The 144,179-nt window shown below is 42.8% G+C and overlaps 2 protein-coding genes across 2 annotated transcripts; one reads left to right on the top strand and one right to left on the bottom strand.

The window, feature by feature from the left end:
• Positions 1-48,445: 48,445 nt before the first annotated feature.
• IDS (iduronate 2-sulfatase) lies at positions 48,446-94,625 on the bottom strand. Its single transcript, XM_088478847.1, has 9 exons — positions 94,443-94,625; positions 83,225-83,361; positions 80,873-81,050; positions 78,196-78,284; positions 77,060-77,260; positions 75,671-75,841; positions 69,617-69,743; positions 69,373-69,543; positions 48,446-49,237 (listed from the first exon to the last, which is right to left on the bottom strand). The coding sequence occupies exons 1-9, from the start codon at positions 94,552-94,554 to the stop codon at positions 48,771-48,773; spliced, it is 1,653 nt and encodes a 550-aa protein (XP_088334973.1). The 5' UTR covers positions 94,555-94,625; the 3' UTR covers positions 48,446-48,770.
• An 8,769-nt stretch (positions 94,626-103,394) lies between these two features.
• Positions 103,395-115,501, top strand: TMEM185A (transmembrane protein 185A). Its single transcript, XM_088478851.1, has 7 exons — positions 103,395-103,580; positions 105,649-105,825; positions 107,762-107,972; positions 111,629-111,712; positions 112,172-112,348; positions 113,864-113,987; positions 114,070-115,501. The coding sequence occupies exons 1-7, from the start codon at positions 103,543-103,545 to the stop codon at positions 114,312-114,314; spliced, it is 1,056 nt and encodes a 351-aa protein (XP_088334977.1). The 5' UTR covers positions 103,395-103,542; the 3' UTR covers positions 114,315-115,501.
• The last annotated feature ends 28,678 nt before the right edge of the window (positions 115,502-144,179 follow it).

Here is a 144,179-nt window from a genome sequence, read left to right as displayed (position 1 = left end):
ATAATAATGTATTATTATTATTTTTGCACATCTGTATCTGCACTTTTGAAAGTTGGAACTCAACTTGAGTTTTCCACCTTTTTATGACCTGACTTCCGGGTAAAGAGGTCTAGTTTTACACAGAATTAATAAAGTTTTTTAATAAAAAAGTTTTTTCTTTGAAAATAAAAGGACTTCCTGTTAAATCCAAATACATTCTTGATAAAGTACCTTGATGATAAAAAACACATAGAGCACAGGAACAGTGAGCAGATTATAACACTAAAGGACAACTCTGCAACAGAGAAGTCACCTCTAGGTATACAAAATACGGTACCAGGCACACTGCTCCCTTGCCAAAGCTTGACAAGTGCTGCCCTACAGTAAGCACAGGACATCATCTATCAGCCACTACTGCGAGTGATCAACAGGAACAACGCTCCTAAGCACCCAGCGCCACGGAACAACAGGAAGTAAGATAGGATTAGCATAGGGACAATAACCTCCAATATCAGTGGCAATACGAGACTGTGTTATACTTACTCCGCTCTTTCATCCCTTCACAAAAAAGGACTATAAACATCAAAGATGTGGTTTTATTATGTTTTATAATTTCACTATAATTAAAGGCAGTTTTAAAAATAATTTTACTTTTTAAAAGATGCATGTGCAATGTGTAACTAATAATAACATTTTATATTAATACTTAGGCACTTTACACTTGTTCTTCCTAGTAATCTATTATACAACAAGCCATGACATTGGAAGAGGAGGGGGATTGTTCCTTAGTCCAGTGCAGTGGAGAATGCTTTTTGTCTTGTGCAAGGTGGTCAAACCCTTCGAAGTAGCCACCTGTGAAGTTAGTTCAGACACTGCTAGCTTGAGTCAGGTTATTCCCCTAATTAGGCTTTTGGAAAATTAGCTCAATAAATTGGAGGAGATTAAACAAAGCGATTCTGCTAAGTATGTCAGACTTGTAGATCATGTTCTTTGTTCACTATGCCAGGATCCAAGAGTTGCCATCATCTTCAAATTATATCCCTACATTTTGGTGACTGTGCTTGATCCTAGGTTTATATCATACATTCTGTCTTTCTTTCCAACAGACCCAGATCTTAAAAATTGCAAAGAGCTCTTGGTGAACAAGGTGGCAGCTCAAGTGGTACATGACACGACAACATCTCCTTCTTCAGTTTCCTCATAGACCCACTGGTGATGCAGAGGAGTCAATTTGTGACATCTGGTCAGGTCTAAAAGAATTGGCAAAAATTTGTTACACCGCTACCGCAACTCCTTGTGATAGGGTCACCATCCAAAGAATGGTGGAGGATTATTTTCATGACACCATACACATAGGCATGTCACAAAGTCCCTTTGACAACTGGAAAAACAAAAAGGCAATTTGGACTGGCTTTGCATTACCTTAGCTGCCCACCCTCCAGTGTGTACTCAGAAAGAGTTTTCAGCACAGCCTTAACAGCAATCGGTGTAGGAGGTTACTTCCTCAAAATGGGAATAATTATGTTCATCAAAATGAACTGAAAATTCCATGAGGAAGACCTTTACCACCAATTATGTAAAAACAATACAGTGGTACCTGTAATGGTGGATTCCAATGGGGATGAATTAATATTGTGTGAGTATGATGTACACACTGATGAGGGTGAGGAATTGGATGATGATGGCGACATCTTGCCTCTGTAGAGCCATGGCTGCCCATTGGTAGCTTCTATTGTGGGGCCCAAACAAACCAATCACTTTAGCCACAAGTGGCAGTCCCTGACGCTGAAGTGTTTGTTAACCTGTGCATGTCCTGTTTAATATATACAACAGAAGGGTGGGATGGTACAAGTACTATTCTATCTTGCACCTCTTTTATTTGCATTATGCACTGTTTGGGGCATTGCTGACTGACAGTTTTAATTTTATAGTTTACTAAACTGCCATCTTGTCTGCCACTGCTGTGTGTCAATGTTTAATAGAGGTCCTATATTTTTTTAAACTGCAGTGCGTTTGTGCTGCTGCTCTGATGCTTACCTTTTTTTTGTTTCATACTGTATTTATTTCAACTAACATCACAAATAGATATACTTGCAAAATACTCTTATGTCCTTCTTCAATCTTTATTTGTAGATACCAACCTGGTTGTCTTTTTTTCCTAAACTTTCATTCCAATGTGTAACAACAGATGGGTTTGGCTTTTCTTTATCATAACAGCCATGTTTGGTCAAATGCAACTAAAGCACCAAATGGAGAGGCTATTTTGTGATAGTATCTGGAGATGTTCTCACCCCTCCCTTCCCCTCCCAGCCTTCCCATACATAATCCAAGTAGCACGATGATGGGAAATGTTTAGTACCAGACCTTAATAATCCCTCTGCCCCCTTCCTGTTCAGAGCTTCCATTTTCTGTGCTGCCACATTAATAGTTCTTCCACCCGTTCAAGAATCGAAATGGGCAGAGACAACACCGACATTACTCCCGTCAGTGGGATGGCCCAAGAAATATTCCATCTTGCACCTCTTTTATTTGTATTATGCACTGTTTGGGACATTGCTGAATGTCTTTTTGTGTAGACGACAAACATTATTGTTATAGTTTATTAAACTGCCATCCAGATCAAATATGTCTTTCAGGAACTTGTTACTAAATAAAATTTACTTCAGAATCAACATTTTTTAATAAATCTACAATCTAATCAATCATTCCTTACTTTCCTTGCCTTCAACTACTCCATAACCATATCTAATGATATGTCCTCTGATCTAATTCTTGATTAATGAAAACATTCTTGGTTTCTCTATGGGGTCATATAGTTTATTAAACTGCCATCCTGTCTACCACTGCAGTTCCATTCTGTTTCCTAGATGTGTCATTTTGAAAGCTGAACTGCCACATGTTTGTGCCACCCACTACTTCGCTTAGTCAGCCAGTTAGCTCGGTGCAACCTTTTAGCTTAAACTGGATTAAAACAATATTGTGAGCTGTGAGGTGGTCAAAATTGACTGGATATGAGTGGAAATTAATGTTATTGAGGTTAATGATACTCTAGGAACAAAAAAAAGCCTCAAATGATGTGCTTTTAGCTTTTTTCGTAAATTTTTGGAAAAAAAAACAAAATCAAAACCAGTCACTGCATTTTGGTGAAACCAAAACCAGACGATGAATTAAAACTCAAACCAAGACTAGCAAAAATGGTGCAGTGCACATCTCTAGCCTGTGTACACTGGTCTAGTGAGATTGTATGTCTCTCTCAGGGTCCTTTTATATCCTTATCCAGAAGGATATAACTAGTTTTAAGCTAGAAATTCATACAAAATAAAACAATCCTCCAAATAATAGAGAAAAACAGTAAAAATGTATAATATAAAATGATTTAACAAACAACAACCGGTCCTTTATCTAACATAGGAGTAAAAGAAAAAGAATGGCACTTAAGCTGGCCACACACTAGACCAACTTACATCCAACCATCCAACTAGGTGATTGGTTGGAATGAAAATCTGGTAAGGTATGAAAGCAAATGACAATCAGCAATTTGCTCCCAAACACCATAAAATGGACAAAAACTGTTGTTTGAACAAATTGTTTAGATCAAACATTTAACAAACTTGTCTGAACGTCCGTTTTCATCTGTTTTCTGGCATTTAGGAGCAAATTGCTGATCATCAGTTATTCCCATACGTAACCAGATTTTCATTCCAACCAATCAATAAGTTGGCTGGTTGGATGTAAGTTGGTCTAGTGTGTGGCCAGCTTTAGATCATGTGTTTACAGATAAAAAAAATACAACAATCCCTCTTTGAAAAGACATGCTAAATGGTAACCCATAGGCTACAAAGGCTAACATATCTCAAGATGTTGTTAGCTATCTAATGATAAATAGTGGGAATAGATACATCATGAGGAAGCTGCTGTTTCTGTATGATTTTCAGGGTTGATAGGTTAAATAAATAAATTATAATCCCTATCAAAATATAATTACAAGAGTGTACATCTGATTTCCCAGACTACTGTTTTATAGGGCGGAATGTAAAAGTGAATCTAAAAATGTTAGCTAATTCACTAAAAAAGCAAGATGAGAACAGAACTGAAATATTCCCAAGTGTAAGTGACTTGAGGGCTTGATTCAGAGATGGATATAAATGCCATTAAGACTGCAATTCTGTACACAGCAGCTGTGCGAAAATATGCGAATGTCGCAATTGCCTGGATTTGAATTGAGATGCCTACTGGTGGCTTCGCTAATCCAAATGACTGCGTATGAAGATGCAGCATCAGTCACAGATCACACGATAATCTGTCTTCTGATTCACCCAATGGTCGCACAGACTGGCCGTGCAAACTGAGACACAGGATCTATTATTACTGCATATGGGAAAGCCTTTGCAGGCTGAGACACACCCCAAAAATGGTTACAACACTCCTGCATTTGAGTCGCCACCACCCCACTCCCCCTTCCCGCTGCCGCCCACAAACAGTCCCTGCCAAACAATACTTTGCGAATAAATCCTGACTGCTAGCAACAATGAAAAGGAAACTTGACGCATGCACAGATTACCGATAATCGCTCAATTACATAAACATTGGTATTACATACATCTCTGAATCAGCCCCTGAATCCTTGTATGCACATGCAGGTTCAAAACCCATGAAACAAGTGCATATGCCAATGGCTGTAGAGAAGATGCATGCATGTGTACACTGACCACCACTGAAAACTAACAAGTATGCAAATGCCAGACTTCATTAACTCATGATTGGTTGCTATAACTAATACATTCGAGTTAATAAAATATTAAATTACAATTAAATACCAACACATAAATGTGTTGTTACTTTTTAAACAATTGCTCAAAACGTGTTTTTAAAACTACATTCATTTTTAAGATTAAAACCCTTTTTTATTACTCAATACAGGTGCATTTAATTTGTACTGTATAAAATGAACATTAAACATGTATTTTAATGCTGTTTCTAATTAAAAAAAATGAGATCCACCAACTGCATGCTGGCAAACATTTGCAGATTGAAAAAAAAACAACTTTGCAATGCAAACTGATCTACTGTAGCGGCAGATACAGAATTCTGCAGAAATCATTTGCTGAGTGCATAATGTGCAAATAACTTGAAAAAGACCAAACAAAGCATATGTGCTGGATACTAGATGAATCCCTACAACAAGGCATAATAAGGTCTATAGGAAGTTACAACTTCGTAGAGAGCAATACGTTCACAGGTACTTGGATGCCCCCAAGACTTAGAGTCTAGAGTAGAAGGGAGTACAGTCAGTTTATCTCAGGAAAATGGAGAGTAGCAAAGTACTAGGTGGGCTGCAGGCTGAATGGTACACTGGAACCAGGGTTGATGGTACCCAAGAGAGTTGCCATTAACAGGCCAAAAGTTAAGACAGGCAGCAAACAAGGGGTATCCAGTAAGATAATCTAAGGGTTTGGACAGGTAAGCATATGTACACCATTAAACAAACCTAAAAATTAGTACAGTTAGCCAATAGCATATTCCAGAAACCATTGGGCCTTGTTAATTTTGGATATGTGAAAATATGTTAATGCAACGGCGGCCAGGACTTGTACTGAGATGACCCACCTGAGCGATCACAGCTGTCCACAATTTTGTACACATATGCAGTATCAGACGCAGATCCTGCAAACATTGAACTTCTGAGCGAGTCTATGATCGCTCAGAATAGCCCCATAATGAAGAAGCCAGAGCCAAGTTTCATATGGAATCGCAGATGCAGGATGTGCCACACCCCCAAAATGATGGAGACGTGCCTGTGTTTTTAGCCGACACTCATCACTGCCTCCGACAAATGCTCCCTGACTATCAATCATACTGCAATTAAAGAGTTGCAGCGTGTGACTACAGTCATGTACCTGTCACAAGCTACAGCGCTGCCAATGCTGTGCGGGGTGAACACCGGGCAAGCGTTTGCTGAAGTCTCCTCCTTCCTCCTGTTTGGATCTGTGGTTAGCAGCATATTGTTTGCAGTTCCAGTATTACTTGCTGCTAAGCCTCTGCACTAATTACTGCCTGTCTGTGTGCACTGATTGATTCTCCAGTCTGTGCACAGCCCAGGTGCTCACTGGTCTAAAATTAGGGAGACTTGCTCTGGTTGCTCTGTTAAATTCCAGCCAGCCCTTCACTCCATGCCAGTGACAGCATTCACGTGTTTACGGTTGTCATTTTGGTCTCCTGTTTCACAGTAGAATTCCCAGCACCTAGCCTGCTTCCCTGTTCCTGCTGTTTGTGTCATCCAGGCGGCATGGTCTGCATTTGCTCCAGCTGTCATTTGTGTCACCCGGGCGGCACGGTCTGCATTTGCTCCAGCTGTTGTATGTGTCATCCAGGCGGTACAGCCTGCACTCAGCATTCCGAGTGCGCAACCCAGCATCTTGTGTCAACCCGGTAACACATCAGAGTACGCAACCCTGTGTACAATCGCTGGTGTCATCTGGGCGGCATTAAGCGCACCCCAGCATCCTGGGTACGCACCCTTTGTACAACTGCTGGTGTCATCGCAGCGGCACTAAGTGCACCTTAGCATCCTCTGTACGCAACTCTGCATCCTACCGCTGGTGTCATCCTGGCGACACTGTGCGCACCTCAGCGTCCTCTTGCCAAGTCATTCTGCCCTCAAGGCAGCATCCAGCTCAAAGGCCGCCTCGGCCCTTATTGGCCCTCAGGTCTCAACCAGCCCAGAGGCTGCTACTGGCCCAAAGGCCACACCACAGTTTACTGGCCCTCAGGCCTCAACCAGCCCAGAGGCTGCTACCAGCCCAAAGGCCGCATCTCAACTCATTTGCCTACAAACTTCAACAGTCCCGAGGCCTCAGGCCTCAACCAGCCCAGAGGCTGCGCCCGGCCCAAGGCTGCATCATCACTCATTGGCCCACAGGCCTCAACCAGCCCAGTGGCTGCTACCAGCCCAAAGGCCGCACCACCACTATACGGCCTCATCTAGCCAAGATACTCCAGCCCTCAAGACTGTGCAAGAGTTTTTCCCCCACTGTTTGCTCTGAGGCTTAACAGTACCTTGACAGATGCATAGTGCAACTCAGGTGCATGCGCAGTGGCAAAAATTGCTCCATTTGCGAATACATCAGCCTAATGTACAATGCTGAATCAGGCCCATAGACAAATGTCAGTACAGGTAGAAAATAGCATTTTCCAATAAATACAACAAAAGGTAAGAACAGGTAGCAGACAGGCAACTAAATGTTTGCAGAAGCAGGGTGACATGAGAACAATATCACCTGCAGGCAGGCTCTGCACTTTCTGCCACATGAACCCACAATAGACAATCAGAACACCCCTTAGGAGCATGCCCCTGATCAAGATTACTCTTATGTCACAGCCAGAAAACCCCAAATCAGTGATATATAGATATGTAGAGATGTGGCTTATGTGTTAGTTAAGCAAATAACATTGCAGCATGGTAAGATCATTATTACAAATGCTGGACTGCCCTAATTTTCTAATATAGCTAACAGACTACAAGGGGAGAAATTGGTAGTGTTGAAAGAGGGATGATTGTTGGGATACATTTGGCAGAACTTTCAATGCACAAGCTCCATATTTTAATGATTCAAGAGCGTGTCTCAGGTGACATCAGCATGGAACTGTGAGTGGAAACCAGTTAAAATAACAGTGGAAGGAAGCATATTACCAGGTGTATGGCAAAACATCAACTGCAGATCAACTGAATGCAAATATCAACCTGTGGCATGAGCAGACAGCTCCATCAAAGTTGATCCATGAAGGAATACACAGATCAGGTTATCAGGTTGCATTGCATAAACTGCTCATCCCACCAGGCAATTCCCATTAAGAGTTCAGTGGGGCAAGGATTATAGGCAAAGGAATGTGACCACATGTACAAGTATTTTCATTTTTGAATGCACTTTTGTACATTAACAGCAATGTACAGTTGCAGTACAATTAGACTCACATTTTTGCAAAACAATTGTTTTATTTAGATAATTTAAAAAAATAATGCTTCATATTACCGTAATTGAAACTTTGATCTGACATTGGAGAAGCATAATATGACTGTATGTGGGAATAAGAACAATTGTAAGATACTTGAATTTTCTTTCTATCAGTTGTAAACATACTGGCATTTCTCTCTATAATCAGGATGTACTGTATACTGCTTTGTCCTCTACAGTATGTGCTGGATCCTTAGTGCCTTTTCTCTATATGATCGGTGTAATCAGCAAAGTTAGTGCTTGATTTATGTGACTGTGTCTTTACTCAATTATGTCATACTTTCACTGCTACTAGAGTATTAAAAGTTCCCAACTGATCTGGATATGTACTCTATATGTCCTCTACAGTATATGCTGGATCCATACTGCTTCTTCTCTATGAGATGGATACATAGGGCCTGATTCTAAGTTGCACACAAGGCTAATATTCATGCATATGGTAAACATTTTTCAACTGCACATTAGTCTAAGTCACTTATAAGTTGCACAGCACATGTGTCCCACAGTGTGTGAACACAGTCACAGTAGCAATTAAGATACGCGGTATCCAGGACTGGATTTCCCATAATGTAGTACAGGCAGCCATCTAGGGCCTGTGCAGCGCTGTTTTGTTTTGTCCACCAAGATCTTAAAAAACATTTGCTGCTCCCTAGCCCAGTATCAGGGGCATGTGATTCCCTTGATTCTGGGAGAGCCACATAAGGGGAGGGGTAATGGTGGGGATGGCTGCACTGTTTCAGCAGTCAGACATCATGGAGGAGGAGGGAGCTGTGCCCATCCCCAGAGCAAGGTAGCAGGGAAATACATTATTGTGTGACCCCTTCTCTATATTTTCTGTGTATAGAAACCTTATCTGCATACCTGCTTATTTGTTTATATTACCTTATAAACCTGATTCTGTGTGTCTTTACTCAATTATGTCATACTTTCACTGCTACTAGAGTGTTAAAAGTTCCCAACCGATCTGGATGTGTACTCGATATGTCCTCCACAGTATATGCTGGATCCATACTGCTTCTTCTCTGTGAGATGGATACATAGGGCCTGATTCTGAGTTGCACACAAGGCTAATATTCATGCATATGGTAAATATTTTTCAACTGCACATTAGTCTAAGTCACTTATAAGTTGCACAGCACATGTGTCCCACAGTGTGTGAACACAGTCACAGTAGCAATTAAGATACACGGTATCCAGGACTGGATTTCCCATGATGTATTACAGGCAGCCACCTAGGGCCTGCGCATCGCTGTTTTGTTTTGTCCACCAAGATCTTAAAAAACATTTGCTGCTCCCTAGCCCAGTATCAGGGGGCATGTGATTCCCTCAATTCTGGGAGAACCACATTAGGGCAGAGGTAATGGTGGGGATGGCTGCACTGTTTCAGCAGTCAGACATCATGGAGGAGGAGGGAGCTGTGCCCATCCCCAGAGCAAGGTAGCAGGGAAATACATTATTGTGTGACCTCTTCTTCCCCTATGTACTGTATATTTTACTCTCCCTGTGTGTCTGTATATGTAACCTCTCCTGTGTATGTCTATATGTGATCCTCCATGTATGTGTGTGTGTGTCTCTATAAGTGATTCTCCCTTGTGTGTGTATGTATGTGTCTCTTTTTGTTAACCCCCGACCTATGTATATGTCTCTATATATATATGATGGTGCATGTATGTCTCTATATGTTACCCTCCATTTGCATGCCTCTACATGTGATCATCCATGTATATGTGTGTATCTCTATATGTGACCCTCCCTATATGTGTGTGTGTCTATATATGACCCCCTTATGCATATATTTGTGTCTTTATATGTTAACCCCCTCCCTCTGTATGTGTGTGTATAAGGGGTACATTTACTAAAGTACGGGCTTTTACAAGTGGAGATGATACCCATAGCAACCAATCAGATTCTAGCTATTATCTTCTATAAGGTGCTAGATAAATGTTAAGTAGAATCTGATCCAGAGTCCTGGATACCGTTTTTCTAAAACCTAGCACTGTAGTAAGTAAACTCCTATATGTGAACTTCCCTATCTGTTTATCTCTCATTGTGTGACACTCTCCCTGTATATGTGTCTCTCTTTATGTAACTTTCTGTCTCTGACCCAAGTGTTAGGAAAGAGGAGAATACAGCAACACTTGGAAAATGATTCTTACATGTTAAACATGAAAAGTCTATACAAATCAAATAAATATTAGATTAATTGCAGAAACGAGTGTTGATGTAAATTAATACTATAGTTAAAAAGTTGAAGGAAATACCTATTGATTTCAATTTTTACTTACCTTAGGGCCTGATTCAGATCCACTCGCGAGCGGCTGTCCGCTCGCAAGTGGGTCGATGGTCTGCACTGCGCATGCGCAGGACGGAGGGAGCTCCGTCGTGCGCATGCGCGAGAAGTGACGAGCGAAGGACTTTCCTTCGCTCGTTGTGTCTGATCAAAGGGGGCGTGCTGTCGATGTTGATTGACAGCATGCCCCCTTTGGTGGGCGTGCCGGGGGCGTACCTCCCAGACGGGGGCGTTCCCAAGGAAACGCCTACTGTCAGAAGCTGGCCCACTGACATCACTAGTGATGTCAGTGGGAGTGATTTTGGCTCTGATAGAGCCAAAATCACTCCGGGCCTTGCGGTTGAGAAACTCAACCGCAGGCTTCGGCTCGCAGTGGCGATGGTCGCGATGGTCAAGACTATCGCGACCATCATCCTGCACGCTCGTATATGGAGGATGCTCCATAATTATGGAGGTGGGCCCTGATTCAGAGCGAGCGCTCTGGTCAGAGCGTCCGGCTCTGAATCAGGCCCTTAGTCTGAGTTTTTTATTATAATAAATTAAATATATTTTTATACCATTGCTTGTTCCTGTACTAGATTTAATTTATTCAAATTTGTGGTTTAAGTTTTTTTTTAAGGTGCACTTTCTAACCACTGCCACTTTCTCCAATTTCTGCTCCAGTTTAGATACAGAATCTCTTGCGTCTTCTACTGTATGTATATAATTTGGTGTTGTATTTTGTGTTTATTGTATGTATAGCACTTTACTAATATACTGTATGTAGGCTTAGTAAATAGTAGGGTATGAATGAATCAGAGGAGGGGGCCCCAAACCATTAGCTTGCTTAGGGCCCCATGGTATCTTAATCTGCTCTGAAATGTTTTGGCATTGACTGGGAGGTGGCTATACACAGGAAGATGCAGTCTGAGGAATGTGAGTTTTGCTGGTGTGCCGCATAACTTGTTTCAAACTCAGGCACTTAATTGTTTACAATGGAAAACATACTATGATGGAGAAACTACACTTAGCATGTGGCAGGTGCTAGTTTTGATGGTGTGCAGGAAGGTAGTGACTTAAGATGCACTAAGTGGGATTGTCGCACTTAAAGCAGCACAAAGTTGGCATCTCAGTCCTTGCACATTCAAACACATGCTTGTACACCAGGGTAAGGGGTTTTACTAGCATTAGCATAAAGTCACAGAAGCAATTACAAGAAAATACACTATAGCGACCACAGCAGCTTCCGACTCTGAATCAGTCCTATACTGTTCTTTTATTTTAGCAGGGTGCAGTGCCATAGCATGGAATGTTGCCTAATGGTGTAGACAATGGTGTAGCATGGTCCTCTCTACATCTCCCCTCTTCTCCAACCTAATACTCCTACATCCTCCTGTGAAAAATTCTACCCCTGTCCCAAACATCCCTTCTTTATGCATAAAATCCTCAATTATTATTATTATTATTTTCAAAGAATTATGTTATTTTCATTTTTAAGACATTTATGGAAAATCTAACAAACACAAGGGATGATAGATATTTGGAGAACAAGCATAGTTCTATTATCTGGCAAACATAAAAACACATCTTAAATCCAAACACGTTAAACTCTTTTATATATCTGTAGATAAAACCTGAGTTTGAATGTTTGCACTTATGATTGTGTGCCCTGGTCACTGTGGGTGCATGCAGAGCGCTCACTATAAATCTGCAGATGTGAATAAAATGCAAAGTGGCAATTATTGCAAGTTGCATGCGGGTCAGCATCAGTAGTATATGCGTCAGGTTTACCTCCAGCCTATGTCACAAAAACTTACATCCATGTTTTGTGTTTCTTGTGAAACTTCTCTAATACAGCAGGTACAACTCTAATTCTTGTGTACAAAAGAAAAATATTGCTAAAACACACACACAAAAATACATGCTGAGCCATGGAGAAAGAACCTATCAGCATCAGCGATGCATTCACAATAAATGACTGTTATCCTCATCATTCTGGGTCTGACAGGCAAATGTTAGCCTGGAGGGAAAGTACACCCCATTGGCCAATGAGCTGTGGCCCAGCTATAAAAGGTAGTTTTAGGCAAAAAAAACTCATTGGCTATTTTATCAAAGAGTAAATGGCTGTTATTGCCTGCAAAAGGGCTTCTTTTTACTGCATCCTATATATTAATGGGGATATCGCTGGTGATAACCCCTGTTAGGGTAGCCCATGTATCATGCATCAAAGAGGTATGCCCAGTACTGGTAACACCATCTGCAGGTGGTGTTTCCAGAACAATAACATTATTCAAGGCTTTCAATTATTATTTACATAAATTCCCCTGTCCCCTTCCCCCAATTTTGCTATAGTGGCTACACTAGCTGTGTAAAGAAAATAGCCTTTCAGGTGCAGGATATATACCAGAGGTTCCCAAACGCGGTCCTCAAGGCTCCACAACAGATCAGGTTTTAGAGATATCCATGGTTGAGCACAAGTTATTAAATCAAACTGACTGAGGAACTAATTAAGTCACCTATGGTCAACCATGGATATCTCTAAAATCTGAACTGTTGGGGAGTCTTGAGGATCACGTTTGGGAACCTCTGATATATACAGATAATATATCACGTGGCCCCCCCCTTGCCGCTCTTTTGACTTTAATAGATAAAAGACAGTTGGGGAGCAACCTGTGTAGTAGGTGTGCGCTGGCTAAAGGACCCTTTCACTATTGGGCCCCAGAGCAGCTGCATCCCTTCAACAGCAGTGATTCTGTCACTGGACATAAAAACAATATATTTATAATAAATCTAATAATCAAATACTATTCATACACTTACCTAAATCAAAGTTAATGTAATCTCTTCTTTCTTTTTTTGTCTTCTCTTTTCTGTTTTAATTTTTCTATACTGCAATGTGGGGATGGATTGCAGGCTCCTAGCTGCAGGACCCAGTAGGGGACAAAAGGGCTGGCCAGGGAGGTATGACTGTGGTCTATGCAGTGTGATCTCACAGACTCACAGCGATTTGCGACATTTAGCCCTGCCCCTTCCCTACGGACTCGAAAATTCCAGGTAAAATCTCCCCATCCTGCCCACTTCACTTGGAAGTGGGCGGGATGTGTGAGATATGCCTACTCTTCTGGGGGTGCGGGGGGTTACCTGAAAAATCAGGAGCGTCCCACGATTCCCAGGGGAGTAAGCATGTATGGAATACTCACACTAAGTAATCTATCTCTCTGACTGTGATACTATACACATCTCATTAACTGACGCCACCCATGGAAACAATGGACCACAGGTCCCCAAACACACTATCATAATTGTAAAGGTTCGTCAACACAGACTACTATGCAGTTAGCTGATCTCACCCTGCTTCTAGTAACAAGTAATAGGTACTGTATAGCATAACCTCAGTGATCTAATAGCGTCCTCAAAAACTGGGTTCTGGAGTATATATGAAATAGACAACAATACTTTATTTACAAAAGAAGTACAATTCCTACTTACAGAAATGATATAAAGAAAAACTGTTGAGATTCCATAGACAAATGTGTTGCAATTTCAAATAAAAAGGAAAAAACATACACAATATAGCACGCAGCCTATTCTGGCCAGTAGCAACAGCAAGAAATTCAGGTAGAGGCTTCAACTTACAGTAGAAATTGATCCCCCAGTCTGACACAGAGCACCATGCTCCCATACCTTTTATCAGCTTTTCCTACACCATTGTGATGTCATAACCAAGTCTCTGATGAATGCCTGGCTTGTGAATTAATCCACAAAACATGATAGTTCTGCTTACTTGTCTTTTACCCTAAGTACAAATCCCTGTGCATAATGTCCCGAGCAATAACTACATAAAATATAGTATGTTCACATTGATTTTTATGATTTAAGCTCTCAAATGAATGTACATATGATATCTCTGTGAAGATACCTCACTTCTCTCAAACCATAAGTTCTAGTGATTCCCAAATTGCATCTAACCTGCATATAGTCTTCACATATATTTCTAGTAAATTAAGAATTCTAGCTGTGACTGGATGGCCTCTTGCCGACTCCCGACACAGATTGGGGTTTCGATCCCCACTGGAACTTGGGGTATCAGGGACTCCCGCTCACCGTCAGTGACCACCTGTCACTGACTCCACCCACTGCTCCATGGGTGTAACGATGCTGCCACCACCAAATTCCTTCCTTCTGTGTTTGGAACCGCTTACTGCTGCGTATGCATCGCCTAGCTGCGGCCACACCTCCTGATTGGTGTCGGCTGTTCCCACTTGAACCCTCGCAATAAACCAGGCTCCGCAGGGTAGCAGGCAGAGGACTTGAGCTTCGGAGATGCTCAGCTCAACCCACAACAGTAGGAGAATGGAATACCGTTTGGTGCAAATTCTGTTGGTCACAGGATTCAAATGCAATTGAATAGGCAAAGGTGTTTATTGAGCATAGTCTTGAAAAAGACCTTCCCTCAGCTTTAAGGGGTTAAAGCATACAGAAATCTTCTTAACAGCTCTCCTCCGCAAAGGATATACATGGATGTACAATATTACCGGGCACAAAGCCTTCTTTTATGTCACTCCAATACACATTACTACAGGGGGGTAAGTCCGCCCTGGGTTCCTCTTAGCCAATCACGCTATCTCACAAAACATAAACACATCTTACATTTCAAATTAAGTACATTTTCTCATTACCACCCAAGAACAGTTGGCTTTCCTAAAACACACAAACTTAGCATAGACTGTCTCTCAAATGGTAAATATAACATTTCATAAGAACTGATAAATTGCATTAATTCTTTCAAATATGAGAAAAAATGCATAAAACCAGTTTGGCTTTCCCTGTCTTAAACACTTCCAGTACTTAGAAAGCTCTATCAAATAAGAGCTACTTTAAACACAAACAAATTGTCTTTCCCAAGTTTGCTTGGTATTGTACACAGACACACAGGTGTCTCCCTAGCCTGCATTTCAAAGGAAAGGCTTCTTCAGTCAACATCCAACCCTCCACTGCCAGGCTAGGGCAATTACCATATCAATCCTAGGTGAGGATGTCTCCAGAGCAATTTGTCTCCAAATGTCAATACATTTTACATTTCTATAAGTGCATAGGCTGTACATTTAAAAGTACATTTCCACAACTGCATACAGCACAATGAATAATAAAATGCAATACCACCCATAACTCTACAGTACATGGTGTCCTGCACCTACATTGTCCCTTTAAAGATGGTGCAGTGCAATGAGGCTTTGATCTCTGCTTAAGTCTGAATATCCTTGTAGGCAGATGGCTGAGTGTTTACCCCCTCCTGTGTTCGGAGTCAGGATGGCATCCTTACATCATTTGTATGCAGCCCTAGCTGAAAAGGGCTTTGTCTACCCATCCTGTCCAGGTAATAGATTCTTCCTGCTGACAGAGTTCCATAATTGAATGTTCATTTCAATTAAATTGAACAGCCTTACCTCAGGGCTGCCCATTGTCCCACACACACTGTTTTGCGCTGTAACTTGTATTTGCAAGCTGCATCCAGTGCCCGCTGTCCTCCGTCCTGGTGCGGGAATTCCTGCTAAGCTGCGGCTGAGCTTAGCCTCTGCATGTTTGGAACTTTTCCCATCACCTCCCCTGGCTCAATCAATTTGGCTGGCTCTCTTCACATCTAAGCTAGACAGGGAGCCACCGCACCAGAGTATCCTGAGAAGCTTGAGGGCTCTATGCTGGTCAGTAACTACATGTTCGTTTAACCAAGCACTGTGACGCCCGACAGGGTGCTACACAGCTACATCTAGACATGGTAATTTGTGTTGTTTTATTCTACAAGCTTCATGTTACTTACATTATTCGGATACCATAGATGGATACAATCATTAATATGGTGGATACACTGTTGCCATTTACAAGGTACCATTCACAAACCTGTGCAACAATTGCACTTGACTGCTCACTATTTAGAGACTGCCAATTTACTTTCCGGGATACAGCACAGGTTGATGTATCCTTCAGTTATACAGCATCAACATCCATACATTCATTTGTTTATATAATTGCTTTTAATGTTTTTTTTATTTTCTTTATTTCTGTATGATATATTTGTTTTTTCTATTCATTTGTATATTTGCATTTTATTATACAACATTTTCTTGAGTATTCAATTAATAAATTCATAATTATTTCTGTCTATCAGCATGGTATTTCTTTGTATTTATGTTTTGTGCAGGGTTAAAAATGTTTCCCCTTTTTGTTACTTACCGCTGCAGGTACATTTTTTAGTAATCAGTGTGTTTTTTAAGCGCTTGGGTTTTTTCTATTTCTTAAAATGCAATATCACCCATAACTCTACAGTACATGGCGTCCTGCACCTACATTGTCCCTTTAAAGATGGTGCCGTGCCGGCCACACTAGCTATTGCAGAAATATCAAGTTTACATCAAAACCAGAAAATATATGATGAGGCTTCGATCTCTGCTTAAGTCTCAATATCTTTGTAGGCAGATGGCTGAGTGTTTACCCCCCCTCCTGTGTTCGGAGTCAAGCTGGCATCCTTACATCATTTGTATGCAACCCTAGATGTCTACCCATCCTGTCCAGGTAATAGAGTCTTCCTGCTGACAGAGTTCCATAATTGAATGTACATTTCAATTAAATTACACAGCCTTACCTCAGGGCATCCCAAGAGTAAATTAACCTTCCTATAATTATAACCCAACCTCGAAAGAACATAACTTGTAATATGCCATAATATGCCCATAATCTTTACAGGTGCATATAAGTGTGCCTGGCTTTCTTGGCATGAACATATTGACATTAAATATTTTATACCAGTGAAATACACATATTTATTTGATGTAGTCAGCCCCTATGTTTACACACCACACTTATTGTAGAATTAATTGTCCGAATTCCCAACTATAAATCATTCTGTTACAATATTTTGGTATGCAGCAAACCTACAGTGCATATCGCTGTGTAATTAATAGTAAAATGTCTTAAACTCCTGACACTATCGTTCATTCACCATGTAGGTAATTAGACTGTGATTTCCTGGCTTGCAAAGCAAGGTATTTGCTTCATTTTTATTTGTCTATTTTTGGCTAATACAGTATGTACTTGCCATGCATCCATGCAAACATTCATTTATTCAGCCTCATTTATTTCAATATCATATTATGGAGAAGGTGTATCAAACCTTGGAGAGAGTTAAAGTACCAACCAATTAACTTCTGTCATTTTTCAAACATAGTCTGTAAAATGACAGTTAGGAGTTGATTGGTTGGAGCACCATTTAAGATTAGTAATGTATGATAACAAGCATGTCACTCATTACTAAATGGGGCCCACAGCCTGTAACATGGCAGTTAGATGCAAACTGGTTGATGCTTTATCTCTCTCCATTTTATATCTCGCTGAGGTTTCATACATCTCCCCCTATGTATTACCTGGTACAGAATAAAAAGTTGTTGATTAAACACACTCCATCATCCATGTCATCCTCAATCTGATCAGCTTTTATCCTACCCATATACCATCGGCATTAGTCATCTGCGATTCACCCCGGCCCTGTCTTTCCTGGAATGTTATTTTTTTTCCTATTTGGAAAGGCCACTATGGAGTGGGAAAACATTCCCAATGAAGGGGGAGTTACATACCAGTCTTTTATTTCTATCTGGCAATATGTGATAAACTGTCTATCCAGTGTCTGACTGGGGCATAAAGGGCCCAGCAGGGAAATGCACAGTGGTAGGGGCCCATGCTTAAGGTATGTGACCATACTCTGGAGTGGGTGTGGTCAGCCACCACAGCAGCTTGGCTAACTACTATATAATGCATGGTCTGGGGCCCTTTATAAATACATACAGTAGTAAATACTAATATGTGATAATGTACCAGATACAAAAAAATAGTGCATTGTAGTGAAGACACCAAAATCCTGGAAATGCAGTACAATGTAATATATGACCCCAAGAGGAAGGGGTGTGCCCTCGAGCAGTGGGGCCCAGTGGGGATTTCCCCTGTAGCCCTGTGAGCCAGTCCAACCCTTTATCTATAACTTTCTGTCATGAGGTTGAGGGAATCTCCTGCTGAAAGAAATGTCTCTCTGAGAATCAATATCAGTTTCAGCTGGCAATACCCTCCTCCTCCCAGCACCTGGGGCTTGTACACCTCACCTTCCTTAGAGACTCCCTGAGTGCATGCTGGCTTTTTTCTTTATTATCTGGTTCAGTATTGGATATTGTCTCCCTGTGCTGAATGCATACTGACTTATGTCTGTGAGTTAGATCTATACTTGCATTTCTCTCTAAGATTTGGCTTTTCTCGGTTCTTTTGCATCTGTGCATCTAACATTGAACACTTTAAGAATAAACTAAATTAAAATAAATATAGGTAGTGCTCCAATGGTTTTGGACTTTTCAGTTTTTGTGACTTGTGCAGTGCCAGCGCTGGACTCTGGAGAGCTAAGCATAATATAGGGGTGGAGGGTGTGGACCCTTCTGTACCCAGGGGCCCTTGGGTACTGCACACTCTGAAACTATTATAGATATGCAACTAAACAGTACACTACCAAATACAGAAACACTTGCTCCAAGCACTAAACGTTTTCTCCTATAAAATAATCATCTTCATATTGCCTGCATTTGGTTCGCTAAAACTCTGTGCCAAATTAGAGAAGAATTGCAAGTCTCCCTCTCTATATATTGTTTAAAAAATCTGTTAAGGACATTCAGCTCTGGCACTCATTTCAAAAATAACTTGAGATCCCGTGGGATAGTGAATGTTAATGTGTAATAACATCTTAATGCATTATACTCTTACCTAAATAGTCACATCCATAGTAATTCACCAACTTTAAAAATCTTTTTGTAGCAAAGTAATTTTAATTGAGCTTTCCCATTATACTATGCAGCACATTCCAGATCATTTGATACAGTTTAGCATTTTCCCTTGACAAATTTTGTCTATGTTGCCTTTTGGAAAAACACTTCCACCCTCCACGTGCAGAAATCTAGGAACTTATAAGCCATAACAATGTGTTTTTAAAAGTTTCACTTCATGGCCCTATAAAAAAAAAGAAGTTCAATGAGAAGTATTAGCAGATGGCCTCTTAGTATGTGAGACTGTTAGCAGTGAACCAGATGGTGACTAGAAAGAGAACATTAAACTTCAAAATTTAAACATGAAAATGGGGAATAAGGGGATTTCATTAAAAAACACAGCAATAAATGGACTGCTTAAGTCCAACCAGTTTCTTTACAATAATAATATTTGCAGTCCGTGTATAAGAACAGTCTATCTAAATGTATGAAAGGCAGCCAAATACTTGGCCAAAACCAGCCCAACCAGTCCAACTTTTTAATGTTAAACTTGGCAAGATCCTATTCACATGTGGAATGTGTTTAAGGTTGAAACACATTAAAATAATAATTAGTGCTTAAAAAACTGCAAATATGATGAAAAACTTGCCACAAACAAACTTTACATTTAAAAGAACAATAAAATACACAACATGTGCAGATGGACAATTGGCAGATGAAGTATCCATGAAAAAATGTATTTTGTCCTGAAATATTATACTTTAGAGACACAACATTTATTGTTCTTTTTTATAGGTGAATAAAATGAAAAGAATAAATCAACTATATTAAATCTGAACTGTCTTCTATTTTTGGGGCAGCCATTTTGTGAGCTGAACCAAAGCTACCTCAATGATGACATTAGTTTCAAGTGAATTTGTAGTTTGTTAACTCAAAAATCACATTGATATATTTCAGAAATTGGCTGCTTCAGCCATGCAAACATAACATACTCATTTATTACCCATTACTTCCTCAGGTCTACAATTTTCAGGGACTGCTCTACTGTTGTCCAAGCTAGAACAGTTCCGATCTAGTGAAAGACAGAGCTGATCCACATTTTTTATTTTATTGTACAAAACAGCTCAGCTTATCTGGCTGCATGTAAGCTTAATAAGGGGAATGTTGTACCTCCCAAGCAAGCACTTCAGAAGCTCTAGAGGTAAGGGACATGGCCACATCCATTGTGATGTGGACATACCTCTAACATGACATGACACATCTTTTGGAGGAGATGTGGCCAGGTCACAATTTCAGAATTTTACATCCTGGTTCTACATTTAAAAAACTTGCCAACTTAATTCTAGAGACTACATTGCCAAGATCTCACTGCTACCCTTAACTCACAGGATATTACATTTCAGCCTTAGTCTGACTTGCAATTGTAATTCAAGTATAATGCATGTAAAAACAAAACCAATTTTATTTCTATGTTCATTCCTATTTCCATTGCTACTTGCTTCTATGGGGTATATGTAATAGCCTGTGAGTTGCAGGCAGCCACAAGAATTTGTTGATTTAACCACTATATTTAAATCGCCAATATTTCAAAAGGTAAAACCAACCCTCTACTGGGATGCATCTGATTTCAGAACCTACTGTACTTAGCCATTATACGCTCTGCTACTGTGGGCCTAACTGCAGGTGTGACTTACTAGGTCGACATTCATCAATGTTGACATGTTGACATTTAAAACAGGCACCAGACTGCTTCTGGGTCACGATCAGCCAGAACCGGAAGTACCCGGCGCAAGGACCATAAATATCTAGAACTTGACACACTGCTATTTGGCCTTGAAGAAGAGACATCCAGTCTCGAAACATGTCGGCTAAGCAGTGAAGTTGGACCTAATTATTCATCTGGGACAAGGTAGATTTTGTATTCCTACCCCATATGTCATCCTCCTATCTGGACTAGAAAAAGGTTTTTGCATTGGGGAAACCAATATATTTTCTTGCCTTGTCCTAGAAAGTTTTAAGAACTGTAAATAATTTTTGTTTATATACATATCTTTTTCTCGCATAGTACTGCGCAGTGTTTTAATGTAATATCAGTGCTCAAAGTGAGAATATTGAAGTGGGGGTATGGAAGTTTTAGTTAACATCCCCCCCTCCACACACACTTCCCAGCACCCGCCACTGCACCTCACTCTGCCAACTTCTTTCCACCCACCCCCTGCACATCACACTAAATACTTCACTCTCTTAGCCCCTGTACCTGTTCCATGTCCAGAGTCAGCATTTTCAGAGTCTGGCATCTCCTCCCGTCCCCCGGCTGGCAGTGGAGCTCCGCAGGCAGATTAGCATATCATTAGGATAAAAGGTACATCTTTATTGTACCATGGCTTATGGGGTGTAATTAAAGAACAAGACACCTCACCAGCAGAGAAAATAAATCTTTATGGGAGTCCCATCGAACATCATACCATGAGTACTGGTACGCTATGGGCGATTATATCATTAAGGACTGAAAAGAAACCTTTATATGTCCACATTTATCAATGAAATTGTGAGTTGGGCTATGCACCATTTTGTGGATATACCTTATTTAGGACAATGTTCATTCATACCTAAAGATACCTCTATGTGTTTCAAATATTCCTTTAAATTGTGAGTTTTGGTATACACCATTGTAAATTTGGGTACGCCCAATTAATCCTCCCCCAGATTGGATACCGATTTCTGATAAATGTATCTTACCAAGTGAAACTAGGTCAGCATTAATTTGGAAAATATTTATTTTTTGTATTGTGTCATCACATCCATGCCTGACAACAAGAGAAAGCAATACAGCAACAGCAAGATCAGACATAAGAAGCAACATAATTTTCCATAACAGGGACGTATAAGTCTTTTTACTGTTATTTATCTACATGTATCCTTATGATAGTTCTTTTGAGTAGTCTTATCCTAGTATTAGTAAGGAGCGCTGGGGGTTCACACAATCATCCATTTCTTATCTCTACTATTGGCTGACCCAGCTGTGATTTGCTTGCCAATGGTGCCAATTTCAAATTGGGAGCTGCAGATGTCCGTTCCCCCGGATATGGTTCCAGCAACAATGGTCTTCAGGTAAATGTCCCTATCTGGTGTTCCTTACCAGTCACTTTATGTCCCACACTGGGCTCCCCTTCACATGCATCTGATTGAATCCAGGGAAAGAGTAGGCTAAGAAGCCTAAAGTGTCTAATGTTCAGGAAGCAAAAGAGAAGTGCTGTAGGTGAACTGTGGTGAAAGTCTTAAGCTATATTGTGTGAAACATCTGTTGGCATGAACAGTAACATCCCTATGGTCTATACATTTAAATTGGGTTATGAACCACCTGTAGAAGAGCCCACTGCAATGAATGTGCCATAGAAACACATTGAAAATTTTCAAGAGAACTACAAAAGCTTTTTCAAATACAAATGTACTAATCGTATAGCAAGTCTACTGTGCTCAACCCCTATTTGTGGCATAGGTGAGTGTAATAAAAAATCTGATGAGAACTGGAATGGCTGAATAGTATCTTTATTGGGTAATGTTATACACTGTGTGTGTGTGTGTGTGTATATATATATATATATATGTATATATTTATGTGTTCACTGGCAGTGTATACAATGTAGCAACCCTGTTTTATAGCAACATAACAGGGTGTGAGGAACAATGGGGGTAAAAGAGTTTCCAAAGTGGATGGAAAACTAATCAATGGTGACCTTTGGTCTGAGGTCTAAACAGTTGCTGTAATATAGGAGAAAGTCACTGAATCTTCAGAGCTGCTGGTCATCTGTGTGCCTTAAAGTTTCTGTGTATGTGTCGTGGTAAGTATAGTCTCCAGGTGGATGAATGGTGGCCGCTACCTGGAAGGTAAAGTTTAAACAGTACCTTAATGGTGTGCAGTAAGTGGCATCCTGCTTATCTACTGTGTGTTCTACCTGGTCCTGTGGTGCTGCTTGGGCTGCAAGACATGCGGTGGTGGATGGCAGTCTCGCCAATCAGGTGTGTAGGTGCCGTCTGGTGCAGAGTTTCAGCCAGTTCACTTCTCAGACGGAGATGCTTCTGGCAGTTGTCTCTGTGGGAATCACTGTCAGGGCTTCGATCCAGTAGGAGTGTTCACTTTTTGGGTGGTGCTCACCATGGCTGTCTCTAGTGGAGGATACACACCTCTTGCTCGGGCTCTGCTAGGCGCATTACACTCATTGTGTGGTGTCTTCTGAGTCTTGGTCATGTGACACAAATACTGGTCACGTGTCCCCGGAATTTGGATGTTCAGAATGCAGGCGGCTGTAGCGACACTTTCACAGGTGTGCGTGTGGATTGACGTGGATGGCATTCCATTGGGAGTATAAGTCAATCAACAATTGTGTATATGTTTAACCTGGGGCTACTTTCCACTCTTCAGTCATTGTACATCTGTTTTAGTGGGCACAAGCCAATGCTGACTAGCCTAGGGTTTGTTTTCACTATGCCAGGGGACCCCATGCACACGGTTCCCCTGATTTTAATATCTAGCACAGGGCTGAGCAATTTGCTAGTAGGCAACTGCAGAATGTCTTTCTTTTTTTAATGTGTGGTGCTTCTCCCTGTTGTCACAAAAAGCACAGATGCTGAAAATCACAATGAAATGAATGGGCTATAGCAATGAATGGGAAAACCTCAGTGACACTCTGGACACAAAGTAAATAATTTTGACGTGATAAGAAGCAGAGTTCTCCTGTGTCCACTGCAGTGCTCATCCCAGTAAATTATATCTCATTTTTGTATGGTACAAAACTATGTGCACCCATGTGCCATAATACAGTAAACAGAATGTCTTGATCCGCTTATATCCTTCCATCAAATGGTGCAAATCTTTGTACTTCAGTAGATTATAGACTATAAATTCAGGCCTTTTACACAGCACAGAAATTTCCACCAGAATTTAGCCAGCATTTTTTCCAACATTTGCTATTTAGAAATTAATATTACAAAATCCATTAGTGTCTTCATAAGATAGTGCATTCCTGTGTGGAATCAGCCATGAGAACATAGAAGAACAATGATTGAAGGTTTGATAAAGCAAAGTATAGAACAAAGAAAAAAATAAATGGAGAGACACTTACATGGAGGGGCATAACTAGAAACCTATGGGCTCTGTAGTTCTATGGGTGCCCTCCCCTAACCTGGCTTGCTAGATAGGAGAGTCATCTGCTTGTCTGCCTCTGCTCTGCACTGATCTTCTATTCTGAGAATAATTTCACATTGGAGCCAAAGAAAGCCTGCATCCTTGTCTGTAACTTCTAGGGTTGCAGGGGTAGCAATGGCTAATGAGCCCCCACATGCTTACAGAGTCAGTTAGAACATTACACCAAAGTTAAAATTCATATCCCTGTCACCAGTAGTAATGACTGCACCAGACACCAATTTCATGTACTCTAACCCTTTTTTCCATTATTCATATTCTAATGTTGACTAGTTCTGTGCACAGAATGAGCATGTCAAAAATGGTATGAAGTCGGGAAGCCGGCGGACGTAATCCTGACGGCTGGCTTTCCGACTGCTTTATCCCGGCGAGGATTAAATGACCGGCGTCTCCATCTAGACGCCTGACATTTTACCGACGCCGGGAGATCGGCGCCCGGCATCCCGATCGAAGTGATGCCGGGCGCTGCTGCGGACAGCCGCGGGGGGGAGGGTTAGGTTTAGGGCTCCCGGGGTGGACAGGGTTAGGCACCCCCCTGGGAGGTTAGGGTTAGGCTAGGGGGAGGGAGGGTTAGGCACCCCTGGGGGGGACTTAGGGTTAGGCACCCCCCGGGGGACTTAGGTTTATGCGGCGGGGAAGGGAGGGGGTAGGTTTAGGCACTTAGAGGGGGAATTAGGGTTAGGCACCCCTAAAAAGGGTTAGGGGGAGGTTAGGTAAGTAAATACTTACCTGGGGACAAACAGGATTTTCACCCAGGTCGGGCAGCCGCTGTCAGGGTTTGACGCAAAAATCACATCCCAAGATTGTTATGGAAACAGCATAACATACAAAAGTTCACTGATAACTTCAAGACACATGTAACAAAATGAAATAAGTCATTCAGGCTTGGTGAGCCAACATCTTACAGATTAGTAGATGATTTAGGTGGAGATTTATCAAAGCATGGATAGAGATAAAGTGGTGAAAATACTAACCAATCAGCGTGTAACTGTCATTTTACAATCTGTGTTTGAAAAATACAGGAGTTGATTGGTTGGTACTTTCTCTCTCTCCACTTTATCACTCTCCAATGTTTGATAAATCTACCCCTTATTTATTTTGTAAAATAACCCTGCTCCTAACAGTCTGCAAGGATATAGCTCTGATGCATTGTTCATCTGTACATTGGATTCAGCAGGCGAGTCTTTGCCATTCCTATGCTAATATTACAGCGTGTGGTCTCGAACCTTAGTCATTTAAAATAGGTTGAATACTGTATTTTTTGTAATACTACTTTTGGTTCATTCATGTTTAAGAACACGCTTTCAAGAAACATTCTCCCATTACTCTGGACATTACTGAATCAATACTGAATCTTATTAGCAATACAGGATAGGAGGTTTGTAAAGATGAACCATTGAATGTGGGGCAGGAAAAGTCACAGAGGTGAGAATTTTAATTAAAAATATCTGGTAGCGGCTGAGAAAGAACCACAGAACAACATACAGTCCTATTTCTTTTGCATGAAACAGAATTATCATCCTCAGGTCAAAGGTTTCTTCTCCTCTTAAATGCTTTGAAGTTCCAATTCAGCACTGTGATTCCCAGGTAATTTATTAGAGGTCTGGTTGTTAGACAGATGTCCCACAAGTGTTCAGTTGTTACAGTGCCTACTATGTGTGTCTGAAGATGTATGTCATTATCAGAAGTAAAATAATTGTAAGAATGAAAGAGACAGTATATTTACAGAAATCTATCAGAACTATTAACCAACTGTGTTTTTTTTCTAACTAAACTTCTACCTTCACAGTTAATACAACTTTCAAACATTAATGTCAATATGAGAAAAAAATAAATTACCCTGAAATGGAGAACAAATGTTTTTCATTCCCATCCCAATTCTACTACTTATGATAGACCCAAATTTCTGTATGCCCTCTAACTTTACTAAATAGACTGAAGACAAATATCTACAAAATATCTATGTATGTCACCAGTCTGCAATAACCACAGCTCTGACTGAGTGGAGCACACTTTTGCCCTACACCCCATTCCATCTATTTTTAGTACTTCTAACTGGACTATTCATTTGAAAAGGGATTGTAAGGGGATATGTTCTAAATATTTTTTAGTTATAAAAGTGAAAGAATGAAAATTAAACATAGAATAGTAAGATTAGAGACAGAGGTAGTCTTATTGAACGAGACAAGTGTATAGCAAATCATCTTCACACATACAGTATATTTCCACATAGGCAAAGGCAGGGGGGGATCCGGCTGCCTGGAAACCCCCCTCCCCAGCCCACACCATGACCACAATAGAAATAGTGATATAATAGAATTTTACTAGTGCCGCATGTTCTTCTCAGAATCACAAATGAAATAATAAGCACCACCTGTGGATCATTTAACGTGTATCAGCCTCTAATAAATAACCTGTGCACCAACTAGGAGATCTGGAAAACATGCACTGTTAGGGTTGCATTGCTATAGAGCCCAATATGTACATATATGTCCAGGGCAGTGCTAGGTTCTTCTGCTGCTCCTCCAGGCTCCCGACTTGCCCCAATACTCTGGAATGGTGCCCACATCTAAAATAAAAACATTCAGCTCAGACAGGATGGCCCTACTGCCGCATCTAATGGCTTACTGTGATCACTGGTCCTGTATATGCTGGAATTATGACACACAATACACTTTGTATGACGCATATTAAAGCTGGTTAAGTACTAATTCTACCCTTTTCATGGACTGGCCACACTTGCTCTAAAAGCAAGCTTTTGAAAACCCCTTCTAGAAATCCTGCATTTGCCACTGTTCCTCAGTAGTGATACATGGAGATGGAAGCTCCGCTAATTAGCGAGAACACTGATACAAAGGTGGTAAACACATTCCACTTTCAGAAAAGAATATTCTAACAGAACTCTCAAAAGTGAAAGTAAACAACTGAATGGTGCCAGATTGGATATATACAAAAATACTAAAAGATCTTAAAGGAGTTCCAGTATTATTATTACCAGTTATTTATATAGCACACACATATTCCACAGCACTTTACAGTCACATCAGTCCCTGCCCCAGTGGAGCTTACAATCTATGTTCCCTACCACATGCACACATACATACACACTAGGGTTACTTTTTGTTGGGAGCCAATTAACCTATCATTATATTTTTGGAGTGTGGGAGGAAACCGGAGCACCCAGAGGAAACCCAGACAAGCACACAAGGAATGTACAAACTCCACAGTTTGAGCCGTAGTGGGAATCGAACCCATGACCTCAGTGCTGTGAGGCAGTAATGCTAACCATTACACCATCTGTGCTGCCCAGTAGCATAATTAATGCAAATCAAGCATCTTGCATAATCCCAAGCACATGTGTTTAGTAGGGAGAAATCATGTCAAACAGATCTACTGTAGATGGAGCATATCTAGAATTTACAAATGGCTTTTGACACTGTCCCACAGTGAAGATATGTAAATAGATCAGAACATTTGGAATTGGATTCAATAGTGGTTGAATAGATAGAATGTTGGTTTAAGCATAGATGATAGAAAGTTGCAGTAAATTGAGTACTTTCAGAGGATAGAGTTGGCAAAAATTATTAATGGAGAAACTCAGGGATATGTCCTTTTAGTCCCAGTGCTCTTCAATACCTTTATTGGTGACATTACAAATGGTATTGGTGGTAAAGTCTCCCAACATACATGCAAGCCATGTCTTCATTGAAGTACACATTTAGCTCTTCTCATGCACAATAATGGGAAAAGATGACAACTAAACTAACAAAAGAAACATGTACTGTAACAGATACATTTGTACAAAGATGAAACTCAACTTATCACGTTTATTTTTAACTAGAGATGTTCACAGACCCCCATGTTTTGGTTTTAAATTATCATCGTGTTTTTGGCAAAACTACCCTCAAGTGTTTTGGTTTGGTTTCGGTTTTCTTTAAAAAATTATAAAAACAGTTAAAGTCATGAAATTTGGACCTATGTTTGTTCCTATAGTATTATTAACATCATTAACACTAATTTCCAATTATTTCCAGTCAATTTTGACCAAATCACAGCACCTGAAATCATGAGGGAGGGACTTAATGCAATCCAAAATACGCAAGATCCAGTTTTTAGATCTGAGTACTGAACTTGGCGAAAAGATTATGAAGAGTCGGGACTCAGTTCTACTCAGAACTCCAAAGTGATCCAAGCCAGGACTTGATTTGACAGGGAACCCCAAAGTTCGGGTGTGTTCAGTTTTTCGGGTGTGTTCAGTATTCAGCAAAACCAAAGCGCTCATCTCTACTTGCAACATAAAATAAGTATATAAAACAAATATACAGTACATGTTATACCGATGTATTATTACTATTAGTATAAAAGAAGTTAATTATTCAAGACAAAACAACAGCTTTATCATATGATTTATTCAATCTAGCCAATAATCATTTAATGGCATATCTCTACAACTATTTATAGAAGACATTAATGTACTTTAGAATTGATTGTGCAAACTCATTAATGCTAAACCTTCTCATAACTGAAGCCATTATGTCTTGTTGCATTCATCTGTGACCCAATATGTTCTGTATATGCATTGTAGTCTGAAGAGCGTGATTACTCTGGGTTTGTATTGTATGTGGAACAGTTCAAGTATGGAAATCTAAAATAGAATATTTTCTTAATAAATGAAGAAAAATTAAGAGATTAGGAAAACATTTAGCTATGTCTGACCAGGGTTAGAGCACCAATTGTATTAATCTCTGGGTGAAATGGGTTGTTCAACATTTTCCCGGTCATAGCTGCTGGGTTAACAAGAGCATCCAAATAGACTTTAAAAAGTTGGCTCATAACTGATTATGTACAGATGACCCAATCAGAATATTATCAGCAGTGCAGAGTATTTCAGTGTGGCCAACTCCTGCATGTAAATGTATAGGCAAGCTTGTAGTGGAAGGATTTAGGCCATTTTGGAACACTGCTAACAATCACTGATTGCCTTATACCATTCAGCCAATTTTCTTATGCGTTTATCTCCAGTGTCCTCTGGCTAAAATGCTGTCTCACTTTGGAGGAACTGTGGCAACACATTGAAATAAATTGCCTCCAGCCCAGTAATGATCATCGGATAAAACACCAATGTCTTTTCAAACCATTATTTTTAGGAGGGTTCATTAATCAACTTATTGGTAATCTCCTTATAAGAACCTAGCAGAGGAACACCTGTTAGGCTTTCAGAAGACCAGAGTGTATGCCTCCTCTTCATATGTTGTACAGTATGCACTGTGGGACCCCTTCCTAAATTTTGTTATAGAGCCTGTTGATGCACTATCCCTGGAATAATAAGGTAATGTGCCAAACAAGGAACAATTTAGTAAATATGAAGACAGTCTCACCATACATGAGCAACGCACATGCACCATCAGACTGCATGGAGCTTTAGGAAAATGTTGTCTTTTTTATTCATGGCTAAGGCTACTGGCACTGGCATGGGGTCTTGCCTTGATAGGTATAACTGATATCCACATTTTACTATACTTTCCATTCAGACTAGTCACTGTCTTGCAGTGTGGCCATTCTTACCACTTATACCTCTTTTACACCAGAGCTAAGGCCTGGGTTATTGCAGGGTTAAACTGGCTAGCTCCTTGGTGTAAAAGGGACAGGGTTGGATTGCCGGGTTGACCAGGCAATCCATCCCAGGTAACTTGCAGGGTTGAACACGGGAGTAACCTGTGAAACCCTGCAGTGTAAATGGTGCAATCCGGGTCCCAGTGACCTGGCTCATGACATATGCCTGCTGATTGGCCAGCTTCAGTGGCGCTTGGAGATGACATCATCTCCAAGTGTCCAGTTCAACGCCGGAAAAGCTGGGTTTCTGCATACCCGGCTCCGGTGTGAACGGCGCCAACTCAGGAATATCCTGGGTCGGCGCTGGAGAATTCTGGGTCTAATCCGGATTGGAACCCGGAATTTCAGACCCGGAATTTCGCTATAAAAGCATCAGACCCGGAATTTCACTATAAAGCGTTATTACTGATGATTAGACCATTAGTCAGGAGGAAACCTCCCCTGATGAACTTCAAAGAGAGCCACCTGATTTGAGAAACACAAAAAAAAAGAGGCTTAATTTGCTGTACATAGTAGATGGTTAAACCATTTATGCCCACTGCGACTTGCAGGAAATGGGGATAGACTGTATATATACAAATGTATATATGCAAATGTAAAGAAAAGTTAAAAAAGAAAGAAAACCTGGAGCTGCAAAAAGATTTATATGGTGTGGGTTTTGGCTGTTTTTAAATACATGTAAAAAAAAAAAAAAAAAAAAAACAGATCATGTACTAATGCTCATCTTTCCCCCACTTGCACTCATTTTCACTGGTGTGGTGGAGTAGGCTATTCTCGATCAAATTTAAGCATTACATTCATGTCCTTGCTTTACCTAATTAAAATGTGGATAACAAGACTTCTAATTATGATGTTAAAGGAAGAGATGGATTAAATTTTTGAAGGATCTCAGCTGGAGATCTCAAATCTGATTTGAGCACAATCAAACTGCAACAAAGCGAGCACTTAAAGTCATAAAGATTCAATTAGCTTAATAAGACCAAAGAAAGACATTTTTTTTTAAATTGCACAAAATGTACCATTGCTCTTATGTCAATTCTAAAGCAATATGCAATAAAATGCAAAAATTATAACACTGTACTGTAGCTATAAATTTGTATCTACAGTATCACTGGATTAGGCTTTGATAGTATACTACATTACACTATAACATCGCAATATTGTCTAAGCATTATCAGTCATGGTTCCTAGCTGTTCATTTTATTGTTTTTCCAGGAGCAGGGTGCAATTAAAAGGTATCACAACCTCATATGTATTAGGTTGAGTACAACCCAGAGTTACGATAGCACAACATCACTAATTGGTCAATTCAAATAAGCTGGATGTGCCGCAGAGTATTGCCGCGATGCTTGGCTGCGCGCATAATTGACCATTATGGTAGCTACTACATTGCAGATTTTCCTGTGCACGTCTGTGGGTGTGAGGCAAAATTGGTGGCGTAGGGGATCCACTTTTAGTCATTTTGGAATGAGATGTACGGTACATCATGGACAATTGAATTGACCCCTAGTATTCCAAAGCACCTCTGCAAAGAATAATTGATGCTGTTGGTCACAAGTGATGGCATTCTGACCATCCTGACGGCACTTCACGGGCATCACTAAGAGAAATGACTAGCCCTATAATTACTAATGTGAAAGATGCTAACATTGTTAGGAGTATATTTACTAACATGCAGGTTTTTAGAAGTGAAGATGTGCCCATAGCACCAATCAGGTTCTACTTAACATCTATCTAGCACTTTCTAGCAGATAATAGCCAGAATCTGATTGGTTGCTATGAGTAACATCTCCTCTTCTAAAAACGTTCACTTTAGTAAATATACCCCTTAGTGTTTATACACTCGTTACTAATCTTAAATGGTGCTCCAATCAATCAGCTCCTAACTGTCACTTTACATGTTGTGTTTGAATAATGACAGTTAGGAGCTGATTGGGTGGATCACCATGTAAGCTTAGTAACGAGTACTAACAAGAATATCACTTGTTATTAAATGGGGCCCTTTTTTTAAGCATTCATTCTCTGAATGAGCCTATGCTGTACTTCCACATGTAATGGGTGAAACTGCTACTACAATAAATATTCAGAATATTGGGCACATTTCTACTTAACTATTTGAGTATCAACATTTTAAGTATGTATATTTACTGAAAAAAAAATGTTAATAGCATTGCATATACCTAATAGCTCCACAACACAAGTCTCCTACAACAAAAAGTGTGACATTGTTTAAGAATGGGGAATAAGAAAGCCATATGGTAATGGTATGGTATTTGTCATTGCTCAAGTACATGCTGAGATAAACACTGCTAAGGAAGATGAATGAAATGTTTGTCCATTAGGGCACATCTCAAGTTAAGTGTCTTTAGTCTGTAAATTGATGTATGATATGAAACGCCGCTGCTTGCTTTTGTGTTTTAAAGGTTTCATTTAAAGTACAAGATTGAACACACAATGCAAATGTTCTAAAAGAAAATAGTTGCAATATGCATCAGGATTGTGTTTCCTAGAATCAATCTCCAAATGGATTTACTGTAGATTAAGTACAATTAGCAAAACTAGGTTCGTATAATTATTTTAGCACATTTGGCACCCGATAACGAGTCATCTCCATTATATTTATCCCATGTGCAGGGCTGCACTCACACATCCACATTCCATATACTTGCTGGGGTGTGCAGTCTCAATGGCAACAGGAATCATAATGCCATAACAAATAAGGAATGGATATAGAGAGCAACGCACCAGGTTTTACTTTTAATAGCATATAACATGTAGTTTAATTACTCACAACAACATTAATACATGGAGAAGGTGGACGTTTCGGTCCGCAGTGGGACCTTTGTCAAGGCCAGATTGACACCTGACTTTCTTCTCAGGGTAATTACAATAAAACGCCAATAATACAATAGGTTCAAATGGATAGTACAGAGGGATAGAATTAAACAAGGTGACATAACAATAGCAGTACGTGACATATGATCCAGTGCGCTGGGAGCGCATACAGACTGGAACAATGCTGCTGAATGAATGGAGGCACAACTGAGACAAGGATAGTCCATGATGGAGGGCCATGCCCTTGAGAGATTAGATTCTAGTGGAGTGGCAGTAAACTGGAAAGAGTTAAGGAGTGAGGACAAATAGCATTAATTTGAGATGTTCTGTGGATCATGTATAGCCGTCGATTAACAGTCCAGGTGGGCAATAACCGTAGGCAGGTACTTGTGGTATGTAGGTGGTTATGATAGTCTTTAAACCGGTGGGCAAAAGCTTTGGGCTGGATCTTGAAACAATGTTATTAATCCTTAATTTGATACAGTCATGTGTGATGTAAATAGTCTTGTCTCTGGTGGGCAAAAACTTTGTTCCTAATGATTAAAGGCGACTCAATCAACAAGCAGATTAAGCCGCCTTTAATCATTAGGAACAATCTGCCTAAAGTTTTTGCCCACCAGAGACAAGACTATTTACATCACACATGACTATCAATTTAAGGATTAATAACATTGTTTCAAGATCCAGCCCAAAACTTTTGCCCACCGGTTTAAAGACTATCATAACCACCTACATAACACAAGTACCTGCCTACAGTAATTGCCCACCTGGACTGTTAAGCGACTGGTATACATGATCCATAGAACATCTCAAATTTAGAGAGCCCTTTGACATAGTATTCTATGAGCTAAAAGATTACAATTCCCAATAGAAGACATCGTACATTGTTAACCACAGAGCGCTTATCCTCGATTGTCTTCCTAGTTCATTCCATCCCCATATTCTTTTCCTCACACTCTCCCCATACCCTCCATTCATCAACAGTTATATATTTATGTGGCATTGTTCTGTTTTTTTGTATTATGCGACAGACCAGCTGGAATTTAGATTCTGCTATCTGATTAAGGGGACCCTTTACTGGTCTATTATTGTTTTTGTACAATAACATGTATGTTGGTAAAACTGACTTTTACCACCTTCACATCTTTGTAGTGCCACGCATTTCAATACCTTACATGAGGTCTTAAGGCCCCCACACACGGAGCGATATAGCAGCTGATCCGACGGATCGGAACGATATAGCAGCTATATCATTCCTTGTGTGGGCATGATATCATCCACTGCTCCTCCAGATGTTTCTGCATGCACAAGATCTGGAGAATCGACGAAAGATCCCATGCTGATCTATGTGGGTGGCGACATATTGGGTGGTTGGGGACAGGATCGCTCCGTGTGTGGGGACAGCCCGATATGTCGGCTGTCGGATTCTTGATCGCACCGCTGGGTACACATCGTACCTTGTGTAGCCAGCTTTAAAATAATTATCTTTTATTTCACTTGTTATGCTTCAGCTGTTTATTTATTTTTAATACTTTTTGGTTCACATTCAATGAAAAGGATAGAGCATGCTAACAATCTAATTATGATTAGGGCAGCACAGAGGGTGTAATGGTTAGCGTTACTGCCTCACAGCACTGAGGTCTTGGGTTCGATTCCCACCACGGCCCTAACTGTGTGGAGTTTGTATATTCTCCCTGTGCTTGCATGGGTTTCCTCTGGGTGCTCCGGTTTCCTCCCACACTCCAAAAATTTACTGGTAGGTTAATTGGCTCCAAACATAAAATTAACCCTAGTGTGTATGCATGTGATAGGGAATACAGATTGTAAGCTCCACTGGGGCAGGGACTGATGTAAATGGCCAAATATTCTCTGTAAAAGCGCTGCGGAATGTGTGCGCTATATAAATAACTGGTAATTAATAAATAAATGTGAAACTTTCACCTAGAAAGATTCATGCATACAAAATAAGTTAACAAATGCTTTACCTGCTGTTTGGCAAATATTTTAATAACATTTTTTGCCATTTGGTAGATATTTTAATGAAATTGTTTTGGGAAATTTCAATTAAATGCGAGGTCTGTCTGTGTACATTGATGGTAAATATGTCAGGGAAATCCTTGCTCATTTTTGCTTGCACTTCTATGGGGTGTGATCAAAAACAAGTCCGGTTTAATTCCCAGATAACATGCATTACAGTATCATTCAAGGTTCTGGCGGAACTTCGCTGCTAACTGAACTCCTCAATTGTATTTGCGGAATGTGTATTATAATTTTATAGTATTTGCAATGTCAGTGTAATAGTACAGATGTGCCCAGCTAGTTTGTAGCTCCATACGCAATGTAGCGCGCTGTGCATCTCGCGCCATACACTACGCCATGAGTTGTGCCACAGAGAAAGTTTCCTAATGCGAGACTGGCGTAGCACTGAAAAAAAAGTCATAATGTGTAATACAATTTTTTGTCCACCAGGTGTCACTTTTCCTAAACTACACAGCGCATGCATCTGATTTCCAATGCATTTTCTATATCACTGCCCGATTATATGCTGACAGAAGCAGTGATTTTGTACAATAAACTGTAGTACAGCGTTTTCCTCATGGAATCAGGGCTGTAGAAGAATGCCTAATAAAGTTTTAAATCATTTATTGTGTGAGTCCTGTAGTTTTATTTAAAAATATTTCACAGGCACGTACAGCACTATATTACACACTGACTGTGTGTTTGAAGCTGCACACTTGCGTCAATGTCGGTGCTGTCCCAGACTAGTGATTTCATGACTTTAATAGCGGACTCTGTTTAAAAGAGGGGTCTCTGTATTAAAAACTGAGTGTGTGTTTTAAGGCGCACACTTGCAGCAATGTCGGCACTTTGGTGGCTATCAGCTCTGGGGGGGTTACAATGGGATCCCTGGCGCATGCCCAGTGGAGCCGCTCCATATGCCAGTCGCGCTATGCCATGGAGTATGGAGGATCATAGCACTGTGCATGTCCAGTGGGTCGGTAGTCAAATACAGTGAAAGTGGGATCTCTGTAATAGAAACTGACTTTTCGGTTGAAGTTGCACACTTGTGGCACTGATTTCATGACTTTAGAAACTAGTAGTGGGCTCTGTTTAAAAGAGAGGTCTCTGTATTACAAACTGATTGTGCTTTTAAAATGCAAACTTGCGGAAATGTCGGTACTGTGGTGGCTGTCAGCTCCGTGGGGTTACGATGGGATCTCTGGCACATGCCCAGTTGAGGGGCTGCAATGGGATCACTGGCGCATTGTCGAGCCGCTCCATACGCCAGTCGAGCTATGCCATGGCATATGGAGAATCATAGTACTGCGCATGCCCAGTGTGTCGGGAGTCACACAAAGTGCATCCCAGACTTACAGTAAACACTATAGTGATTTCATAAACTGGTAGTGGACTCTGTTTGAAAGAGGGGTCTCTGTAATACAAACTGATAGTGCGTTTTAAGACGCACAGTTGCGGCACTGTCGGTGCTGTTTCAAACTTGGACACTATAGTGATTTCATGACTTCAGAAACTGGTAGTGGGCTCTGTTTGAAAGAAGGGTCTCTGTATTACAAACTGATTGTGCATTTTGATGCGCAAGCTTGCGGCACTGTCGGCGCCGTGGTGGCTGTCAGGTCTGGGGGTTGCAATGGGATCTCTGGTGCATGCACAGTGGAGCCGCTCCATACGCCAGTCACGCTATGCACTGGCATATAGAGGATCATAGTACTGCGCATGCCCAGTGTGTCGGGAGTCACACACAGGCCTTGATTCAGAGCCGGATGCTCTGAAAGAGAGCTCGCTCTGAATCAGGTTCTTTTTTTTTTGGAGCGGCTTCCTGGCCCACAGTGCATACCAGTCTTACAGTAAACACTATAGTGATTTCATGACTTTAGGAACTACTGTAGTAGCGGGCTGTTTGAAAGAGGGATCTCTGTATTACAAACTGACTGTGCGGTTGAAGTTGCACACTTGCGGCACTGTCGGTGCTGTCCCAGACTCAGACACTATAGTGATTTCATGACTTCAGAAACTGGTAGTGGGATATGGGCCTGATTCAGACCCGCTCACATGCGGGTTGATGGTGGGACACTGCGCACGCACAGCATGCGCAAGCCCAGGAGCGAGTGAGAAATTCACTTGCTCCAGGGCTCGGTACAAATGGGGCGGCTGTCGATGTTAATCGACAGCTCGCCCCGTTTTGTAGGCAGGGAGGGGGGATGGCTGACCAAACGGAGGCTTTCCCGAAGGAACGCCTGCCGTTTGAGGGTGGCCCTGCTGACATCACTAGTGAAGTCAGTAGTGAGCTTACTGCACTATTAGAGCAGGAATCTCACTGGGGCTTGCAGGAACGAGACCCTACCACAAGGGTATCGTCGTAAGCCCGATGGTCGTGACCATCGCCTGGCCGCTCGCAAAAGCTGTGGGTGGTCACCCACAGCTATGCGAGGGGCCAGGAGGCCGGTTTTAAAATAAAAGCGGCCTCCGTTTGAAAGAGGGGTCTCTATCTTAAACTGGTTGTGTGTTTTAAGCCATGTAGCGCCCTGCTAGTCTTGCTATGCTGTGGCGTAAGGAGACTCATACAGTAGTAATGTGCATGCCCAGTAGGTCGGGAGTCACACACAGTGCATCAGGTCCCTTCCCACAAAGCAAGCAAGAGCCTTTCATTACCATAATAAAGGACGCCCTGTTAGCCATTTACTGTAAGCAGTCAGCTCAAGGTTTGCCTAGAAAAGCGTGACTGGTGTGTGGAGCAGCTCCACTGGGCATGCGCCAGAGATCCCATTGTGTGTGACTCCCAACACACTGGGCATGCGCAGTACTATGATCCTCTATATGCCATGGTATAGCGCAACTGGCGTATAGAGCGGCTCCACTGGGCATGCGCCAGAGATCCCATTGCAATCCCCAGATCTGACAGTCACCACAGCGCCGACAGTGCCGCAAGTTTGTGCTTTAAAATGCACACTTTGTAATACAGAGACCCCTCTTTCAGACAGAGCCCACTACCAGTTTCTGAAGTCATGAAATTACTATAGTGTCCAAGTCTGGGACAGCGCTGACAGTGCTGCAAGTGTGCGTCTTAAAACGCACTGTCAGTTTGTAATACAGAGAACCCTCTTTCAAACAGCCCACTTCTACAGTAGTTCCTGAAGTCATGAAATCACTATAATGTTTACTGTAAGTCTGGGATGCAGTGTGTGTGACTCCCGACACACTGAGCATGCGCATTACTATGATCCTCTATACGCCACGGCATAGCACGACTGGCGTATGCAGCAACTCCACTGGGCATGTACCAGAGATCCCATTGCAACCCCCAGATCTGACAGCCACCACATCACCAACATGGCGACAGTGCTGCAAGTGTGTGTTTTAAAACACACAATCAGTTTGTAATGCCTCACTTTTAAACACCCCACTACTAGTTTCACTATAGTATCTAAGTCTAGGACAGCGCCGACAGTGTCAAAAAAAAATATTATTTTCCCGGGCTCGAACCCAAGACAAGCACTGTTGCAAAGCGATCACCTAACCTCTAGCCCACACACAAGCTATATTAAAAAACGCACATAGCGGGCTCATCCTTGTGCACTTCACCCACCCGCTGCTGGTTTTAATAATAAAAAATGTGTCTTCCTTTCAAAATATTATACTAGTACATATATACACAGTACCCCACCATTAGAGAATAATTCATCTCATCACATTGAAAGCTGTGCCTGCATCTCATTAATCTACAGTATCGGTTATACCGTCATAACACGGCAACTACACTACTGTACAGTTATGTACAGTACGTGTACTGATTTCTGTGCAGTTCTAAGAGCTTATGTGATATTAAAAAGCTTGGTTGTGCGTATATGCAAATACAGTGCGTGAATGTGATATCCATCCAATGTAACAGTATGGTATTCAGTACAAATTACAACAGTGGAGCACTAGCCACCCAGCGGTTAAGCACTGTATTACATGCCGTAGCCTATCTTTTGGTGAAGAATACCACGGTACACCAAAGTCCAGCCATCACGTAACGTTCCATGGCGCGACACAGAGGCCTGCATGGCGCGCTATGAGCAACAAACTAGCTGGGCCCATCTGTACCTTGAACGTTCCAACCTAAAACTCGGAATTTATTCTATGGTCACAGCATAGAAAATACATTTATACTGGAAAGCAGGTATTCGTTCTATAGCTGAAGACCTGCTGCAATAGTACTAGGGTTAATTTTCTTTAAAGTAGCGAAGTGAGGAAGGTGCAGCACAGGAGGAAAGTGATTATACCATCAAATTCAATCAGTTGGATTATCCGTCTCCACTATCCCTGACCTTGATTCTGTTTGCCAAGGCATGAATAACCTACCCTCAAAAAGCAATGATAGGTCCTTATGGAGCAAATCACATCTTTCTTTCTGTCTAAAGATGTAAGAGGTCTTCAAGAAAAAAAAAAAAAAAAGACAGAACAAAAGTGTGGAAGGCCGGCAGAATAGTTTTAGTTAGATAAAGAGTTTTGGAAAATACCTAATAGCAAGAAATGTGAAGAAAGTTCCTCTTAAACCTTAACCTGCCTGGGTGATGAGATGTTTTGCAGACCTTTGACCCTGAAATTATTAAAAACAAAGAACATAGCCTAAAATGAAACTATTACCTTATTACATGTAGAGTTCCTTAAGTACAGCACAATAAATATAAATAAAATGAACCTTACTTTGATTAATTGTGTATTTGCTAATTATATAGGCCAGGATTTGTCAGCAGATCATTATTTTAATAATCAAAAGATAATTCAAGAGTGATGAATCTAGCATTGTACCATAGAGGAATCTATTTTTTACTTATCTACTTTTATATTTTTTAGTAGAGAAGACTGGATCTTGTTAAAGATAAAAAGTCTGTAAGGGTCATAAATAAAGTTGGAAAAATGTAGCCTACAGCGCTAATTATGACAAGATGGCGAGGGCTGCGATGTTAGTCCTTCTGATTACAAGAGTGGATTGGAGCATTGCTTGCTGAATGTGGGCTTCACTCACTTATTGCAGCAATCTAAAAATGAGAATTCCTGTTGTAGGAGATGACATGAGTTTTAGGGGGATTGAATATATGGGAAGTGAAACTAAATTAAATGGAAGCCAAAGACCTTTTTTTCCTTAAATATGATTAATAATTTTTTTAACACATCAGACGTAACAGAGACCGGGAGTAAGAAAAATAATTAACTTTGGACAAACGGGCTGGTTCACAGTTGGGAGAGGAAAGCAACCTCTTGCCCCGCAGCCTAAACCTAATATTCCCCCCTCCGCAGTCTAACTCTAACCCATAACCCTAAACCTAACCCTCCCCCTAACCCTAATACTTGCCATTAGGATGTCAGCGGTCGGTCAGGATTCTGGAGCCAAGATTCCGAACCGCCGGCATCCCGACCGTTGGGATGCAGACTACATCCGTCTCGTACAGATAGTTTGCTGTCAGTGTTCGAAGATTTGTTTTTCCTGTGTGTCATAAATATTCTTAGTTCAAAAGTAGAGCAGTGTGTTAACTTAAATTTTTTTGTTAAATTTAACAAAACTCCTGTATGCTAGCTGAGGCTTACAGGGCAGATTATATATTTCATGTGCACGTGTTTGAGTGGCACAAAAAGATTTAGTGAGGATGTTGAAGATGATGAAACAAATGAAAATGTTGAAAAAAATTGAGAAAACTGTTCGAATTGACCCAACTCTGCATCCGAATGATAGTACAAATGGTAAACATTGATAAAGAAAATGTTAGGCAAGTTTTGCATCAAGAATTTAACATGACAAAAGTTTGTGCTAAGATGGTTCCAAGGCTTCTCACTACCAATGCAGAGAGTAAATCGAAAACAATTTATACAGACATTTTGGAACAAAGTTACTACCTGTTATATGATGGTATGCAGTCGGGATGCCGACAGTCTGAATGCCGACCGCCGGCATCCCGTCTGTCTAATCCCGGCAAGAGTCTAATGACAGGCATCGAAATCCCGACGCCTGTCTTTTTACCTACGCCGGGAGCCCGACATCCTGATCGAAGGTAAGCGAGGTGCGGACAGCCGCGGTAGGGGGGAGTGTCAGGGGGGACTTAGGGTTAGGCAGCCCCCAGTGAGGGTTAGGCACCACCCTGGGAGACTTAGGGTTAGGCTGCGGGGAAGGGAGGAGTTAGGTTTAGGCACTTGGGGGGGAGGTTAGGCACTTGGGGGGGAGGTTAGGGTTAGGCACCCCTAAGGGAGGGTTAGGGGGGCAGGGAAAGGTTAGCGATACTTACCTTAATTAATGATCAGGATTTTCACCCTTGCCGGGTTGCCGCTGTAGGGATTTGAACCGCCGGCCACACTGATTCCTATGAAACATGGATCTTCCAGTACGATCCTAAGACAAAACGCCAGTCCATGCACTGGAAAACATCATCACCAAGAATGAAGAAAACACGTCAAAGCAAAACCAAATTCAAAGCCATGTTAATTGCTTTCTCTGATATCAAAGGTGTTATGGCGAATTACTGTGTACCAGAAGGCGCAACATTACTATGAAAATGTTCTAGCAACTTTTTGGGTAAAAATCATAAGAGGCAGGCCAGAGTTGTGGAAAAAATGTTTTCACCCTCCATCAGGACAACGCACCAGCCAACACAGCTATGTCTGTGAAGCAGTTCTTGGGCGAGAAACAGATTGCAGTGCTAGAACACAGGGCCTGATTCAGAGCCGGACGCTCTGACAAGAGCGCTCGCTCTGAATCAGGGCCCTCCTACCTAATATTATAGCGGCCTCCTGGCCACTCGCATAGCTGTGGGTGACCACCCACAGCTTATGCGAGTGGCCAAAAAGATGGTCGCGATGGTCAAGACCATCGCGACCATTGGGCTTGCGACGTGACCCTGCGGTAGGGTCTCGCTGCCACAAGCCCAGGAGGGCTTTTGGCTCTATCAGAGCCAAAAGCACTCCCACTGACATCACTAGTGATGTCAGTGGGGCCGGCACCAGCCGGTAGGCGTTCCCATGGGAACGCCTCCGTCTGGGCAGCAACGCCCCCAGCACGCCCACCAAAGGGAGCGTGCTGTCAATCAACATCGACAGCATGCATCCTTTGGTGCGAAACCCATCGCGACTGCTTGGCCGTCGCTATTCGGGTCTCGCGCATGCGCACGATGGAGCTCCCTCCGTCGTGCGCATGCGCACTAGGGCACCATCGACCCGCTTGCGAGCGCTCAGCGCTCGCGAGCGGATCAGAATCAGGCCCACAGTCCATACTCACCAGACCCAGCAATGTGTGACTTCTTTATTTTCCCTAAAGTCAGATCTGTACTAAAGGGAACCAGTTTTGTATCTGTTACTGAGGTAAAGAAGAAAACGATTGGAGGTGTTGAGACACCTGACAGATAATGTGCTACAGCACGCTTTGACCAATGGAAAATAAGAATGCATCGGTGTGGATACAGAAGGGATGGAGTACATAGAAGGGGAATGGAGTTAAAATGTACTTAATTTAATTAAACATAAATTATAGCATTGGTCTCGTTATTTAATAGCCTTACCTCCTATTTGTGTATAAATAAATGTGATTCAAATTTCATATGTTACAGTTAATATAATAGCCTTACTGAATAAAACTTAGTCATTATATACCCTCTGGTGCTGATGCAGAGTTAGACATATGCCTGTATGTGAAGTATAACTTGCATGTTTTTGCAAGGCGTATGATTGCAGAGTCGTGCACATTTCAGTTGCAGATAGGCTTATGACTGAAGAGCTGTAACTAGGCAGCAACAGGGCGTTCTTAATTGGGCAAAGTTCAGTGAGAGTTTGTCAATGGAACTTCGGGCTATCTAGAGTTGGACGTCTGCATAAAATACAATTGTTTCCAGATGTATCTATGCAACTAGTAAAGGATTGTGCCAGTGTGCACTAATTATGATGATGATGATGACGACTAGTAGCAAACCATGCATAAGCATATAAAATAATATAATTAAGTTTTAGCATACCATCACTGTGGAAAACAATAAATTAGGTTTTTTTACCTACAGGAATTTTCAGAACATTCTGTAGAAGTTACAACCAGAATACTGTAATATAAAATTACACAATTCTACTGTCCTCCACATGGGGAAGATATGTTGCTCTATCAATAATGTACAGTCATAACAAGGTAAAACAGAGGTGATTATTGCTACCTATACACCCACAAAATGGTTGTCATACCCCCACCCACAAAATACAAATAAACAAATAATTTAAATTGATGTTTGGCTATGCCTCTAGTACACTAATAGAGCCAGTCACTTGGCCTGTGAACTAAACTTGTGTAGCCAAATTGGAAATTGATTGTATCACTTGGGGCTTAGACCAAGAGACAAGATTGGACTTTGTGCTGTCAACTTGAAGCTCAAGTTTTAATTATCTAAGTATGTAAAACAATTCCATTGTTTGCACACTGTGTATTTATTACGTATGCATAAAAAGCTGGGATCATTACTAATCTACAATAAATGACAAATTATGACGCTATTACAAATTAACGGAAGAATGAAAAAACTAAATCTTCTCCTGTAAAACAAGAAAAAAAGTTAGTTTTGAGCACATTCAGTCGGCTAATACAGATCATAACATGAAAATTCTGTGGAGCACTCAACATTCACCAGGAGGATGCTGCCCTCAAGTGGGGAGTTTGTTAAAAAAAAAATAATAATAATTTATTTAATAACATGTACTAGATGCAAAGCTGATTGGAGCTGATAACCTAGACTGATTTTAAAGTTCCTTTCTAAAGCATGCAGGTGAATACAGCTTCTCTATTTTAGTAAACCCACCTAGCATACACTATTAATGCAGAGGTTCCCAAACTCGGTCCTGAAAGCACTCTTAACAGTCCAGGTTTTAAGGATATCCATGCTTGACCACAGTGACTTAATTAGTAGCTCAGTTAATTTGATTTTACCACCTGTGCTCAACCATGGAGCCTGCAGGAAGGGGCTTGTGGGCAAGGGTGGGTGGGAGGGAGATTGCAAATGACACCTATCCAGAAAAGGACCATTAGCTGACCCAATGCTGCTCTTTTGCTACTCTAGTGGTCCCATGGTTGCAACACTATGCAGGAAGTGACATGCTACCACATAAATATCAAACTTAATGAATTCTGCAATTGTCCTTTCCAATACCATTAATTTTTTCGCAAAACAGATCTTCAGGTATATTCCTCATAATTGAGAAGGGACAGTTGGGACCATAACTAGGGATTGGTTAGTATGGTACTTATCATGGGTGCTGGTTGAGGGGGGGCACCATTCAATACTATGCATAGGATTGCTTGGTGTGGCACTGCCTTCATGTTGCTTGGAGCTGGTCATCACAAGGTAATTCCCCCTCTTTAATGATTTTGCTTCAGGCCATGACCCCTTCTCTATACGCCAATTCAGGTCATACCCTCCTTGCCCATGTCTATATATATTCTACAAAGCCTCACATCTTGCTCTTCGGTCCTCCCCCTATCCTACTACAGCTCTTCTATTCCCCCTTTACCATTCTTCATGCCCAACACTCCTACCCTCCTGTCACGGTTACTGCACAGACTCATCCTCCTCCATTTCCCCTAAGGACCACTAAGTCCATTGTTCCTCCTCCCTCATAATGTATATTATGCCTCCTTATACATTTTAAGCTTTTACAGGCAGGATCTTCAAAAAATATGCCTTAATCAGCTTAAGATGGCCAGGTATTAATAAAATATTATGATATGAATAATGGTGCGAGGGGAGTGGGGGAAGGGGTGCCCTCGAGACACGGCAATGACCATTGATGTGTACAAACAGATAACTCATCAAAATGATGATGTGTAATGTACCACAAGCACTAAAAAGAGAGCAAACACATATTAGATACAATGTATAAGTAGGGGATGATTGGTCTGACCGACTTCCTTAACAGACTACTTATGAAAAGAATCTGGTAATGAGTAATAGAGCTTATTGCTGTTAGAGTGAATATGGGATTTTTATTTGGACCTGCAGACATGTAGAATATATGATTGAGACAGACAGACTAATCCTACACAGCGCTCTAGATATTCATTGAAGAAATAAGAAATGTGTAATTTTCCCACTACTTTTGTTGTCTTTATCAGCCGGCAACATATCTACTATATAGGTACCCTATAGCAATCATTAGAGGCTGCTTCATGGTACACACTACAGATGTGTCCTCACTCGTCTTTGCTGCAGTCGCACCAAACAGGTCTTTTCGGCACGCCTGGTCCTGTAAGACTCTGCTAGTGCTGGGCATATTTTTGCTGAAAATATGCAATGTTATGCGACTAGGAAACACCAGGAGACTTTGCTGATTAATTTGTAACATGACACTTGTCTATCTGTGTACGACTGAGTCCCTCAATCAGCATGCGAAGTGCTATGATGCAGCGGCCACAGCTTTTTTCCACGCCAAGTTCCGTTTACAGACTCAGTTGCACACAGATATACAAGTGTTGCATATCAAATTATTTAGCATAGTATAAGACGTCCGACCCTAGCAAAGTTGCACAGGACCTGGAGGCTCACTCACGCCAGGCATATCGCACTGCATGGCGTATTGAGGCTAGATGAGAGAGGACACATCTGTATGTATCATATACAGTCAGGTGCATAAATATTTGGACATTGACAGAATTTTCATATTTTGGCCTCTATTCACCACCACAATGGCTTTGAAATGAAACAAACAAGATGTGCTTTAACTGCAGACTTTCAGATTTAATTTGAGGGTAATTACATCCAAATCAGGTGAACGGTGTAGGAATTACAACGGTTTCTATATGTGCCTCCCACTTTTTAAGGGGCCAAAAGCAATGGGACTATCAACTCAAAAGCTATTTAATGGACAGGTGTGGGCTATTCCCTCTTTATTTCATTATCAATTAACCAGGTAAAAGGTCTGGAGTTGATTCTAGGTGTGACATTTGCATTTGGAATCAGTTGCTGTCGACTCTCAATATGAGATCCAAAGAGCTGTCACTATCAGTGAAGCAAGCCATCATTAGGCTGAAAAATCAAAACAAACCCATCAGAGAGATAGCAGAACATTAGTTGTGGCCAAATCAACTGTTTGGAACATTCTTAAAAAGAAAGAACGCACCGGAGAGCTCAGCAACACCAAAAGACCCGGAAGACCACGGAAAACAACTGTGGTGGATGACAGAAGAATTAATTCCCTGGTGAAGAAAAACCCCTTCACAACAGTTGGCCAAATCAAGAACACTCTCCAGGAGGTAGGTGTATATGTGTCAAAGTCAACAATCAAGAGAAGACTTCACAAGAGTGAATATAGAGGGTTCACCACAAGATGTAAACCATTGGTGAGCCACAAAAACAGGAAGACCAGATTAGAGTTTGCCAAACAACATCTAAAAAAGCCATTACAGTTCTGGAACAACGTCCAATGGACAGATGAGACAAAGATCAACTTGTACCAGAGTGATGGGAAGAGAAGAGTATGGAGAAGGAAAGGAACTGCTCATGATCCAAAACATACCATCTCATCATTGAAGCATGGTGGTGGTAGTGTCATGGTGTGGGCATGTATGGCTGCCAATGGAACTGGTTCCCTTGTATTTATTGATGAATTCTGAAGTGTTTCGGGCAATATTATATGCTCATTTTCAGTCAAATGCTTCAGAACTCATTGAACGGCGCTTCACAGTGCAGATGGACAATGACCCGAAGCATACTGCAAAAGCAACCAAAGAGTTTTTTAAGGCTAAAAAGTGGAATGTTATGCAATGGCCAAGTCAATCCCCTGACCTGAATCTGATTGAGCATGCATTTCACTTGATGAAAACCAAACTGAAGGGAAAATGCCCCAAGAACAAGCAGGAACTGAAGACATTTGCAGTAGAGGCCTGGCAGAGCATCACCAGGGATAAAACCCAGCGTCTGGTGATGTCTATGTGTTCCAGACTTCAGGCTGTAACTGCCTGCAAAGGATTTGCAACAAAGTATTAAAAAGTGAAAGTTAGATTTCGGATTGTTTAGTTTGTCCCATTACTTTTGGCCCCTTAAAAAGTGGGAGGCACATATAGAAACCGTTGTAATTCCTACACCGTTCACCTGATTTGGATGTAATTACCCTCAAATTAAATCTGAAAGTCTGCAGTTAAAGCACATCTTGTTTGTTTAATTTCAAAGCCATTGTGGTGGTGAATAGAGGCCAAAATATGAAAATTCTGTCAATGTTCCAATATTTATGCACCTGACTGTAGTTATGGACAATATAGCAAGTTAAACCACTGCATACGGATGGTCATTATAATCGCCGTACAGATTTGAACATGTTTAGTCATGGCACTAGGGTGTCACTGCTTGTTGTATTCATTCTTAGATCAGGGATATCTGTGTACTGTACATGCGTAGGTACTGTATGTGTATTTTTTTCATGCACTGAGCAGGACATTTTCCAATTCAAAAAACTGTCATGCTTTCATATGCATATGCAGACCACTCCTTTCAGTGCCATGCTATTATCTTTTATTTATATGGCGCCACAAGGGTTCCGCAGCGCCTTACAAAGTACATAAACAAATGAGCAAACAAGAAAACAGCGACTTACAGTACAACACAATGTAAGAGAAGGACATAGTTTATAAATATTACTGCAAAAGCGATCATAACACTCAAAAAAGCAGCAGGGCGTCAGCAACCAAGTGTTAGGTGCCCTTGTGGGAAGTTTGGAGTAGACAATTGTATGAGTGAGGTAGGAGAAGCACATGAGGGAAGAGGGCCCTGCTCGGGAGAGCTTACATTCTAAAGCAAATTAAAATTACACCAAAATGCATGGTTCACTTTTGGTGCTTTTCATTGATTTAACTGCATCTGTAAGAGTCCATCAAGCACACACTTCCAACACTCCTTTGTCATATGAACGTTGTATGATATGTGATTAATATCTCACCATATTTGACAAAATTCATAAACCCAACTTGTTGTTACCCAGATCAACTGGCAGTCATTCAAGTGATATTTGGGAGCTCTTTGGTTATTTCTTTTCTGAAAACAAGCAGTTTTGAAAAAGTGCAAAAATCAAGTACTAGACGCTTTCGTGTTTCACTTCTGCTTCATTATTCAGCACTGTATTTATAAATTAGCCTTTTTCCAAGTTATAGACCAGAGGTTCCCAAGCACGGTCCTCAAGGCACCCCAACAGATCAGGTTTTAGAGAGATCCATGGTTGAGCACAGGTGGTTAAATCCAATTGACTGAGGTACTAATTAAGTCACCAGTGCTCAACTATGGATAGCTCTAAAACCGGAACTGTTGGGGAGCCTTGAGGACCGTGTTTGGGAACCTCTGCTATAGACTATGAAAGAGTTGGGGCAAAGGCAGACATTTAATTCTGTTCTGTATTGTAGTTTGGTTAGGACAGGACACATTGAAGACGAAACTCCACCAACTAAGTTGGCAGAATAATTTGTCCAAATGCGTGACGGTTATGAAAAAGTTGCACATCCCAAGACATGATCTCACCAAAGTGCCCTACTATTTATCAAACTCTCGACTGATAAGCCTTCTGGAATCCTGTCCTGGACTTGAAGAGGAAAATATATTTTTTGCAAGCCTTGGGCTAAAAGAGAAGTGTAGCCATATATATTCCATTGCAATCCCAAAAATAATACATGTCTATGCCTCATCCTGCAGCCAGTTGATGTTAGAGGTGCCGATACTAAATAAGCCCATTAATATAACAGTTCCACAGTTCTAGCATTTGTTTATTGGTACATGGAAGTATTTGTGGCATTGATATAAATAAATAAAGAAAACAAAAGATCAAAACAGCAACTATAGGGGACTTTTCATATCCATTCAATGAAGGAAGTGGGAAACTAACCTTTGAAGCTCTTGCATTTTAGCAATGTGTGCTATCCAATAATATATATGTATTATTGATACTGAAATAAAAATACCATGAAAAAATATTTTCTCATGTAAATGCCATATAAAATAATTTTAATGCTTTTTAATTTCATAAAAATGTGTAAAAAAATATTTTTATCATTTTAATATACATGTAAATCATTTAATTATATGTTTGAGAACCTTGCCAGTAAGTTCATAATGTAAAGAAACATTAAACAAGTTGTGGTCTTGATTGGGATCCATTTTGATTAAATATAACTCTTGTGCATGGATGTCCATAATATTGGCCCTGAAAGTAACAGGATTGTACCCAACCCATAGAGTAAACCTATAGTCACTTGTCCTCATTGAATATCCCATGATTCTTATGTCTTGGAGATCAGGGAGATCAGAATTCCACTGGGGGGTATCAGAAGGTCGCGGGTAAGAGCTGTAAGCAACAGTTCCTGCACTGTACTCCACATCAGCCGACGTATTAAAGTATGGAACAAGACTTTGACCTTCAGTGCATAGGTCTATATGAAATGAAGAAACAGGACACTCTGGTAGAAGGGGGAGCTGGACAAGCTCAGCAAGTGTTGAAAATAGAGACACTAATTCAACAGGTTCTGAATTGATTTTGCCTAAATAAAACAAAGAAGAAATTACAGCATTCATCAAACTAGTAAAACCTAATGAGACAATAACCGAGAAACTAGTGTGCAATGACTAAGGGCCTGATTCAGACCCGCTCGCAAATTGCAGGCGCTCGCCGGCAAAAAGGGGCCAGATATTTAAATTAAGCGCTCGCACTGCGCCTCGTAAAGAAGCCCTCTATGTCTTAGCGAGCCCTGGCAATAAGCGCTCACTAGTGTATAAAGATGCCCCCTTGCCACTCGCAACACACATCATCTCCGGTATTTGAAGGATTAATTGGTAACATCGAGAGCCATCGGAGCTGCTCGCAGCGCTTGAGGTAGACCTTAACCTCCCGCAAGCACTGCGAGCAGTTCAGGGTAAAAAACAACCAAGTGACGTATTCAATGACCCTACTTTGCTAATTATGCACACCCATTAAACTCCGTTCTGACGGTCAGACACACCTGCGTTCGCAGCACCACTCACCCATTCACAAGCACCTTCCCCTGTTACCACCCACAAACGGCGCTGTCGCTCATTCCACTGGGCAGTCTTTCAGGGCGAGCGAGCAAAATCCGATCGCTCGTACTAGTTTGCGCACGTGCACTGCGAGTTATACGCATGCGCAGACGGGCGACCATCGCTCAGAGCGAGCAAGCGCAGCTTAGCGTCCATGTCTGAATCAGGCCCTAAATCCATTCAAAGTAATAGCCATCATGGCTAAGCCAATATTCACAAGAGTGCAGCCTTAAATCACTGAGGTCAATTTTAAAAATTGACAGTTTTTAAGATTTATATTACTAGGATTTGAGCACCTCTTTGTTACAAACTTTTATTTCTGTTTGTCCATGTGAGTGGGGATAGAACAACGTATAGCCAATGAGATAATCAGAATGCTCATTAGGGCCTAATTCTGAGTCCCACATAGAAGGGTCTATTGGCGGGTGCCCATCTGCGACTTTATGCAAATGATGCTGCAAACTCCTCCCCTTGTGTACATCTGTGCAGCTGAATGTGCAAGGTCTGAGATGCCCACTTTTAGTGTCCGTACACGCTGAATTACCATTTGTTGCGTCCTTATAAGCCAACATCGGTTGCACCATCGAAACTTGCATCAGCCCTATGGCAGGTGAAGTTTCTCCGTCTAACCAAGGCCTCCAATGCCTGTGAACACAGCTGCTTTCATTGACACGCCTGTGACGCTCCCATAACACTCTCCCTGAACAGACTATTTTTATCAAATTAGTTTGTTGCCACCTCCAAGTCCCAAGCCCATCACTTCTCCAGAACATTTTTGATACCAAGGGGTTTATTGAATAAGCTTTGGATGAAGATAAAGTGAACAGAGATAAAGTACCAACCAATCAGCTCCTAACTGCAATATCACAGGCTGTGTTTGAAAAATTACAGAAGCTGGTTGTCTGGTACTTTATCCCCATTCACTTTATCTCCATCCAAGGCTTAGTAAATAGACCATATTTCATATGGTCTTGCACAGGCAAAAAAGAAAAATTCCCTTTGTGGGGTACTCTTTTTATTCAGATATTTTTCGCCTTATCACTGTATGTTTATTTATGTGTTGACGATATTTCTTGTCATTTATTTTATTGGATAATTGTATTAAAAGGTATGTTTTATTATTTTCAACCATATCATAGACTCATTAAAACCAAGAGTGCTCCACAAAGGGATTTTTTTTTCTTTTTTGCCTGTGCAAGACCATATGAAATATAGTATTATATTTATTCCAGGGTGCACCACCAACACAGTGTTATCTTATAGGAATTTATTATTTTTCCAGTTATATCACATTATTGTTGGTATTTCATAATTGATTCAGACTAATTGCTTAATCCTTCCCTAATCCCCTTACCTCAATGTTAGTAAATAGACAACCAACTGTCTTGATCACAAAAGCACACTCTGAGTAACAAATGTGCCATAAGAGTTTTCAGAAATGTTCGCGCATGCGGAGTTACAAATAAAATCACTCAACTACGTGAACGTCTGCATTGCGTGAAGATTGCATGCGACTCAGAATCAGGCCCTAAATATTTTAGGATATAAGGGCCTGATTCAGAGCCGGACCCAATTAGCGCTCGCTCGTCCAGAAAATAGGGGTGGCTATTCAAATGAACAGTTCGCTCTTTGCGGTCTGTTCGCGCCTCTAGGTCTGAACGAGCGAACAAAACTTGCGGTCGTTTTTTAGGAAACTACGCCCCCTGGCCGCTCGCATCCTATGTCATGTCCGCTATTTATTAGATTAATCGAGTACATCGACCAGGGTATGAGCTGCTCGCTATTCTTGTGGTTGGTTTTTGCTACCACAATTTTGCGAGCAGTTCTGGCTATAAAATAACCCAGTGACGTGGTCAATGACGCTGCTGTTTTAATTATGCACACCCATAAAACGCCCGTTTTGACCTTTAAGCACGCCTGCGATCGGATCTCCACTCCCCGTTTTCAAGCACCTTCCCCTGTTACCACCCACATACGCCTCTTTCTGTCACTCAAATTATCAGGCATTCGCTATTTTGCGAGCACATGAATTTCGACCGCACTGACTGGTTCGCGCATGCGTATAACGATTCGTACGCATGCGCAGTTGGGCAAACATCGCTCGGAGCGAACGAGCGGCTGCTTACGAGCGGCTCTGAATCAGGCCCTAAGTGTGCTGACAAGTGAACCGTCTACCTCTGATTGTTAGAGATGACCTGGTTGCATGTTCCAGGGACTTGATAATGGAAAAGTAGAGAACAGGGGTAATGAGTTTACCAAAGTGGCGCCACCACGGGATGTAAATTCCAACCCTGCAGTAAGCAGCTGTGTATAGCAGAGGACAGTCATTCCTCACACATAGTACAGAAAAGTGAGGAAAGATACAGCGCTCTGTACTAATATTCTGGACACAACATAGCATGTCTGAATACTAATTTAATCTTAAAAATTCATGTGCATAAAATCACAATGCTAAAGATACATTTATAAGGAAATGCTAAATAATAATGATAAATAAATAAATAACACCATATAAATGAGTAAAAAGTTCACTCAATCCACACAGTGTATATACTCAGTCCCAGATATTATAATTAGTTGGGGCCTTTGTTTCTTGCATGGACTCATACATTAACTATCTCTTGGTGCTATATAGTGCTAGAACCAACATGAGATGATAGTTACCATATCCAGTAGCCACGGTAGTGGTATTCCTTAAGCAATGCTAGCAGAGCTTTTATAAGTCTGATATACCGCTGGTCCGTTTTTTTGGTATAGAGGTGGTCTCTATTACCGTAGTTCCCTGTAGCACAGGTTCGATCAGCTGGTGGTATAAGGGGTAGTCTCTTTTACCGTAGTTCCCTGTAGCACAGGTTCGATCAGCTGGTGGTATAAGGGGTAGTCTCTTTTACCGTAGTTCCCTGTAGCACAGGTTCAATCAGCTGGTGGTATAAGGGGTAGTCTCTTTTACCGTAGTTCCCTGTAGCACAGGTTCGATCAGCTGGTGGTATAGATGTGGTCTCTTTTACCACAGTTTCCTGTAGCACAGGTTCGATCAGCTGGTGGTATAAGGGGTAGTCTCTTTTACCGTAGTTCCCTGTAGCACAGGTTCAATCAGCTGCTGGTTTAAGTAATTTGGAGACACCAGTATGAAGTTTGGAGATCGCACAGGTTCTTATAGCACAGGTCCAGTCTGCAGATAGCGAATGGTGCAGAAATGCCAATGGACAAATAGCGGCTCCCGTTGGTTCGGAGTTGTGGAGAGTGGATCAGCCAGGCCCTTGACGCGTTTTGCTGTGAGCAATCACAGCTTTATCAAAAGGTCTTTTGATAAAGCTGTGATTGCGCACCATTCACTAATTATAACATCTGGGACTGAGTATATACACTGTGTGGATTGAGTGAACTTTTTACGCTAATTTATATCATGTTATTTATTATTTATTCATCATTATTATTTTGCATTTCCTTATAAATGTATCTTTAGCATTGTGATTTTATGCACATGAATTTTTAAGATTAAAAATTTGTATTCACACATGCTATGTTGTGCCCTGAATATTAGTACAGAGAGCTGTATCTTTCCCCACTTTTCTGTACTTATCATGGAAAAGTGAATGAAGACAAGAAGGAAGCCAGAGACTGAGTGAGAGTGGAAATATCAGGGTCCCTACAGAATTAGTGTATGATACAGTATCTGATGCAAGAAAATTGTACAGCCCCCCAAAAAAACATGCTATATGAGTGTCCTTGCCCATGTAGCCTCAATATGCTACGCAGCACAACTTGCCTGGCGTGAGTGAGCAGTCAGGTTCCGTGCAATTCTGCTAGCGCTGGGCGACTTTTTTTTGCCGAAGATGCGTGTAATCCGCAATGCGATGCGACTAGGACGTACCAGGAAAATGAACGGATTAAAAAAAAGCTGAGGCTGCTGCATTGCAGCACTTTGTATGCTAATTGAGAGACTCAGTTGCACATTATATTATAATATATATAAATAAATATATATATATATACATATATATATTAGGGGTGTGCACCGGCCACTTTTCGTGTTTTGTGTTTTGGTTTTGGATCTGGATCTTTCTTCGTGTTTTGGATCTGGATTGGTTTTGCCAAAACCACCCTTCCGTGTTTTGGGTTCTGGGTTTTGTGTTTTGGATCTGTATTTTTTTTTTAAAAAGCATAAAAACAGCTAAAATCACAGAATTTGTAGGTTTTTCTGCTCCTATGCTATTATTAACCTCAATAACCTTAATTTCCACTCATTTCCAGTCTATTCTGAACACCTCACACCTCACAATAGTGTTTTTATGTCCAAAACGTTGCACCGAGGTAGCTGGATGACTATGCTAAGCGACACGAGTGGGCGGCACAAACACGTGACCCATCTAGGCGTGAAACTGCAGTGGCAGACAGGATGGCAGTTTGAAAAACTAGGCCCCAAACTGTACATAATGCAAAGAAAAAAAAGAGGTGCAAGATGGAATTGTCCTTGGGCCCTCCCACCCACCCTTATGTTGTATAAACAGGACATGCACACTTTAACAAACCAATCATTTCAGCGCCAGGGTCTGCCACACAACTGTGGCTGAAATGATTGGTTCGTTTGGGCACCCACAAAACAAGCTGGCAATTAATGTGTCCCTGCACAAACTGGCTCTACGGAGGCAAGATGTCATCCTCATCCTCCTCATCCACCGATTCCTCACCCTCTTCAGTGTGTACATCCTCATCCTCACAAAGTATTAACTCGTCCCCACTTGAATCCACCACCACAGGTCCCTCTGTACCTTCTGGAGGCTGGTCTCCCTGGAAGAGCTGATAATTCATTTTGATGAACATCATCTTCTCCACATTCTGTGGAAGCAACCTCCTACGCCTTTCGCTGACAAGGTTCCCGGCTGCACTAAACACTCTTTCGGAGTACACACTGGAGGGGGGGCAACTCAGGTAAAATAGAGCCAGTTTGTACAGGGGCCTCCAAATTGCCTCTTTTATTGCCAGTACAGGTATGGACTGTCTGCCATGCCTACTTGGATGCTGTCACCGATGTAATCCTCCACCATTCTGTCAATGGTGACAGTATCATATGCAGTGACAGTAGACATGTCAGAAATTGTTGCCAGGTCCTTCAGTCCGGACCAGATGTCCAAACTTGGTCCTGCCTGCCCTGCATCACCGCCAGCGGGTTGCTTAGGACACCTAAGTTTTTTCCTGGCAGCCCCAGTTGCAGGAGAAAATGAAGGAGCCGTTGACGTGTCACGTTCCGCTTCAGCTGACAGTATGTTCACCAGCAGGTCTTTGCACCTCTGCAGGCTTGTGTCGGCCGGAAAGAGAGACACCACATAGGCTTTAAACCTAGGATCGAGCACGGTGGCCAAAACGTAGTGGTCTGATTTCAACAGATTGACCACCCTGGAATCCTGGCAAAGCGAATGAAGGGCTTCATCCACAAGTCCCACATGCCGAGCGGAATCGCTCCGTCTTAGCTCCTCCTTCACTTTCTCCAGCTGCTTCTGCAAAAGCCTGATGAGGGGAATGACCTGACTCAAGCTGGCAGTGTCTGAACTGACTTCACGTGTGGCAAGTTCGAAGGGCTGGAGAACCTTGCACAACACGGAAATCATTCTCCACTGCGCTTGAGTCAGGTGCATACCCCCTCCTTTGCCTATGTCATAGGTGGATGTATAGGCTTGTATGGCCTTTTGCTGCTCCTCCATCCTCTGAAGCATATAGAGGGTTGAGTTCCACCGCGTCACAACCTCTTGCTTCAGGTGATGGCGGGGCAGGTTCAAGAGTGTTTGCTGGCGCTCCAGTCTTCGGCACGCAGTCGCTGAATGGCGAAAGTGGCCAGAAATTTTTCGGGCCACCCAAAGCGTCTCCTGCACGCCCCTGTCGCTTTTCAGAAAATTCTGCACCACCAAGTTTATTGTGTGAGCAAAACATGGGACGTGCTGGAATTTGCCCAGATGTAATGCCCGCACAATATTGGTGGCGTTGTCAGATATCACAAATCCCCAGGAGAGTCTAAGTGGGGTAAGCCACTGGGCGATGATTTCCCTCAGTTTCTCTAAGAGGTTGTTGGCGGTGTGCCTCTTACTGAAACCGGTGATACACAGCGTAGCCTGCCTTGTAACGAGCTGGCATTTCTGAGATGCTGCTACTGGTGACGCTGCTGCTGTTGCTGCGTAAGGTGATACATCTACCCAGTGGGCTGTCACAGTCATATAGTCCTTAGTCTGCCCTGTTCCACTTGTCCACATGTCCGTGGTTAAGTGGACATTGTGTACAACGGCATTTTTCAGGACACTGAGGACACTTTTTCTGACGTTTCTGTACAGTCTCGGTATCGCCTGCCTAGTGAAGTGGAATCTAGACGGGATTTGGAACCGGGGACACACTACCTCCATCAATTGTCTAGATCCCACTGCACTAATGGCGGATACCGGACGCACGTCTAACACCAACATAGCAGTCAAGGCCTCAGTTATACGTTTTGCTTCAGGATGACTGCTGTCGTACTTCATCCTCCTCGCTAAGGACTGTTGGAGGGTCAATTGTTTAGTAAAAGTAGTGGTGTTCCTACTTCCTCTCTGGGATGATGAACGACTCCCAGCAGCAGCAACAGCAGCAGCGGCAGCAGTAGGCGTAGCAATGCAGGATCCTCCAGAGGAATCCCGGATAGGAGAGTCAGTCATGCCAGTGACATGGCCTGCAGGACTACTTCCGATCCTGACTAAGGAGGAAATTGACGAGGAGGGAGTTGACGGTGTGGTTTGCAGGCGCTTGGATACAACAGGACAACGGGATTTAGGTGTCCCTGGACTGCTTACGGTCTTAGCCAAAGTTTCTGAACTTGACAGTAACTTTTTATGAACGCGCTGCAGGTGCCGTATAAGGGAGGATGTTCCTAGGTGGTTGACGTCCCTACCCCTACTTATTTCACCTTTACATATGGTACATATGGCAAGACAGTTGTTGTCCAGATTTGGATAGAAATATTGCCAGACCAAAGAGGTGGAATGTTTGGTCTTCTGCCCAGGCATGACCGTGATGGGCTTTTTCATCCCACGGACAACAACTGTCTCCCCCGGAGCCTGATTTAAACAAACCACATCACCATCAGAATCCTCCTCGCCAACTTCCTCCTCAGCGCCAGCTACACCAGTATCCTCATCCTGTTGTACTTCAACAGTGACATCTTCAATTTGCATATCAGCAAGTGGACTGTGGGTGCTCCTTTCAGCACTTGCAGGGGGCGTGCAAATGGTGGAAAGAGCCACCTCTTCCCGTCCAGTGCTGGGAAGGTCAGGCATCGCAACCACCACCACACTTGGACTCTCCTTGGGGATTTGTGATATCTTCTTAGAAAGCACAGTTCTTCGCTGTGCTTTTGCCAGCTTAACTCTTTTGATTTTTTTAGTGGGAGGAGGGCTTCCATCGTCATGTGAAGCTGAACCACTAGTCATGAACATACTAGGGATCGACCTTAGCCGTTCCTTGCCACTCCGTGTCGTAAATGGCATATTGGCAAGTTTACGTTTCTCTTCAGCTGATTTAAATGTCTTTTTCAAGGTCATTTTCCTGAACTTTGCCATTTGGGATTGTATGTGCCCTCTACTATGACATTGGGCATCGGCCTTGGCAGACGACGTTGATGGCATGTTATCGTCTATGTCATGACTAGTGGCAGCAGCTTCAGCACTAGGAGGAAGTGGTTCTTGATCTTTCTCTATTTTATTTTTATCGGAGAAAGTTTGGTCCTCCATTTATGTTATATCGATTTGATATATACGTGCGGCTAAACACAGAAAATAATTTTTTATTTGGTTTGGACTGGAGTGTACTTTGGGGGTTACAGCACCCTTTAACGGTCAAGCCAGCCGGCCCTTATGACACAGGCGCACTCTTGGCACTACTTTGTTGATGCACGTGCGGCTACTGCGCACACAATTCACAAACACAGAAAATAATTTTTTTTTTGGTTTGGACTGGAGTGTACTTTGGGGGTTACAGCACCCTTTAATTGTCAAGCCAGCCGGTCCTTTACTTATGACACAGGCGCACGCTTGGCACTACTTTGTTGATGCACGTGCGGCTACTGCGCACACAATTCACAAACACAGAAAATAATTTTTTTTTTGGTTTGGACTGGAGTGTACTTTCGGGGGTTACAGCACCCTTAACGGTCAAGCCAGCCGGCCCTTTACTTATGACACAGGCGCACGCTTGGCACTACTTTGTTGATGCACGTGCGGCTACTGCGCACACAATTCACAAACACAGAAAATAATTTTTTTTTTGGTTTGGACTGGAGTGTACTTTCGGGGGTTACAGCACCCTTTAACGGTCAAGCCAGCCGGCCCTTTACTTATGACACAGGCGCACGCTTGGCACTACTTTGTTGAAGCACGTGCGGCTACTGCGCACACAATTCACAAACACAGAAAATAATTTTTTTTTTGGTTTGGACTGGAGTGTACTTTCGGGGGTTACAGCACCCTTAACGGTCAAGCCAGCCAGCCCTTTACTTATGACACAGGCGCACGCTTGGCACTACTTTGTTGATGCACGTGCGGCTACTGCGCACACAATTCACAAACACAGAAAATAATTTTTTTTTTGGTTTGGACTGGAGTGTACTTTGGGGGTTACAGCACCCTTTAACGGTCAAGCCAGCCGGCCCTTATGACACAGGCGCACTCTTGGCACTACTTTGTTGATGCACGTGCGGCTACTGCGCACACAATTCACAAACACAGAAAATAATTTTTTTTTTGGTTTGGACTGGAGTGTACTTTCGGGGGTTACAGCACCCTTTAACGGTCAAGCCAGCCGGCCCTTTACTTATGACACAGGCGCACGCTTGGCACTACTTTGTTGAAGCACGTGCGGCTACTGCGCACACAATTCACAAACACAGAAAATAATTTTTTTTTTGGTTTGGACTGGAGTGTACTTTCGGGGGTTACAGCACCCTTAACGGTCAAGCCAGCCAGCCCTTTACTTATGACACAGGCGCACGCTTGGCACTACTTTGTTGATGCACGTGCGGCTACTGCGCACACAATTCACAAACACAGAAAATAATTTTTTTTTTGGTTTGGACTGGAGTGTACTTTGGGGGTTACAGCACCCTTTAACGGTCAAGCCAGCCGGCCCTTATGACACAGGCGCACTCTTGGCACTACTTTGTTGATGCACGTGCGGCTACTGCGCATACAATTCACAAACACAGAAAATAATTTTTTTTTTGGTTTGGACTGGAGTGTACTCTCGGGGGTTACAGCACCCTTAACGGTCAAGCCAGCCGGCCCTTTACTTATGACACAGGCGCATGCTTGGCACTACTTTGTTGATGCACGTGCGGCTACTGCGCACACAATTCACAAACACAGAAAATAATTTTTTTTTGGTTTGGACTGGAGTGTACTTTCGGGGGTTACAGCACCCTTTAACGGTCAAGCCAGCCGGCCCTTTACTTATGACACAGGCGCACGCTTGGCACTACTTTGTTGATGCACGTGCGGCTACTGCGCACACAATTCACAAACACAGAAAATAATTTTTTTCTTGGTTTGGACTGGAGTGTACTTTCGGGGGTTACAGCACCCTTAATGGTCAAGCCAGCCGGCCCTTTACTTATGACACAGGCGCACGCTTGGCACTACTTTGTTGATGCACGTGCGGCTACTGCGCACACAATTCACAAACACAGAAAATAATTTTTTTTTGGTTTGGACTGGAGTGTACTTTCGGGGGTTACAGCACCCTTTAACGGTCAAGCCAGCCGGCCCTTTACTTATGACACAGGCGCACGCTTGGCACTACTTTGTTGATGCACGTGCGGCTACTGCGCACACAATTCACAAACACAGAAAATAATTTTTTTTTTGGTTTGGACTGGAGTGTACTCTCGGGGGTTACAGCACCCTTAACGGTCAAGCCAGCCGGCCCTTTACTTATGACACAGGCGCACGCTTGGCACTACTTTGTTGATGCACGTGCGGCTACTGCGCACACAATTCACAAACACAGAAAATAATTTTTTTTTGGTTTGGACTGGAGTGTACTTTCGGGGGTTACAGCACCCTTTAACGGTCAAGCCAGCCGGCCCTTTACTTATGACACAGGCGCACGCTTGGCACTACTTTGTTGATGCACGTGCGGCTACTGCGCACACAATTCACAAACACAGAAAATAATTTTTTTTTTGGTTTGGACTGGAGTGTACTTTGGGGGTTACAGCACCCTTTAACGGTCAAGCCAGCCGGCCCTTTACTTATGACACAGGCGCACGCTTGGCACTACTTTGTTGATGCACGTGCGGCTACTGCGCACACAATTCACAAACACAGAAAATAATTTTTTTTTGGGTTTGGACTGGAGTGTACTTTCGGGGGTTACAGCACCCTTAACGGTCAAGCCAGCCGGCCCTTTACTTATGACACAGGCGCACGCTTGGCACTACTTTGTTGATGCACGTGCGGCTACTGCGCACACGATTCACAAACACAGAAAATAATTTTTTTTTTGGTTTGGACTGGAGTGTACTTTCGGGGGTTACAGCACCCTTTAACGGACAAGCCAGCCGGCCTTTTACTTATGGGACACAGGCGCACGCTTGGCACTACTTTGTTGATGCACGTGCGGCTACTGCGCACACAATTCACAAACACAGAAAATAATTTTTTTTTTGGTTTGGACTGGAGTGTACTTTCGGGGGTTACAGCACCCTTAACGGTCAAGCCAGCCGGCCCTTTACTTATGACACAGGCGCACGCTTGGCACTACTTTGTTGATGCACGTGCGGCTACTGCGCACACAATTCACAAACACAGAAAAATATGAGATATGGTAAGAACTTACCCTTGTTATCTCTATTTCTACGAAGTCCATAGGGTTCCACAGGATACCTTGGGGTATAGGTGTGACGTCAGTCGCAGGGCACCAAAGAGTTAAGCTTTCAGCCTCCCAGGATGCACTAGGTCCCCCTCCTATACCCCGCCCCCGGGCCAAGGCACCTCAGTTAGTTACCAAGCCATAGGCCGGAGGAGGAGAAGGAAGAGAGAGAACAAAGATCTGGACACATACAAGAATCACATTCTCACCAGAGGGAGACGGAAAACCGGTGACCAGAGCAAAGCCCATCTGCAGCACAGGTGCGACAGGGCGGGAGTCCTGTGGAACCCTATGGACTTCGTAGAAATAGAGATAACAAGGGTAAGTTCTTACCATATCTCATATTTTCTACTTCAGGGTCCATAGGGTATCCACAGGATACCTTGGGGATGTCCCAAAGCAGTATCCTTTAAGGGTGGGGACGCTCCTGTGCAGAAAGGAGAATCCGCCGCCCGAAGGAAGCATCCTGAGAGGCGAAGGTGTCAAACCTGTAATACCTCACGAAGGTATGGACAGAAGACCACGTAGCAGCCTTGCAGATCTGAACTGCCGAGGCACCACGTCGAGCTGCCCACGAAGGACCCACAGACCTAGTGGAATGAGCCTTCAGAGAAGGAGGGACCGGTAGGCCTTCATGAAGATAAGCTTCAGAAATAGCCATACGGATCCAGGCTGCCAAAGTTTGCTTTGAAGCAGGCCAACCCTTTTTACGGAAGCCAAAGAGGACAAACAAAGCGTCCGACTTCCTAAACGAAGAAGTGCGGTCAACATAAGTCCTTAAGGCCCGCACAACATCCAAAGAGGCCTCACCCACGGAAAGACCCGGTGAGTTAAAGGCCGGAACAACTATTTCCTCGTTAATATGAAACTGGGAAACAACTTTGGGAAGAAACTCGGGCCGAGTGCGGAGCACTGCCCTGTTCCCATAAAAAACCAAGAAAGGGGGTCTACAAGAAAGAGCCCCTAACTCAGAAACACATCTGGCCGAAGCAATGGCCAGAAGGAAAACAGTCTTAGCTGTTAGCCATTTAAGATCCACTGAGCCCAGTGGTTCAAACGGCGGTCCTTGGAGAGCCCTCAGGACCACAGCCAAATCCCAAGGCGCCACAGGTGGAACAAAGGGCGGCTGAATGCGGAGAACACCCTGCATAAAGGTGCGCACATCCGGGATTGTAGCAATCCTACGGTGAAACCAGACAGATAGGGCCGAAACCTGTACCTTCAAAGAAGCAAGGCGAAGCCCATGATCTATTCCCGCTTGCAGGAAGGCGAGAATCCGAGACAGACGAAACTCCCGCGGTGCATAACCTCTCGGTCGACACCACTGGAAGAACGTATGCCACACGTGATGGTATATCCTCGCGGAAGACGGTTTCCGAGCTCGCAACATGGTACGCACCACAGAGCTGGAAAACCCCCGGGACCTCAGCATGGCCGTCTCAACAGCCACGCCGTCAAAGACAGCCGAGTCAGGTCCGGGTGAAGGCAAGGACCCTGAGACAGAAGGTCCGGTCGTAGCGGCAACCGCAGAGGAATGTCCACGGACAGACCCTGAAGGTCTGAGAACCAGTGCCGTCTGGGCCACGCGGGAGCTATCAACAGGAGCGTCCCTCCTTCCTGTTTGAATTTCCGGATTACCCGTGGAAGAAGGGAGACCGGAGGGAACAGGTATGCGAACCGGAACGTCCACCGGACGGACAGAGCATCCACCAGAGACGCCCCTTCGTCTCTTGTGCGAGACCCGTACACCGGCAACTTGTTGTTGTGCCGGGACGCCATGAGGTCGATTTCTGGAAGACCCCACCTGTCCACCAGTAGTTGAAAAACGTCCGGGTGCAGGGACCATTCCCCCGGATGAACGTCCTGGCGACTTAGAAAGTCCGCCTCCCAATTGAGCACTCCCGGGATGAAGACCGCTGATATGGCCGGAAGATTGCGCTCCGCCCAAACCAGGATCCGAGAGACCTCTACGAGAGCCGCCCGACTGCGAGTTCCTCCTTGCCTGTTTATGTAGGCCACGGTGGTAGCGTTGTCCGACTGGACCTGCACCGGGCGACCCTGGAGAAACCGCTGTGCCTGCTGGAGAGCATTGAAGACCGCACGGAGTTCCAAGATATTTATTGGAAGCTCCGCTTCTGTCGGCGTCCACCTGCCCTGGAACAAGTGTGGACCCGAAACTGCTCCCCAGCCCCGAAGACTGGCGTCCGTTGTCAACAGGACCCAATTTGGAACCCAGAACGGACGTCCCTTGTTGAGGTGGGTCGTCTGTAACCACCACGTAAGGGACAGGCGAACCTCCTGGGTGAGCACAATCGTCTGGGACTTCAGAGACTGAGTCAGCCCGTTCCACTTGGACAGGATCAGGTGCTGCAGAGATCTGGAGTGAAACTGGGCGTATTCCACCATGTCGAACACCGACACCATGGAGCCCAGTAACCTCATCGCCGAGTGTAAGGACACCCGGCGGCTGTGCAGACAACTGCGCACCCTTGACTGTAAAGCAGAGATCTTGTCCTCCGTCACGAAGATCCTTTGCTGTCCCGAGTCCAATAAGGCTCCAAGATGCAGAATCCTCCGAGACGGGATTAGAGTGGATTTCTGCCAGTTGATTAGCCAGCCGTGCCGTTGCAGCAGTGCAATGGTCAGGTCCAAGTGGCGTAACAGGAGCTCTGGAGATCCTGCCACCAATAACAGGTCGTCCAAATACGGCAACATGCGGACTCCCTGCAGCCGCAGAGAAGCCGCCATGACCGCCATCACCTTGGTGAAAACACGTGGTGCTGTTGCCAGGCCAAAAGGTAACGCCCGAAACTGGAAGTGGTCGCTGCTGATTGCGAACCTGAGGAACTGTTGATGGCGCCAAAGAATAGGGACATGCAGGTAAGCGTCCTGTATGTCCAATGACACCAAGTAGTCCCCAGGTTCCAGCGCCAGAATGATGGACCGTAGGGTCTCCATCCGAAACTTCGGGACCCGCAAAGACTCGTTGAGTGCTTTGAGGTTGAGAATCGGACGATATGACCCATTGGGTTTCTGTACCAAAAATAGATTTGAATAGAAACCCTGGCCCCTCTGGGAGAATGGAACCGCCACTATAACTCCAGCCTGGAGCAGAGTGTGCAATACCTTCCGCAGCTCCGTAGCCTTGTTCCGGTCTGATGGGAGACCCGTGGTGAAGAAGCGAGCCGGGGGTCTGTGCCGGAAGGAGAGGGCGTATCCGTGAGAAACCACCTCCAGAACCCAAGTGTCTGTCGTAGTGGTCGACCAACACTGGGCGAACTGTAGCAGGCGGCCTCCCACCCTGGGATCCCCCAAAGGGAGGCCCGGACCGTCAGGCCGCAGGCTTGTCATCTGGCTTGGGGGCCGGACGTCTGGTACTCCATGCCTGCTTCCGGGGCTTGACCGATTTCTTAGGGCCAGCCTGTCGAGGAAACGACTGTGGTTTGGGCCTGCCCTGGGCCCTAGATGACCGAAAGGACGATGGTCCCGAACCAGAAGGAGCAGCGGCCGACGGGAGACAGGCAGATTTGGCTGCCGCCAGCGTGGCCACAATCTTATCCAGATCCGGACCGAAGAGAACTTCTCCGGTAAACGGCAACGCTTCCAGACCTTTCTTGGAATCTGCGTCCGCCTTCCAGGATCGCAGCCACAAGGTGCGACGAGCAGCTACCGCTGCTGAAGAAATTCTAGACACCAGAGTACTAATGTCTAGAGCCGCCTCGTTGATGTAGGTGGCCGAATCACGGAGATTGCCAATCAACTCCGCCTGATCGGCCGGACAGTCGGATTCAAAAGAAGCCTCTAATGAATCCGCCCAGCGCTCCATCGCTCTGGCAACCCAGCAAATGGCCATAGCCGGCCGTGCTGCCCCCCCTGCAAGGGAATAAGCGGACTTCAGGCAGATTTCTACCTTGCGGTCCGTAGCATCCTTAAGGGAGGACATGGATGGCATCGGCAATGTGGCACTACGGACAAGACGGGTCACGTGAGAATCCACCTGTGGAGGGGATTCCCACTTCGCAAAATAATTATCCGCGAACGGATAAGCCACCGCCAGGCGTCTCTGCGGCTGGTATCTTTTGCCAGGTTGTTTCCACGCCTCCTCTAAATGGTCCACCAACTGACCCGAAAGAGGAAAGACTGTGGCATCGCCCTTCACATCTTTGAAAAAGGCATACTTAGATTTAGCCGCTGGGGGAACTTCGTCCTCAATCACCAAGGCTGTGCGGACCGCCCGAATAAGTCCAGGAATATATACTTTGGACTTAGCATCAGCGTCCTTAGTATGGAGAGGTTCCTGATCGTAAGGATCTAGAATCTCCCCATCATCAGACGTCCCTTCGTCATCCTCATAAGGAGCGGACAGAGACGCCACCGGCCTTTTATGAGACCGCATCACAGACTCCCCTTGCAACACATGCGACAAGTGCTGTACAGAACTCGTCAGGGAGTTAACCCACGCTGGCTCCTGAGAACCCGGGAGCGGGGAAATAGGGAGACTGTGGGGTACCACCAATTGTCGTGGGAACCCCTGCATGGGTGACGACACCACAGACTGCTGGGACAAACCCATCGGAGTAAACGCGGGCTGCGGAGCTAACTGGCCCACTAAAGCTGTTAACGCCTGAGCGAAACAAGCCCAGGGCGGCTCCTGTACCGGTGCTGTAACCGTAATAGGCCGCGCCATGGACAAACACTGCCGGCAAAGGCCCTCCGCGCTACCCTCCCCCTCCGCTAACGGTACTTTGCACGTGGTACACTGTAGCCGGAGGGGAAAATCACTTTCAGACATGATGGCACCACGTATGTGACCTCTCTCACCAATTAAGTATTAAATAGGCGAGAGACCACCCTGCAGCACCGCACCGCAAGGGCTTTAGCAGAAAGAACAGGGACAGTAATAAAGCTGACAGTTTAGATGAAGAAAAGATTACAGGCAGCAGCGCTAGCACAGTCACATACAATGCAGAGAAATAACAATTCCTGCACTAACAGCGCTGATCACTCAACTACACAGACACAGGGCCTGGTAGGACACAGCGCTGCATACACAGACCTGACCACAGCGGAGGAGAGGTATGCGGGGGGACCCAGACCACGATGCTTCCGTCCAGCGCTTCCAGCAGCGTTCACCATGCGTTCTGGAGAAGATGGCCGCCGAGGAGCAGAGAGGAGGCTGGCCTGGGGGAGGAGCGCTGCCACAGGACCAGTCGGCAGCATGCAGAGAGGGCTGTGTGCAGCGGGGGAGGCGCCGGCTGTGAGACAGGGAAGGCGCGCTCCCCTGGCATGCATTTAACCCCTGGGACGCCGCAGCGCTACCGCTCTGCTGCGGTCCGCTGTCCCAGGGGGTAGTGGAAGCGCAGGTTGGTCGCCTGGCTCCACGCTGCAGCCAGTCCCCAGGGAGCCCCCTGCCTGGGGACTTAGGACCATGTGATCAGCGGGGACCCACCGCGGGACCCCGCTGCTTACCTCTGTCCCCCTTGAATCCGGCCATGGTCCGGAGCATCTGGGGTCACCGCTAGCTGTGACCCCAGACGCCCACCAGCATCCCCGGATCAGTACCGGCGTTCTGGTAACGGCGGGGTGTAGGGAAGACAGCATGGACGTCAGGACTGACTGTCCATGCTGTACATCCAGTTGTGCAGCCACAGCTGCATGAAGAATAAGCTTCAGGGGCTCTTCTAGCCCCCACTCCAACAGGTGCACCCGACTCCGGCCGGGCACCAAACTAAACTGAGGTGCCTTGGCCCGGGGGCGGGGTATAGGAGGGGGACCTAGTGCATCCTGGGAGGCTGAAAGCTTAACTCTTTGGTGCCCTGCGACTGACGTCACACCTATACCCCAAGGTATCCTGTGGATACCCTATGGACCCTGAAGTAGAAATAATTTTTTTTGGGTTTGGACTGGAGTGTACTTTCGGGGGTTACAGCACCCTTTAACGGTCAAGCCAGCCGGCCCTTTACTTATGACACAGGCGCACGCTTGGCACTACTTTGTTGATGCACGTGCGGCTACTGCGCACACAATTCACAAACACAGAAAATATATTATTTTTTTAGCACTTGGGGGGAGCACCCCTGATGGACAGAGCACCCCCTGGACAACACTACAGCACCCCTTTAGGACTGGGACACTGCACAGGACTTTGGAGTGGACATAGCCCCTATGGAGAACTGACTGCACAACACAGTCCAGCCAGCCCCTATGGACTTTGAAGTAGTGGACACAGCCCCTATTAACAACAGCAGCACAGCACAACACAGCCAGCCCCTATGGACTTTGAAGTAGTGGACAACAGCAGCACTACACTACACTACACTACACTACACAGCACTAACTCCCACCCTCCCTCTTCACTGTCCACAGCCGAGTGAGAAAATGGCGCCGACGCGGGTACCTTATATAGGATCCAAAACCCGCGAGACTCGGAAGGCGGGATGATGACGTTTTGCCTCGATGTCAGATCCGAGTCAGGCGGGAAAAGTCGAGCCTGACTCGGATCGGACTCGGATCGGGGGGGCTCGGGGGGGTTCGGATTTCAGAAATCCGAACCCGCTCACCCCTAATATATATATATATATACATACATACATACACAGTCAGGTGCATAAATTTTGGGACATTGACAGAATTTTCTTATTTTGGCCTCTATTCACCACCACAATGGCTTTGTAATGAAAGATGTTCTTTAATTGCAGACTTTCAGATTTAATTTGAGGGTAATTACATCCAAATCAGGTGAACGGTGTAGGAATTACAACGGTTTCTATATGTGCCTCCCACTTTTTAAGGGGCCAAAAGTAATGGGACAAACTAAACAATCCTAAATCTATCTTTCCCTTTTTAATACTTTGTTGCAAATCCTTTGCAGGCAATTACAGCCTAATGTCTGGAATGCATAGACATCACCAGACGCTGGGTTCCATCCCTGGTGATGCTCTGCCAGGCCTCTACTGTAAATGTCTTCAGTTCCTGCTTGTTCTTGGGGCATTTTCCCTTCAGTTTTGTCTTCATCAAGTGAAATGCATGCTCAATCGGATTCAGGTCAGGGGATTGACTTGGCCATTGCATAACATTCCACTTTTTAGCCTTAAAAAACTCTTTGGTTGCTTTTGCAGTATGCTTCGGGTCATTATCCATCTGCACTGTGAAGAACCGTCCAATGAGTTCTGAAGCATTTGACTGAATATGAGCATATAATATTGCCCGAAACACTTCAGAACTCATTCTGCTGCTTTTGTCAACAGTCACATCATCAATAAATACAAGGGAACCAGTTTCATTGGCAGCCATACATGCCCACGCCATGACACTACCACCACCATGCTTCACTGATGAGGTGGTATGTTTTGGATCATGAGCAGTTCCTTTCCTTCTCCATACTCTTCTCTTCCCATCACTCTGGTACAAGTTGATCTTTGTCTCATCTGTCCATAGGATGTTGTTCCAGAACTGTAATGGCTTTTTTAGATGTTGTTTAGCAAACTCTAATCTGGTCTTCCTGTTTTTGTGGCTCACCAATGGTTTACATCTTGCGGCGAACCCTCTATATTCACTCTTGTGAAGTCTTCTCTTAATTGTTGACTTTGGCACATATACACCTACCTCCTGGAGAGTGTTCTTGATTTGGCCAACTGTTGTGAAGGGGTTTTTCTTCACCAGGGAAATAATTCTTCTGTCATCCACCACAGTGGTTTTCCGTGGTCTTCTAGGTCTTTTGGTGTTGCTGAGCTCTCCGGTGCGTTCTTTCTTTTTAAGAATGTTCCAAACAGTTGATTTGGCCACAACTAATGTTTTTGCTATCTCTCTGATGGGTTTGTTTTGATTTTTCAGCCTAATGATGGCTTGCTTCACTGATAGTGACAGCTCTTTGGATCTCATACTGAGAGTCGACAGCAACTGATTCCAAATGCAAATGTCACACCTAGAATCAACTCCAGACCTTTTACCTGCTTAATTGATAATGAAATAACGAGGGAATAGCCCACACCTGTCCATGAAATAGCTTTTGAGTTGATAGTCCCATTACTTTTGGCCCCTTAAAAAGCAGGAGGCACATATAGAAACCGTTGTAATTCCTACACCGTTCACCTGATTTGGATGTAATTACCCTCAAATTAAATCTGATAGTCTGCAGTTAAAGCACATTCTTGTTTGTTTCATTTCAAAGCCATGTGCTGAGTTCTCTGATTTTATTTATTTAAGCAACGTGGTCACAAGCCACTTGCACCCCATTCCTGGGAATGGCGAGTGCAGATCTGCACCCCAAATCTGAGAGTGGCGAGTGCAGTGGAGTTCTGACATATATATATATATATATACACACACACACACAAGTGCATCCTAGTCGCATCGCATTGCGACTTAGGCACATATTTGTAAAATTAGAGACACATAAAAGGTGTCCGGCGCTAGCAGAGTCTCATGGGACCAGGCGCGCCAAGAGGGGCTGTTTAACGTGACTGCAGCAAAGACAAGTTAGGACACATCTGTAAAATGAATTTCATACATTGAACTTGTTGGCACATATTTAAAGTCTCATGGTGAAGTGCTAAATATGTCCCCAAAATGTAGGCACTACTGACTACTGCATCCAGGGTCTGCACTGCATTAAAAAATGAGGAAGAAAAGGGTGCTCATATAAAATACAACCAATAAAGGGAAAATACATTACAAGATAAAGCAATGTTTTATACAATAAAAAGAATAACATCTTTAAGAAGAGATTGCACATCACCTGGAAGCTTTCTCCTAGCTTCTCTGCTAAAGGGATCTATGTATGTAAAGATGTTCTGCTGTTGCTGGCCTTTATTGGTCACGCCTGGTACATAAAACATCAATGGCACACGAGTAGTCACGTCAAAATTGCTGTATTTTGCCCATTCACCATGCTCTCCCAAAGACCATCCTGACAGGGTGGAGAAAAGACTCAATAATGTGCAGATATAAAATTATACATTATATCCACTTTCATCACGTACCATGATCGGAAGCAAACACAATGATGGTGTCATTCGAAAGTCCCAGATTTTCCACTGCGTTCAACAGTTGTCCAACTTGGCCATCAAGGTAAGAAACAGAGGCAAAGTAACTCTGGCGTATTAGACGCTGAAAGAAAACAATATATAAGCAAATGTCACATGAAAGGGCTCCGACTGCACAGGCCAAACATACTAAACTGGGTCAGATCAATATTTTTGGAGATCACATAGTAATTCACATTAAAAAGGTATTAAGACCAAAAATAAAATATGTCTAGCATATGGTAAACTTATTTATAATAATATAATTTTTAGCCTCACTGTAAAATCATGCCAGTTCCTTCATCTCAGAACTTATTACATAACCACCCATATGTTTATTAGTATATTAAGGAGAATGGTTATAAATACTTTTTGCTACGTCTGCACAATTTAGACTGACAAACTAGAATTACCACTACATGATTGCAAAATGTATTCAAGTTATTTGTTCATTAACTAGATGCTACATAATGTAGCAAAAATAGTTTCTGGTAGTTATACCTCTACAAACAGCAGTATACAGAAATGAACCAGTATTGGTGATCAAACAGTTTTGACATCACTCTGAAAATCTGTATTTTATTTATTTACCATTTAATAGGTACTATTTAATGGATATTAGAGAAGCAGTGTAACATATATTTATTAACATTTAAATAGCACTATTCCTTTGCACTTTACAATTGACATTGAAGCACCTTTCAGTTGCTGTCCAATTTATACCAAAACAGAATACAGGTTGAGTCTCCCATATCCAAAATGCTTGGGACCAGGGGTATTTTGGATATCGGAATATTCCGTATTTTGGAATAATTGCATATTATAATGAAATGTCTTGGAAATGGGACCCAAATATACACACAGAATGCATTTATGTGTTATATACACCTTATACACACAGCCTGCAGGTCATTTTAGACAATATTTTTTATAATTTTGTGCATCAAAAAAAGTTTGTGTACATACATGAAATTCATTTATGTTTCATATACACCTTATACACACAGCCTGAAGGTTATTTTATACAATCTTTTTAATAATTTGTGCCTTAGACAAAGTTTATGTACATTAAACCATCAAAAATCAAAGGTTTCATTATCTCAGTCAAGCTGAAAATATTCCGTATTTCGGAATATTCCGTATTTCGGAATATTTGGATATGGGAGACTCGACCTGTATTGACAATGTCTTGGAAAATTGAATAGGCAAACATTTTACTATGTACCAACAACTTTACAAATATACAAAAAAGTTGGTGCATAGTGTCCGTAGCAGATATGTATATGTTTCTGCTTACTGCTCATACAATCAGAAGAGATAAAAATAAATTACTTAAAGAGACTTTAGGTATGTTTTGAAACTAAACTACCATATGTAAAAAAAAAAAAAAGTTTATAATAATATATTAACAACAACATATAAACAATATCTTACATAGTTATTTTACATATTAAAAATATGTAAAGTAACCCAAAACCCTACAATATCATTGTATTTAGTCTGAATGGCCCAAAGTGGTAAATAACATCAAGTTAGTCACTAGAAAAGACAAACAATTTACATATATACATCTGAGTAGTGTCTCTCAGGTTTTAAAAATAGGCTGGATTTAGTTTAAATAACCTCAGTCAGAACATAAATCAAGTTAATCATATTTTTATAGTAACACTAAGATTATTATTTACAGTAAGATGCGAGATATATATTTCTAATTACTCCAATATACTGTATTATGTGATTGCATGAATCCAGCTGGTGAATAAGTTTATGTCAGCATTTGCTTACACGTCTATATAGTAAACTTTCGTATAACCTTATTGGTAGAAACTCAACATAGGCATGGAATTATGCTTTATTTGGAATCTCAAAAGGTCATAGATAAAATAAAATGTGACTCTTCTTCATAAGAAGATAGTGCATATAAAAAAGGTCCCTTCTTGCTGATAATTATATACTCTAGAGTTCGTTCTCCACACTTGGTTTAATTGCTGTTAAATATATATTATTATGTAAAAATGTTAACAGCTTGTGATTTAATGTGAAATCTTTAATACCAATGAAAATAGTACAGTTAAGACTACCTTCGTTTTTATGATTGTTTGTTTTATTACATTATATTTAGCTTCAAAATATTGTAATCTAGTCTGTAGGAGAATTTAGAAAACATGTTGTACAGCTGAATGCTAATTAAGATGCAGTGTAAAGGTTTATTTACATCCTGTCTGGACAATTTTAATACATACACATTTTACCTCTGAAGAAATTATCCAGAGGATAATGAAACGCGTCAATTGGTGATCATGAACAGTAATGCTCTCTCCATTCATCAGAAGCTACAGAATCTGTGGCATTAGAAACCTTCATATGGCTCAGTTTTCTCTATGAAACTATTTGCTGCAACAGAATTTAATTTTGCAGATTACCCTCCAACAACAAAGACAGTTTCTGTGGTAACGATGAATTTTACTGGAAATTTTTTGATAAGATGTGTTTTTTCCCTATCAATATTTTAATAGGATCACTAATGAATCACATACTGTAAGTGAGATTCGGTCGGACATTTTTCTACCCTATGGAGTGGTGTATATGTTTAAGATGTCTTCAGAAAACTGGAGCTGATTTGATGAAATAGTTATTTTAATGGTGAAAAACCCCCAATAGTACACTAACCAAACATCAATTGAATAATATGAGACACGCACATATATAATTATTATTATTACCAAGTTTTTTTTATAGCGCACACAGATTCTGCAGCTCTTTGCAAAGAATATTTGGCCATTCACATCAGTCGCGGCCCCAGTGGAGCTTACGATCTATGTTCTCTATCACATGCTCACACAAATACACACTAGGGTTACTTTTTTTTTGTTGGGAACCAGTTAACCTACCAGTACATCTTTGGAGTGTGGGAAAAAACCCATGCAAGCACGGGGAGAATATACAAACTCCGCACAGTTATGGCCGTAGTGGGAATCGAACCCACAAACTCTGTGTAATGTTAACCATTACACAGTCTATTTATATAAAATGGTATATTGGGTATTATCACAAGATTTTTTTTTAAGACTATAACAGGGGTATTCAATATGGGTGCGATAACATCGTTTTTGCGTTAATATCGGAGGTATGACATCATTATCGCAGGTTTTAGTTTTACACCGTATTCAATTTCAAAGACTTATCGCAGTTTTGAAAAGTCTTTGATAAAAAACGGGGATAAGTTTTCACCATTGAATAGGTGTCGAAAAAAGTGCAGAATTGGGGTTTCGGGGTGCAGGCTTAAAAAAAATAGCCTGCACCCCTGGGACTGACATTTAAAAAAGAACTGTGTCAAAAAAAGTTTTAAAAAAAAATAGGGACACCTCAAAAAAATTAATTTAAAAATTGGGGTGAAAAAAAAAAAAGGGAAAAAATTGTTTAAGAATAGGGAAATAGGTTCAGGGCTATTCTGCAAGTATGCGGCAGATGGTTTCTAGAATAGAATTATAGCGGCAGGTGCACAAATGCAGAATTTTTAAAAACTTACTTTAGGGACATAAAAATATGCTAGTACCCATTTTCATGTACCCCAAATTTGATGGGACCACTTAAAAAACCGAAAAAAATAACCTAAGTGCTCTTCTGCATCACTTCTTCAATGTCGGAAAAAAAACACCTGCTGCGGCTATTTAAATCCCCGATTTTCAATTAAAGTCTAAAACGGGGGTACCCATAGTGATCCCCCATGTTTTTACTACTTTAGGGGGGTCTTACAATTTTTTTAAGGAAAAATTCGTAACTTTATGCAAATCCAACTTCGGAGTTTCCCGTTTTCGTTAATTTTATATTGAATACGGGTATAAGCGGGAGCGCGCCCGATACTTTAACGCAGGTAAAAACTCCGATATGAAACGTTAACTTCGACAGTGAAGTTAACGTTTCATATTGAATACCCCTCTTAGTGTTATTCGATTTTTATATGTGTTGTTACGAACTCAGGCTGACTCTCAGATACAGCAATCTGGACCAGCTGGTCGTGATGCCATCGTACCTTGGTCACTTACCAAAATAAACAATTTCACTGCCAACACGAAAGGGCAAGATGGGCCCTTTGCGTTTCCCGAACACTTATTAATGTTTCACCCTCAATTACACACAGGTATGTAGCATGGGCCTCACAGGCTTACAGGTTTAATAAGAATCACACTGAATATGCTAGATTAAATGTATTTTATCCGAAAAATTTTCCCAAGCCTTAGTTACAAATAAATCTTATATATAAAATTAATTGGTCTGTTTGATTGTCTGTCCAGTTATGCATTCAGACAACCCTGCACCGATTGGGATGAAACCAACACGAGGTGGACCAGTTGGATCCTGGCTGGGTTATAGGAGGGTTAGGGTCCCGGTCAAACCTCCCGTTGGTGCAAGATGGCCAATACTTTGACTCGGGGAGCCTATTCTGGGCCTTCCACTGGATGGATCTGGATGAAAACCACAGCGGAGTGGCAATTGGTCTTGGATGCATGGCAATTGTTCCGGGATGCCTAACTTAATAACTTGAAGATTAAGTCCTGGTCTGACCTCCCATTGGTGTACGCTGGGCAGAACTTTGACCCGGGGAGCCTGTTCTGAGCCTTCCACTGGATGGATTTGGATGAAAATTTCACAGGGGGCGGCAATTCGTCTGGGATGCCTAACTTAATATATTGAAGATTTACACTCGGGCAACGCCGAGTACTTCAGATAGTGATTAATAAAAATTAATTTATACATGCAAATAATTTCAGAAATAAAAAGGAATAAGAGAGTTTTAGGACACTTACAAGGCCAAAAAGTTATTGGTACATTTCAGCCTAAAGGCTTCTCCCCGGAAATGGACATTGAATTCGGAGTTGGATTGCTTTTTATAAACATTCAAATCTTTTTTGTTCCCACTTTAACAGGGTCTCCCTGTCAGGTTAGCAGGGCCTAAGAGGACCCCCTGGGTTTTCCAGTACAAGGTTACCTGGCCAAGCTGACAGGGTTTCTCGACAATTTACAACATCATTCAGGCAGGAAATATTTCAGATTCAGTGATCTGCAAAGTTATGTAACCTAGGTAATATCACTTTGTCTCTCCCTTCAAAACATTTGTCACTTTTGTAGGGCAGTGACATAATCCCTTTGTGCTTTCAAACGGGAAAGAGAAGGATACAGACTTTTTCTTCAGGTAATGCTGGGGTAAATAAACAGGATTTTAACAGATGTGCTGGCTGAGTGGGCTTTGCCCTTTCATGTCAGCACTGACTCGTGTGGTTCACACATAATAGCAATGGGCATGCAGGTTGAGAATAACATATTTTCCATACAGAATTTACATGGATCCATGAATACAACATACAGTTTGCATAATCCCATATTTAGGGATCAGATACCGTGAATGATCACAACATGTGTTTATATGGTTTTTTTTTTTATACAATATTAAAAACTTTTATCTATTCTAATTACTGTACATCCACTTTTCTTCGTGAGGTGCACCACAGCGCTGTTTTATTAATGTGATTATTTTTCACACGTACTCTATATGGAGTGAATACAGACATTTTCGGGTATATTTACGAAAGTGCAGGTTTTTAGAAGTGGAGTTGTTGCTCACAGCAACCAATCAGATTAACTTATCATTTCTCTAGCACCTTCTAGAAGGTAATAGCTAGAATCTGATTGGATGCTATGGGCTACATCTCCACTTCTAAAAACCTGCACTAGTAAATATACCCACCTTTGAATCAATATTCAGAATGAAGCCACAAGGAAGAAGTGATATAATTGAGGCATTGCATCATAGTCAAATTGTGCATTCTTATAAACATTGGTTCAGCAAACAATATTGGCTGCCTCTACATTATATACTGGGATGTCTCAGTACATGCAGTGCTCCAAGGCTTAGTAAATATGATGATGGTATTGCAGTGTTATTTGGCTCATATAGATCCAGTACCTTAATTCATTTAATCCCATGTATTGAATAATTTGTGCAAGACATACCTGGAAATGGGGTGGAATTGGACCATATGGAAAACTTATGTTTAAAGCCTGAACATCTTCTCGCTTACGAATGTCTGTCCACGGGTTGTAAGCAACAGGAGGAAGATTCTTGGGTATGTCCGGATCAGGTGCCAAGGAAATGTTGCCAATGGGGTATAGCTTGAGAAACTCCTAGGACAGAAAATAGATACAATCAGTTAAGAAAATCTGTCAAAATATTTGGTTAACTGCATTCTATGTGTGGGCCAAGCATTGCTGTAATTAATAAGGTGGCGATTGAAATTGGAGGAGGGACACACTGGTGGATATGGCCAAACTTCACTATTCACCTAGCATTGCAAATGGCTACTGGTATAAAGTAACCTTGTATAAAGAGCCAGCCACTATGTAGATATGGCCAGATGTTGCGCTGTAGGCATATTGGATATAATTTAATCTCACAAAAATTAGTGTGTAAAAATTACATTTACGCCCATATGCTGAGACGCACATGTCCCAAATTGCATGTACGTCTGCTTCATGCATATGTAACACACTTAACCATTGATTTTGCTTGTAAAATACACATTTCTAATTAGGTTTCAAATATACTTAAAAATCTCTTTCATACCAGATCCAGGTACATTTCTACATCTTGTATACAAAACAAAAATTCTAAAAACACATACAAAACATTATAATGTGTGCATGCGCAACGAAGGTAGCAACTATCAACAAGAGATGAATGTCATAATCAGCCAATCAGAAGCTAGTGCTAGTAACTGTAATTATCAGCATGTACTTTTACTAGCCTCAGGGGCCCGCTACTGATACAGCTTTTACAGGCTTATACGCGTCACTGTGTTGGTCTGCGTCTGTTCGCAATTACATGTACGCGCTCTCACTGTACTTGGCCTTACAAGTGAAAACAAATTTAAGCATAAAAACAAAACGGTGTACAGTATAATAGATAAAGACGTAAGCTGTCCGTGTTTGCAAGCTTAGTCTATTGGAAATGTGGCTGAACCACTCCACTTTCTAAATTAACCCTGAAAGTAAAGTTTAGCAAACTTGATGCTATCAGCCTGCCCTATTACTGGCTCATGGCGATCAGTTTCTAGTACTGCACTGAACTCTGGTTAGTTGCCTGTGTTCAGTGCAGGTGTGGAAATGGAGCCACGACCAAGTCAACTAATACCACTGGCACCAGGAAAATATATAGCCACACTGTGCCATCAGGGTATGGTATACTTGCTTTTGAGCTATTTATTATTTCTATCTGTGTATGCTTTTTATTTTTAGGACATTTAGAACATTATGCATAAAAACACATAAATGTATCCCCTACATTAAATTATTATAACTACCCCGTACTGGTAAATATTGAAGATATTGGATAATTACTCTTACTTTTGGAAATCTGAATGGAATATGAGGCTTATGATAACCAACTGCTAAGAAGAATGAAGAATTCTGCTGCTTTACAATCTTTAAGAGTCTGATAGCTTCTTCGGTGCTCTGTATATCTGGTAATGTTCCCTCTGGAACTTCAGACACGTCCACTGGACAAACCAGGTTGGCATGAAGTTGCCCATCTTTACCCTTGCAAGTCTACAAAGAACATATTAATAAGTAAACAAGAGCAGACATTGTTGTAGCACAGTTAACAGTCATGGGGCGGAATTCAATTGATTTCGCGCCCCGCTTCTCCCGTCTAAAGTGACAGGAGATCGCGGGCCGCTATTCAATTGTGCCAGTATTTCACGCTGATCGCGCCCATAGAGGTCAGGTTTAGCCGTGTAAAGCAGCTAAACCCGACCAAAGATCGCGAAAAGTGATGTTTGGGCGCCCAAACATGTCGCTTTTCGCACATTTCAGCTCTCATCCCCCAGGGGCTGCGAGCTGAAGTGTAGCGCTTGGCAGCTGATCGCGCCCGACAGGAGCAAGAATAGAATAGCTCAGTCGGGCGCGATAGGGGATGAATTCCGCCCATGGAATTTTCACTGCACTTATGACATTTAAAGGGAGATGTATTAGGCTGTGGAGAGAGCTAAAGTACCAACCAATCCACTTCCAACTGTCATTTTCATTTGGAAAATGATAGATAAGACCTGATTGGTTGGTACTTTATATCTCTCCACAGCTTCATACATCTCCCCTTAGCAAGGTACAGTTAAAAGACACAGGGGAATACATGGCAAGCTTCCTAAACAGTGGACAAGTAGAAAAGTTGACCATATCAACCAATCAGCTTCTAGCTAGCATTTATCATACACACTCTATCAAATGATAGGTAGAAGCTGATTGGTTGCTATCTGTAACTTCTATACTGGTTGCTATCTGTAACTTCTATACTTGCCCACTTCACCACTCGTTAATAGGTTTAATACATTTCTCCCATAATTCTGCCAATACCGGGGATGCAAATACTGAACTGCTGTAAATCAGTAATTGTATTTTTTTTCTTCCACTTGTATGGAGCACTTCTTTGTGTGCACAAGCCAGTAGGGACAGCACAGATTCCAATATAAATATCTCACATATACCTTTGTGTTCTCATACTTCTCAGAAGATGGATGGAAAGGTCTAATTGACCAACTGTATGGGTAGTCATCGCTGTAATTAGATGAAATACCTAAAACAAGTGCGAGTAAAATAGGATTGTTACAGGTCAGGTACAATATAATGGAACCATAAAAGATTCTACAAGTTTAAAAGTCTGAACAGACAAAATAGGTAATTTCTTTTAAAACACCTACCCAGATGTACAGACAAGATTTAGATCATGATACTGTCTTTCTCACTGCACAAAACTCCAGTTTTAGGGCCTCATTTATCAACAAGTGACATTCTGGTTATCACTCGTTACGAATATGAAACGGTGCTCCAACCAATCGGCTCCTTAAATGTAATTTTTCAAACACATGACAATTAGAATCCGATTGGTTGAAGCACCGTTTAAGATTAGTAACTAGTGGTAACAAGAACATCACTCATTGATAAATGAGGTCCTTAGTACTGATGCAACTAGTTTTATGTTGTTGTATACTGGCAATAGTTGTTTTGTAGCTTTTAATAAACTATCATTGACATGCAAACAAAATATGACTCCTGATTAAAAGAGACATAAACTATATGTATTTGCATTTTATCTTTGTATTCACTGTTTAGGTACTGTAATATGAGGAGACTGGGTAGGTAGTGCACATCCACTCTAACACTTACTCTGCCCTGAAGTGAAAATGAGGTCCCCGCAGATGCAGATTTTATAGATACAGATGCTGGTGCACATGTATAATGGATGCAGTGCTGCACAATAGATCTCACAGTAAGTAGGGCACCAGATCATATCTTATCCTCAAGCATATGCCTTGGGTTTCAAAATATACAGTATAAGTATTCTCATCGCCTCCTTCCTCCTGCACACAGCTTATAGGACAAGACTAAACTTTCATCAAGATTCAGAATAACACCTCTCTTCCTGCTCAAATTCATAGACATGTCACATGTGACATTTACTCACCTTCTCCCACCAACACAGTCTCTTGGTTGTATTGAGTATACGGATGCCTTAGTTTGTTACATAATTTCCCCTGCCTGCTCCTTCTTTAAGTATCATTTGCTATAACGCTTCATATTTGGAATCAGGTTTTAAACATACAGCCACTTGTCAGCACACATGTTCGGGCTGGTGTATCTGTAGTACCTCTGCAGCAAACATTTCACTTTGCTGGAATTTTTCTTCCTGCATCTCACAGCTTGTAGGCTCCAATGACGCTTCACAGATATCACATTCTCACACTCGGCAACTCGAGCACTCTTCACAGTGTAACCCTCTCGGCTGCTACACATGAACACCTACGGTAGGCTCTCCCTGCCTTCACAACTTTCTATTACTTCTTAATAGGGCTTCTCATTACATCATCTGCACTTTAACTCATGCTGCCGGCTTAACAGCGTCTCCCATGCATTTTCAGCGGGGTATTTTCTTCACTATAAACTTCACACATTAGCCACACTGTGTATCAGTGATTAATGGCAGCTGGGGATTATATAGATAAGGGCACTATTCCCTACATTCAGGGATAGCTATGCTGTTCTGATGCAGCCTCAACCCTCTAATAGATGCTGGGGCAATTTAGTTAATGGAACTTCCCCCATCTTCAGCACATGGCTTCTACAATTATAGGGTGGTGTCATGTCAGTTTCCTGAAGGTGAGGTAACCATCTCACATACAACAAATAGCCTGGTGGTATGGTCTGGTGCTGAGAGAGATGTGTGACAACATTGGGGGTGACACCAATAATAAAACAGGTCAGGCAGCAGATACAGAAACTGTCTGTGGGGCAGATGTACTAAGCCTTGGACAGTGACAAAGTGGAGAGAGATAAACTATGAACCAATCAGCTCCTGTCATTTTCAATGTAACATGGCAGTTAGGAGCAGATAGGCTGGTACTTTATTTCTCTCCACGGGTTAGTACATCACCCCCACAGACAGTTTGCCTTAGTCAGCACATAACAGTGATCACAGCTGCGATTACGCACGCAGTCTCACTGTGAAAATATGGTAATGATTGCTATCTAAATGCCGTTGCAGCACAACATAAGGACGCCCACTTCACCTTACACACATACGTAATACTTATCAAGTCTGCAAAACCATCGGTAACATCGAGTACCACCGTAAGCCTCACGCACACTTGCACAAGGTCTGATCTTACTCAGGAATTGCTAACCTCATCGCATGCAGTGAAAGCCCAAGCTGTGTATGGCATCGAAGTGACTAATTTATGCACGTCCCTGGAACGGCATTCAAATGCACTGGCCCGCCTGCGTTTCACCGACCACCACCCCTGTCACCACCCCCAAACGGTACTTCCTGTCAATCACTCTGCGATGGGTCTGCATAGTCACTGTGAACGCAGTCCGATCGCAGTGAGACCATTGCACATGCACACTGCAATGCATACGCAGAACGTAACAATCGCCCGTCTGAGTACATAATCGCAGTTGCGATCGGCAATGAATCAGGCCCCCTGTTATAAGCAGCCCTATCCTCACTAAGCTACAATAATCACCAGTGGTCAGGTCATGGATTGTTCAATACCTAGCACGCTCTAAGAAATACTCTTTGCCACCATGATCATTCCGATGACTTGATTACTGATCAAATTATACATACATATAAGACAATTAGAACCAGCTGTAATACTTGCGTACCTGGGTGAAACACTTTTCCAACTGACATAGTTACATAGCCATGTTCTTTAAAATACTGGGGGAGTGTTGAGTAGTTCCCGGCATGCTTCCTCCAGTAGGATTTGAAGTCAAACAGTCTAGTAGTTTCAGGTCTTCTTCCTGTTAAGAAGGACACTCTGCTGGGAGCACACACTGCTTGCTGCAGCAAAGAACATGACAGAGACTTACAAGAGTAGATTATCAGAGAGATACAACAATACTTGTTTTGCTAACTAGAATGCTATTTGGCGCAGTGAGACTCAGAGCAGTCAATCACTTTTAATGACACAATGTAATCTACAGAATCTAGAGATTTCACAAATGTGAAAGAAAATAAGTGTCATAGAACAATACTAATCGAGGGAAAAGGAGCGTACAACTCAACACATTCTGATGCTCAGCAATTAAGAGTATGTTTAGGGAATTTCATGACAGTAGTGGGTCATGCCATGTTAGCCACTGAAACAAATGAGAGATAACCAGAGTTTAAGTGACTTCATAAAACAAAAACTAATTAAGAAGGTAAAGTATACACACTTTAAAAAGAATATGTATTATTGTTATACATGTTAGCATGCTACAAATTAAAGAGGTTCTACCACTAGGCTCATCACTAAAGTGTTGGTCATTGTATTACAGCCATTGACTGTATATTGTTATGGCACAACATCTGGTGTCAGGCTTGACCAATTATATGTGTAAATGAATTCATCTAAAGGTTGATATAAGTTAAATATGAAAAATAGAGACAGACAACTTCTTTACCCCTTATGCTTTCGAAGGCTGCTTTTTGTTACCTGGCTCCCGGTGTTTATTCAGACATGCCTAGTATCACAGGCAGCTAGTCAAAAATGGCACATTGTAGAAAGTATGGCACTGTCGAGGAGCAGCTCGGCCAGTGACAATGAAGAAGTACAACAGCAGATGAAAAGACAAAAGGAAGAAAAATGACAAAAGAATAGTAGGTAAGACAAAAGCCAAAAGAGGGGGGGGCTGAAGATCACATAAAACCCGGTAGGAATAAAAATTTTAGGGGAGGGGTGGCCTGGGGCAAAGAAAATAAAACAATATATGTAATGGTAGTTAAAGCATTTTAATCGTTTTGGCATTAGAACTGAAAATATGGGGCTCTACTATCAATTTTAAAGTTCTAATGGCAACACGGTTAAAATCCTTTAACTAACATTGCGGGGTATATTTTCCGAAGTGCAGGTTTTTAGAAGTGTAAATGTTGCCCATTGTAACCAATCAGATTCTAGCTATTATCTTCTAGAAGGTGCTAGATAAATGTAAAGTAGAATCTGTTTGGTTGCTATGGGCAACATCTCTTAGTAAATATACCCCTACAACGGTACCAGCATAATGCTGTCAGCATTCGCCCATCCACATATAGTTTCTCAACATACTGGAGGAATTCAATGAGGTCATTATATTGCAACCACACTCCAGAGGTAAAGGATACTTACACCTAATTGATATTCCCGTATAGACAAACTGACTACTTCCCGCCACAGAGCTATGAACCAATAAAAAGCAGCATTCCCAGATACTCATTAAATTTTACTGACTTGCTCCTTTTTTCCTTAGTGGATCCCCAGGCATTGCACATGTCCCTGATTTTCTAAAATATTTCAGCATAAAAAGTTTATCGCTCTATACTAAAATAGGCCCCCAGAGAGGTATCCGGCCAGAAGGTCAATAGTAACCATGACGACATTCATAATCTCGAAATGACAATGTTGACATGGTTCAAACTGTCAACAGGCACCATCTCAACATCCACAGAATGCCAACATGTTCACAATGTCAACATCTGAACTGTCACCATGTGAAATGCTGACAGTCTGAGGAATGCCGACATGTTAGATATCGGCGCCGCCAGGAGGGTTATGGTTAGGCTACGGGTGGAGGTTAGGTTTAGGCTGCGGGGGGGAGGTTAGGGTTAGGCACTAGGTGGAGGGTTCGTGTTAGGGACAGTGGGGATAATACTCACTGCACATCGCCGTCAGAACTGATCCTCATGTGACGGTCGGGTACCAGGGAAGACGCTGGAGCCGCTGGGATAAGGTAAGACACCACTTGTCCACAAGGGAGTGTTTGTTGACAGTTCATTATGTTGACATATCTTCCATGTAGACATGATAAATGTTAACGTGGTCATCATTTACAATGCTCAGCATGACGACCTATCTACTATGTCGACATTCTCACGTTGATATTATGAATATCAACATGATAACTGTCAACCAACTGTACCCAACCCTGGATTTTCATTTGCTCTCAGTTATTAGTAATTTTCTTAAAAAGCCTGGCTAAGAGAACTAACATTCTTACCTGGGCATATGCATTTGTAAACAGTACACTTTGAGATGCCAGCTGATCAATGTTAGGAGACTTAACAATACTGTCACCATAACAGCCAAGGCTTGTACGGAGGTCATCCACAATTATCAGGAGGACATTCATACCACCTAAAGAGAGACAATGATGTATCTCTGGTTAAGAAATGGTTGTTAAAGCAAACGTCTGTCAAATAAGTCATAGTACTGTATTGCATATTCCACACTGGATCAGGCTTCATAACGTAGGAGCTACTTCACTTGCGGTTTATTCTGTGAAAAATGTTGTTTAATGTCAAACCTGTGGCTGTATTGCAGAGTATAAACACATTCCCCTACATCTCCTAAATTTTCACAGCATAACTTGTTGCAGTCAATGGGCCAAATGTAATAGGGTGAGAGTTTAGAAAATGTGAGAGTTTAGCAGTAAGCTCTCACATTGGTCGAGTTTTAGCTTCAAAATGGGAAAACATCTGGATGAGAGTTTCAATTGTGAGAGTTTTTTGAGTCTAAAAACAACATGTGAGTTTGCATGTTCTGGGACTCTTACATTGGGCGAGTTTAAAAAGTTTGAGAGTTTACTGCTAAACGCTCACATTTTCTAAACTCTCACCCAATTACATTTCGCCCAATATATTATTAGCGTGTCTCTACACCAATTCAAAACTCCTGCATCAATACTACACGTTTGGGAATATATATATATATATATATATATATATATGTATATGTATATGTATATGTGTATATATATATATATATATATATTGTGATAGGATCACTGGTAAAGTGGTCTGTGGCAGGTACATTTGTCTCAGATTCCTGTCTTTTGTGTTTTAAACCCCCAGGAGAAAGTCTGCAGTGTAGCAGGCTTGAGTTTCGGCTTTTTGAAAAGCCGGTTTGGGACCTGGGGGGTTGTGGGTGAGAGGAGAGGAAGGGCTCCACCCACGGTCACTCCAGGTTTTGGTTCTCGTAGCCTGGTAACAGGATTGTTAGTTTTCCACCTGAGAGTGGCCAATATAAGCCTAGTTTGTTTAGGGCTGATTGTCTCACCTGGGAGAGCAGACAGGGAGTTTGCTCAGAGACACTTGGATACCTAACTGTGAGTGTTGTGCTGTGCTTTTGTTGCTGGCGAGGGCATTAGGCCCTGCCAGGTTCTGGTAGTGAGGGAACTACCTGTGAAGTTAGTGCCCCGACAGGGCTAGGATTTATATTTATGTTTTCTTTATGTTTCTGACATTGTACAATAAAGACTGGCGCCGACCAGCTTGTACTTGCATCCAGACTGGTGTGCTGCTTCCCTGCTGCTGTGTGTGTGTGTAAGGAAGGAGTCCTCTACCCAGGAGAGGGACCCCCTAACCTAACTGTGTCACAATATGGTGGAGAATGCGGGCAACCACACACACTGAAGTTGCAGCTAAAGGAAAACGTTCCATTTACAAATTAAAGGGACAGACACCCAATTTGTGAGTGTGGAAGTAACACTGTGTCCTTGGAGTCCCATAGAGGAGGCGTCAGCCAATGCTCAGAGAGGCAAGGTTCAGCTTCCAACCTACACCCCAGGACAAAATGCAGGACATTATTAAGGCCTTGCTCCAAGCTACAGCAGCTCAGCAGGAATCTACCAGAGCTCAGCAGGAGACTAACAGACTTCAACAGGTCGCCATTGAGGAAACCCGCCAGGCCTTAGCGGAAAACAGCCAGGCCATAAGAGAGGTGGTACAGCACCTGGTCGCCCAGCCCAGAGATGTTAATACTGGTCCTCCCGCCACCACTCACTCCGTACGAGCCAGTCACTTCCTCCAAAAGATGACTTCGGGCGATGATGTGGAGGCCTATCTCGCCGCATTTGAAAGAACGGCCGAAAGGGAGAGTTGGCCCCAGGAGCAGTGGGCAAGTCTGGTGGCACCTTTTTTGTCTGGGGAGCCACAAAAAGCATATTTCGACTTATGCCTGGCTGATGCCAAGGACTATAAAAAACTAAAACAGGAGATCCTAACTCGCTTGGGAGTCACCACCTTTGTTCGTGCCCAACGGGTCCACCGCTGGGAGTTCCATAAGGACAAGCCTCCACATTCACAGATGCATGACCTCGTCCATCTATCCTCAAAATGGCTACAGCCCGAGACGCTGACGGGACCACAGATCGTGGAAAGGGTCGTGATGGACCAGTACCTGCGATCATTACCTGTGACTCAGCGCAAGTGGGTGAGCCATGCAGACCCTAAGTCCGCGGACCAGTTGGACGAGCTGGTGGAGAGGTACGTGGCGGCTGAGGAGCTGATGAGTATGCCCCACCGAGCCCCGATGGCGCACTGGCGAACTCCCAGAGACACTGGTAAGACTGTTCCAGGGGAGAAGGGTGCTGGGCGGTGAAATGTACCTAAGACTGAGGGTGTAGAACCTGGAGACAGGCCTGCCAGGCCAGGAAGGTTCTTGCCCCGTAAACGACTAGACATTAATATGACTCAGTGTTTCCGATGTGGTGGATTCGGCCATATTGCCGCTAATTGTGCACTTACAACTGAACCTATGCAATGTGATACTGCTCATGTCTACCGCAGGGGGTCTTTCTTTGCACAGATAGCCTGTACGGCTGACCGGCAGGCTGAGACTGATAACCACATGTGTGTACTCACTGTAAATGGCAAGGGCCCTTTGAAATCTTAGAAAGAGTGGGGCAGGTCAATTACAAAGTTTACCAGCCGGGGAAAAGAAAGCCGGAACAGATATACCATATAAATCTGTTAAAGCCCTGGAAAGATAGAACGGTACTGTCGGCCGTCCGAGACCCTCCAGTAAGTCCAGGGCCCTTAGTTCCCGAAGTGACAGTGGCAAAAACCCTGTCGGCAATTCAACAACAAGAGGTCAAGGAGTTTCTGATTAGAAATAGGGTGCTGTTCTCTGACGTACCTGGGAAAACCTCGGTCATTAAACATGACATCATCACTGACCCAGGGGTTAAAGTTAATCTAAAGCCCTATAGGTTACCAGAAGCACAAAGAGAATCGGTGTCAAAAGAAATTAAAAATATGCTAGAGTTAGGGGTTATTGAAGAATCACATAGTGAATGGTCAAGTCCCATTGTGTTGATTCCAAAGCCCGACGGGAGTGTGCGTTTCTGCAATGACTTCCGAAAGTTGAACAGTGTTTCAAAATTCGATGCCTACCCGATGCCAAGAGTGGATGAACTGATTGAGAGACTAGGGACGGCAAGGTATTTAACCACTCTTGACCTAACCAAAGGGTATTGGCAAGTACCATTAACCGAGAGCGCCAAACAAAAGACAGCTTTTTCAGTGCCAGAGGGCTTGTTTCAGTACAAGATGTTGCCCTTCGGGCTACATGGGGCACCTGCTACCTTCCAAAGAATGATGGACAGGATTCTAAGGCCCCATAGACGGTATGCGGCTGCTTATCTGGATGACGTGGTCGTTCATAGTCCTGATTGGCAGTCTCACTTACCCAGGGTGCAAGCAGTGTTGGACTCCATCTATAAGGCAGGTTTGACAGCCAACCCAAAAAGGTGTTGTCTAGGCATGGAGGAAGTAAAATATCTGCGATACACCATTGGCAGAGGCCTGATAAAGCCTCAGCTCAATAAAGTTGATGCCATACAAAACTGGCCGCGGCCTCCGAATAAGAAGCAGGTGAGAGCCTTCTTGGGAATTACGGGGTACTACAGGAGGTTTATACCCAACTTTGCCACCATGGAAGTCCCACTGACTGACCTGACCAAAGGCAAACAAAAAGTCATGGTAGAATGGAGTCCTGAGGCAGAGAAAGCTTTTCAGGAGTTGAAAGTAGCGTTGTGTTCCCAACCAGTCCTGATGACTCCTAATTTTGAAAGGGAATTCATGGTACAAACCGATGCATCAGAAGTAGGTATAGGAGCGGTCCTGTCCCAGAACAAGGAGGGTGAGGAACACCCTATTTTCTATCTTAGCAGAAAGTTGAATGTACATGAGAGAAACTATGCCACAGTGGAGAAGGAGGCGTTGGCCATAAAGTGGGCGTTAGAGGCTCTCAGGTACTACTTGGTCGGAAGAAAGTTCAAAATGATCACTGACCATGCCCCTCTGAAGTGGATGTCTGAAAATAAGGACAGTAATGCGAGAATTACAAGATGGTTCTTGGCGTTACAAACTTTTAAATTTTCAGTGGAACACAGGCCAGGAAGCCAGCTGGCCAATGCTGACGCGTTGTCACGCGTTCATTGTTTGGGGGCTTCAGTTGTTCCGCCCCACAGGTCGAAACAAAGGGGGGGGATATGTGATAGGATCACTGGTAAAGTGGTCTGTGGCAGGTACATTTGTCCCAGATTCCTGTCTTTTGTGTTTTAAACCCCCAGGAGAAAGTCTACAGTGTAGCAGGCTTGAGTTTCGGCTTTTTGAAAAGACGGTTTGGGACCTGGTGGTTGTGGGTGAGAGGAGAGGGAGGGCTCCACCCACGGCCACTCCAGGTTTTGGTTCTCGCAGCCTGGTAACAGGATTGTTAGTTTTCCACCTGAGAGTGGCCAATATAAGCCTAGTTTGTTTAGGGCTGATTGTCTCACCTGGGAGAGCAGACAGGGAGTTTGCTCAGAGACACTTGGATACCTAACTGTGAGTGTTGTGCTGTGCTTTTGTTGCTGGCGAGGGCATTAGGCCCTGCCAGGTTCTGGTAGTGAGGGAACTACCTGTGAAGTTAGTGCCCCGACAGGGCTAGGATTTATATTTATGTTTTCTTTATGTTTCTGACATTGTACAATAAAGACTGGCGCCGATCAGCTTGTACTTGCATCCAGACTGGTGTGCTGCTTCCCTGCTGCTGTGTGTGTGTGTAAGGAAGGAGTCCTCTACCCAGGAGAGGGACCCCCTAACCTAACTGTGTCACTATATATATATATATATATATATATATATATATATATATATTATTAGGGGTGAGCGGGTTCGGATTTCTGAAATCCGAACCCCCCCGATCCGAGGCCGATCCGAGTCAGGCTCGACTTTTCCCGCCTGACCCGGATCTGAAATCGAGGCAAAACGTCATCATCCCGCCTTCTGGATCTCGCGGGTTTTGGACCCTATATAAGGTACCCGCGTCGGCGCCATTTTCTCACTCGGCTGTGGACAGTGAAGAGGGAGGGTGGGAGTTAGGGCTGGCTGGGCTGTGTAGTGTAGTGTAGTGCAGAGTAGTGTTGTGCTGCGCTGTGCTGCTGTTGTCCATAGGGGCTGTGTCCACTACTTCAAAGTCCATAGGGGCTGGCTGTGTTGTGCTGTGCTGCTGTTGTTAATAGGGGCTGTGTCCACTACTTCAAAGTCCATAGGGGCTGGCTGGACTGTGTTGTGCAGTCAGTTGTCCATAGGGGCTGTGTCCACTCCAAAGTCCTGTGCAGTGTCCCAGTCCTAAAGGGGTGCTGTAGTGTTGTCCAGGGGGTGCTCTGTCCATCAGGGGTGCTCCCCCCAAGTGCTAAAAAAAAATATATTTTTTCCCTGTTTGCGAATTGTGTGCGCAGTAGCCGCACGTGCATCAACAAAGTAGTGCCAAGCGTGCGCCTGTGTCATAAGTAAAGGGCCGGCTGGCTTGACCGTTAAAGGGTGCTGTAACCCCCAAAGTACACTCCAAACCAAATAAAAAAATATTTTCTGTGTTTCTGAATTGTGTGCACTGTGGCTGCATGTGCATCAACAAAGGAGCAGCGCCAAGCGTGCGCCTGTGTCCCATAAGTAAAGAGCCGGCTGGCTCATTTGTTAAAGGGTGGTGTAACCCACAAAGTGCACTACTCTCCAGCAAAAATAAAAAAATATTTTCTGTGTTTGTGTGCGCCTTAGCTGCACGTATATATCAATATAACATAAATGGAGGACCAAACTTTCTCCGATAAAAATAAAATAGGGAAAGATCAAGAACCACTTCCTCCTAGTGCTGTTGCTGCTGCTGGGAGTTGTTCATCATCCCAGAGAGGAAGTAGGAACACCACTACTTTTACTAAACAATTGACCCTCCAACAGTCCCTAGCGATGAGGATGAAGTACGACAGCAGTCATCCTGAAGCAAAACGTAGAACTGAGGCCTTGACTGCTATGTTGGTGTTAGACGTGCGTCCGGTATCCACCATTAGTGCAGTGGGATTTAGACAATTGATGGAGGTAGTGTGTCCCCGGTTCCAAATCCCGTCTAGATTCCACCTGCATCCTCAAAGCAGCAGCGACAAGCGTGCGTCTGTCTGTTAAAGGGTGGTGTAACCCTCAAAGTGCGCTCCACAAACAATAAAAATATTCTTCTTTTTTTTCTTTCTTTGTGAAATGTGTGGGCTATAGCCGCACCTGCATCCTTAAAGCAGCAGCGACAAGCGTGCGTCTGTCTGTTAAAGGGTGGTGTAACCCTCAAAGTGCTCCAAAAAATAAAAAACTATTTTTTTATGTGTTTGTGACTTGTGTGCGATGTAGCCGCACGTGCATCAACACAGTAGCAGCGTCAAGCGTGCGCCTGTGTCATAAGTCAAGGGCCGGTTTGGACATCTGGTCCGGACTGAAGGACGTGCCAACAATTTCTGACAAGTCTACTGTCACTGCATATGATACTGTCCTCAAAGCAGCAGCGACAAGCGTGCGTCTGTCTGTTAAAGAGTGGTGACACCCTCAAAGTGTGCTCCACAAACAATAAAAATATTCTTCTTTTTTTTCTTTCTTTGTGAAATGTGTGGGCTATAGCCGCACCTGCATCCTTAAAGCAGCAGCGACAAGCGTGCGTCTGTCTGTTAAAGGATTACATCGGTGACAACATCCAAGTAGGCATGTCAGACAGTCCGTACCTGTACTGGCAGGAAAAAGAAGCAATTTGGAGGTCCCTGTACAAACTGGCTCTATTTTACCTGAGTTGCCCCCCCTCCAGTGTGTACTCCGAAAGAGTGTTTAGTGCAGCCGGGAACCTTGTCAGCGAAAGGCGTAGGAGGTTGCTTCCACAAAATGTGGAGATGATGTTCATAAAATGAATTATCAACTCTTCCAGGGAGACCAGCCTCCTGAACGTACAGAGGGACCTGTGGTTGTGGATTCCAGCGGGGACGAATTAATACTCTGTGAGGATGAGGATGTACACAACACTGAAGAGGGTGAGGAATCGGTGGATGAGGAGGATGAGGACGACATCTTGCCTCCATAGAGCCAGTTTGTGCAGGGACAGATTAATTGCCAGCTTGTTTTGTGGGGGCCCAAACGAACCAATCATTTCAGCCACAGTCGTGTGGCAGACCCTGGCGCTGAAATGTTTGGTTTGTTAAAGTGTGCATGTCCTGTTTATACAACATAAGGGTGGGTGGGAGGGCCCAAGGACAATTCCATCTTGCACCTCTTTTTTTTTCTTTGAATTATGTACTGTTTGGGGCCTAGTTTTTCAAACTGCCATCCTGTCTGCCACTGCAGTGTCACTCCTAGATGGACCACGTGTTTGTGCCGCCCACTCGTATCTCTTAGCATAGTCATCCAGCTACCTTGGTGCAACCTCTTGGATATAAAACACTATTGTGAGGTGTGAGGTGTTCAGAATAGACTGGAAATGAGTGGAAATTAAGGTTATTGAGGTTAATAATAGCATAGGAGCAGAAAAACACACAAATTCTGTGATTTTAGCTGTTTTTATAAAAAAATACAGATCCAAAACACAAAACCCAGATCCCAAAACACGGAAGGGTGGTTTTGGCAAAACCAATCCAGATCCAAAACACGAAGAAAGATCCAGATCCAAAACACGAAAAGTGGCCGGTGCACACCCCTAATAATATATATATATATATATATATATATATATATCAAGATCCTGAAAAAATGGTCATATAACACTCACTTTCCCCAGCAAGGAAAAAAAAAATAATAATAATAATTATATATATATATATATATATATATATAATTTGAAAAAGCGGTTACAGCAGAAAATAATGCTACTACCACTACTAATAATAATGCATGCTTATGAAAAGTTTCAGATACCAATGTATATTTTTATAACCTAGACTAAAAAGGTACTATAGTGTTCCGGCAAGCTTGTTTTAGTGGGACGCCGTGCCCTGCCAGATTTTAAAAGGGCAAAATGCGCCCTGCCCATTTAGCGGCGCCCCACTAAAACAGCATGCCCTGAGCCTTCCCAACCCACGGGCCGCAGTGTTCTGGGGATGGGAAAAAAGTTGTGGTGACGATCACCGCCAGGTGAATAGACGCCATGCGCATGGCATTGATTCACTTTGAGGGGAGAGCTTGGGGGAAGGCCAGCACCTCCGTATGTGCTGGGCACGCCCCCAAGTGTGACACATTGGGAGGTGTGTCCCAAGGACATGCCCCCTCTCTGGCCAACCATGCCCCTTTTTTGGGAGCGGGCACTGGGGCAGATTCATTTAGCCGCGATAAAATTAAATCTTAACCCTGGAGAAGTTCTCGCACTAGTCGCATGTTTGGTGCAATATTTTCATGTCTTTTGGAAATGCATGCTCCCGTTTTTCGCCCTATTCTATTACAAAAAAAGTATATGTGCGAAAACTGCGCATGGTGAAACCAGAAAAATGTACAGCACATTTTCGGGAAATCAGTCTGAACCTCATAAAAAAACTTAACTGACATAGGACAAAATATAGAAGTGTATTAATAGCCCTAAGAAAAGTTTTTTGGGTACTTAAATTGTGTCAAATGGCTGTTATATGCATATTTGCTTAAGTGTTGAAAATGATAAAAAAACAATATTTTTTGGAGAAAATAATTGCTGTAGTTAAATTGGGGGTACATTAAAATGAGTGCTAGTATAATTTTATGTCTATAAAGTGCAGTTTGAAAAAATTAAAAACTTCAGACCCGTTCGCTAGGTTGCATTCGGACGTAGTCTGCCGATGTTTGCAATCTGTGCATGCGTACAAGACGCAGTGCGTGAATTAGTCCATGCGATCGGGAAGCGTTCACACCCTGTACACAGACGCTCTGCTAGCATGAGTGACAGGACGAGCCGTTTGTGGGTGGTGACAGGGGTCGGTCGATGGTGACGGGGGTGTGGTGGTGCAAACGTAGGCGCATCTGTGTGTTTCAGGGGCGTGCATAATAAAGACGCAGCGTCAGCATACACGTCACATGGCTGAATTACACACAGCAGTGCTTGCAGTAGGGTATGGTAAGCCACAAGTGCTGCGTATGGGTCCGATGTTACCGAATGCTTAATACACTTCCTGGAGAGGACGTTTTTTATGAAGGGAAAGTGGGCGTCTTGTGTCAGGCTGGCGGGCGTCATAAATACACACCATGATCGCACGGCAAGACATAGTGGGCGTGATAATGTCTTGCTAGCGATCGCAGGGTTTTCATTCTCAGGCTGCTGACGGCTGCATGCAAACGCATCCTAGTGAACGGGTCTGAATCAGGCCTCAAGTCCCCACATTTTATGCCCTTCTGCTCCACAAGAGGTTTCTGTCCTCCCTGAGCTCGCCTGCTCTGTGATGGTGAAACAGTTTGCTGGTTTTTGTCTATGGAGTTTTCGCGCATGCAAAAACTTCGGCAATAGGATTGCGCGATACGCAGTTTTGTGCGAAAAGTTCGCACCTTTGAACGCCTTTTGCCAAAATGTGACTTTTCACGGCTAATTGAATCTGCCCCATAGACTCCCTGCCAGCACCCCCAGCACCCTGCCCGCAGTCTAGCGGGAACACTAGTACTATTAAATCATAAATATAATAACAAACTGTTTCTTTTTTAGCTCAACTGACATATGATTTTATACTATTGTACTGTGTAGATTTCTCCTTGCATTGACAGGTTTACATTTTTTTTTACAGGATTTTCAGTGATGCAGTCAGGATCCCGGTCATAATTCTAGCAGATTTCAATGGTATTAAGGTTAGGGTTAAGCACTTGGGGGAGAGTTAGGGTTAGGATAAGGGGGAGGGTAAGGGTTAAGATTTGGGTTAAAATAATTACCAAAACTAGTTGGGATGCCGCTGTCGGTATTCCGATCGTCTGGATCCCGTACCCAACGCAATTTTCATTTAGGCTGCTTACACCCCAGAGTTGCCAGGCTTTATGCAGATACAAGCACTTGAAAATGTGCTTGGGGGGCGTTAATCATGGATACTTCCCTTAGGCTAACACTTTTACTTGCATCAAATGCACATAACTGGAGAAGGCAGCAGGGGAAATAAAACGCAGCACATCGTAAATAGTCTGATAAATTGACCTCTACAATCCACACACACAAGATGTAAATATTATTAAACTATTAAAAGTAGCATTTTCCTTTTTTTAGAGTTTTTGCAAGAATAAAACCAGCCTAAGGGCTCAATCCAATTACTTGCGATGATCTCGCAGGTGCGAGTCATTGCGGCAACAGCCGCACTTGACAGCAGCCCGGATTCGCTTAAAAGTGCTCGCAGCCCCATAGCGCCCAGAGTGGGCCGCTAAGGGTTGAGAGGTGCCGGTCCGTTAACAGCGTTTTAACGCCGTTGCAATGGCAACTCGCACCGTTCGCATGGAATAGGATTGACCCCTATATCGAACATGATTTTAAAGAACTTACTCAAAATTATTTGAACATCTATGACAATATTTAACATATACAGTATACAATAATCTACAACAATCTAAAACAATACAGGATATTAACTGGAAACAATTTTTAAAAAATTCCAAATTCCAAAACTGATATTATTTTCAAAACATTGTTATTGCATTTAATTTCCTACTTCCTTCTGCAGAAAAGTAGCTGACAATATACTTGTTGGATTTAATAGATTGAAACCAATATCAGCCAGCCAACCTGCACCAAGTATGGGAGAACCACAGCTGTAGACGACAAGCTCCAATGTACTTCCCCCGGGTTCAGTATATTATGTTGACATTCACCATAAGGTAAACAGTAACTATATAGACAATTTCAAGATGTCGACATTTATGATGTTGACATTCTAGTGTCAACATATGAACATGTCAACATATTTACTGCATATTGTTCTCCCCACAGAAAAACAGCACAATAGCAAACAGTGCAATTTACTGTCATCCGAGCAAAATAAAATGCCTTTTTAACTTGTGTGCAATGCTGCAATTACAGCCTCCAGCTTAATATGCACTGTTGAACACGGATGTTTCACAATGACAATAGGACATATGTAATATGTGAAATATTACAACCAGCAGGCAATAACTATTGGACTAGCAACGCATGTATAACAGTAAGCATGTATAGCAGCATATGACCTGTGACAGACTCCAGTTGTCTTCCAGAGACAGCAGTAATGACAGACAGAACAAGCAGGGGTCCCGGGCTGCTGCAACATAATGATCTCATGCTAGGGGGAATTCCTGTCATACAGATCTGTTATTCAGCAGCTACTGTAACTTCTATCGCAAGTGATATATGTGTGTGCTCTACTTCCTCCCAGCTTCTACTGCATTACTGAGAGCTCTGCTGCGATTGGTGTACTTCTACCAGATGGTGATTGGACACTGTATGGGTGATTGGGATTGGCTTTGGTTGGCTGTACTTTGGGAAAGAAAAGTGTGTTTTACTTATAGCACCACCAAGCAAGCATCAGTTCCTTCCTTTCCAGATTCCAGCTGTGCTGCATATACAGTACCTGGGATACTGTACCCATGCACAGCACAGAAAAATTGCATATACTGTAAGAGCAGTGTGGTTCCGGGTCAGAATGTTTAGAAATTATAACTTACTATTGTATACTAGAATAATATTAGCAGATATTCTGAAATAATTGCAGGTTATTACAGAGAGAAATGCCGTCATGAGTGAAAGCAGATATATATCTTCGTGAGCAGAAAATGAACAACTTTTTTTTTTTTGTAACCAAGGTGAATTGTGTACTTTTTTTTTATAGGGTAAACCGGAGTTTCTTTTCTAAGCGAATGATAATAGAATGCATTATACAGTTTGTTTGTATTTAGTACTGGTATGTTTTTATTTTAATCACTTAACTAGCAAATATTTTGTTACTATACTATTATAAATTAAAAAATTTTAAAATAGAGTAATAATATCTATTTACAAAACGTATTTAATAAATACTATTTTTTGTAGAAGCCAAATATGCCTAGGGCAGGGCCACACACAGTAATGCCCCACCGGCAGCAGTGAAGATCCCGACAGGTAAGTAAAGTAACTAACCTAACCCTCTCCTCCCCTAACCCTAACCTTCCCTTAGGGGTGCCTAACCCTAACACTCCCCTCGTAAGTGCCTAAACCTAACCCCCCCCCCCGTCCCCACAGCCTAAACCTAACTCTCCCGGGGGGGTGCCTAACATTAACCCCCCCTTCCACTAGCCTAACCCTCCCGGGGGGGTGCCTAAGTCCCCCCCGGTAGCCCCTAGCCTAACCCTCCCCCCGCGGCTGTCCGCCCCCGCTGCTCGGCTTACGTTCGTTTGGTATGCCGGGCGTCGGGCTCCCAGCGTAGGGATAATGATAGGCGTCGGGATTTCGATGCCTATCATTAGTCCCCTGTCGGGATTGCACAGTCGGGAAGCCAGCGGTTGGCATTTCGCCCGTCGGCTCCCTGACTGCATACCCTTATACATTCTGCTACACAGTAATGCCCCCTATACATTCTGCTACACATAGTAATGCCCCTCACACCATTATGGCACACAGTAATAACCCTAACACCATTATGGCACACACAGTAATGCCCCTTATATCATTATGGCCCCCCACCCCACAGCCTCTCACCTCGTCCCCCTCCTCTGACAGCAGCCCAGCAGGTGTACATTTGAAAGCGTACACCCGCCCGGCAGCCTTTCCTTGAGAGAAATACAGCGCCCATTGGAGTCATTCTAATGTGGCGCCGGTCGCGAGCCAATCGGACCTCGCAGACTGGAAGCCGATGCTGATTGGCTGCTGGTCCACGAGTTCCGATTGGCTTGCGACCGGCGCCACAAGCAGCCACATTAAAATAACAGCAGAGGGCGCTGTGTCTCTCAAGGGCTGCGGGCGGCTGGCTGCAGGCACAGGTGTAGGCTTCAAATCTACATCTGCTGCCACAAGGTCCCCATTGGTGGTATGCTCGCCCCATTTAATTCTGCTCCCAGGGAACGTGCCCGCCCCCCCATAGTTGCGGCCCTGCAGAGGGCAGAGGTTCCCAAACTTCGCCATTACAGTCCAGATATTAAGCATATCCATGCTTGAGCACAGGTGAGTTAATTAGCACTTCAATCAATTTGATTTAACCATCTGTACTCAAGCATGGATATCCTTAAAACCTGGACTGTAATGGCGGAGTTTGGTATAGGAATGGCCATCGGTGGGGTGCTCATCGGTGATTACAAAAATCACATATGGTGAATCATCGATGGTTTGCACCCCATAGATGGTTACCTCTGCTGCAGGCACTGCAGACCGTGGGCCAATTAAAAATTTGTGGCAGGGCATAGCGAGTGCCAGGGGCTCCTACTCATCCAAACATCGGCTCCCACTCATCCATCGATGGCGGAGAACCATTGGTTCTCTGCCATTGATGGCAAAACTAGTTAACATTGGCCGGCAACCATCAATGTTTTGAAAACATTGAGGAACGATGGCCATCCCTAGTTTGGGAACCTCTGACCTAGGTGATGCCTGTAGCCCCACCCTGTGGGCATGTCTAGCAGATCCTTGTAGCCTGTCATGCGACCAAGCCAGTTAAGTGTTAATTCATTCATTATTAGTACACAAACAATGACAAAAATGTATTTATCAATCTCAGAATTGACTAAATGATTATGTTTTGTTGCACGATTGCAGCAGTCATGGTAGTTCTGGCTAGCATAATCCCAAACAGTCCAGTTTTTGCAAGAAAGTCCTGTTACCAGGACAAAAATTGGTTGTGACTAATGTAGACATAGCCATCAACCATCAAAGGTGGACCACCGATGGTCGATGGGTGTCATCGATGGAGGAAAGCTGATGGATCTCTGCCATTGATGGAAGACAGGGCGCTGATGGTTTTTTCCCCACTGTCCAGACATAGGGTCACAAAGCTTAGCAGAATGGGTGAATCATAAGTATCAGGGACATTAATAAAATAAATATTTGCTGTCACTGTTCAGCTCCCTGGCAGCACTGGACAGCAAGCTGTAAGGTTAGTCTCCGGGCAGTGCTGCATTTTCCGGTGTTGGTGGCCCAACCCCTCTGCGTGACGTCATGCTCTTGTTTGTACGCAATCAGTCTGTGCTCCCCTATACGTTCCTGGCTAGATCGTAAATACATTATATGTGCACTGTGTACCTATTCTAGTACATACCCACTGCATTAACTATGTCATCTTGCAAACCTTTTCTACCAAAACCAAAGACCTGGTTTAGTTATCTATTGTGTGGACTTACCTCCATCACACATCGCTTCCAACTATAGGGCCTGCCAATAATTATGTGGGGACTTTTTGTTTTTGTTCACCTCTATCAGATTGGTATGGCTGTCTTTACGCAGCTATGCCTTTTAAAGTGCTTAGCTATGTGCATTTAACAGGGGACACTCAGCATTGTTGGTGTATTTGAATGGCAAGGGGTTGGAGGGCAACCTAGCACTGTCTGGAGTGATAGCCATGCCCCTTGCATTATGACCACGTCAAAGCCATTGGTATGACAGAGCCCACACCAGCAGATTACATGTAAATACTGTATATGCATGCTGCCAATTTGACCCAGCCTAACAACAATTCGAACACAATCACTTTCAGAATATTTTCTAGGTACATTTTTAATTCTTAATCTGCAACTGATTGTTACTATTACATAAGAAAGTGGTGCAGCATTACAAGTTACCAGAATCCATTTCCAGGACAGACTCAGGGGATAGAGGGATTTACAATGGTTCTAAATATTACTCATTTACAGATTAATTTGTTAATTTTCAAATCTATTAAAGGAAAATTGACATTTAAGTCAACAGTTTTTAAAAAGCAAAAACAAAGGTTTGCCTGACTGTGAAGGATCAATTTAGTAAATCACTGCGGAAATCATAGAATGTTTGCACGCAATTCAAGATTGCTTTGAAGTCAATTGGAAAAACATAAAAGGAAAATACTTTTTGGATGCAAATATAAAACCCATTGTGTTCCCCTGGTTTCTACTTTCAAAACCAATCTGGGCTGTGGGGGTATATTTACAAAAGTGCAGGTTTCTAGAAGTGGAGTTGTAGCCCATAGCAACCAATCAAATTCTAGCTATTATCTTCTAGAAGGTGCTAGATAAATGATAAATAGAATATGATTGCTTGCTATGGGAAACATCTCCACTTCTATAAACCCGCACTTTAGTAAATATACCCCTGGGAGTTTAACTAATAAACAAGATTAGAACCCTTGGAATGGCAACCTTTCCTTTACTGTGTTCCTGGTGCAATGCACTGGGGGTCACTGAGAGATTGATTCTGAGTTGGACAGATCTCTGTGCATGAATGCAACTGGCGAATTTACGCATCTTTGCATTTGTACATACTATTGGACGGAACATGGCCTGACCTGTCTTTCCATGAAATTGGCAGTTTTTGGGCAGGAATTGGGCATCTACAATGCTAACAGAATCGCCCTGACTTGTAGTAGTGTCATGAAAATGTTGCGGTGTAAATGGAAGCCTGTTTCTGATGCATGACTTGCATGTAGCATGGGGCTGGTGCCAGTACTAATGATGGTTGCAGCGGCTGGTGTAAAGTAATTGGACGGTGCCGCTTCCCACTTGCAGACGCACAGACCCCTGCATTAGCTGTATGGAATGTCGCGTTAGCATACAATAACAAATCTGGCTTCCATGGCTGTCCACAAATACAGCCACTTTACAACTGACTCAGAATCACCACAGCTCAATGTTCCACAATTACTAATATAAAAATAAATGTAGATTAAAGTTTAAAATAAACTTTCATTGAATAAAAGGCTCCAGAAGCCACACTTTATTAAATATAAATATTGTAAATTCTTCTTTTCTTATTACTTTTTCCTTAATCCATCTGTAAGACATTTAGGGGTCCTGTAGTGAGGTCTGAGTGACATATCCAGAGTTTGCATAATTCCGAGTGATGGTACATTTTGATTTGGGAATGGGTGCAGGATGCAGAATGCTGAGGTTGTGGCACAATCATAATGGGAATAGCTATAACATGAATTGATATGGCCATGCCCTCAGTGGGTATGCTTAGCTCAAAAACACCGTTGTATTGCGGCAGGCACTGGATGCACCAACTTTTGTGGGTGTGGTTGAGGAAATACTTGCAGACTTCCCGCAGATTGGGACACATGCCGATCACGTGACACTGTTAAATTCCCAATAAATCGGGACTTTCCTGCCAAAATCGGGATGGGTATCAGGTAAGGGGTTGTTGCTTTTCTGGAAAGTATTGGTCTGCATCTATGTGGGGGAATTTTGGAGCAAGTGAGAGATGTGGTGTTGTTGCCATGGTCAATTGAGCGTTTTTTCTGTAATAGTTTGTGACCTTTGAAGTGTATCCATCTCTTTTTGACAGTAATTTCATTCCTTTTTAGTTAAATTAAAACTGTTGAGAACAAAATTGATCTTTAGTTATTCCATCCCAGAAATGGACAAATTTGTTGGTACCGTTCCACAAAAAAAGAGAACCCATGTTTTTCTCACAATACATATGCATTTTGGCAAATTCCAGCCTGCCTTTTTTATGTTGTCTTTTTGCAGAAGTTGAGTCCTCCTGGGTCTCCTTCCATGGAGCCCACTCAGTGGCACACACAGGAGGGTTTCTGAGTACCCAGAAAAGCCCCCACCTGATGGATCAAAAACACCTTATTTTAAAGAGAGACAACCTTTCTCCGCAAATCGGAGCTACCGCTCATGCGGCAAAGGAGGTTCTTTGCCATGTTCTGCTATAAAGAACATGACTCATTCCCTGGAACATAGAGTAGATAGGGGTAAAGATGTTGTTCCCTGCTGGATACCTTTAAAACACAGCTGCAGCACATGGGTTGTTTGTGTGCGTGTGAAGCATAAGGAGTTCTGGGATTCACTGGGAAGGTGCTCCTGACGCTGAATTAATCGACCATTTGATAGAAAGCTGGTATTGTTTAGCTTAGTTTAAGGGAGCCATATGCTGGATATAAATGTGCTGATAAAACATTTTGAAGCATGACAAATACAAATAAAAATTCAAAGAAGTACAGTCATCGTGAGTATAGTATAACGCACATCAAGAACAAGTGTCCGATATGTAACAAGATTAAATGAGCAGTTTATTCCAAAATGGTGTCAGAGAAAAAATAAGACTGATAAAATGGTTCGGACCTGGATCCATGTTATCTACTTTCCCTACATTCACATTTAGGAGAAATGTGTTCACCAAGGTAGAAATCAACCATGGTCTAGTCATCAGTGAGAGAAATCGGAGGGTCTTGGGAATATATACGCAAGTTTCATACCATAGTGTATTCCTGAAACACCTCCAAATCTGTTCCTTAAGTGACTGGGAGAGGGTCTCTATGTAACTCTCCCATGTTTCAAAAAATCTTTCAGTAAACCTCTCCTTTTGTAGTGAGGCATCCAACCACTCTATTCTCAAACATGAGTTTATCACATTTGGAGGATACATTTTTTAGCTATACTGTAGCTATACTTGCCAACTCTCCCTCATTGTCAGGGAGACTTCCTGAAATAGTAGCAATCTCCCTGACTACCTGAAGAGTCTAGTAATCTCCCTGATTGTACCTTACCCCCATTATGAAGCTGTTTTATTAAAAAAAAAACAGAGACATATACATTCAAATGGGATCATTAGTATAATTTCTCTGCATTGGTTATAAGGCACAATAATCCTTATGGCTACATGCATTTTCTGAAAAGTATTAGTGTGTTTTCATCATCAAAGAGATCTTACTATCTGCTTTGGGGCTCATTTACGTTTGGATTTAAGTAAATTTTATGACACGCCTCTCCGATGTAGCAGTACACGCCCACATTACCGGCAAACTTATAGATGTTGATTTCACAATCTCCCTGAAATGTTTTTTCAAAAGTAGGCAAGTAAGGCTATAGTTGATATGGCTATTAACCAATTTCTGTACCTTCTGCGCTACACAAGTGCTTTCGGGTAACATGTCAAAAATTGCCCATTGGGAAGATAGGGGTAGGCAATTAACTAAATGATGATTAACCCCATACCTGAGTCCAGTTATGAGACTGGCGGCTGCGATGCTGGCGGTCTCAATACCTACAAGGAAATCCCAACAAGGGAGTTAAGATAGCCGTTGAAATACTGATGCCAGAATGCCGAAGGACGTCAAGCCGAACGAGGTAAGTCTGGGGTGCCCTTAGCGTTGGCCGTGGGGAGGGGGGGGTGGTGTTAGGTTTAGGGACCGTAGCGGGGTTGGGCTTTTTTTGTGAGGGAGTTAGGGTTAGGCACCCCTAGGGGGAAGGGTTAGGCACTCCCGGGGGGAGGTTAGGGTTAGGCACCACTAAGGGGGGGGGGAGTTAGGGAGGGAGAGAGGTAGGGATAGGGTACTTTAAACTTCGTAATATCATTTGCAACTGTAGTCACAAGAGCATCAAGCTGCATGGAGTTGGTCCTATAGCCTTTAACATATATATTTTTTTCTGATCTTCTCAGACAACTCTTTCCTTTCTCAAATAAGCCATTAGTTTGAAATATCACTATAATCCATAATCCGATTATTTATTTATTTTGTATCTTTTCCATGGATACCAACAAATCTGTCCAGGCCATTTTAGAATATATTTTGGAGAATAAGAAATAATTTATCTCTTTTTTGGTTCCTTGCTTTATTATATGACATACCAAAGGCATGCCGTTATACATGAGACAATAGATTCTAATTACATCACTTTCAGGAGGAATGTAACATTGTTTCAATGAGATGTAAGGGTACCAACAAATTTGTACATGCCTGTATATGAAAAACACAATTGTGATGTAATTTATAGCACAACAGAAATACTTTTATTGGATCAGTGTGAGGGTGGGGTTTCCAAAGCAGCATGTGGTTTTAATGTTTGCCATACTGTACATCTTGCATATGGTTTTATTTTTAAAGTAGGGAATTCAATTTGGTGCAAAGGTCACTTAGTGCCTCAGGAATGGTCAGGCAAAGGCACTTTTCAACCAGTAATATTATTCATTTTACTTGTGCCCCATAGAGGTGTGCAGAACAATTAGAGATGTTTAGCTACCATATAACTCTGCAGTATGAACAGCACATCGCGGCAGCACATCGCTCTAAGTTGAAATCCTCCTAGAGGAACAGATTCAGTATAAGGGTGAGGTCCTGTTTTAGCATTGCACAATGTGTCTCTGTGCGATGGTTATAGCGATAAATAAGCAATGTACTTATGCACTGTGATTGTAATAAATGAAGGGTGCTACATAGGGATGGCCATTGACCATCAATGGTTAACCACCATAGATGATAACCACCGATGGCCAATGATTTTGCCATCATTGCCTGAGAGGACAATCTGCAGCAGTAGTGATCCTGACTGAAGGGTGTCGATCCAGGCACCCTGCTAGCCAGAAGCAAAGGGCGTGGGGCGGCGACGGTGCTGCCCACAGAGCCCTGCATTCTGTGTGGCGGCACCGCTCAACACCCCAAGTTACGGCCATGATAGGTGGGCAAAACCATAAATGGTTCCTCATCAGTCTCTAACTGCTGCTGGACAGGCCACCAGTCTCTAACATAGCCGGCACTGTGTATATGGATGATGCATGCATGCGTGCGTCATCCAGTCACCGCTGCTCAGCTCTGCAGAGCAACGGTGTGACAGTGATCTCCCCAACTTCCCCCCCGCCCGTGGCACACCACGGCCCGCAGGTGGGACAGCGGGACAGTGCCTCTAAAACTGGACTATCCTGCTGGAATCGGGACAGTTGGGAGGTATGCACCAGTAGTATCATCAATGATGACCATCAATGGTTAACCCACCAATGGCCATCCCTAGTGCTACAATGGGAAATTGCATTTTCGGCAAAGTTGGAGTTCCTACAGAAGTATTCGCTGGCCCCAATATTATCACTAATTACTGCCCTAATTCTAAACAAACAATTATCATTGTCACTTTCATAGTGGATAACTAGAATACTACTAGCCCAGTCGTGTTGCTATTAATTATTATTATTATTTTCCTTGATACCATAACACAGTTTAATTTGCCGTAATAGCGAGAAGACAGGGGGCAGCAGCGGCTCTTAAGTCTGTTGTACAGTTGCAGTGGCTGAAGAGTGCGCGCAGTGTAGCAGCATTACGGCTGCCACTGCAGGGAGCACTGACTGGCTGCGGTGAGAGGAGCTGCGATGTCTGGGCAGTGCGGCCAGTAAAGCCTTAACCTGGCGCCGGGTTACACCATGAATTTCCGGGGTCTGTTCCAGGACTTCAACCCGAGGTGAGCTGATATGGAGAGCGATGGGACCTGGGGTAGGAGCAGATGATGCGCGGCCTAACGAGATCATGAAACGGCGAGGAAGGAACGGGAGGCTCAGGCCTAGAGAGTGGGGAGGAAGTGGTAGAGGAGGGGGAGGACGGGACGGTGAAGCTGCACAGCCAGGCACTGGTTGAGCAGCTGGAGATCATACATGGGTGGTCAGGACTGGTGTGCAGTCTGAGCTATGCACTTAACTTTATATTTCTGTATGCCTTAGGTTTGTAACTTGCTAATATCTCTCTCTGCACCCAATCCCCACAGTATGCTCTGCCCATGTCACCCACAGTATGCTCTGCTCATCTTACTTATATTATTATTCTCCACAATTAATACTGTAGTGTGTTTTTTTTTCCCCTGACCAGTGCCTGCAGTCCTATCTTGCCTTCCAACCACTGTTGACTGTGTTGCCCCATCATGTGCCATTGTCTGCCTTGGCCCCTACCGTTGCTGACAACGTCATAACACCTTGGCCCCTTATTCTCTGTTGGCAACATTATCCCACCTGTGCACCTCTGGCCGTGTCTTTTCATCTTGTTCTCTGTCTGCCGCAGTCAGTGGAGCAGCACACCGCTCTGTCAGGACTTTAATTGGGTGCCCTTCAGTTGTAAAATACTGTATATTATGGTAGCCCAACATTGTCTATTTTCCAGAGCACCTCTACTGAATGTGATGTGCCATTCTGTAATGCGCAGATCATGGCCATTGTTTCTCTGAAAGTTAGGAGCCAACAATTTTGTCAATACACATTTAAAGGCAGAGCAAAATTTTTTGGTTTGACAGCTCACTGTGTAATGTCCCTTTCACACCGAAAAGCGAATTGCCGGATCAATCATTTGGACCTGGTAATTTACAGATCCTTTTTCTGTGTGGAAGGATCAACCCGGGTCGAAATTCCCGAGACCTGCCAGGGACGAAGTCCCAGGAGTTGCGGGCCGGATTGACCTTTTCACACAGGAGGAATACCTGGGTTGATCTGCAAATTATCGGGTCCAAATGCTTGACCTGGCAACTTGCTTTTCTGTGTGAAGGGGGGGTCCAATGCAATATTTTGTATGTTAAATGTCGTCCGCATCGGGCAGTGTATGCCCAGCCGTGGTTGACAGACAGACATTTCCCCTGTTCCTTCCCATAGAAGGAACTGGGAAATGTCTCCTCCCCGGGGGCGGAGCGCAGATATCGGGGCCAATACACTGTGAGATATCTCACAGTGTATGCCTGCGATACCTGCTGTGTGTCAGGCTGCCAGATAAAATGTCTGTTGGTCTGACAGGCATTTTTTCTGGCAGTGTATGCCCAGCAAAACCCATTTCTCTCTGCACAAAGGGGCCAATGTGCAGAGAGATTTAGATTAGACAGGGATGTGTCTAAACTCAAATCTAGATTGCATTGTAAAAATAAAGCTGTCCAGCAGGGTTGAGTATAGGAGACCGGCAGCCGGGATGCCGGCCGTCAAAAGGCCTACAGCGGCATCCTGATGCTGAGAATTCCGACAGGGGCTCCGTAATTATCCTTACCATTCTCCCTTCACCCCCTAACCTCAACCCTCCCTTCCTGCACCTTGCACCCTAAAATTAACCCTCCTCCCTTAGTGCCTAACTTTAATCCCCCTCAGTGATCCCTAAACCGAACCCCCACTGTCTGCAGTCTAACCCTAACCACCCCGTGGTGCCTAAACCAACCTCCCCCCGCGGCTAAGAGCTAACCCGGCCCGGGATTTTGACCGCCGGCATTCCGTGCGGCGGCAAGCTGACTACATCCCTACATACAACAGCAGCCAGGATTTACACTGTTTACAAAAAAAAATTATCTGCACAAAGTTACTTGTTTTTGTTTGTTTTCAAGCTTTGCTCACAAGTCAGAATCAGCCCCAGAGCATCACCAGCCCATGCTGTAGTAGGTGACAGGGCACATTTCATAAGCACCTAGATTGTCCAGCTTTGTCTTACATTTTTTTTGTGTGTTTTATACTGTTATTTAATATAGACATACATTTATCTATCTTCATTGTTTCTTTTCTTGTGTTTTGCAGTAAATTTCTTATATATGCATGTTTGTTGCTATTCTCTGTCCTCCTGTCCCTGCGCCTGGACGGCATTATTCAGTGGAGTTACTGGGCTGTATTTGCACCAGTATGGCTGTGGAAACTGATGGTCATTGTAGGAGCATCAGTGGGCACAGGAGTGTGGGCCCGGAACCCTCAGTACAGGTATTTAGTAAATATGATAAGGTGTATCAAAGCAGTATTTTGAAATTGTGTAGTTTTATTATTATATGTAATGAGCTGACTATTTATGTGTTGGGTAAACTATATTAATTCCTTCTCAGAAATATCACCCTATAAATAGATTTTCGTTTGAGCATTATCCAGTTCAAAATATCTTGTGAACTAAAATATTTTTACTCTTAGCAGTCAACTGTCACATTTATAAGCCAAAGTTATCTAATTCTAATGGAGTGCCATGGAACTTTATGCCAGGTTTATGGTAAACCTACAATTCAATGAAACTAGAGTGACTGAATATGGAATGCAGTACTATTTTATGTTTGGCACATGTTCTGCAGTCCATTTTTCATAGTACTTTTATGTGCACTACACAATGATCAGCAATCATGTTGTGACTTTGAACAGCTGCATAAATATAGCTGAGATCCTCTTGCAATGGCCAAACAAAAAAGAAGAGCTGGTTTTCAACCATGTAGGTGTTAGAACTTCTGGAGAAAGGGGTTATCACTGCTTTATAAATAGAACCCATAATAGGGTAATAATGTTGGCGAGAGTGTTTTAATGATGATTTTTAAAAAGTTGGCAATCACGGTAAAAGTACTGTGTACCAAGTTAATTTGAGAAGCATGGGAAGTGTCATAGCGATCTGTTGATTGTTTCTCTAGATCTCTCTTATGTAGTCTACAGCATCCCATTTTTTAAGCCTTTTATGCCACCAAGATTTTCAACTGACCCCAAGTGTCATGTCGCAGCTGACTGAATGAGCTGCATCTTACCATGTACAGTTCATGCACCCATGACACAGTACCAGGTGTCTGTCCGGAATCGGTATGAAATACCGACAGTCTGTATCCTGGCGGTCAGAATCCAGACGCTGGGATCCCAACATTGTTAGCATGCTGACACTTGTTGGTCGGTATGCTAACCTTCTCCCTACCCTAACCCTCCCTCTTTGGTGCCTAACCCTAACCCTCCCCTAGTGACTGACCCTAACCGTCTGTCCTGCTCCCTGTGAAACTTCAGACGATTGGGGATTACATCACTTGGGGTTGTTGAAGGTGGTTATCTGCTGAACAGCAGGCAAAAAGAACATAGGAATTCTATTAAGTGATGAGAGATCCTCACTTAAATCACAGTATTTGGTTGAGTAATACAGGTTATTGTAAAGCAGGGGTGGGGAGCCTTTTTTCTGCCGAGGGCAATTGATATAGATATATATATATATCTATCTATAATAAAACATTATTTGCGGGCCCGGTGCAGGCCACGCCCCCCTCTGTGATGTCACTCGGGGGGCAGGGCCACAATCGCCGGTGATTACAGCAATGCCCTGAGCATCCTGAGAATGCTCCAGGGAGCTGTAAGGGCAGTGGTGTGACTGTTTGAAGCATCCTCAGGCGGCACTGCTGCATAGATTCTGGCTGCAGGGTACCTTTTGGTTCGTGAGTGCCCTGTATTGGGAATACTTTTCTTTTTTGTTTTGTGCAGGGTGCCATTCTAGGTACCCTGCTAGCCAGATGAGGCTAGCAGAAAAAAGCTCACAGGGCCTGACCAAATGATTTCGGGGGCCTTATACGGCCCCCGGGCCTGAGGTTCCCCATCCATGGTTTAAAGATTAACCCTAACTTTTGTGGCATTATTTTTAATGAAAAAATGCAAAAGTTGAAGACCCATAAGTACTTATTTTTTTTTTAATGCAAATTGTGTTGATATTAATTGGCTGGTTGGATATATTCCACTAGAATCAAAGAACTCCACTAGATAGGGACTGTGGTTTGCAAACAGTGACACTATTGGTCTTTTACATTTAGATATAAACAAAAATATCCACAGAGGTGGACATATCTTTTACATGTATTGACGTCTTTCTTCTTTATATGTATTACCAGTAACTCACATTTTCTTTCTCATGCTGCAGGGCAGAAGGGGAAACATGTGTGGAGTTTAAAGCCATGCTTATAGCAGTGGGAATTCACTTGCTGCTTCTGATGTTTGAAGTTCTAGTCTGTGATCGAATTGAGAGAGGAAACCACTACTTTTGGCTCTTGGTTTTTATGCCGCTGTTCTTTGTGTCTCCGGTTTCAGTTGCCGCATGTGTTTGGGGATTCCGGCACGACCGGTCTCTGGAAGTAAGTTCATAAAAATTAAATTGCTTGTATTATTAATATTGTACACAATCCTATTACTAGCACTGGTGCACAATGATTCTATATTACCTGGGCCGCTATGGAAAGAAAGGAAAAGATGAGGGTTGCGGTGTTAAAGCAATTATTAACCTATTTATTTTTGTGGGTATTTTATATATTTATGGGTATTTATCCATTGTTCTGCTACTTTTCTGCATGTGAGGGAAGATGATAGCCAGAAGTAAAAACACCTTTCTATTTGAAACATATATGTATTATTGTTTGCGGATGCGACTTTCTATCCATTTGCACACCCTGTACGCTGTAGGTAAAATTCTCCACCTAGATATAAAAAGTTCCTTTTAAGGATCAGTTCCAGTAGGGACAATAAAAATTGAAGATCTGCTCCTTCATACAGGGGATTGTCCACCAACAAGTAACGAGTAGCCAATATCTCTCCATTATGTGGGATATTGGTGTAGAGCAGTCCTCAAAGCTCCCCAACAGTTCAGGTTTTAGAGAGATCCATGGTGGAGCACGGGTGGTTGAATCAAATTGACTGAAGTGCTAGTTAAGTCACATGTGCTCAACCATGGACATAACTGAATTGTTGGGGAGCCTTGAGCACCGCGTTCGAGAACCTCTGGTGTAGAGGCTTGTGATGTCCAGGAGGCACAGCCAAGGTCACCAAGTTCCTCCAATTTCGTGAGGTGAGCTGTGGTGTCTTTAATTCAAGTGAATTTTTCTTGCACACATGCTTGCTAATAGACCATGGACAACTGTGAGACCATTTCCTCTTTGTACTGTAAGACATCCTGGACCACTATTCATTCGCCTGTCAGCAGGTCGGATAACAAAATCCCTATAGGTATTCAAGTCCTTTAAGGTCTCCCATTCTTAGAATTGTAAAGACAAACACACTATTAGAAGCAACCTAACACTTGAGAATCTGGTGCCTTTATGAAGCCTATAATAGATGTGTTATGGGACTGTGGGCCTGATTCAGACCCAGTCACTAAGATGCGCTCACTGGCTGCCAAAAGGGGCCAGGTATGCAAATTCCGCAATCGCACTGTCTGGCTTAAGGACGTCCTCTATATCTTAGAGGGCGACGGCAGTGAGCGTACGCAGGAGTATAAATCCGCCCACCTTTCTCTCTTAGCACACGTCATCTCCAGGAAGTGTGTGATTAATCGGGAACATCGAGACCCATCGGAGATGCACGCAGCACTTGAGGTAGCCCCTACCCCAAGCACTGCGATCAGTTCAGGCAAAAAAACAACCAAGTGACGTGTTCAATGATGCTACTTTGCTAAATATGCGCACCCATGGATGCTCAGACACGCCTACGTTCGCAAATCCACTCCCCCGTTCACAAGCACCTTCCCCTGTCACCACCCACAAACGGCGCTGTCACTCAAAGTAGCGTCCAGTCTGTGTACTACGGGCGCACGATTCCGGCCGCAGTGACTGGTTCGCATGCGTACTTTGATGCATGCGCAGATGTGCGATTATTGCCCCGAGCGCGCGCAGCTTAGCGACCGGGTCTGAATCAGGCCCTGCAGTTCAAAAGTGGATATGTTTTTAAATCTGTTCTGTCTATTGATATGCGGCAAAAGTTCTTTGTTATAGAACAATTCTCTTAATCTCAGTTTCCGGTGTAAACAGCTTTTTTCTACCTTCCACTCAAATTCTTTAAAGGTATCTGGCCCTCATTCAGAGGCAGTCGCAAGAAGCGATCGCTCTCTCTGAATGAGGGCGGGCGCTTCTTTTTTTTTTTTGTGCGGCCTCCTGGTCGCTAGCTAAGCTGTGGGTTACCACCCACAGCTTAGTGACCGACCAGGGTGATGGTCGCGATGGTCTTGACCATCGCGACCATTGGGGCTTGCGACGAGACCCTAAGGTTGGGTCTCGGCAACCGCAAGCCCCAGGGAGCTTCCTGCTCTGATTGAGCAGGAAACTCCCCACTGACAAAACGTGCCGAGCTGTCGATCAACATCGACAACTGCCCCTTTTGTAGTGAGCTCCGGAGCGAGAGAGCTTCTCTCTTGCTCCGGGGCTTGCGCACGCGCAGTGCGGCCGTTGCGCGTGCGCAGGACCAAAACATTGAGTCGGTTGCAAGCGCTCAGCGCTTGCGACCGACTAAATGAGGTCCTCTGTGCGTAGAAAGGTCAGTCCTTGCAAAGGACTGCAATTTCATGGGATGGTAGGGTCCTTGCTGATAGATTTGAAGACAATATTTTCCTTAGACGTCTTTCTTTTTGCCACGTATGCACTGCCCTCCCCTCCTCGAGGGGGTTTATGAAAAGAGTTCGATTGATTCGGAAGTTGAGCAGAGTCTTCACCAGAAGAGGAATAAGTCTCACTTGTAGAGTAAGAGGTATATTTATTAAATTGCAGGTTTTTAGAAGTGGAGTTGTTGCCCATAGCAACTATTCAATTCTACGTATATTTTACATAGCACCTTCTAGAACAGTGGTTCCCAAACTGGGTGCCGAGGGGCACTTGTAGAGGTGCCACGGGTTGGTGGTCCAGGACTGAATTAACTTTTTGATGTAAATACCAATATAGTATGTATATGCAGAGACTATATGGAATTCGGGCGCTCACAACTTGTAATGATGGTTTGGCAATAATAAAATACTGGAAAAAAAAAGGAGAATAAAGCTGCTCCTAATAGTGAATAATCTGTGATTTCCACTTAGTTAAAAATATCTAAATAATCTGAGTATGACATCAATTAATATACATCTCATAGCACTAGTAATCAGTGTTATTAATGGTTATTATCAATTTATCAGACAAAGAGCGCTCTTTGATAAATTGATAATAACCATTAATAACACTGATTACTAGTGCTATGAGATGTATATTAATTGATGTCATACTCAGATTATTTATATAACTTTTTTATGGTCTATATCAGGGGTGGCCAAACTCCTCGAGAGCTACCAACAGTTCACGTTTTCCAGGTCACCCTGCAGGTGCACAGGTGTAGTCATTACTCACTGACACATTTTGAAAGATCCACAGGTGGAGCTAATTATTTCACTTGTGATTCTCTGAGGAGACCAGGAAAACGTGATCTGTTGGTAGCTCTCGAGGACCGAGTTTGGTCACCCCTGGTCTATGTGGTAGGCAAAACCAGAGCTGGTGGCTGCCAACCATAAAATATGTGCCAAACAGAAGCGCAACCCTTTCTACCACCACAAACTGACCTTATGGACAACAGTTAAGTACAATTTACTTAATATAATAATTTTTGCTAAATTTCTCAATAATAAACTTTTGACCTAAAGGTGCCGTGAAAACAATTCTGATACTCTAGGGTGCCGTGATTCAAAAAAGTTTGGGAACCACTGTTCTAGAAGATAATAGCAAGAGTCTGATTGGTTGCTGTGGGCAACAACTCCACGTCTAAAAACCCGCACTTTAGTAAATATACCGCTAAGTCTCCTTAGGAGGTCTAGTAGCACTGTAAACAACAGATGCTGTTTTAGTTGTGGGAGTGTTGACCTTATGAGACTGACATATGTATGTATGTAATTTGTTTAAACAGACATTAGATCCTGATGAGTAAAGGGAACCTCTTTTTGGTGTATTTACGAGACACTGCTTTGTCATCATAACCTTTAAGTTTTGATGTCTTCTCTTTACAGTTGGAAATCTTGTGCTCTGTTAATATATTGCAGTTCATATTCATTGCACTGAGACTTGACAACATCATTACTTGGCCTTGGCTAGTAAGTATTTTTCCTTCATTTCCATGTGTGTCTGTCAGAGCTGTAACAGTCAAGCACAGTTGGTGTTTAATGCCAGTTTGGCTACTGTATAAATAAAGCTTGGTACACACCTTTGTGATCACTCGGCTGATCGGGTAAACACTCTCGATTAGTACTGTGTCCCCAGGGTGACCCCCTGCAAGCCCCGTACACACAGGTAGAAATAGCTTCTATGTGATCGGGAGGCCGGGCCGATAAATATTAAACAGCACATAAGATGCAACCTCCTGATTCCGACCATTGCAGGAAAGTTATAAGCCGTTTATTGACTAATGCTCCTGCAACGGTACTGTATACACACCTATACATTTGTCAGCCCAATATTGGTTGAACGGGACGAGTATTTTATAGGTGTATACTGAGCTTTAGTTGCATATGCAATGATTTATTTTATTAAGTAACCAATGTTGTTCTGTTTAGGTCGTTTGTGTACCCCTCTGGATTCTGATGTCTTTCCTATGCTTGGTAGTATTGTATTATATTGTGTGGTCTGTCCTTTTCTTACGATCCATGGATGTCATAGCAGAACAAAGAAGGACTCATATCACCATGGCAGTCAGCTGGATGGCTATAGTTGTGCCATTGCTCACTTTTGAGGTATTTTATGCTTTACAAATTAGATATTAAAAAAAGGGTTAGGGTGTATGTTATTTTCTCTAATTGTGAATAAGGATAGATTATTTGCACAATTTAGAAATATAAAGTACATTTTTCATGTCTGTGTCTTCCCTGTTGGGTTAGAGCTTTAAAATAATTAGTAGAGATGGTCTAAAGGTGGGTTGGGTACAAGATGCCGGCGCTCGGGATCCCAGCAGTCAGATTCCCAACGCTAGCATACCGACAGGGTCACAATGCCGACAGAAGGCGGTAAGTATACTCTCCTTCCACTAACTCTAACCCTCCCTCCCTGCAGCCTAAACCTAACTTACTTCCCATGGAGCCTAAACCTAATCTTCCCCCCTAGTGCCTAATCTTCTCCCTAACCCCAATACTTACTGTCAGGATTCCGGCGCTGGCATTTTGAGTGCCGACAGCCGGGGAAAATAACTACATCCCCTAAAGTTGACCTCTACTCCTCAGTTCAACTTTGATGTTTAAATTGTATTTTTACAATGGGTTTGTCTTTTTCAAGCATGGAAGCATCTCATCGATTAGCATTGAGGAAGTGTGGCAAAGAAACATTTTCTATGTTAAATACTTGCACTAAATTATATCACTGTGCACATTAGCACTACCAAGTAACACACATGACGATAAAAGTATATACATATGATGAATTACACAAATGCAATAACACAAGAGTCTAATTTCTTTCTTATAACTATTGGGTTCATTTTTCAAACGCAGCCTGAAAGTGACAGTTAGGCTGGGTACACATCAGAATATGTTCCCGGTCGATCAGCCTGACGGGCTGACATATCGCACCGTGCGTACACACTGCACGAGGCAGTGGTACGATGGCGTGATGTACCATGCCATGCTGCATTTAGCAGCATAGCATCGTACACACAATCTCTTCTGATTGACCGTGCAACACAGCCAACCATAACATATTATGCACGCGCAATCGAGTGTACACACTGAAGGACACGCGCGATATGTTGTTCCGGTTTGCCCGGAAACAAAATTGTGCCGATGTCGTTCTGGTGTGTATGCAGACTTGGGAGCAGATTGGTTGGTTTTATCTCTCTCCAAGCTTTCATGAATACTCCCCTTAGTCACGGGGCTGATCAGATTGTCCAATTGCCAAATTTAAGGTAGAGCTCTTGTAGTGTTATCATTTTGCTTTGTGGGATTCTTGTTTGTATTTATTTGTTCTCCCTCTGGCCACTCACCATGTAACTTCTGTCTACCTTTTGGCTGTTTGACTGTTTCTAGGAATTACTTAACACTTACTGGTAAATTTACTAAACCATAGCAACCAATCATATTCTAGCTATTATCTTCTAGAAGGTGCTAGTCAAATAGTTAACAAGTTCATAATATTTATTTTCTCCCAGGAGGAAGCGGTACGAAAACCTGCAATATATGTACTTATCTGTTCTCATCATGATTTATTGTTTTTCTTTAGCAAATACCGTAGTTTTATTCATATTATTTCTTTACTTTTAGATTCTACTTGTTCATCGATTGGATGAACATAATTTGTTCTTCTACATCCCTATCTTTGTCCCTCTGTGGCTTTCGTTAATTACTTTGATGGCGACGACATTTGGGCAGAAAGGAGGGAATCACTGTAAGATATATAATAGTTATGCATGATAATATCACTATTTGCACAATATATTTATTTTAACTAAAATCTAAACTCTTTGCAGGGTGGTTCGGTATTCGTAAAGACTTCTGCCAGTTCCTGCTAGAGATTTTCCCTTTTCTACGGGAATATGGCAATATTTCGTATGACATTCATCATGAGGACAGTGAAGATGCTGAGGAAACACCTGTACCAGAGCCTCCAAAGATTGCTCCAATGTTCCGTAAAAAGACTGGTGTTGTTATTACACAGAGCCCAGGGAAGTACATTGTACCACCTCCAAAGCTGAGCATTGATATGCCAGATTAAATGGGCTTTTACTTGACCTTGCAATGGTGCACTTGCTTGTTTTGCAGATCAAAGGAGATCGAAACTAGACTGTATACGCTACTGACCTCACTCCAGATTTTTTTTTTTTTTCCTTTACTCTTATTTTTATATGCAGTTTATTTTATAATGCAGCTTTACATTACTTTTCGTTCTGCTGCATTGAGATCTTTCCCTGACCGTGTCAGTTAAGCTAATAGATCTATATGTTCATTTAATACTTGGACTCATAAGAGTGTAATGTAATATTGTAATGTAAATTGTCTACTATTTGTCATACATGTGAGGGTTTTGTTTATTGTACAGCTAGTGTACAAAGAACCTTCACATTGGAAACAAATCTTACATCTCTTAAAGGGTTGGGGATGGAATGCGATCAGAATCTCAACGCCGGCTTCCCGACTGGGTTACAATGCCGACACCTACCGATAAGCAGGCTAATCCTCCCCGCAGCCTAAACCTGACACTCCCCCCCCCCCCCCCCCCCCCCTTTCTGCATTCTAACCCTCCCTCTACTGCCTAACCCCAATACTTAGTGTAGGGATGTCAGCAGTACCGATGCTGGCGGCGGGATTCTGACATTGGCATTCTGAGTGCCGGCATCATAACTACATCCCCTCTTAAAATATACCACTAGCAAAATCATTTTTCTCTGTATGTAAAAATCATGGCTTAGCTTAATGAAGTGGTAGTATTTTAGAAACAAGCTTAGCATTCTGTCCATCCTGTAACCAGTCCAATTTCAGGATTTTATAGTTGTAGGTGTATGAACAATGCTTGTTTGTATAGTATTTATAAGAACATTTTAGCAATGTAATATATTCTGTTCAAAATTATACTTATGTACAGTATAAATTGATAAATACAGAGTATTTTTTTTAAATAAGGTTTGTTTATAAAAAAAAAAAAAAATCATAAATTTGTTTTCAGAAAAGTCCATTATCATTTACATTTTAAATGCTCCCGTGAAATGTTTATCATTAATATTGCCAGTAATTGTTTTGTTCACACTGTTAATTCAAACTTTAATTGAAATCATTTTATCTGTAAAATGTCATAGATATCAATATAAATGTTAATAAATTATAATGCAGTAAAACCATTGCTTGTATAGTTCTACAGCATAAGTCTGATGTTCAGTAAATTGTGTAGATGTCTTTAAAATCTCATGGTGGTGTTTTGACCTGTCACTTAAAGTACTATATGTACATAAGAGATTCTGTATTGTTCTACTTGCTGAGTAAAAGGTTAAACATGTCAGAGATGATGATTATTGTTTCCAATATATTGATTCATAATGCCAAGCAAACCTACTAAAATGGCTAAGCATGGTGCAATCAATTGTCAATTGTGGAATAACGATCAGTGAGTAATTCGGCCAAACTGTACAAAACCTACTGTTCTAGAGACTGGACTAGCCGTGTTTGAAAAGTCTATGCTTCAGGTTGACTAATGATCTTTTGTATGCTAAGTGAGGACATTGGCTGACCTGATTTTTACACCATCATGAGACCTATCCAATCTGGTTCAGTTTTTGTGTGTTGAAATAGGGCCCACAGCCAGTTAGGTCAATTTGCCCAACTAAAACTGTTTACAAGTGGGCTTGTATCGGCCACAAATGTAACTGGACATAATACTGCTGTTTGCTATTGAGGTCAAGTATTTAGATCTCTTTCAGCATCACTGGGGGGGTGGTTAGTGATCTTGCTATCCGGATGGAAGATCAAAAGTCAGTAGGTCGACACCAGATGATCGACAGGCAATAAGTCGACATAGTCAAAGGGTTAACTGACAAATGGTCGACAGGGTTAAAATGTCAACAGGTTCAAATAGTCAACACTTTTATTAATGTTTTTTTTCTACATTTTTAAGGTTAGAGTGAGTGGGCAATAAGGTGCCCCCAGTTGCTGTAGAACTACATATCCCAGCATGCTCTGCCACAGTTTTGCTATTTGGCCATGCTCGAACTGTTGCAAGGTATGCTTGGATTTGTAATTCAACACCTGGAGGGCAGCTTATTGCCCACCCCTGCACTACTGGGAGGATTAGGCTAGGGTTAGGTTTAAGCACTAGGGGAGGGTTAAGCTGGGTACACCTTAGACAATATTTTGAACGATTTGGCCGAATCCGACTGATCAGAACTACAAATCGTCACGTGTGCACTCCCGCGGCGTTGTCCATCGAAATCTTCAGATCGCCCCTGCATGCTGCTCAATCTGAGGATCTCATCAACGATTTCCAGCAAATAGTGCATTGTGTATGCTCTACCGAACGACCAGGTGATATGTTAACGATGAAACGACCAAACGACGCACAATATATTGTTTGGTAGATTGAATAATGTGTATGCACTATCTTGTTTGTCCAGAAGTTCGAGGGAATTCGGGACTGCCATCATATCGTTTGCTGATCATTTAATGTGTTCCCACCTTTAGGGTTGGGCATCAGGGGGAAGGTTAAGCACTAAAGGGAGGTTTAGGATTAGGGATATATTAGAAAAATGTGTCGCTCATTTTTGTGTTGACCATTTGAACCTGTCCACTTTCTGCACTGTTGACCATTTGTCAGTCAACCTTTTGTACCTGTCGAAATTTTGACCATGTCGACTATATGGTGTCAAGTTGAAAGGGAAAAGGGACCACTGCACTAACTATCTCAATGAAACCCCAACTGACTAATCCAAGCTCACTTAAAGGTCTGGGGGTGCAGCCTGGGACAAAAATTGATAGTACCAAATCGAACTTCCAAAAGAATTGGAAAAACAGAATATCCTCTACAGGCGCACAAATATGATTAAACAATAAAATATAACCTTTATTGGTATGTGTTTAAACCTTATCCTGTGAAATATAATTTAAATAATATAGATTGAAGAAATAGTGAACAAAGATAGAAAGTGAAATTAAAACACCAAGACACTAGACTCACTGAATGCTGCTTATTCTGCTATTAAATCAATTATTAAGTATCTATGTCTCTTATTCCTAGTAGTTGATCGGCCATAAGTTTTATCTATACATAAAATTAAATATATATTGAGTGCAATGTTCTGATTGTCTTGATGAGGACAAATAATTGGTGTTTTAGACCCAAAGCCTCCTTATTAAACAATATAAAAGGTGGCAGTAACAATTAAATTATTACTATCTTTATTATGCCAGGAGACAAATTGCTACTGTCCTTACCCAATATATTCTGCACTTTCATATACACTCTAAAACATACCGTGTTGCATATATTGATTGGGTAGAAGTTACTTATGTAGGTTTAACCGTTATGCCAACACAATTTACTCCCATATGTCAGGTTCATACGATACGTGAATCCCCTATCTCAATACGAGAGATAATAGCAACAGAATTCTTATATGTTGTAGTTTAGTAACTAGAAATAATTGTTGCTGTTACTGCACATTATATCCTACTCCTTCTTGTCCTTAGTAATACACGCTGTATTAATATGTAGTTAGTATGTATATTGTTGAACTATTGTTTTAACTTGATTCACTCCCATATATCATTATAGTATAGTGCACATCATGGTAAGTATATATAATGTGATTCAAATAATACTAATACGTGTGCGATTATTTAACACATATCACTCCCATATAACCAGATGATGACTGGCTATTTTAATGCGGTAAGCTCCTTATTAAATAATATATTAACAGGCAGTTTTGGAATCTTGAGTGATCGTTTTTGAAATAATTAATTATCTGAAAGTATAGAATGAATTACACAAGATACAGTAGATCAATGCTGATCATACTATATACCATATGATTCACTGGTACTCCCTGTTAGGAGCAAGCTCATAACTGATATAAATATAACAGGAATTAATCTCCAACTAGTTACATTGAGGCACTTTAATCATAACTATTCATTACATATTAATATTTGTCATTAGTTATATATTAGTATTTGGGATTTCACTATTGGCACTCACACATTAATTTTTTATTATATTACATTTATTGTGTTATCACTTTACACTAATAATTCACTTATTCTATTTAATTTGTAACACATTTATTTTTATTATTTTTAATTCTTTTATTTATTTGATATAATACAGTTTATATGCATTCAATGAATTATTGAGGATATTCAGTATCACATTAATCTTTTTAAAATTTACACTTATATGTTTATCATATAATGGTGGAATTAAATATGGTGGATGCATGTTGTAACACATGCACACGTATTTTAATTATCTATATGTATAAGATTTAATTATTTTTATATAGTAAATAAATGGGGTTATTATGATTACATTTAATGTTTTAAGAATATAGAATATGTGTATAGTAGAATGTCGTTAAATTGATGTAGATTATATCATTTTTTGAGTAAATATATATATCTAACTTATATACATAAAATGTGGATAATTAATTGACCTTGTTATAATAAATAATTCCAGTTTGAGTAATTATGTCCGGACTCCACATAATGGGGATTTCTCTATTGGAAGCCTGTGGCAGATGACCTTGAGATTTGAATTGATTGGATGCTAGAATCTATATAACCCGGGTAAACAGCACACTCGGGTTTGCCTTGAAAAAACTTATTGTGAAACGTACGTCGTTCTCAGACGCTGACCGCTGATGCTGCACTATAATTAATATGAAATACTAGTAGGAATTATGATCGGAACTTAAACTCCATACCCACTGAATGTGTTGTGGTTTACTTGAGATTACACGCTGCTATATAGTTACCACCGGGTACTTTCCCGTATTATTCACTCAACGTTCTGTTGATCTGAGACCACACGCTGTTCTATAGTTACCATGGGACACCTCCCTGTACTACTCATTTAATGACCACTTGCACTATTCATTTAATGATTAGTTGTAGATTAGTGCATGCTACAATATATCTGAATGTTATCATATATTTACTGAATACATTGAATGCTTTTGGACGACGTGTGACTGCACGCTACTCTATAATTATAACTGGACATTCTGCAATTATATCAGCTGTGATTATACCCACCGAATGTGTTGTGGTTCATTTAAGATCACATGCTGTCCTATAGTTACTTCCAGGCATCTCCCTATATTATTTATTTAAAGTTCTGTTCATCTGGGATTATGCGCTGATTTATAGTTACTATCCGGTATCTCCAGCGTATTATTCATTTTGTGACTAGTCGAAGATTAGTGCCTGTCACAGTATAATTGAATGCTACTATATATTTACTGAAGCTATTAAATGTACAGGGGTGACACGTGATTGCACGCTGTTGTATAATTATAAACGGGTACTTTGTCATTGTATCCGTCGTGACTAGTTGGAGATTAATTCCTATTATATTTATATCAGTTATGAGCTAGCTCCTAACAGGGAGTACCAGTGAATCATATGGTATATACCGGTAGTATGATCAGCATTGATCTACTGTATCTTGTGTAATTCATTCTATACTTTCAGATAATTAATTAAGTATTCCAAGACGATCACTCCAGATTCCAAAACTGCCTGTTAATATATTATTTAATAAGGAGCTTACCGCATTAAAATAGCCAGTCATCATCTGGTTATATGGGAGTGATATGTGTTAAATAATCGCACACGTATTAGTATTATTTGAATCACATTATATATACTTACCATGATGTGCACTATACTATAATGATATATGGGAGTGAATCAAGTTAAAACAATAGTTCAACAATATACATACTAACTACATATTAATACAGCGTGTATTACTAAGGACAAGAAGGAGTAGGATATAATGTGCAGTAACAGCAACAATTATTTCTAGTTACTAAACTACAACATATAAGAATTCTGTTGCTATTATCTCTCGTATTGAGATAGGGGATTCACGTATCGTATGAACTTGACATATGGGAGTAAATTGTGTTGGCATAACGGTTAAACCTACATAAGTAACTTATACCCAATCAATATATGCAACACGGTATGTTTTAGAGTGTATATGAAAGTGCAGAATATATTGGGTAAGGACAGTAGCAATTTGTCTCCTGGCATAATAAAGATAGTAATAATTTAATTGTTACTGCCACCTTTTATATTGTTTAATAAGGAGGCTTTGGGTCTAAAGGACCAATTATTTGTCCTCCTCAAGACAATCAGAACATTGCACTCAATATATATTTAATTTTATGTATAGATAATACTTATGGCCGTTCAACTACTAGGAATAAGAGACATTGGCCCTCATTCAGAGCCGCTCGCTAGCGGCCGTACGCTCGTTCCGAGCGATGTTCGCACATCTGCGCATGCGTACGGTTTTTAGTACGCATGCGCGAACCAGTCAGTGCGGCCGAAAATCGTTTGTACGCTATATAGCGAGTGCCTGCTATTTTGAGTGACAGAATGAGGCGTATGTGGGTGGTAACAGGGGAAGGTGCTTGTAAACGGGGAGTGGAGATCAGAACGCAGGCATGCTTAAAGGTCAAAACGGGCGTTTTAAGGGTGTGCATAATTAATACAGCAGCGTCATTGACCACGTCACTTGTTTTTTTTAACTCAGAACTGCTCGCAAAATAGCGGTTGAAAAAACCAACCACAAGAATAGCGAGCAGTTCGTACGATGTACTCGATTAATCTAATAAATAGCGGACATGACGTATGGTGCGAGCGGCCAGGGGGCGTTTTTAACAAATAAACGAGCGTATGTTTTGCTCGCTCGTTCAGACTTAGAGGTGTGAACAGACTGCAATTTGCGAACGGATCATTTGAATAGCCTTGTTTTAGAACGAACGACCGCAAATAGCGAGTGGCTCTGAATGAGGGCCTTGGTATTTTAATTTCACTTTCTATCTTTGTTCACTATTTCTTCAATCTATATTATTTTAATTATATTTCACAGGATAAGGTTTTAATACCTACCAATAAAGGTTATATTTTATTGTTTAATCATATTTGTGCGCCTGTAGAGGACATTCTGTTTTTCCAATTCTTTTGGAATTTCGATTTGCGACTATATGGCGTCAACCTATTGACTGTAGATCTAATTACTGTTGATCCATTTTACCATATCTAGTGATCCTGCCTTGTCTAACTGCATGTACCAGCATATTCAATTACTGATCTTATAAATTTCAATAGTATTATCAGGTATGGGGTCAGACTTTGTGCCAATTGACCAATATTACTGTAGATATTGTAGCATACTATATATGGCCACTGTTAACAATCTGCTGATTATACAATGTAACAGATTTAACTTAATGAAAACCATTGTGATGTCCAGAGAGTTTTAGCTCACAAAGTGGCCGATTCCATTCAGCGCGAGTTGAATAGCGCCGGGAAGTTCGTCCCATTCATCTTGCTGTGTATTACAAGTTAAGTCGGAGAATGCCTGTTCTCGCGAGGCTGTTAGCGGTGCGCTAAGCCAGAAAACAGTCTCACGGTAGCACACTCTGATTTATCCCCAAACACTTAGGGCGGTATTCAATTGTTTTCGCGGTCCCGATCTCTCGTCTAAAGTGAAGGGTCGCTATTTAATTGTTACTTCTTTTTGCACTGATCGCACACAAAGTGGTCAGGTTTAGCCGCGTAAATCTGCTCCCCCCGACCAAAGTGCTGGGTGCGATCGTGAAAAAGTGCCGTTTGGGTGCCCAAACAGGTCCCCTTTTCGCCCATTTCAGCTCGCACCCCCCTGGGGCTGCGAGCTGAAATGGAGCGCTGGTAGCTGATTGCGCCCGACAGGAGCAACAATTGAATAGCTCTGTCTGGCGCAAAGGGGGCTGGAAACCATTGAATTCCGCCCTTAGGCCCTGATTCAGAGCCGGACGCTCTGACAGAGCGCTCGATCTGAATCAGGGCGTTTTTTTTTTGGAGCTAATGCCACCCACAGCTAATGAGAGCGGCCAGGTTGATGGTCGCGCTTGCGACGAGAGCCTTGTGGTAGGGTCTCGTGGCCGCAAGCCCCAGAGAGCTTTTGGCTCAAACAGAGCCGAAAGCTCTCCCACTGACATCACTTCCGTCTGGCCAGCCTCCCCCCCCGGCCCGCCCACCAAAGGGGGCGTGCTGTCCCTCAACATCGACAGCACGCCCCCTTTGGTGCGAGACCCGGAGCGACGGACTGCCCGTCGCTATCCGGGTCTCGCGCATGCACACGGCGGAGCCGGCTCCGTCGTGCGCATGCGCTCTGGGCCACCATCGACCCGGTTGCGAGCGCTCAGCGCTCGCGACCCAGTCTGAATCAAACCCTTAGGGTGCTGAATTGACTATCTCCGGGACCAACTTTCTGGCGCTATTCAACTCCCGCTGAATTCAATCGCCCCCATAGAACAGACTAAGGGGTACATTTACATTTTAAAAAATTGCCCATAGATACCAATCCGATATTGCAAACTGTTGTCTTTGGAGCTGAAATACTAAAATGCATAACACAGGGCTTGACAAATTTTTCTAAAATCTAGGAGCCAGGATGAAAGTGTAGGAGCCGGATCACTGTCCCCCCCAAAAAATTACAGGAGTGAGTGAGGAGCACAGCTCTGTGTTATGCAACTGTTATACACACTATACTAGTCCACAAAATAGTTGCAGTTGAATGGATATAGTAACATGGAGGCTCCCTCACTGCTCTACCCCCCATCCTCCAGTAATAATGGACCAAATTTCATAAAAAACAATGGTGTCAAAAAGTACAACAGAACCCCCCTCCCCTCGTGGTCACACCACTATACCTCTGAAGCTGCTCCGCAATCCCTAGCCATTCATAAACCCTATTACCGGAGAGCTCTATGCAGCCAGAGATAGGAGACAGACAGACAGTCGTGACGTACAGGAGGATCAGCGTAGACTGAGACAGACAGCATGGGTCATAGCAGGCCAGTATGGAGAGGAGAAGTCAGCGCATGATGGGATGGAGAGGAGAAGTCAGCGCAGGATGGGATGGACAAAGGCACAGCAGTCACTGCAGCCGACAGTCAGCACATGCACTCCTGTGCATGAAATGAACGCTGCAATACTATAGCCACTAATCTCCGCGGGAGCTGATGAGGATCTGCTTTCACCCTTACTGCAAAATCTGGTAGCCATGGCAACCTGGCCCCTGGAATTTGTCAAGCCCTGGCATAACATTAGATAGTTCAAAACAATATTTAAAAAATTAAGATTATGTAAATGATGTAGGGACACATTTATTAACATTCATTTTCGTACTGTAGTACCGGCATAATCTGTTTTACTGTACACTTTGGAACAAAATAATAATACCGAATTTTTAACAGACAGACAACGAGGCAAAAGAGCCCTGCTTGCAAGATTACAATCTATTTTATACCACTGGTTTAATATAGCTAGGAAATACGGTGCTGATATGTCCACTGGCATCTTTGCCGCTTGTGCGGCAAATCGCACCACATATGGCGCGAATCATGCAACCTGGTAAGCGTGCTTCCTTTGCATCAGTGATCGATAGGATTGCATCGTGTGAATGCAGCCGCAGCAAATCGCATGGCACGATGTGTGCACACGTTTGCCACGCAAGGTGCAAAAATGCAAGAGGACACATCTGTAGTATATTAGGTGACCAGCTAGTAACAAGGCCACTGTCCTACACACTGATACCACATGAGCATACATGACAGAGGTAGGGATGGAATATTTAATACTATATAAAAGACCTCTAGAACAGTTTCCAAAAACTATGGAGAAACTACTGTAACTGGGATACCAGGCGTTGCCCGAGTTGAAAACTGGACCCTGAAGTACACCTGCAGCCTTAATTTTTTTTTTTTTTTTTTACATTGTCCTCCCCAATAACCTGGATAACAATGTAAATGACAGTGCAGGCAGGCGTATCCTCATACCGTTTGGAATGGGGAATACAGTGCATCCAGAAAGTATTCACAACGCTTCACTTTTTCCACATTTTGTTATGTTACAGCCTTATTCCAAATTGGAATAAATTAATTTTTGTCCTCAAAATTCTACACACAATATCCCATAATGACAACGTTTAAAAAGTTTTATTGCAAATTTAATTAAAAAAAAAAACCTAAGTAATCACAAGTACATAAGTATTCACAACCTTTGCTCAATACATTGTTGATGCACCTCTGGCAGCAATTACAGCCTCAAGTCTTTTTGAATATGATGCCACAAGCTTGGGGCAGTTTCGACCATTCCTCTTTGCAGCACCTCTCAAGCTCCATTAGGTTGGATGGGAAGCGTCAGTGCACAGACATTTTCAGATCTCTCCAGAGATATTCAAGTGGATTCAAGTCTGGGCCACTCAAGGACATTCATAGAGTTGTCCTGAAGCCACTGCTTTGATATCTTGGCTGTGTGCTTAGGGTCGTTGTCCTGCTGAAAGATGAACTGTCGCCCCAGTCTGAGGCCAAGAGCGCTCTGTAGCAGGTTTCTTTCCCTCTATCCTGACTAGTCTCCCAGTTCCTGCCGCTGAAAAACATCCCCACAGCATAAATGCTGCCATAACCATGCTTCACTGTAGGGATGGTATTGGCCTGGTGATGAGCGGTGCCTGGTTTGCTCCAAACATAATGCCTAGCATTCACGCCAAAGAGTTCAATCTTTGTTTCATCAGACCAGAGAATCCTTCAGATGCATTTTGGCAAACTCCAGGTGGGCTGCCATGTGCTTTTTACTAAGGAGTGGCTTCCTTCTGGCAACTCTAATATACAGGCCTGATTGGTGGATTGCTGCAGAGATGGTTGTACTTCTGGAAGGTTCTCCTCTCTCCACAGAGGAATGCCGTAGCTCTGACAGAGTGACCTTCGGGGACTTGATCACCTCCCTGACTAGGGCCCTACTCCCACCGATCACTCACTTTAGACGGCCGTCCAACTCTAGGAAGAGTCCTGGTGGTTGAGAACTTCTTCCATTTACGAATGATGGAGGCCACTGTGCTTATTGGGACCTTTAAAGCAGCAGATATTTTTCTGTACCCTTCCCCAGATTTGTGCCTCGAGACAATCCTGTCTCGGTGGTCTACAGACAATTCCTTGGACTTCATGCTTGGTTTGTGCTCTGACATTAACTGTCAAGTGTGGGACCTTATATAGACAGGTGTATGCCTTTCAAAATCATGTCCAAGCAACTGAATTTACCACAGGTGGACTCCAATTAAGCTGTAGGAACATCTCAAGGATGATCAGTGGAAACAGGATGCACCTGAGCTCAATTTTGATCTTCATGGCAAAAGTCGTGAATACATATGAACATGTGATTTCTTAAGGTGCATACACACAACGATTTTTTGAATGATTATCGTTAACGATATTGTTTATCGTTCAATCGTTAAAATCGTTCACTTTCTGAGTTAGAACGATGAACAATTATTGTTCATGCGTGTTCACATTTGTAGTTCAGTCAGACTGACCAACTGAACGATTTTCATTAAGGGAATATGCAAAAATCTTTTGTATTTCAAAAAAATCATTCATTATCTGACAGATAATCTGATAGAAAATAGTTCATAAAATCGTTGGTAACAAAATCGTTGTGTGTGTATGCAGCTTTAGTGTTTTTTTTAATTCAATTTGCAAAAATCTCAATAAAACTTTTTACATGTTGTCATTATGGGGTATTGTGTGTAGAATTTTGAGGACAAAAATTAATTTATTCCATTTTGGAATAAGGCTGTAACATAGAAAAATGTGGAAAAAGTGAAGCGTTGTGAATACTTTCCGGATGCACTGTATCGTGAGCAGACTGACTTACAGAACAGAAATTAGTATAGTTTCCAAAATCACTTGATTTTCAGAAATCACTGCAGAACAGAGGGAGTGATTCAGCTGCAAATGGATATGCTGTCACAGCTGATAACATTTGCAGCTGGGATACTGTAGCTGCAATATAATGCAGCAGGAGGTGTCGCACCTGCATGCATTACTGATCCGAGCTGCGTCCGAGGATGCAGCATTAGATCATCTGCGATCCCTGCTAGACATGGGGGCATATTCAATTAGCCGCGGGGTTATCCCTGCGACTAATTGCCGTGCCAGTCTTATTTAATTGCTGGGGATTCCTCGCACGTGAGTCCCCGCAGTTGGACCTCCTGGAGCTGCAAGGTAAAATCCTCGTTAATACAATAAAATCGGCCTCGGCAGGGAAAAAACACATGGATTCCGCAGAGCTGCCATGGGGGGGGGGATGTCAGGACTCTGGTCTCGTTCACGGGTAAAAGGGGACCCACTTGCAGTGGCACTGTGTGGCTGTGATCAATCTCCCCTGCTGTTTGTAATCACTGTATGGTAAGCTTTGCCAGGATGAAAGATTGTGGATTGATTATGCTGTCTGCCACAGTCTAAATGTATTGAGTGCTGAGCTGCTCATGAGTCTGCCAGGAAGAGATGAGAGATGAGAGAGAGAGAGAGAGAGAGAGAGAGAGAGAGAGAGAGAGTGTGTGTGTGTGTGTCAAGCCAGCCCCTCAGCTCCAGAATTTGTGTCTTTTAAGAGTGTCCCGGTTGTATGGGATTATGTGACAGTGTGTGGCCCTGACAAAGTAAAAACCTAATCCTGGTCGAACCATACCACCATCCCACATTTGGTGAAGCTAGATACAAAACTCTAGCCGTACATAAAGTACAAACAAACAGACACACACTTTCTTTTTTCTTATATAGATGTAGAATATCACCAGTCAACTGGGAAGCAATATAAACCTATGCAAGTGAGGAGCAGCCTGGGTTCTATCTTCTAAAAATGTATCAAGGAGGTGGCTACTGTGTTACAAATAGCCATATAAATACACAGCATTGTGCTTCCGAAGACATCTTACAGTGTAGGGAGGTATTTCAGTTTAGTTGGTCAATCTACCCAAGGAACTAAGTGATTTACCTACAAATGATAGGAAATCAACCAGTTGAGCAACAACCGAGGACAACTAGGAACAGTATACACTACAGCCAAGAACTGCATGCATCATCTCAGTACTCCAGACAAAGGGCCTAATTCATCATGGATCGCAATTGCAACTGCGTACAATCATCAGTCGATGGTGTGTACTGCGCATGCACCGCAGTGCGCGTGCATGAGTTAGCATTGCCATCGCTCTGCGATCACCTGCGCAGATACAAAGCCATCGCAGAGTGAGTGAGGTCAGCGTGAGTGGTGACGGGCGTGGTAAGAGAAACGCAGGCATGCCTGTCTGTTTGAATGCCGTTATTTGGGCGTGCATAAATTAGCCACTGCGGCGGCATACTCACTGCGTGCGACGAGGTTAGCAATTCATGAGTGAGGTCAGACCTGTTGTAATTGTGCGTGAGGGGCCGAAGTATACGCAGAATTGCAAGGTATTACGTATGTGCGAAAGCGGTAGTGGGCATTTCTATGCTAGCTTTGCAATTGCAGTCATTAGCATATTTTTGCAGAATATCTGCGTGCGTAATCGCAGCTGCGATCGCAATAGCGGTCTATGTTAAATCAGTCCCAAAGTAACTTGTTTCTAATTCTCACTCTTTCTATTTGTTTTTTTTTTTACTGCGGTACCTAGCCACCCATTCTAGAACCCTTATTAAATCCCAAAATGTTATGCAAACTTATAATTGTCTATGCCATCATTCTTAGAACTACAGCATGTTTCACTTCCCCTGAATCGCACCCATTGTCCACTTTGCCCCTACTGTACTGCACTCCCTTCTAATTAACACTCACAAAAATATTTTCTATCAAGTGGAAGTTTCTCAACCTGTCAAAACAAAGACCTTTTAAATCTTGCAATCAATACTTCTGCTTCTAGCAGCCTGTGATCTATTACCAAATCCACCAGATCCTCTTGGAAAATGAAGAAGCTTCTTTTGGTGTCAGTATCACCTCTATGCATATGGCATCTAAATCTATTGCCTCTGTTTGTTTTTTATACATTATACTGCATTGCTGAATGTATTTAATTTTGGAAGCTCTTGCCATCTGGAACTCAGGGCCTGCTTCGGAGGTGGATGGAACACAGATGTTTGTGGAGTCAAGCGTTTTTCTTTGTACTGCGCATGTGTCAGAGTCGCACTGCGCACGCACTGATTTTGATTACCATCAGCAATTGACAGTCAGTGAGGGTTTGTGGGAGGGAAAGGGTGGCGAGTCAAATTGAGGCGTGTTGCGATCGTAGCAGGGGCATCTCATCAACCATAGTTTTGCTCAGAGGATCATGGTGTGACCGATGGTGTGTTTTTGTGTGCAAGCAGCAGATCAGAGATACCACCAATGGGCATCTCTGTACTAATCCCAGTGGCTGCGACATGTGCATATTTTAGCAGTACTGCTGCATATGGAATCACAGTCGCTCCGAGTTTTCCATGCACCTCTGGAGTCAGGCCCTCAGTCTTTCAAAAAGTGATCTTATAATCTGTGCACCAGTTAATAGAAGCTAATTACCTGATAAATCTATTTGTGTTTACAACATGATAATAACCTGTACCCTGTAAGCTCGCTGCCTAGTTATCAAATTTGACTCAGAACTGTCCATTGTTCACCATATACAATCTATCTCCAAGTACATCTAATGGGCCGTACACACGGGTCGATCAAACAACGATCATCATTATCTGATCGTCCTGCATGTGCTGGATGTTCGATATCGAACATCCAGCAACATGCACCAGCTCCTTAACGATCCCGCGATCTATGATCGCGGGTCCCTACAATAAACAGGCTAACCTGGTCGATATCGACCAGGTTGGCCTGCACGCACGGGCGATGGTCGATATCGACTATCCGTACCTGCGCATCAACCATTGTTTGGTCGTTAGAGGGGTTGAAAAAAAACCCGATATAAACGATCAAACGATAACGATATCGTTCTTCTAAGTTGCAACGTGTGTATGCACCATAAGAAACAATTCAAAAATATGTTCATATCTCAAAAGGCATTGAGTAAACATTACTTCATGGACCCAATATTTCCTGCTTTGGCTATGCAATCTAACCCTAAACAGACTTTCACCCATTACAACCTATTTTGAATGCAATGATTGGATTGTTTTTTCTCCAAAAGGGGCTCAAGTAGAATACAGTATGATGCATTTGCACCCCAAGCTGTAACAGGAAAATATGAGCGCATGAAAAAGCTCATTTATGTGCATAGGATTAGATGGATGCTTTTTCAGCTGTACATCAGATGTGCCTGGAGTGACAAAAGTATTTACTTATGCAGGCAGGGGCATAACTAGAACTTTGTGGGCCCCATAAAAAATTTTTTAAGGGACCCCTCCAACTCAGGTCTCAACCAGAGTGTATACATACATATATATATATATATATATATATATATATATATATATATACACATATATACATATATGTATATACATAATTTATAAATATTATATATAATCAGTTTCATGATGACAGCAGCAGCATCACAGTTTTTTACTCACATTACTGCCTGTACTCACTAAAGCAGCCGCTCTCTTGCTAACTGATGGACGCTGCTCCTACACCACACAAGTCCCTCCCAGTTCTCCGTGCCTGAGCCCCTGAGAGGAGTAAAGGTGCATACACACGGGACAATTTTTTAAACGATTGGTCGTTAAGGAAATCGTTATTGTTCAGTCGTACAAAAAATCATCCAGTTTCTGCCCCAAAACGACGAACGAAAACTTCCAATGCGCGCTCCCGTTTGTAGTTGCTGTTCATCGCCCGAACCTCCTGTCCAACCTGACGATATTGTCAGGTTGAACATATTCGGGGATGAGGGAGGGAGCCCGGCACTGAACGAAATCGTTCTTGATTCGTTCAGTGTTTGTGCTCAGTATTGTTACCAACATTGAGCACACCCCTGCCGGGGACACACAGGACGATTTCGTTCGGGGAGGGAATCGTCCCATGTGTATGCACCTTAAGACTTGCGAAATGATGACATCATCATCTCGCGTAAAAGCTATCTCTGCAGACTGCTGGGGTGCGGCGGGTGACACTATAGTCCTCTCCGACACCTGTACCCATCCCCCGACTGCTTGCCCGGCCACCTGACCATTTGCCCAAGGAGTTTTAAAAGTAAAGAAAAAAAAAAAAAAACTTGGTAGGGTGCAGGGGGTTGCTTGCTGGGCCGGTGAGCCCCCTAAGCCACCGGACCCAATAGCAAGCGCACCCCTTGCACCCTTTATAGTTACACCACTGTACTTATGCACCATAATATGACTTCACAATATACTTTTGTGATGAAATGTCATATACACAAGAGTGATATGTCTTGACACTGTTATTAATAAATGTGAGTTGCATTTTCCATATAAAATATAATTAAACACAAATTAAATTCAATTAAATATAAACATCTATTGGTTTCCTCTTTAAAAATCAGATGGGAATTTTCTTTCTTGTTGCAGTCCTACAGGAAATATTAAGTAATTAATGAAAATAGAGGGCAAACACATGATGTAATGCAACAGCCACAGACTGAAGTACAGTACATTACAATCAGCTAGAGATTTTTATCTGCAATCACCCAACCTAGTGTATCCCTAACAGAGCCATAGCTAGCTCTCTGTGCGCCCTGTGCCAGCCCCGCCCCTTTTGCGTGTGACGTCATACACAAGGGGACGGGGCCGCAAGGCAACGGAAGCTCAAGTAGTGCCCAGAGTGTCTTCAAGACGCGCCGGGCAGTTGTAATTATGGCAAGGTGCCTGCCTGTAGCGTCCGCGGGACGCTACAGGCAGCACTGCTGCAGTGATGTGCAGTTACAGGCACCCTGCAGTTAGAAGCAGGGGCCGTGGGATGTCGACGGTGCGCTCTGTGCGGCCGCACACCCCTAGCTACGGCGCTGATCCCTACAATATTTCTAATGACTGTAGTTAGCATATTGCTCCAAGAAACATACTTTATACACCCACACACTATCATCTGCTTAGCATAGACACAGTATTTCGGGCATACCTGGAACCCTTTGTCAGTTAAACTGCGCCATTACTATAGCATTCTATTATATATAGTGCCCGTTGTAGTAGTGCCTCATATACATACAATGACATGCAAACAAACACAAACAGTACTTAACTGAAGCCCTGCCACCGTCCGACTGCTCCTCACTCTGTACTGTGGGAGAGACGTCATGACATCATGATGTCTCTCCTAACACCCACTGCGGGAGCTGGAAGGCGTAGCTCAGAAGTGAGTTCCGGCATCTGGCTTCAGGGAGTGAGCTGCCGGGCACTGCTGATAACAAAATCTCAGTGGAGCCCTGGCCAGCATATGGAGAAGGCAGCAGCGGCGCCTTCTCAATATGCCTCTTCAGATGTTCAAGCGGGCGGCTCAGTGCTTGAAGTGCCAATATATCATACCGTTGTATACCGGCACACTTCGAGCACTGTATATATAATATATATATTCCACAGACAAAAAACCTTAAGGTTTCACATGTCCCATTAAGGCTGCTTAGACATGATCTGAAAATTCACAAAACCTATTGAATTTCTGCCACTCGAACTCCAAAAAGCAATGAAATTACGATCACTAAGTCTGACGCCTAATGGATGTGTTCCTTGTGTAATACAGATATGGTATGCCATGACACCATGTGGTTAACTGCAGATTCAGCACTCTCACAGAGTGAGATTGCTGTCACTCACAAAATGGTGGAGCTGCTAATTCACAGAATTGTGTGCTCATTGGAATACACACATGCAGTCTATGCAACCGAGGTCTGAGCAGTTATGTGGCACACACATCATTTAGTGCCCACAATCTTCCCATTCAGCATCCACAATAATCCCACTGGGTTCCAACATCCTTCTAACTCGATACAACTATCTCATTTATTACTTCCTAATTGCTAAAACTATCATACTCTGTCTATGCATGTACATTAACTTCGCCTCCATGCTGCTATAACTTCCCCAATCCCTACAGCTGTGTGCTTTACCAACTGTACTAATCTGCATGCCCTTATCCACACCAATATGTCTTTCCCCATGTGCACTGCCCTGTCTTCCTGCATCTGTGCCACTGTGTTTCCTTCCATCTGCACCACTGCCTTGCCCCCAGCCACGTCACTCTGTCTTCCCCTTATCTCTGCCACTCTTTAATTCCTCCATCTGCACCACTCTGTCCCTCCCAACCATGCCACTTTGTCTTTCCCCTCCCACCCATACCACTCGGTCTTCCTCCATCTGCACCAGTCTGTCCCCCCCAACCATGCCGCTGTCTTTCCCCTCCCATCCTCACCAATCTCTCTTCCCCAATCCCTATTGTTGTGTGTTCTCCTGTTGTGCTAGTCTGTATTCCTCATCCACAATAATCTGTCTTTACCCATCTGCGCTGCCCCATTCATATTGCTCTGTTCCCCCAAACCTTGCCACTCTGTCTTCCCCCATGTGCACCACTGTTTTCAACCCATCTGCATCACTTTGGCTCACCCCGATCTGTATTGCTTAATCTTCCCCTCTGCACGCCTTTCTGTCTGCCCCATCACAACACCCTGTCTTCTCCCCCATTCACCATACTCTGATCTCATCTGCACAGCTCTATATTCTGCTCAGACCTCAGTTGCATAGACTGCATGTGTGTATTCCAATGAGCAGACAATTCTGTGAATTAGCAACTCCACCATTTGTGAGTGACAGCAATCTCACTCTGTGAGAGTTCTGAATCTGCAGTTAACCACATGGGAGTTGCTAGTAAAAAGTATACCACTGCCATATAGTAGCGCAGATACGGGGAAAGTCTTTTCTTTTTTAGCTAATATATATATATATATATATATATATATATATACACATATACATACACACACACACACATACATACATACAGAGAGAGAGAGAGAGAGAGACTCCAACTCCACTGTCAACATTTCAGGGCTCACACCCTTTTGTCAGGACGCACCATTAAAACACATACAAAAATATATACAATATAATGTATTTCTATAATATGCCCACAATATACAGGATAATATAAAGCACTATAAGCTTCTGTGGTTAATCCACAACCAGGCAATCAGAAGTTGCCAGCTAGTGCCGGCAACCATCATTGTCATTTGTGTTTATTTGTATCAGGTTTCATACTCATTTAAGTACTGTAACAGGTGTATCTGCATCTATGTACACATTTTGTTCTAGGCTTGACTGCCATGTCTCTCCCCTGTTCCATTTTTCCGAGCATGAGAAGGCACAAATATCAGTTATGAATATGTAGACAGGCAAAAAGGGAGTGCACAACTCAGGAGCAGACCCTATGTACAACAACAAAAAAACATCAGAACAATGGCTGTGTGACCAACATGACGTTTCCATCTGTTTATACTAGCAACAAAGTAAGGGTCTACTACCTAGCCACCAGGCCTGTTGAGAAGCATCACAACCTTGACCAGTACACAGTGTAAAGTTTATTTTGCATCTCCTGTGGAATGCAGAAGAGAAGACTCAAAGGCCATAAATACAGTGCAGAGTAATAAACAGTGATAGACTTATAACTTGGCACAATAGGCCTGATTCGCAACGCATTGCGCGTGCATGAACCAGTCACTGTGAACGGGACTGCGATTGCAGGGACTACTCAGACCAATCGCAGAGTGATTGACAGGAAGTGTTATTTGTGCATGATGACAGGGGGTTGTCGGCAAAACGCAGGTGTGCCAGTGCGTTTGAATGCCGTTGCAGGGTGTGCATAAATTATCCACTGCGATGCCATACGCAGCTCGAGTACTCAGTGAAGTTTTTCCCTCCTGCCCACCCTTTTGTTCGGTTGTTGGCTATTTTCCATTGGCGGGAAAGTACGGCAGGTCATTGTCAGCTCGGGTGCAGTTTATTTGTATTTGGGTGTACTCAATTTTGTCTGAAGTCTGAACCACCCCCCGAGGGCAGCACTACACCTTTCCGGGTGATTTTTCATATGTTGCAAAGTTGAGTTGGATGCCCCTTTTTTTATTTGTGTTTTGTAAGCACCCATATGGCGGACTCCGCCGGCGATGCATGTTTTGTGTTTGCGTTGGTGCATTGCTGGGCTGCAATGAATATTGGCCGTCCTTTCTGGCCACCATACATGTTTTTTATTTTGTGATCTTTTCAATAAATAGCTAACCTTTTTTAATGGCATTTTTTGTTTCAGTGTCGTTATTTTATATAAGTTTTATGTTATTTGGACGGAAGCACAAAACACACATCGGCCGCTAGGAGGCTTAAAGAAATGTAAACATAAGAACCCTAATGGTGGGTGGGGTGTCTACCAAAGTAGACACTAGATGATCAAATTTGTGATTATGCCATATGCACTATATTAGCACATCGTCTATTATACAGGTTCTCAAACTCGGTCCACAGGACCCCAAACAGTGCATGTTTTCTAGGTCTCCTTACAGAATCACAAGTGAAATAAGTAGCTCCACCTGTGGTCATGTCATATGATCTATACCAGCACATCATCTATTAAATACCATTACCTATTTTGAGTTAATTTCTGCTCTTCCTAGAACTGAAGATATTTAGTTCCGTGAAGAAAAACAATTTTTTTTCTATGCACTTACTTCCGGTTCCTGTAGTGGGTGTTGGCAGAGACGTCATGACGTCTCTCCCACAGTGCAGAGTGAGGAGCTGTCAGATGGCGGTGGGCATAGGGGTGGGGCTACAGGTAAGTATGTGTGTGTCTTTCTGTAAGGGGCACTACTACTACTGTGGGCACTACTGATATTATTGTGTGCGATGTGTTGGGGCACGACTACAAGGGGTACTACTACTATTGTGGGCAATGTATAGGAGCACTACTACAAGGGGCATTACTGTGGACAATGTATAGAGGGCATTACTACTGTGGGCATTGTATAGGGGCACTACTACAAGGGGTACTACTACTATTGTGGGCAATGTATAGGGGCACTACTATTGTGGGTAATGTATAGGGGGCACTACTACAAGGAACACTACTATGTGGGCAATGTGTAGGGGGCACTACAAGGGGAACTACTACTGTGGGCATTGTATATGGGGCACTACTACCATGGGCATTGCATAGGGGGCACTACTAGTGTGGACATTATATAAGGGACACTAGTACTGTGGGCACTACTACTGTGGGCATTGCATAAGGGGCACATCTATTGTGGGCATTGCATAAGTGGCACTACTTTGGGCATTGTGTAGGGGGCACTACTACTGTCAGAATTGTATAAGATGCACTACTACTGTGGGCATTTTATAAGGGGCACTACTATTGCGTGGCATAATGTGTATAAGGGGTACTATGGTGTGGTACACTACACTGATGAAAAAGGGGTGCATTTTAAGGACACGCCCCCTTTTCCAGCACATACTTAAGTACAACCTTAGATTTTCCATACCACCACTTCGGCCACTGGAAACAACTGTGGGGAGAGTCAACCTTAAAAGAACATTACAGTAAGTATAGAACATGTTACAGTACATCATAATGGACTTCCATTATTTATTTTTATTCACTTTTTGAGAGTGATTTATATAATGCATACATATACTGCACTGCTGTACAGAGAATATCTGCCTATTCACACAAGTTCCTGTCCCAGTGGAGCTTACAATCTATGGGCCAGATTCAGACCCGCTCGCAAGCGGGTCGATGGTTGTGCACTGCGCGCGTGTGCAAGCCCCGTAGCGAGTGAGAAATTCACTCGCTCCGGGGCTCGCTACAAACGGGGCGGCTGTCGATGTTGATCGACAGCTCGCCCTGTTTTGTAGGTGGGGTGGGGGGGTGGCTGGAGAAACGGCCTGCTGTTTGTGGGTGGCCCTACTGACATCATCAGTGATGTCAGTAGTGAGGTTCCGGCTCTATTAGAGCTAGAAGCTCACTGGGGCTTGCGGCATACGAGACCCTACCACAAGGGTCTCGTTGCAAGCCCGATGGTCGCGACCATCACCTGGCCGCTTGCAAAAACTGTTGGTGGTTACCCACAGCTTAGCGAGCGGCCAGGAGGCCGGCTTAAAAAAAATGCGGACGCCCTCATTCAGAGCAAGCGGCTCTGAATGAGGTTGTATATTCCTTACCATGTGTACACACATATGCACTAGTGTTATTTTTTTTAATCAGAATGCAATTAACCTACAGTATCAGTATGTTTTTGAATTGTAGGAATTCAGAGCAAACACTTGGAGGACATATTAATTCCACACAGATATGGCCTTTTCCGGGAATAAAACACATTGCTGTGGAGCAGTACTGCTTACCACTACGCCAAATGTGCTGCATTTACTAGGAGGTTACTGTCATCTATTAGATATGTTGTGCTAAAAGCAAAGACTATCATTAGTGCATATATTGGTATGTAATAATAACCCTAACCATGTTATCAGTGGCTTCACAAGAGGGGTGACACCAAAGTGCAGACTCCCCCTCAGTGACAGGAGCCGGGTGCTGCACTGTAGCATTAAGTGCAGCACTCGGCTCCTGACACTGCGAGGGAGTCGGCACTGCAAACAGGGCATTCCGCACCTCCAGCACCCCCTTTCCCCAGTAGTAACCACGGGGGTTCGGGATGTGAAGCCTCTCCCCTTCCCACATAGCCCCACTCCCTACTCATGAGGCCACACCCCTCCCGCACCAGGTGACACCGTGGGGAGGGACGCCACTGCATGCTATATCCATTTCCATTTCATCAATCATTTTAAAATATACATCAATATGCAAATAGAATTAGTATAAGCAAAAAAACGCAGCAATGAGCATTAATCAAACAACAATCAAATGTTAAATAAAACAAATAAAATAAATCACAAAACAATATTGTGAAATATATATCATCTATTGATGTGATAATGGCCACCATAAGATTGCTTGTCTCCAAAATTTAAAATAAACTTACTCAAAAGTAAGGAAGTTCTTCCAAAGAAATATTACTTGCTGATTCCATCTCAGTTTACCTATTTATAGAAAACATTTTTTATTTATTATCATATCCTGTAGGGTAAGATGTATCAAGCCTTTGGGAGATACAAAGCAAAGTTACCCAAAGCAACCAATCTAGCTTCTAGATAAATGGCAGAAGCTTATTGGTTGCTTTGGACAATTCTCCACTTTTTCTCTCCAAGGTTTGATACATATCACCCATATAGAGGTTTAACCACTTGCCTGGCATGGTCGCATCATTTGCGACCATGCAAGGCTGTGCATTCCCTGACATGGTTGCAAACAAACGTACACTGGGTGGCTGCCCAAGATCATCTTCCAGCAGCCACCAATCATAAAGGGATCCTCCTGGCCTTTCTGCATCCCTTCCCCTAGTGTCTGCAGTGCAGCCGATTACTGTTGATGTGGCAGCCAGCAGCATCCCCCACCCGGAGGCTGCAGAGAGGAGCAGCTGCTGGGTAAATGTAAAGTTGCGATGTCACCATGGTCTGATATATATATATATATATATATATATCACTTGTCAATATTAAGGTTATGTGTTTAAAAAAATATATGTATTTTTTTTTACATAATTGTGTTGGATATGTTATAAATACTATAGATGTTCTTGACCTAATTCAATCAGTAAAAGAAACTACAACTTCTGACCGATCTTTGAAAAAAAATATTACCCAGTTAAGCGGTTAATAATGGTTGTATTTTCCATTAGCATATAACATACATACATACAATATGACAATACCCTCTTAACAATTGAAGTCCTATATGATGTAACAGGTATGTATTATACTTATTGTGATTTTCTAGAATTTATCATTGATCTTCCACTATCTCTTTACTACAGCAGCATGAGGGCTGTCTGATGACTTAACTAGAGAAAGCAATTATGATGTAATAAGCATGTATTATACTTACTGTGATATTCTAGGTTATATCATTGATTTCCCAACAGCTCCTCACTACAGAGGCATGAGGGAGCTATGTCTGATGACAGCACATGATCTGGGTTCTCTATATAAAGAATTAGAGATGGAGCCCACTGCTGGAAAAGTAGCCAGCACTGGAGAGCAGATAACGATGGCTAATTTTAAAACAATTTCTCTAAAATCCATAATGCCTTCAGTATCTGCAGTATATGACCAGGCAGTTGATGAGATCCCAAACACCAAGGCTATAATGGAAGAAAGTGTGTTCCAATCATTGGGCAATGAAACATTTGTGGGAAGGCCATGGGTACATTTTAATGACAACAAAGGCATGGAAGATATTGAATCCCTTATTTTTCCTAGAAAGCTGTGGAAGATTGTTGAAAGTGACCTTTTTCAGTCTATTTGGTGGGACATCAATGGCATTTGTGTTGTGATTAATGAGGAGTTGTTTAAACTTTAAGTCCTAGAAAGAAGAGATCCTTTCAGAATTTTCGAAACTGACTGTATGAAAAGTTTCATTAAGCAGGTAAATCTTTATGGGCTCATCAAAATTCGTTGTGATTTTCAAAGATCTGCCTCACTCACTGAGTTCCTAGCTGAAGAGAAAACCGCAGAAGCATTTAGTAAGGTAAGCAGTATTACGATGCTCACTTATTGAATGTAATGCATTCTTGTCTGTATTGGAAATATTCAATGCCTGCTGCCTCTGTAGTATAGTAATACTAGAGAAGTAGCAGCAGCAACTATGGAACTACAGGTTGGGGGATACTTTGGAGTGCTTGTTTAATTCAACCTATTTTTCATGAAAAAAGAAGGTAAAGCTAACCCTCAGAGTGTTGTTTATTGTGAACAATCCAGCCATTCTAATTGATAATAGTCTGTCATGGTGGTATCAGTGCCCTGTCCATCTCCATATGATGTTTCGGTCTCTCTGATTTCTGCTGGAAATGTGGTCAGGCGCCAGGCACTCCGCTTCATATTTGGTGGCACTGCCCAGAACTGGCCGGCTTCTGAGAGTCTCAGAGATGATCACTGGACTCCTGCTTCTTGACACACCTGAACTTTGGCTGCTCAGTCTTATGGATATGATCGTATCCCAATTTAAGAAATCACTGGTCTCTCATCTCTTAAATGCGGCGAGAGCGATTATTCTATATTTTCTAGATTCCCCTGTCACGATTGGTGTCTGTGAGTTATCTGTCTCAGGTGATGAGCGGGATTCAACGGAGACCGGCATGCCTAGAACCACAGATGACGTAGATAGCTCTATTGCAAGATTTATGTGGCAGTGAGAACTGCCTTTGATGATAAATGACAGGAACTTAGAACCAGTAGGGAACTTGGAGGAACCGGACTGGAACCAGCAGGAAGAGAACTGGTGAACTTGGAACTTGACTCCGGACAGGAGTAACGTGGATTTGAACTGGTGAACTTGGAACTTGACTCTGGACTGGAATAACGTGGATTGAACTGATGAACTTGGAACTTGACTCTGGACTGGAATAACGTGACCATGGCTAAAGGGAAATCAGGTAATGCTAAGACGAGGGCTAAACAGGGTAATCCGGAAATGCTTTGACAAAGGCTGGAACTCAGGTGAAGGCTGGATTGGGTAATTGGGAATAACAGGTTTAGGAAGGAATTGGTAGGTCTGGGATTTTAGGTTCAGGGAGGGTGGGTAGGTAGAAGGAGCAGGAGTTGATCCACAGCAGGAAGCAAATCAGGGCAACACGATGCAGGTTTGCAGGATGCCAGGGACCAACCAGGAGTAGGGCTAGCAGCAGAGCACAGGACTAAGGTCAGGAGCACAGGAACTCACTTATAGCTGATGCTGAAAAGACAGGAGTTGCACTGGCCTGGAAACTAGCAGGATTACTGAATTGCCAGGTATTGCTGTAGCAGGACGTCTGGATTGCCAGGTATTACTGTAGCAGGTTTTCTGGATTGCCAGGTATTTCTGTAGGTGGTTTTCTGGATTGCCAGGTATTGCTGTAGCAGGTTTTCTGGATGCACCAGGGGTTGCTGTCAGCAGGAGACAGGGATACACTTGTACACAAAAGCAAGCACGAACCATACACCACGGGAAGTAATGAGATGTTCAGGCCCAGAATGCTATCAGGGGAGGATATATATACCCTGGGTCTGGCTGCAATTGGTGGATATGGACAGGTGGTCTGGTAGTAGCATTCAGAGTGGTGGAAGGCACAACATGCAGAGGGAGTACTCATCTCTGCAGCACTGAGAATCAGAACCACACCTGCGATTCCAATCAAGACTAGCAATGCTCACAGACAGAGGAGAGCCCAGGTAAACAATCAGTGTGGAAGGGAATGCATACAGAGAAGTGCTGCAGCCAGCATGATCAGAGCAGGTCCTCCAGGAAAACTACACATATAGATCCATGGAGACAGTTGGCAGTGGTAAGTCAACAGGCAAAAGGTGAAAACTAGACAGGGTTGTGACACCCCCGTTCGGCCCCCTATCTCTCAGGGTTCTGGAGGGTTGATCTTTATATGATCATGGAAGATCTTACGACCTACTCTAAATAGACATCCTCTGACTTCACTTCTCAAAGACCGAACCTCTCATTTTATTATGAGATAAAAGTGTGCCACCTTTCACATTCTGTGCTGTATACATAGTTTGTATTAGAAATACCTGTTGGTGAATACTGGTTCGTGTTTGTAAATTTGATATTGTCTGCTTATGCTTCATTTTCTAATTATTGTCACAAGCATGACTGTTCCAGTCAAAATATGAATATATGAACACAATGTGTAAAGCACAAATCTATTAATTAAAAGAAATCTGAAATGTGATTTTTTTTTCCCTATAGGATTCCCACTGTAACCAACAAACATTCCAATTTATTTATTAATAAAATACCATAGCTCTACTAATGTATACCTATACTAGTTGCCTGCTCTCCTTGGTGATGAGTAGGCAGACAGGACTGCAATAATTTACTGTGAAGGAGGTGGCTGAGTTATATATGAATTTTATATATATATATATATATATATATATATATATATATGAACAGTTCATATCTGCACTCATATCATCATACAGGGCAAATAATGTATCAGGGGTGCTCCTCCTCAGGTCAAAAGGCCAGATCAATCATATATTCCAATACCACACACAAAAGAACGTGGAATGAGGGCACTCACCAAAACAGAAGGTCTAGTACTATACAATGTGCTCAGTTGGTTTTTGGTATTTGTGACCTATTTGGACCCATGCTGTATTATGACCTCTGGATTGCAGTACCTTGAAAATGGTCCTTGTTTGGACCGAAACGACGGTAATTCCACATATGTAGCAACTGTGAACTATTAACCTGCTGCCTCAATTAAATAAGTTGACCTTCTGTTTTGGTGAGTGCCCTTATTCCCTCATTCCACGTTCTTTTGTGTGGTATCGGAATATATATATATATATATATATATATATATATTTATACACACACATACTGTATATATCTTATACATAAAATTCTTAAAGATCTTATATATAAAATTTGTTTGTCTGTCCGGTTGCACATTCTGATACGCCTGCACAGATTGGGATGAAACCAACGAGAGGTTGTCCAGTTGGATCCTGGCCAGGTTATAGGGGGTTTAGGCTCCTGGTCGGACCTCCCATTGGTGTATACTGGGCAGAACTTTGACCCGGGGAGCCTATTCTGAGCCTTCCACTAGATGGATTTGGACGGAAACTTCATAGAGTGGTAACATTGGATCCCAGAAGACATACTAAGGGGTTGAGGTCCCGGTTGGACCTTGCATTGGTGTACGAAGGAGAGAACTTTGACCCAAGGATGCTGGGCAGAACTTTGACCCGGGGAACCTGTTCTGGGCCTACCACTGGATGGATTTAGATGAAAACTTCACAGAGGGGTGGAAATTGGTCTGGGATGCCTAATGGAGTGGTTGGGGTCCAAGTCAGACCTCATGGCGGAGTGCACTGGGCAGCACTTTGACCCAGGGAGCCTGTTCTGGGCCTTCCACTGGATGGATTTCTACAACATCACATAATAAAACTTAAAAACTTGAATATTTAAACCCGGGAAATACAGAGTACTTAAGCTAGTACATATTCCAGATAATGACCAGCACTCCAACTATAGGTAAGTGAGCATACAATACTTTCCCGGGTGCCTTCTCCCGGTAGACCACAGTGTACCCATATATAGTAGATTAATGCAAGTGGCACTTGAAGGACTTCCAAGCTTATTTATGTAACCAACAGGTCATATTTATTCCGACGTTCCAATCTCCAACCAGAGATTTTCCTCAGGGACCACAAACAGTAGTACAAAAACAAGTTTATATCTATTAACCCATGTGCCAAATGGCCACTGATGTTAAGTTGAGATGACATCACAGTGTCGCGTTCCTGCAGACAGACGTTCCTCACACACACACCTCTCAATGTCTGGTTGCCATAGTGTCAAATACCCTACACCAGAGGTTCCCAAAAGCGGTCCTAAAGGCTCACCGACAGTTCAGGTTTTAGAGATATCCATGGTTGAGCACAGGTGGTTAAATCAAATTGACCGAGGTACTAATTAAGGCCCTCATTCAGAGCCGGACGCTCTGAGCAGAGCGCTCGCTCTGAATGAGGGCCGTCCTCCATAAAAATGGAGCGTCCTCCTGGACGCTCATATAGCTGTGGGTCACCACCCACAGCACATACGAGCGTGCAGGATGATGGCCGCGATGGTCTTGATCATCGTGACCATCGCCAGTGCGACCAGAAGCCTGTGGTCGGGGTTTTCGACCACAAGCCCTGGAGTGATTTTGGCTCTATCAGAGCCAAAATCACTCCCACTGACATCACTAGTGATGTCAGTGGGCCGGCTTCTGACGGTAGGCGTTCCCTTGGGAACGCCCCCGTCTGGGAGGCACGCCCCTGGCATGCCCACCAAAGGGGGCGTGCTGTCAATCAACATCGACAGCACGCCCCCTTTGATCAGACACAACGAGCGAAGGAAAGTCCTTTGCTCGTCGCGTCTGGCGCATGCGCACGACGGAGCTCCCTCCGTCGTGCGCATGCTCAGTGCACACCATCGACCCACTTGCGAGCGGACAGCCGCTCGCGAGTGGGTCTGAATCAGGCCCTAAGTCACCTGTGCTCAACCATGGACCTCTCTAAAATCTTAACTGTTGTGGAGCCTTGAGGACAGAGTTTGAGAACCTCTGCCCTACATCATTAAAAACACCAATGCAATTACAAAAGCTTCACATGACAGAACACCACATAATAATAGACAAATAAGCTAAAGGGCAGATAATAGATGTTAATGACTATAAAAAGGGAAAAAGGAAAAAAAAGGGAAACAATGTAAAGCAAAGAAAACTGATATCTCCCAACAACAGGTACCAGACATGAAAAAAGTTATTATTGAAAAAAACATTACACCGGCACAATTTGGATATGCCTGGAAGGAGTAATATAAGGAAAGCCATAACTAAGAAAGTAAGAAATTTACAGTAAATGACAAATTAGTTAACAATGACATTACTGGATATGATAAAACCTCAACCACTAAATTTTTAAGTAAAAAACCTGGGTGCTACAAATGTCTGGGCTGCACAACGTGTAGCTATATGGAAATAGTAACTTTATTACACACCCACATCTCCACCAGACATCAGTTCTCGTTTGGCACATGGGTGAGTAGATATAAACTTGTTACTGGTTATTATGGTGACAATACCACCACCCATTAAAAACGTACAGTAATACCTCTTGGCCAAGATTGGACTTTTATTTACAGCTTTTGATTCAGACAGAACCCTCATTACAACAACTGGAACATCTACCATCTTCTCTTTTATTGTGTACCATAGACGTGGCTAATCTCTAGACTAGCATTCCCCACCAAGTAGGTCTCTCTGCCATGTTGGAATATCTATCCTCTAATGACAACTATTCAGGACCTAATGTTCCATTGTTTTTGAAATTACTGAAATTATCCCTGAGTAGAAATGATTTCTACTTTGACGGGAAGTTCTTCCTTCAATTACTGGGATGCAGCATGGTATCTAAAGCATCTCCCTCCTTACCCAATATTTTTTAATATGTTCAAAATTTAAACACTATTAATTCTTTGAAATTCCAGTTTTCTACACATATGG

The sequence above is a fragment of the Taudactylus pleione genome, unplaced genomic scaffold (assembly GCF_031769625.1).
Source record: "Taudactylus pleione unplaced genomic scaffold, aTauple2 ptg000222l, whole genome shotgun sequence".
NCBI classification, from domain to species: domain Eukaryota; kingdom Metazoa; phylum Chordata; class Amphibia; order Anura; family Myobatrachidae; genus Taudactylus; species Taudactylus pleione.
Note: the sequence above shows the minus strand (reverse complement) of the source record. Positions and strands in the feature narration are given on the sequence as shown.

What these genes read in the sequence shown, in the direction of transcription:
- IDS (XM_088478847.1), bottom strand. Translation starts at nt 94,554, where the DNA reads ATGACAGGAATTCCCCCTAGCATGAGATCATTATGTTGCAGCAGCCCG. An exon ending in AGAAGTATGAGAACACAAAG is followed by an intron (nt 77,261 to 78,195) that starts GTATATGTGAGA and finishes TGTTCTTTGTAG; the next exon opens with ACTTGCAAGGGTAAAGATGG. An exon ending in TTCCATTCAGATTTCCAAAA is followed by an intron (nt 75,842 to 77,059) that starts GTAAGAGTAATT and finishes TTTCTGTCCTAG; the next exon opens with GAGTTTCTCAAGCTATACCC.
- TMEM185A (XM_088478851.1), top strand. Translation starts at nt 103,543, where the DNA reads ATGAATTTCCGGGGTCTGTTCCAGGACTTCAACCCGAG. An exon ending in TGCCATTGCTCACTTTTGAG is followed by an intron (nt 112,349 to 113,863) that starts GTATTTTATGCT and finishes CTTTACTTTTAG; the next exon opens with ATTCTACTTGTTCATCGATT. An exon ending in GCAGAAAGGAGGGAATCACT is followed by an intron (nt 113,988 to 114,069) that starts GTAAGATATATA and finishes AACTCTTTGCAG; the next exon opens with GGTGGTTCGGTATTCGTAAA.